Source organism: Camelus ferus, chromosome 3 (genome assembly GCF_009834535.1).
Source record: "Camelus ferus isolate YT-003-E chromosome 3, BCGSAC_Cfer_1.0, whole genome shotgun sequence".
Taxonomy (NCBI): domain Eukaryota; kingdom Metazoa; phylum Chordata; class Mammalia; order Artiodactyla; family Camelidae; genus Camelus; species Camelus ferus.
The window spans coordinates 716,181-823,418 of NC_045698.1; the positions used below are offsets into that span (position 1 = coordinate 716,181).

Sequence of the window (107,238 nt, forward strand, 5' to 3'; positions counted from 1 at the left end):
CGACACAGAGAGGTGGGAAAACAGCCCAGAGCCCTCACCTCTCAGAAGGAGGGTAGTGGCAACTGCAATCATGAAAATCAATGGAAGAGACCCCAGCTAGAACCGAGGGGTGGGGGGGTCCTCCAGCAGGGACCACTCACATCAGTACAGGTGCCGGCAGGGAGTCAGGACGTCACCACCTCCTCACACCAGCGGGAGGAGGAAAGATGCCCCACGCCCGGCCACCGCTCAGCCAATGAAAACCCACCCCCGCGAAACCCGTTTCCTCCAGAAGACGGTGCTCACACGTCACCACACTCGCGTGTCCAGAATCGCACTTCTTTGCTGTTCTTGAGCGAATCTGATTTCTGGTAAAAAATAATTGGCTGTTTACTGTTTTCAGTTAACCTACTGAAAATACGTAAGTAGCTGAGGGACCTGAAAAACCTTAATGCAGCCAGAAACGAGACACACAAACCAGTATCTTAGCCACGAACTCCTACTTAAGCCGGCAACGGTTGGAGTGACGTCCAGTGCTTCCCAGGGGCACGTGGAGTCAGCACTCCTGCGCCGAGGTCTTTCCAGAAAGCAGCTTTCATTTCCTTCAGCCTCCTGAGCCACTTCTAGAAAAATCCATCCCAGGAGTTCAAAGATGGGGAGAAGGGTTTTTGAACAAAGATGTTTATTGCAGCAGTATTTATAATAACTAAAATCTCAAACACCAGAACTGCCCAACAATAGAAAAATGGGTAACATGGTCACACAAACTCCAGTACGGCCCCACATGGGGGCCAGTGGGCAGTGTGAATTTTGTGGTGTGGGAAAATAACACGTTAGGTGGAAAAATGAAGAATGACACCCGTTATGTATGAGTATCAGCATGTATGTGCAGCATGTGTGCACGTGTGTGTGTGCACACGTACATGAGGATAAAAATGCTGGACTGGTTTTTTACCGCCATCTACGGATCGTGAAATCACAAATGCTTTTTACTCATCTCTTGCGTTTGTTCTGAATCTTCCAAGTTACATGACACATTTCCATTACACAAATGTGTTAATTTCATAATCACAGAAGCGGCAAAAAGACAAATGTGCACGTGCCACTACTGACCTGGCCAGATCACTTTAGACCCTTTAGCTTCTGTCTTGTCTGCTTTTTCTAACCATGAGAATAAGCCGGAGGGCTCTGTGGGCGGGCCCTGGGCTCCCGGCGGGCCTCGGGGTCCCCAGGCCTCCTGCCCGCCCTGCTGCGCCCACCGTGTTCCTCCCCGGCGCCCGCGGGCCAAGGCAGCTGTTATCGTGAGGAAGGCAGGATCTCACTGCATCCTGTCCCAGCTTATCTTGGGGCTATTTCCTCAAAGACCCAGGTCGGTAACAACCTGTTCTCTGGACAACCCAGCAGTAAACAAACACAGGAAGGGGCCTCCAGGGGACTCTGGCCTCCCACCTGGCCAGGTGAGTGCAGCGGGAAGCCTGCGTCCCTGGGTTCAGGCGCACTCAGGCAGGTGCTCCGGGGACCCCCACTCCCAGTGGGCAGGGCCTGGGAGCTGCATCCCTCTGCGTTCAGACAGGGCTCTCAGGCAGGGGTGATTCTGACCCTGTGGCTCGCCTCTGGGCCCACAAGTCGATGAGACTGGGCCTGGGTGGGGTCTGAACGGAGGAGCGTCAGAGGTCCCTGAGACTTCCGAGGCTACTACGCAGTGACTCGAGCCTTATAAACAGGCGTCTCCATGAAGACGCAGGATGGAGAGGCAAAGGTTACTGACCCGGGAGATCCCGAGACTGTCCCCGGCCCCCACCGCTGCCCGCCCTGCCTCTCGTGCTGGATGGCTTCCAAAGCCCGGGTGTGGCTGGGCCGTCAGGAGTCACGGATAACCCGTCCTGTCCTAAGGCTTTCGGATGGCGCCGTCCTGCCCGGCACAGGAAGACTTCATAACGCGGCTGCTCAGCTTCCTTTCCCGCGGATTTGGAGCGTGAGCCATCCTCTTAGCACAAATGCGAGAAAAATCTGAAGCTGACCGGGTGTCCGTTGGGATGGCATCTGATTGAAAAGACACCAAATTTTACAAAATTTTATCAAGGCTTCAAAACAAGCCGTCTGGTCCATTTCAACTGCGCTTTCTAAGACTTACAAAATTAGCAAAGATTAAAACCAGTAATACTGATTGTCAGTAAAAGTGCGGTGGGCGGACTGTCCTGCTGGCTGGTGGGATCACAGCAACGTGGGGTCTGCATCTGCTCCCGAGGTGGGAGTGGTCCGCGGCCCCGAAATTCTCTCCCAGCAACTGACCCCAACTAAGTGACCAGAATTCTGGATCGACACACAGGGTGAAGGAGCATGGTGTAAAACCCTAAGTTAACTTGTCGTCAGCTGAATCCAGGGATATAAATTACTACGCACTGTGGTCAATTTGGGATTACCCCAGGAAGATAAGGTTGTTTTAAAGTTAAAAATGAGCAGTTCATTAAGAGAACCCAGGGATGGGTATTTGTAAACACGCATCAAAACAGAGGAGGCCTCTTGAGGTGAGGTGGCCCCTCGAGGTGGGGAGGCCCCTCGAGGTGGGGAGGCCCCCCGAGGTGGGGTTCTTGGGGGCGTGATGGAAGTGCTGGCCCTGGCTGTAGAGGTGGCTGCTGTGAACACACTGAAAAGAGACTGAATTGTACTTGGTGACGTTTACACGTCCATCAGGCTGTTCCAGCAGAATAAAGGGACTCAGTACACGCAGAGTAGAAGGGGGACTCCTTTATCCGACAAGAGTTTGCACAAGCATCTCCCTCGCACTCGATGGGCCCAAAGGGGAAACACTGAAAACGTCTCACGAGATGGGGAGCGAGGCAGGGGTGCAGCCGGACACCATGTGAGGAGGTGAGAAAAATGAGAGTGAAAGGCGGAAGGTGGGAAAGTGTTAAATTGAAACTGTCCTTTTCAGTTGGTATAATTTTGTATTGAGGGTATCTTTAAAAATCAACGGTTAAACGTATTAGAGAAAGATTTCCATCTAAAAATAGTGTTGTCACACATGTCAGCAGTACACAATGAGAAGGTGAACGTTAAAAACAATGTTATTCACAAGAGCATCCAATAAGTCAAACCCCAAGAATAAATGTAATAAAAGATCTCCAGACAGAAGAACTGTAAAACACTACGGAGAAAGAGAAAGCCTGTGCTGTTGGAGGGGCACGCTGTGCTCATGGCTTGCAAAACCCCGTATTTTAAAGACCCCATTTAAATCGACCTGTAGACCCATAGATTGAATGCACTTTGGTCCAAGTCCCAGACGGCATTCCGTGGGAACTTACAAGCTTGTTCTAAGATGTATGTGCCCTTGAAGTGTTGCAGAAGAAACGTGTTACAGCCCAGCGTTGTTACAGCTCAGTCGTGACAGCAACCAGGATCCGGGCAAGAGACTGAGCAGCACTCGGAGAGTCGGACGGAGAACTCAGCTTTACTACGCCAGCGGGCCCAGAGGAGTGAACACTCCAAGCTCTGGACGCGGTCTGCAGGGTTGCACAGGCTGTTATAGGCTGCTAGTTTACACTTTGCAACATCATATGCAAATAAGGTGTAACAAAAATTGACTAATTAGGGACAAGCTTTGTAGAAATGGACCAATCAGGAGTGAGAGAAATAACCAATCAGAGGTGAGCTCAGGGAACCAATAGAATTTTCGGGGTAAGTAAGCCGTTTCAGAGGCAAAAAGTGAGCTAGAGCCTCTGGGCCGGGAACCGGACGGCGCCGGCAGGAGAGCAGCGGCCCTGCCTGGGGGTCCTGCCGGTCTTTTTATGGGGCTTCCCGCCTCAGAAGAACACAGCTGGAAGACACGAAGTCTGTGATAAAACTTCGGGAGTGAGGGCTGCCTGCCCTTGAGGAAAAGGTAGACAAAGAGACCAAAAGAGCAGAGTGTGTCGTGGAGACACAGACCGCGCAGACACCAAGAGGTTTACCGCAAAGGCAGCTCTAGGGGAAGATGTGCAAGGGTGACATTTTGAGTAAACGGGGCCACAGCATTTGAATATTCCTCCCCCTCCAACAAGAAGGCTCTCGACTGACAGCTGCCTCACACGACACGGGAGACTCAGTTCCGAGTGGCTCACTGACTTCAGCGTGTAAGGAAACACTAAGGCTTCTGGACGGAAGGCGAGAGGATGTCCGCAGGACCGGGAGGTAGGCGAAGGGACTTACAGGAGCGGTGATCGGACAACGCTGCCACGAGCACTTCTGTTCATTAGAAGCGCCCACAGGCGGAGGGCCGGGCCGGGCCCGGGGGGAGGAGCCTGTGGAGCCCTGTCCAGGGCTCCCGAAAATGTCCTGGACATTAGTGGGAAGGAGTCAGCCCCCCACGATCTAAGGGCATTTGAACAGCATTTCCCAGGAGGTTAGCGATGTCACAGGCCTCGGGGAAATGCAGAGTAAAGACGTAACAAGCACCCTTGCTGGGGACACAATGGCCACTGAGTAAGAGGGCTGGCGACTGGGACTGTGGAACAACCCCGGGGCCGGCGGGTGGTGGGCTCCACCCCCGGGGAGTGGTTTGGCCACATCTGCTTGGGCTGGGCCCCCCTTGGGGGACAGACACGCACGTGCCGGGAGGAGAGGACGGGCTTCAGAGTGGCTCCTGTGGTAACGGCACAGCTGGACTCCTGCAGCTAGAACAGAGGAATGAACCCTGGCCCCCCCGGCACCTCCACCAGGGAGCCGGCAGGGCGGTGGCGGGAAAGACCCCGGGAACTCGCTGAGCCCTGGAGGCCTGGAGCAGGCAGTGTAGACCGTGGATGCCGGGAGCAGGAGGTGTAGACCATGGATGCTGTCGGGTGCCCCTCAGGAACAGCAGACCCAGCTGCGCTTTCAGACCTGCAGATGGTGGTTGCTTTGGGGGAGGTAGGGGTGCCTGGTAGGGAGCAGGGCCTCAGGGGCTCTGGAATGTTCTGTTCTTGATCTGGGTGATCTTGGATGTTCCTGCTTTACGAAAATTCACCAACCTGCCAACCGGTAACAAAAAGACGTGTGTTCACATACATTTACCACGACAATACTTAGAACGGGGACAAGTGGAAAGCGGCAGAGGTGTGCTGTGCCGGGGATTTTTCTGTGATAAACGACTGCACACGCAGCACCGAGCACGCCTGATGGTCCATGTCAAAAATGACATTTGGAGGAAAAATCTAACAAAAAGTTAGTAACATAAAACAAATTTAAATATAGTCTTAAAATTTTTAATTTAACAAAAGGAAATTACTCAAGATATAATGTTAAGTAAAGCTCAGGCACAGACAGAAATTTCAAGGGGTGAGTGTGTGTGCGTCGCCCACGGGGGACTGAGGGAGCTCTCCGTGTTCGTCTCCGGCTGGTGGTTGAAAACCCTCCGATTTTCCTCACTGAGCATGTGTTTCCTTTGTAGTAAAATGTTGTTCTGGCAGGTGTGGGCGGAGAGCCATGGTTCGGTGTGGAAGGAGGTGGCCTCGGGCTGCTGGAGGGGAGGGACTGCAGATGCCCTGGCATGTTGTCATGGACGAACGGGACTTTCCACAAGGTGCCCGTGACCTCTCAGCTTTGAGAGAGGCGCAGGGGTCCCGGCAGCCGTGGGGTGGTGCCTCTCGGGCTCCTCCAGGCCGGGGGAGGGGATGGGAGGGGATGGAAGGGGCAGTGGATTCAAACGCTGTCTCTGGCCTCTGTCTTCCTGGTTGTTTCCAAATACAATTCTAGCGAGAGCAGAAGGCCTGCTGGGCCTGCCGTCCCTTCCCCTGGGCCACCCTGGAGTTTGGAAAGGGGCTGACCCTTGAGTGGTCTCAGGGACCTGTGGGCCCTGGGGGGCTACCAGGAGGGGGAGCCTGGAAAGGAGGGGCATGAGCAGTTAGCCAAGTAACTAAGTAAACCGCACCTCCCGTCCCACGGGAAGGAGATAAGGCTGCGCAGGAGGGAAGAGTGGGAGGTGTCCGGCTGCGGGCAAGCCGGCGACCTTGGATAGATGCCCTGGCTGGAAGGTGGGGGGGCGGGCCCCTGGGCCCTGGGAGGGGCAGGAGGGGCCTCAGCTGGAGGGCAGCAGGGGCAGTGAGAGGTCCCAGCAGGTCAGGCAGCACCTGCAGGTCAAGGAAGGTGGCGGAGGTTCCAGCAGGAGGGTCCGGGGAGAGCAGATGCCTCCGAGAGGCTGTGGAAGCCTCCCCTCCCCCTCCCTGCCCCCTTATCCCATCCTCCCTCCCTTCCTCCCTTCCCTCCGCTCCTCTTTCTCCCCCTCCCTTCCCCTGCCCTCTTTCCTCCTCTCCCCTCCTCCCCCTTCCTCCCACCTTCTGCCAGCATCTCTGACTCTGTCTCTGCCTCCATCTCTCTACCCCCCTCTCTCTCTGTCGCTCTCTGTCCCTGTCTTTTCCTCCGTCTCTGTCTCTGGCTCTCTCTCTGTCTCTCTCTCTCTCCACAGGGCCTCTACCGCCGGCCCCGCCCTCCAGTCCATGCCCGTCTCAGAAGCCAGATGTCCCTAAAAACACACCTGATCTCTCTCTTCCGGCCTCCACCCTCCCCACTCACCCCCATCCTGTGGGCAAAGGTCGGGGTCCTGAACTCCTTCCTCCCCGAGTGACCCCCACCCGCCTTCCCTGGCCTATTCCTCGAATGTCAGTGTGAACCAGTCCCATGGAGTGGAGAGGGTGTAGACCGCGCCTGGCAGAGTCGGGCAGAGGCAGGAAGACAGAGTCCATGCTCCAGCGAAGGCCACGGGGCTGGGAAGGACAGGGTGGGGGGCAGGGAGGGTTCTGCCAAAGGTCGACCCTGGAGGCTGGACAGAGGCCGCTGGGAAGGACATTCCTCAAGGAAGTCTCTGTGGTGGGGCGGGTGTGGCCCCGACCTCAGGGCAGGCGGGCTGGGGGACCAGGGACCTCAGGACTGGGGGTAGGGGCACGGGGACACCCTCCCACTCACTGCATCAGAAGCTGTGCCCAAATTCCCACTCAGCCTTCAATGTCGGCTTGGATGTGACCCCTGCCGGGATGCCCGCCCCCAGCCCAGGGGCCAGACTGGGCCACCCCCTGCCCCCTGCAACCACTGCGGTCACCCTATGGAGGCCACATCATTCTCTGGGTGCACCATTGGCTCCCTGTGTCTCCCGGCCTGACTGGTCTGCCCTGGGGGCAGGGACCCCAATTCCCACTGCCGTCCTGGTGCCCAGCGAGGGGCTGCCTCACTCGTGGCTCCCGCAGGAAGGACAGAAATCCCTAGGGCAGGGCTGAGAGGCAGCAGGGGGATGGTTTTGAGTCCCATGACAACCTGTGTGGACAGGGGCCCTGGAGCGGCTCTGGGTACCTGATGCTGGTGGACCCTGCCTCTGAGGAGCTTTTTAGAGCCCAGAGCTCAGGCGGGAGGGGTCCAGCTGCTCTGAGTCAGTGTGAACAGGGCCAGGGGGGCTGCCCCCAGGGCCCCGGGCTCCAGCTTCTGTACCTGGACCCAGACAGGGAACAGGGTTGGGAGTGCCCGCTGTCTGGGAGAGGGCCTGCTGCCTCCTCTGAAGTGGGGGTGTGGCTGATGGGAGAGGCTCCGTGGGTCTGGGGGAGACCCCTGTCCTGCAGGACCAGGTGGGATGAGGTCCCTCCTCCCAGAGTGTGGGGGTGGGAGAGCCTCACCTGTGCTGTCAGGCTTGCTCGGGGGAGGGTCCAGGCGCCACGGCCGATAAGGCATTAACCGTCTGGCGGACTCGCCCTCCAGATCTGCTGACGCTTCCTTTCGGCCCAGGTGCTCAGGGTGAGGAGCCAAAGGTTCCCTATAAAGTGCTGGGGCTCTGGCCAGCGGCCACTCGCCCTCGCTCCGGGGCTGCACGCCACGAGGACCCACCCAGCGACCACGATGGTGAGGCTGGTGCTGCCCAACCCGGGGCTGGAGGCCCGGACCCCGTCCCTGGGCCAGCTGGAGCACATTGAGGAGGAGGAGAGAAGCTCCCGGCCCAAGTGGGACAACAAGGCCCAGTACATGCTCACCTGCGTGGGCTTCTGTGTGGGCCTGGGCAACGTGTGGCGCTTCCCCTACCTGTGCCAGAGCCACGGTGGAGGTAGGCGGGGTCCGTCCGGGTGCAACAGCATGGACGTCCGCATCCCAGCGCCCCGCTGGGGGCCACGGGCGGGACGCTACAGCCTTCCCCTGGGTGCGCCGCCTCCACCCGTGGACTGAGCCCCACGTTTGCACGGAGGGCAGGGCTGGGGCCGCAGTGTGACCACATCCCCCGAGTCCTGGCACACCGGCTGGTTGGCCATGGGGGCACTGCTGCCCCGGCTCCTCCACGTCCAAGTGCCTGCACAGTGGGGAGGCCCCCACAATCCAGGACCCAGGAGCCTGGCCCTGTTCCCAGAGAATGGGTCTGACCTGGGTGTGGGGGGTCCGAGAGGAGCCAGCTGCTCCTTGGGGGATGCCCCCTCCCCTCCTCTGAGCATGGAAGGTGCCAGCCTGAGAGGCAGAAAGGCCAGCCCTCCATGCGTCCACCATGCGGGCAGCGGGCCGAGTCCTCCCAGTGTGTCGTCTGTGTCCCACCCCCACCGCAGGCACCTCACTCCCTGATGGACAGAGGAGGGAGCTGGGCTGGGAGCAGGTGACCCAGAGAGAAACGCCCAGGCCAGAGGCAGGGGGCCACCAACCCCACAACAGGCCACCCTCAGCTCCATCCTGCTGCCACCAGAGGCTTCCAAGGGAGCTCCCCAGGTCGAGGCTGCCCTCTTCCCCCAGATGCAGAGGCCCCTGGTTCTGGTCTTCTCCCTTCATCCACCCTCCTGGCGTCCATGAAGTAGAGGTCACATCGTGGTCCCCTATGGCCCCCACGCCGTCCTGGGGCAGGGGAGCTGGACCCAGGGAGAAGGTCTGGAGCAGGGGCTGGTGCTTGCTGGACAGACGGGCTCTGCAGAGCTGGCCAGTTGGATGCTCTGGGAGTGCTGCTGGCTTGCTGGGCTCTTGGACATCGCACAGCAATGTGGGTCAGCGGGTGTGGCTTGGCTCTAACCTAAAGACCCTGCAAGCTCTCCTGGGCTTTGTGATATGGTTCCCCAGGAAAGCAGAAGTGGAAGTGGCCACTCCTGGGTCGCTCCTGTGACCCCCTCGAATTGCCAAGGACTTGAGTGCTGGAATGTCTGGGAGGGTGTGTCTCGTGAGCTTCTGGCCCAGCTGTCCTTCCCAGGCAGACTCCACGGCCTCTGTGCCTGGGGGGCCTTGGGGAGCCTTGGAGGTCAGGGACTGTCCCTGCATCTGGCCTCCCAGCTGCCCCAGTGAGGCTGGTGCCCCTCCCTCTGGAACTGGCCAGTCACATCCCCCGGGGGCTGGCCTGCGGGAGGGTCCCGGCGTCACCCTGCTCCGCCTCTGGCACCTGCTCAGTCAGCACATGGACTAGATGGGCCCTCGTCCCCCGTGGGTAGAAAAGGGAGAGGCTGTCTGCTCCCCCTGCACGCAGGGCCCTCAGGCGGCTCGGGATGGACCCGCTTTGGGGATGGAGACCAGATGCTTGTCCCTGAGAGGAGAGGGGTAGGCCCCGGAGCTGGGCCCCGTGTCCAGGAATATGCTGGAAGCGGCTTTAAGGCCTTCAGTGGGGTTGTCCAGGGCGATGACCAGGACCTACAGCTCCCAGAGAGCGTGGGCCCTTGACTGGGAAGAACTCGCTGTCGGAGGTGGGCTTTTGGGGCTTGGAGTCTGTGGGGGCAGCGTGGGAACAGCCTGCAGACGCTGTGGACAGCACGACCCACATCACCCCATAGACTGAGGCGGCCTGGGGCCCCTCAGGCGGCCGGCCCGTCAGCCTAGGAGTAGGGGGCGGCGTCCAGCCCCTGATGTCCTGGTGAGCTACCGCCTCCCCCTCGTCCACCCGCCCCACCCGGAGGGCCTGCCCCAAGTCCTCTGGGCCTGCTGGCGGGGCAGGGGCTCAGTGTCCTATCCTTCACGGCCAGGAGGCTGTCCCTGAGGACAAGGCGGCTGGCGACCTCTCAGGGAGACACTCCGACCCCGCAGAGCCACCATGGGGGTGGGGCCGTTGTGCAGCCTGCGGAGAAAGTGGCAGATCTGAGGGTCCTAGGGTCTTTCCAATTCTGACCGCATGTCCTGGTTTGGTGAAAACTTAATTTGTCTTCAGTTATTTCCAGGAGTTTTGGGTAATTCACAAAGTAAATGATCATCTGCTTTATTTTTAACTTTATATTACGAAAAAAAGTAATACAGAAAGTAGAGGAAACCACAGTGAAGACCAGCCCATGGCCTAGTCTCGTGGTCAGCAGCGTTTTGCAGTGTTAGCTGTGGGTATGGCCGCACAGCGTGTGCACGCGATCCTGGGCGACGGTGTCGCTGGGGACCCTGGTTCTGGGTCTCTCCCGTCAGGTCCCAGCCTGTCCGCGAGCAGCGGGTGCAGGGAGCACCGGGGGCTCCTCCCAGGGGGCCTGTGCCTTGGCCACCCGGCCGCCCTCGCCTCCGACCCATCGGCCTCAGCTGTGCTTCTGCTCTGGGTCTGCATTTGCCGTCAGGGTCTGTGGACACGGAAGGAGCATCCCGCTGCAGGCAGGCTTGTCCTCCCAGCCACAGGACGCGGGGCGATGGCACCCGGCCCAGAGCAGCCCTGCAGGTGGGCGGGAAGGGATGGGGAAGGGCCGCAGCTGTTTCAGCTCAGATTTCAGAAGAGTCTGCTGCTCCCCCCAACCCCTGGGATGGGAGGAGAACCCCGATGTCTCTCTGCCTCCTTCTCCGCGGCTCCCCCGGCCCGGGCTCCCCCCACACCCGCGTCTTAGGGTGGCTTCACAACAGGAGTCTCCTCTGTCCTCCCATCTCTGTGGTCCCACCCAACGTGGCCAGCAAGCTCCTTTCCCTCCAGCAGCCCTGGGGAGCGTTCAGAGGGTCTGCACGCACAGATCTAAGTCCAGTCAACAAACAGGCAGTGCGCACGCCGTCTGTCTGTCCTCACTCTGACCAAGAGCCCCCATCTGGAGGCCACATTCCAGTTTAGCTCTCTGGTCCCCACCCCCATCCCGCGCTCCGCAGAGTGTCTGAATTCCAGGAGGCGTGCTCACCGGTGCGCCACCAGCCTCCAAAACCCAGCTCTGTCCACACCCACGCTCATCTCAAAGGCCACCTCTCCCCAAACCCCACCTCTCCCCAAACCCCAGGGTGCACACTGGCTGCAGAAGGGGCTGAGCAGGGGCCCTAGGGGACAGGTCCGGGCAAGGAGGGCAGAGCAGGCCCTCGGACGTGCGAGGTGCAGGTCCCTCTTCTGGGGCGTGATCTCTAGACTCTGGACACACTGCCCACTACCCGCCGCCGGGCCTCCTCTCCACCCCCCAGGCCCTCTGGTCAGCTTCTGTGACAGTAGGCAGGACCTCAGGACCCTCAGATCTGCCACTTTCTCTGCAAGCTGCCGGCCCTTCCAGTGGTCACTCTGCCAGATGCAGACTGGACCCCACACCCAGATCAGACCAGGTAACCAGCCTGAAAGGACAGGACCCGAGTGGCTAGTGGAAGAGTGCCAGACCTAAGGAGGGCAGAACCCGCCACCACTGCTTTGGTCCCTCCTGAAGGATGGTTCTGCCGCAGTCCAGTGACTTCTCATGGACAGTGTGAATCTGGACTGTGGGGCTGGCAGGGGATGCAGGGAAGGCCCTGGCGAGGGTTGGGCCGCGGTCCTCACCTGTCCTTCAGGGAAACTCAGAGGGACCCCTGGCCCCTCCGTGGGCACCTGGGGTGGCGGGCAGCGTCCTGGGGGGAGGCTGGCCCTCAGAGGGGGCATCGGCCTTGGCTGCTCACTCCACGCACAAGGCCCCGGGAATGGGAACGACCCCCAAATTTCCTCCTCAACTCAGGTCACAGTGTAAACCAAAGTCCAGACCTGGGGGCACAGCCTCAGCCTCCACTTCGCTTTCCTGCTGGAAGGCCGTGGAGGTGTGCGGTCATCCTTCAACGGTAAACTAAAGTGCAGCGCCCCGAGAGACCCCCCGCCTGAGGCCGCGCCGGGGACTCCCGAGGCCCCCTCCCAGCAGCCCCTCCTCCCTGATTTCTCAGAGAGGAAGCACCCGGGTTCGCCTGCTGCTCCCGTGCCTCCCTCTGTGCCTGTGTCTGTCCGCGGGGCTGCATCCGTCTCCCAGGACCTTTGGAACCACGCTGGGCGCCTGGCCCTTACATGGCTTTCCTCCTTCGCTAAGACCTGTCGCCCTCCCTCCTCCGCCTGCCCCCTCCTCCTCCACACCTTCTCCACAAGGGAGTGGCTGGTTAAAAGGGAAGATTCATATCTCCTGGGGTTTGGTGTTGCTTGAGTTTCTTGAGAGAAAAGGAGCCAAGTTTGCCCATCCCTGGAAACAAGGTGCTGAGTGCCTGCTTCCTGGAGGGCGCTGCCAGGTGGGGGGTGACAGGCTGGCGGACCCCACAACGTGGGGACTCAGGAGGGCTCTCTGGGCCCAGCCCACTTCTGGAGGGTGCAGTGGATGTGTGCAGGGGCCCACCCACCCATCCTCTATCAGATCTGAGCCCCTGGTCCAGGAGGAGCTTGTGCGAGGGAAGGGTGCCAGGACCATGGGCAGCAGGGGAGGCTTCCTGGAGGAGGGGCTATCTGAGTGGGGTTTTCAAGGATGAGTAGGAGTTTTCTGATGGAGGTGAAGGGGCAGGGAGACGGGGTAAAATTGGCATCATGAGTGGAGGGGATAGGTGAAGGACATTTGAGAACTGTAGTCTCATTTCTTCTTGGCAGTTTTGCCCAAAAGATTTTCAAATCAAGCTTCTGAGAAAACATCAGAGAGACAAATCTTTTCTTATTTTAATTTTACCTTCACTGACCCTGGGATCGCTGCAATCCTGCCCTTAACCCTGCAGCCCCCAGACCCAGGGGGCTCCCCTCCCCGCCTCCCACAGGGGATCCAGCCGTGTACCTTCCTTTCCTGGTGTCTGTCACCACTCTCTGCTCTTTCTTGATGGCACGTTAAGTTGACCTCCCTGCTGGGTCACGCCGCACCTCTGGCTTTCTGACCCTCGGCCCCCGTGCAGCCCCAGCACCAGAAGAAGCCTGTCCCCGGAGCCCCAGGTGGAGAGAGGCTTGCGGCCAGGAGACCGGGGAAGGCCTCGGGGGCCTGGGCCCCCCAGTGTAAGGGCCTCACAGACACAGAGGAGGAGGAAGAGAGAGAAAAGGCGAGAGGTGAACCCAGGAGCCCAGGGGCGGGACAGAGACTGAGAGACAGAAAGGACTGAGGTCCCTCCTGCTCCTCCCTCGCCCACCCCCTGGTCCCCCCACTCAGCACGCGCACACACACACGTGGACACACGCACTTGTACGTGCACACATACACACGGGCACACTCACACACGTGGGCACACACGTGGGCACACCCACACACTCATGCTTACACACTTATCCACACACTTACATGTGGATGCACACTCAAAAATGCACTCCCTCAGACCCACATGCGTAGGTACACGCATGCATGTGCACACACAGGCACACATGCACACACGCAGCGCCACGCCAGTGAGGGCTCCAGCTCGGGTCTGACACCCACACTGACCCGGAGGCCGGTGCGGGGAGGAGGGGGTGCGGGAGAGGGTGGGACGGAAGTGAAGGAGCTGGGAGGCCTGGGGGAGCACAGAGAACGAGTGTGTTGGGAAAAGGAGGATGGGGCTGCACAAATGCGCCAGGTGTTGGGGTGTCCCAGCCGGGGGTGTCCCGGATGACCCCCTCACTCGGCAGGCCCACAGCCAGACTCCAGGAGGCACTGGGAGGTGGCCCCGGAGCAGCATCCCAGGTCGGGGATCATGGCTCCCGGTGTCCAGGGCCCCCGGCCTCGAGGCCCTGCCTACACTGTGAGTCCTGCTGCGACAGTGTTTCCAGCTCTTATCGCCTGTTCTCTGCTGCCGAGCTTCATCCTGACCGCGCCAGTGACCTTTGGTAACCGTGATTGTGCTATCTCTGCGGGATTGCTGTGCGCAGTCCCCTGCCCTGTGCACCTGGAGAGACTCCCAGTTTTCCCCAGAGCCCGGGTCGGGCTGGAAGGGGCAGCTTGGAGGCCCGACCGGGCTCAGGACACAGCCAGTGGGGAGCTGAGGACGAAGCAGCAGGCAGGGGCGTGGAAGGGAGGAGACGCCACCGCTGGGTGGGACCGTGCGCACCATGAAGGCAGGCGTCCCAGGTCCCCGCCCTTCACGGACGCTCAGAGACATCCACAGAGCTCCTGGCCAGTATGGCCGGGCCCTGGAGCCTGCGTCCAGCTCCTCCGTGTCCCCAGAGCAGGGCCCATCCTCGGGCTGAGATCCCCCTCTGCATGATGTCCGGTTGCCTCTGAACCGGGGCTCCTCAGGGCCCCTCCTGTCCGCCCCTCCCAGATTTTGATTGATGGAGCCTCAAGGGTCCACACCTCCTGGAGGGGCTCACCCTGGCCACGGCCCCACCCCAGGCTCCGCCCCCACCCCAGTCTCCGCCCCCACGCAGACACCATGCCCAACTCTCCTGGGGCTGCAGGGCGGGCACCGTCCTGCGGGGACGGCAGACCAACTGGACACACTTGGGAGGTGACACAAGATGCCCCCCCCAAACATGCCAATGGCCTTCTCGGGTTTGTTGACGCAGTATCCTTTGTATTTGGGACAAAGTTTGTCCCCAGAGGTGGCCTTCAGCTGTCCCTGACCACGCTGTCGCCCCCACTGCAGGGGCGTTTATGATCCCGTTCCTCATCCTGCTGGTCTTGGAGGGGATCCCCCTGCTCTACCTGGAGTTCGCCATCGGGCAGAGGCTGCGGAAGGGCAGCGTGGGCGTCTGGAGCGCCATCCACCCAGCCCTGAAGGGTGTAGGTGCGTGTCCCCCCGGGCTTGGGTGACCCCAGCCTGGGGCCCCCTTCCCTTTACATTTCCAGGGAAGGGACGGTCCTGGGGCTTGACGGCCCCAAACTTGAGGCCTTTGCAAACCCTTCCTTAGAAAGTCGCTGGGGCGTGGTCTGCAGGGTCCTGGCCACCAGGGACCAGCAGAGATCGTCCCAAGTTCCTGGCACCCAGGGCCTGGGATGGGTAGACACGTGGGGAGAGCAGAGCCCCACACTCCCTACCCAGAGTAGGGCCCAGAAGGGATGCTGACCTCTGGGGCGGCCCCCTGCTGTCTGGGACTCCTCTGTTCACTCACACACAGTGTGTGAGGAGGTGACCCCAGCACTGCCCCCACCCCAGCACTGCCCCCCACCCCAGCAGTGACCCCACCCCAGCACTGCCCCCCACCCCAGCAGTGACCCCACCCCAGCAGTGACCCCACCCCAGCACTGCCCCCCACCCCAGCACTGCCCCCACCCCAGCACTGCCCCCCACCCCAGCAGTGACCCCACCCAGCACTGCCCCCCCCAGCCCCAGCATCCCACCCCAGCAGTGACCCCACCCCAGCACTGCCCCCACCCCAGCAGTGACCCCACCCCAGCACTGCCCCCACCCCAGCACTGCCCCCCACCCCAGCAGTGACCCCACCCCAGCACTGCCCCCCACCCCAGCAGTGACCCCACCCAGCAGTGACCCCACCCCAGCACTGCCCCCCACCCCAGCAGTGACCCCACCCCAGCACTGCCCCCACCCCAGCAGTGACCCCACCCCAGCAGTGACCCCACCCCAGCACTGCCCCCACCCCAGCAGTGACCCCACCCCAGCACTGCCCCCACCCCAGCACTGCCCCCCACCCCAGCAGTGACCCCACCCCAGCAGTGACCCCACCCCAGCACTGCCCCCCCACCCCAGCAGTGACCCCACCCCAGCAGTGCCCCCACCCCAGCACTGCCCCCCACCGTCGCCGCTCCCGGTGACGCCCCACCCCCGCAGGCATCGCGTCCATGTTCGTGTCCTTCATGGTCAGCCTCTACTACAACACCATCATCGCCTGGGTCATGTGGTACTTCTTCAACTCCTTCCAGGACCCCCTGCCTTGGAGCCAGTGCCCGCTCAACGCCAACCAGACGGGTGAGCCCTTCTCACATGAGACTTGCACACTTGCACACGCACCCATCCCACTCGGGCATGTGCGTGGTGAGCGCGCCGGGCCTGCACTCCTGCCTCCTCCCTCCTGCTCCCACCCCCCACGCCCCCCCTGCCCCGAGCTGGCGTGGCCCCACGCCTACACACGGGGGCCCACATGAGCAGGCATCCCTGGTGAAGGCCCCCGTGGGTCGCGCTCCCCGTGGCTCACGCTGACCGTGCATGCCCATCCCAGGCTACGTGGAGGAGTGTGCCCGCAGCTCCCCCGTGGACTACTTCTGGTACCGGGAGACCCTCAACATCTCCACGTCCATCAACTCCTCGGGCTCCGTGCAGTGGTGGATCCTGCTCTCGCTGACCTGTGCCTGGAGCGTGCTCTACGTGTGCGTCATCCGGGGCATCGAGACCACGGGCAAGGTGCGGGAGGGCGGGCGGGCGCTCGCGGGGGCGCGGCTCCCGAGCCGCTGCTGTCCGGCTCCGAGGGTCACGGCCGGCTCGGCTGGTTGCCCTGGCCGGCGCCCGAGGTTCAGTGCTGGTCCAGACGGCTCTCAGACACACGCTTAAGAAGCTGATCACGGGTGTGCTCATCTGATCAGCAGGAGCCAGACAGCGACCATAGTGGGAAGCAGAGAGGGAGGCTGGGGCCTGAGCACTCGGAGGAGGGCAGGGCGGGTCCTGTGTGGCCTGGCCCGGCCCCTCAGCCCACACCTGCCCTCCCCAGGCCGTGTACATCACCTCGACGCTGCCCTACATCGTCCTGACCATCTTCCTCATCCGGGGCCTGACGCTCAAGGGCGCCACCAGCGGCATCGTCTTCCTCTTCACGCCCAACGTGAGCCTCCCACTGCCTGCCTGCTCCACCCCACAGCCCTGGCCTGTCCAGGGTCCCAGGGCGCGAGTGTGCTGGGTGGAGGGTCCTCGGCTACCGCTTCGGGGCCCCTTGCCCTCTGACCTCCACCCAGCCAGGCACCCTGCCTCCGGCTCGCGGCGCTCCGGTGGGCCGGTCCTCGTGGCGTGCGCTGAGGGTGTCCGTTGGCCGCAGGTCACGGAGCTGGCCAACCCGGTCACCTGGCTGGACGCGGGCGCGCAGGTCTTCTACTCCTTCTCGCTGGCCTTCGGGGGCCTCATCTCCTTCTCCAGCTACAACTCCGTCCAGTGAGTGCGCGGGGCCGCCGGGCCCCACCAGGCACTTCGGTCCCCCACCGGACCCAGTGGGGATCGGCCGTGAGAGTGGAAGGAAGGGGACAGTGCGTGGGTCCCGGGAACACATGCGCCCGGAGGCGCTGCTGCGAATCCTCTGGATGGGGGGTGTGGGGCTGGAAAGAGGCTTGCGCACTGTCAGGGGGCGTGTTCATAAGCTGGCGCTGAGAGAGAGGCCTGCTGACCGTCTGGCCGCCCCTCTGTGCCTCAGCCCTGGGGACAGCGAGCCCAGGCGCTCTCCCCTCCCCTGCTTGCCCCTCGGCACCCAGGACCCTAGATGCGGGCCCCCTGCAGTCCACCGCGGCTGACACCCACACTGACGGGCTGCAGCCCCCAGGGCCTCCAGAGGAGCACAACAGTGCCAGTTCCTCTCACAGACTCAGAGTCCCTGCTGCGTCCCCCCACCAAAAGTGCCCTGCGTCCTGGGCCCTGCGTCTGGCAGAGGCAAACCCGCAGGCCGAGGCCTGCCAGGCTGCAGGTGGTAAGACACAGGAAAGGAGGCACAGACAGGACGGGGGTTCCGGCGGGGGGGGCCGGGCCGGCTGTGGGTCGGGGGCTGGGGCTCCAGCGCCACATGAGCAGAGACTCAGACAAGGAAGGGTGAGTGCGGCTGCCCGGCCGCGAGGAGGGTGGGGGTGGGGGCCGCGGGCGCCGTGCGGTCCAGCAGACTTAAGGGTACGCGGTGACAGCCCCTCTACTTGGATGCTTCCATGCCGCACAAGCCACCCCCTCCAGGTGCATGGTCCCGTAGGCTTAGTGTGTTCAGAACTGCGCGATGATCTCCACCTTTGAAAGAAGCCCGTGGCCTGCCTCCGCCGCCCCAGCAGCACTCGAAGGCTTCCCCTGGGTGGGTCGGTCTCTGGGCTTTTCACAGTCTGTCCCCTCCGGGTCGGTCCTCTGGCTCCTCCCAGGAGCGTGAGGTCCTCGAGGCTCGTCCGTGCTGCCCCGTGTCGCTTTCCTCCCTTTCGCAGCCGAGTCGTACCTGCGTGTGGACGGGCCACTCCGGGCTAGTTTACGGTCGCCCTGCCGCTGGACCTCTGGGCTGTGCCCACCCCCGCTGCTGTGAACGAGTGTACGCGAGCTCACGCGGGCCTGCTTTCTCCCCGCGGGTGCCCCCAGGGGTGGGGCTGCTGGGCGGTGTGGCAGCCCTGGGTCTCATGCGAGAGGAGCTGTTCTCCACGCGGCCGCCACGGGTCACAGTCCTCCGGCCTCGCGAGAGGCCCCGATCCCCCACACCTGTTATCCTTTGATGTCCTGGTTCTGGCTGTCGTGGTGGGTGTGGGGTGGTGTCTCTGGGGTTTGATTTGCGTTTCCCTGAGGGTGAAGGGACTGGCTTTTGACGGAAGCATCTGGAAGGAAGGTGTCCAAGTGAGGAAGGTAGGGGCTCAGGGACTGTGCCGAGCTGAGGACGGCTTCAGGTGTCCAGGTGGAGGGGGGAGGCCCCAGCAGGGGGGCCTGGGCGGGCAGGAGGGGCGCTGGCGGGGCAGGAAGGAGGGCGGAGGGTGGAGGCGGGGAGGCCAGGAGGAGGTGGGGGCCCTGGCCCCAGCTGTCTCTTCGAGGCCTTTGTGGCTGGAGAGCGGCAAGGTCAAGGCCTGGGCCGTCCTTTCCACGTGGGTTTGACGACTCACTGGCCTGAGTCCAGAGCAGATGCTGGCTGAGCAGGGACTTGCACACGATCTGGGGTCCCCTGGGATTCCAGGGGGACTGTGGGGCCACCAGGTCACGGCAGGGCTTGGGGACGGCCTCCGTCACCTTGCACTCGGCCAGCTGTGGAAGAACAGGTGGGCTGTGCACCCTCCACCACAGCCGGCCTGAGACAGGGCTCTGACCGTCCTGCCCGTGCTGTCACGGGCTGGGTGGGTGGACGTGGAGCCCTGGGCCTGTGGTGACCAGACACTGCCCTCGTCCGCAGCAACAACTGCGAGATGGACTCACTGATCGTGTCCGTGATCAACGGCTTCACATCTGTGTACGCGGCCACCGTGGTCTACTCCATCATCGGCTTCCGCGCCACCGAGCGCTTCGATGACTGCTTCAGCACGTGAGTGGCCCGTCCATGCTCCAGTGGCCGTGTGCCTCGCCTCCGAGGAGGCTGCCGGGCCTGCCCCCGCCCAGGCCGGCATCAGCCTGGCTGTCTTTCCAGGAACATCCTGACCCTCATCAATGGCTTCGATCTGCCGGAGGGCAACGTGACACAGGAGAACTTCGCAGAGATGCAGCAGTGGTGCAACGCCTCCGACCCCGCCGCCTACGCGGAGCTCAAGTTCCACACCTGCGACATGAAGTCCTTCCTCTCCGAGGTGGGCCCTGGGCCGCAGGGCAAGGCGGCAGCCAGCCCTGGGCAGACCACAGTTCCCAGGGGCCCGACCCCCACCATGTGCCCGCCCCGATCCTCCTGCCCCGTGGGTGCTGGGAGCCCCAGGCATGAGCCCCAGTTCAAGGGCCTCCATGGGCCTGACTCCCCAGCATCATGTCAAACACACAGAAACACCGCATGGTCCATTTTTACTATAATTCCTGCCACAAGAAAGTCAGAGTTATTATAACTGCACTTTTGAAGTCACTTGGCAGCTGGTGGCACATTTTATTTTGGACTGGCTGACAGTCTTGGCCGTCACGGTGCCGGGAGACCCTTGTCTGATGCACTGATGCCCAGCGATTACTGACGTTTCATGCTGGGAGGCTCATGGGCCAACAGTTACTAATTTAATTTTTGCAGTTTTCTTGATTGGAGATGCCCAATATTTCAGGGCATGTTGAGCATTTTGAGGACCTGGCTCTGTTTCTCCAGTTGTAGCACGATCTGGATCTGCCCAGCAGCAGGATGCACAGAGCAGAGGGTCACTCTGCCTGGCTCTGCAGGCAAGCGCAGGGCGAGAGAGAGGGCGTTGACATGGTGATGGAGATTCTGTATTTCCTTTCTTTTTAAAAAACAACCTTATTGAGGTCTGAGTCCATGCACTGAGGCTTGACTGTTCTCTGCAGTTTGCTGGGTTCTGGTAAGTTTCTGCAGTCATGCCCGCCAGGAAGCTTTCCCTTAGCGGCGAGCCTGCCCTGCCCTCAGCCCCAGGCACAGCTGAGTGGCCTCTGTCTCTGGGGATTTGCTTTTCCTTCGTGGGCTGGGCCGGCTGCCCTCAGTCACTGTCAGACGTACCCTGTGCCGGGTGGATCAGAGCTTCACTCTTCCCTGTGGCCACGCGCTCTACCTTGGTGTGGTTGCCGGACTTCTCTCAAGCTGCCCCAGGCTCTCCTCTCCGCAGAGCTGAGCCCTTATGTGGAAGGGTCAGCTCACTGTCCTGGGAACTCACATATACGCTGCTAAGTTGCCTTGGGGTCCCTGGCTCCTGATGGAATCCCGGGGCCTCCCGCGTGGGCCCTGGACTCCCTGGAGGAGCCACTGGCTCCTAACTCAGTCCCTCCCAGCACAGGCACCTCTGCGGAATTTCCACTCCCAGGAACCCACCCTGAGATGGGAGAGCTGTTGCCTGAGGTCCCCTGACCCACATAGGGCTGGATGCGGGGGCTTAGGGTCAGCCCAGGGCCCTGTGTGGAGTATGGACGCACTCGCGGGCCCGTCTGTGCACACTGCCTGCCCCACAGGCTGCTCTGACTGTCAACCGGTGCATGTCCTGGGTGTCCATTTAGGGGACCCGCTCAGGCCCCGTTGAAGTCACTCGGTGCTTGGGACCAGCCATGGGCAGAGCCCCGTCTGAGCAGACGGTGGTATGTGCGTGTGTCTGTCCGGGCAGCATGCGCCCTGACCATTGCTGGACAACATGTACAACTGCCCCGCTCTGAAACTACCTCAGCTCTGAAAATACACTTGGGACTAAAAGGCAAAATCTGGTCATTTCACAAAATGGCTCAAATCAGCCCGATACTTGTGCGGTACTGGCTCAGCAGGTGGAGAGCTGTCTGGTGACGGGGCGGGGGTACCATTAAGGGCGGCCGGGGGGGCGGCCGTGGCTGACCTGTCTGCCCCGGCAGGGCGTGGAGGGCACCGGCCTGGCCTTCATTGTCTTCACCGAGGCCATCACCAAGATGCCGCTGTCCCCGCTCTGGGCCGTCCTCTTCTTCGTCATGCTCTTCTGCCTGGGGCTGTCGTCCATGTTCGGGAACATGGAGGGTGTGCTCATACCCCTGCAGGACCTCAATGTCCTCCCCAAAAAGTGGCCCAAGGAACTGCTCACAGGTAGGGGCTGGGGCCGTGCAGGCGGAGCTGTGAGGACAGGCCTTGGGGGACATGACTGCGGTGCCGCTGCTGGAGGAGGGGAGCAGCCGGCCCCGAGCCAACATGGAGCCGGTGTCCTCCCTGCGTCTGCCCCGCAGGCCTCATCTGCCTGGGGACCTATCTCATCGCCTTCATCTTCACGCTGAACTCCGGCCAGTACTGGCTGTCCCTGCTGGACAGCTACGCCGGCTCCATCCCCCTGCTCATCATCGCCTTCTTCGAGATGTTCTCCGTCGTCTACGTGTACGGCGTGGACAGGTAGGAGGGAAGGCGTTGGGCTGTCTCCGAGGGGAGCATTCAGGATGGGGAGGCAGGCCAGCCATGACACGGGCCCCAGCGTGCATTTCCCCTCTGGGACGTTATGGTTTGGGTGTGGGACTGGCCCTGGGGGGCGGGAGGGAGCGCAGATGGATCCCGCTTGGATGCCCGTTCGGGGCGATGCAAACAGTATGCCATCCAGCTTCCAGATGCCCCGGGACCTAAGACACAGAGGAGCAGAGGAGCTGTGGAGTCTGGGGGCTGAGTTGGGGAGAGGCGAGGCTGGAGGACAGGGTGGGCATTTGCTGTGGGTAAAGGCTTCCCCGGGGACCCTGCCCACCCGAGGTGGGGAACTGGGTGTTCCACTCCGACACCCCAGGGCTCGGGGAGGGCCCCTCAGCCAGACAGTGGCTCAAGCAGAGGAAGGCAGACAAATGTGGCCTGGTCAGCCACCCCCTTGGCCAAACTTTCAGGATGTTATCGGCCATCACGGACGGGTGGGAGCCCAGGAAGCAGCACCCGTGTTTTATAGGAGCTGGACTCACCACAGCTCCAGAAATGATCCGCCAGAACCTGTTAGCATTAATTGCACGGGGCCTGCCAGGCTGGGGCCCCTACGCTGTCCCCTGAGAGCACATGTGTGGAAGGACACTCGTGTGGGACGCTCTCAGCAACGCAGCTTGAGCCAGCCCGGGTGCTGTGGGGAGGCGGGGGCACACGGCAGGCCTGCTCTGCGGAGCATCAGCGGACGCCGGGGAAGGTGCTTAGACTGAAACGTGCAGACGTTGCCGTGCCTGTGATGCTGGTCGTGGTGCAGGCGGGAAACCACCCACCTGCGAACGGCCTGAGGACACCGGCCCCGTCTAGCCGCGGGTCGCTGCTCAGGGAGGACCGCCCCAGGCAGGAGAGCTTGGTGGGCCCCGGCACAGGGCCTGGGCGTCTGGCCATCCCCAGCGCGTCCTCCGGGTTCTCCGGGCCCCGGACAGCTCACGTCCTGCTGGCTCCGTTCCGACTCCCGCAGACGGCAGACTTACTTGTGCAGCAGGGAGCTGGGCATAGGCGGGCGGAGGGGGTGCGGCTGCCCACGCTCAGGGCCGCCATCCTGCCCAGGAGGCTGACGCTGGAGCTTGGGCGGCCTCTCTTCTCCGTCCCCTGAAGTTTTGACCCTACTGGCATAAGTGCCTGCAGGGGCCTGAGGAGGACGAGGCCTCTGACCTGAGTCCACAAGTCCAGCTGGGCAGTGGCACTGCAGGGCGGCGGGGGGTCCTGGAGGCTCCGAACCGGCTCCTTCTGCGCTGATGGGCGTCTGCCCAGGGGAGACGCGTCTTTGCCCAGAAGGGTGTCATGGAGGACAGGTCAGGGTACGGCATCACAGGATGGTGACCGTTTGTCCGGGCGTGGAGGGGCTGCCGGCCCTCTGCCCTCTTGGGATTAAAGACTCGTCCACGTCCCCTGGTGACGGCTCCCTTCGGCCTCCGTTCCAGGTTCAACAGGGACATCGAGTTCATGATTGGCCACAAGCCCAACATCTTCTGGCAAGTCATGTGGAGAGTGGTCAGCCCCCTGCTCATGCTGGTCATCTTTCTGTTCTTCCTCGTGATCGAGGTCAACGAGGATCTGATATACAGCGTCTGGGACCCTGCCTATGTGAGTCCGGGGCCTCCGGGTGGCGGCAGGGCCTGGGTCTACCTCCCCTCCCCCTGAGGCCAGGAGGGTCACGGGGGCCTTCGCTCACCCCGTGGTGGCTCTCTCTCCAGGAGGAGTTTCCGAAGTCCAAGAAGGTCAAGTACCCGCCCTGGGTGTACGCGGTGGTGGTCCTCGTGGCCGGGGTGCCCTGTCTCATCATCCCCGGCTTCGCAGTCTACAAGCTCATCAGGAACCGCTGCCGGAGGCGGGGGGACCACCAGGGACTGGTCAGCGCACCGTCCTCAGCCTCTGTGAACGGGGACCTGAGGTCCTGAGCAGCCCAGCCCACGGCCTGCAGGCGCTGGGGTCGGAGGAGGGGCTGGGGCACACGCATGTGTGCCGTGTGTGAGCAAGTGTGTGCACATTGCGAGCATGTGACATGGGCACAAGCATGTGCCTAGAGTTGTGCATGTGTGTGTACAGTACAAGTGTACAAGTGTGGTGTGTATGCAGTGTGTGGGTGTGTGGGCCTGTGTATGTATGTGTGCAGTGTGGGTGTACGTAAGTGTGTGTGCATTAAAGGGGACAGGAGCGATCCTCCTGGTAGGGGTGCACACACATGTGAGTGTGTAGGCACATGTATGTGTGTGTGTGCATGTGTGTGAGCACAGATATACGTGCGCTGATGCATGAGTGTATCCGCATGTGAGTGTGTGCTGGTGTGCTGTGCACACGTGTATACGTGTGTATGTGCATGTGTGCAAAGCTGTGTGTGCTTGCAGACTCTGTGCGGTCCTGCCCTGCACCACACACGCTCAGAGGGAGAGCAGAGCGACACTGGTGGGGGAGTCGGCCCCTTTGGGACGAGTCTCTGGCCCCCGCCTCTTCCCCTTGCTGTCACCTCCCGACCCAAGGCCCCCATGGTATGGTCGGGGCTTCTCCCCCGGGTCCAGGAGCATCTTTCGCGAGCCCCATCTGGAAGAGGCTGATGAACTTGAGAGAAGCTGGTGGAATCCTGCTGGCCTGCCTGTCCGCCGGCCAGTGAAGAGGTCCCGTGTCCGGGCCGCATTCTGGCGTGCTGAATTGTGACCCACTTAATCAAAGTTTCTGGCTGCCACGGATAGATGAACAGTTAAATAAAACTCAACTCGGGTAATTTAAGGCAGAAACCCCCCTTTGCATTTTTTAAGAGAATATTAACTGTGTGAATATTTAGCCAGTTGTTGGAAAGGGCAGGTTACAGGTTAACTCGGCCCTGGCCACCGAGGTTGCGGACAGCTCGTGTGTCCCAGCAGTCAGGGACTGTGAGGGCCCGGAGACCACTCGTCTGGTGCCTCGCTGGCTCCTCCCATCAAGGGAGGGATGTGACATCCAATCTCAGCCCAGGCTGCATGGGGCAGGGGTGTCTGTTCCACAGTGGTCCCCTCCACTGTCCATGAAAAGTCTGGAAGTTTAAGTTAAACTGGACCTTGTGAGAGTTCTCAGGGAGGGGACCCATGTGGAGGGTGGGTCCAGCGCCATGTTCCTGCACTCGGAGACTTCCCAGTGTCCCGCGGGGTCCCACCTCCTCTGCTCCCCAGGGCGTCCTGGCCCTCCCTTGGGGAAACTCTGGTCGGGACCCCTGCATACACCCCCCCAGCTGGGCGCGTGGCGGGGAGTCACGCTCGTGGGCGCCTGGGTGGGGCTGGCAGTCCCCTCACTCGGTGTTTGGCAGACTGTGAGAAATGTGGGTTTTGTGGGTGCTGGTGTCTAAATAACTCACTCCTTTTCATATTCTTAGCCTAAACGTTGTCTAAGTGCAGAGGACAGCTGACGGCCGTGCCCAGTCCTGAAGGGCCGGTGCAGGACTGTGGCTTTGCTGCATCCCCAGGTGTGCCCCCCACCATGCCCGAGGTCCCATGATGTGCGGGGGGGGGGTTGGGCCTGGGCCTCAGGAGGTAGGGGCTGCTGGTGAGGTCCCTGGGTGGGGTGGCAGGGGACGAGAGCAGGAAAGGACAGAGAGAAAGGCCTGTGCAGGTGACCTGGGGCCGCTCTCCCCTCCCCCAGCACCGCCTCCCCTCCTGTTCCCTCTTCTCCGATCCTCCCTTTTCTTACTTCCCTCTCACCCAAAAAGGAATCTTTTAAAACGTGTCCCCTGGGGCTGTGCTCCAGGACCCGCACGTCTGGAACTGTGCAGCCTGGCTGTGAGATGCAGCGTCCGGGTGTGATACTGTGGATGCAGGGCCAGGCCGTCCTCATGGAAGCGTCTGCTGGGTGGGGGGCCTGCGTGTCCAGGGAGCCCCAGGGGGAGGCCAGCTCATCACCCCTCCAGCCAAAAGGAGGTGCTCCTAGCAGAGCTGGGGGGACTCGTGTGTCCCTCAGTCCGGCTGAGACCTCCACCGTGTGCTGTCACCACCCCCCACAGGGGGCCCTCAGGGGTACAAGCGCCCTCCCCTCTGCCCGCCCCCTCCGAGGCTCCCGGTGGGCTCACGCCCGGCGTGGGTTCCTGGGCCCTGGGCTGCCGTTGGACGCAGAGGTGAGGGCTGCGTCTCCTGGAACTGGCCTGGGCGTCCCCAGAAGAGGACTACCTGGAACCAGATGGGAAGTTCACATTCAGACAGTCTGAGAAGGTTGGAAAGCTCTTAGGGAAATAAATGTGGCTTAAAAATGAACGTGGCACCGACCTGGCAGACACCCCCGGGCATTCACCCACCACCCACACCCTCCACACACAGACGGCCAGCCCCGCTCACTCCCCGCGGCCCCTCCTTGTCCCTGAGTGGCGGGCATGGCGCACCGCTGGGGGCTACAAGGGGCGGCTGATTCCCACCCCGACCCACACACCTCCGGAGACTGCGGCCGACCCCCGGGTCACATGTGTGAGTCTGCTTATAAAATGATCTGGAGATGACAAATCGCAGCTTCAGAGAGCAGAGGGAGGCCGCCAGAGCTGTGGCCGTACCGGGACGGAGGGACCCCCGGTGATGGACGAGACCTCAACTGACGCGTCGGCTGTGATGTTGCCGGGGTGTCTGCAGGGCGTCGCTGCCGGGGCGGGCGCTTGGGCACTTGGAACCATTTCTACAGCCACGTGTTATCTCCCTGTCAAAGGGTAATTAAAAAATTAGCAATTTTATGCAGACAACCTCGGGGTCCTCGAGGTTCTCGTATTGGTGGTGACCCCAGCCCGCAGGCTGTCTGCTCCGGGCACGAAGTGGGACGGGCTCAAGGGCGCGGGTCAGGGAGGCACTGCGGCCGTTACCGCGTTACCGATTAACTGGCCCCGCGGACGTTCCTTTAAATGATGAGAATCACACCTGCGGGGGGACCGCACTCGGCTTCCAAAGCCCAGCAGAGGCCTGGCGGGCGGCGGGAGCGTGTGGCGGGCATGGCATGTGCCACGGGGCCAGACCCGCCCGGGGACAGCAGTGGGGACGGTGGCGGGGAAGAGCGGCCCGCGTGGGACAACAGGCTACAGTACCTGCTGAGCTGCGTGGGCTTTGCCGTGGGCCTGGGCAACTTCTGGAGGTTCCCGTACCTGTGCCAGACCTACGGGGGAGGTGAGCCTGCGCCGTCCCGTCCTCGCCCTCTGTGCCCACCCTGTCCTTGTCCCGGGCTGCAGTGCAGGCTGCACCTCGGGGGGTCGGGGACGCAGCCCGGCCAGGGGTGGGGGATTGCCCCCTGAGACCCAGGCGGCAGCACCCGGCCTTAGAGATGGGGGGACCCCCACATGCACTGCGGCTTCGGGTCTGCTGGGCTCCTCCCCAGGCTGCACGTCCTAGTGCCTGGCCCTGTCGCGGTAGCCATGTCGTTGCCAACAAGCACCCCTGGACAGCAAGCCCGCCCAGGGGGCCGCGGCTGCACAGGGAAGGTCAGGGTCATTTCGGGGACCCCAGCCTCCTCCCCTGGCCTAGAAGCCCACGAGTTAGTGCAGGGGCAGCTCTGCCTGGAGCTGCTCTCACTCGGCAGCCTGTCGCTCCTGGCAGCACGCTCGCTCCTGGGGACACGGGGTCGCAGGCCTGCCGTGCCACTGTGCTCGGGAGCTGAGATTTTGCCCCCAGATGCTGTGGGCAAGGGCTTTCCAGGCAGGCTCGTCCTCCCCTGGGGTCTGAGCTCGGGGCCCCTTCTAACCCGCACAAGGCCTGCAGGCCCCCAGCGCGCCGGCTGACTCTCCTGGCTGAGTCGGGTCACTGCCGGAAATTCGGGCAGTGTCTCCTTCAGGGGCAGTGGCGCTGGCCTCTAGCCCAGGAGACGGCAAGGGCTGAGTGGGGACGATGTCTCACGCTGTGCCTTTGGTCGGGGGGTCATCCTTCCCCGTTCAAGGGCAGACGGCCCTCCTCAGGAGACGGGTGGGCGGCGGGTGGGGTGGGGTCAGCCCGGAGAGCTGACCGCACACAAGCCCCATCCACCATATGTCCTGGTTGTGAGGACAGCGCTTCACTGACGTCTTCTTTCCTTCTGATTATAAGAAGATACGGGCAGGTGGGAGAGTTTGAAAATGCATACAAACTAGCAGAGTTGCTGCCCATAGCGGCCACTCCAGGGGCGTCAGAGCCCAGGCGGGCTTGGGGCAGGGCGGGCGCCCGGGCCCCGGCTTTCCAGGTCGGCCCTCCGGGAAGGCCCCTGGACAGCACAGAAGCACAGGTGGCTGGCGCGGGGGCTCCAGGGGCGCTCTGTGCCCATGCCTCAGGACAGAGCCTCGGCCACGCCCCACACACGCGTTCCACCGTCTGCACGTTTCGATAACTGTCACATTACCCGCCACTCAGAGCTGCAGGAGCCCGAGAGCCCGGAACTCACTTTCTTGGATCCTTGTCCTTATGGCTGGAGGCGGTCCACCCACCCCAAGGTCCAGATGGCGAGGCCACCAGGGTGACTGGGCCCTGCACCCAGAGCAGCCCCGTCACCTCCTGTGCCCGGGGGCTTTGAAACACCTCTGTAGGTTCTGTTTCCAGATGTGGAAGGTCTCGGTCAAATGCCGTGAAATATTTGTGTCTTTAACTCGCCTACCGTGAGAGGCCCCTTTCTGTCCGCTCCGACCACCTCCGATGACTTTGAAGACGAGACGGAGGCCGTCGGCAGGTGGTGCGTCACATCGATTTGCACAAACTCACCACTGACGGTCCACGTCTCCCTCCCTTCACGCTTATCCCAGTTTGTGAGTGGAAGGCAGCACCGCGACGGGTTTGGCAGAACATCTAGACAGAAGTGCTCGGCGATTCCGCCTCGCGGACGCCCTCGGGGCGAGCTGCTTTACGGTGCACGCAGTGCCTTCGGTTCAGAGGGCGGGAGCAGCCCGGGGCCGCTGTGTTCAGGTGCTGACCGCAGGGCCTGCCGCGTGCTGTGGCTGGGGACTCGCCCCAGGAAGCCATGCAGGCGGGTCACTTGTGGGAGGCTGCAATTTCCATGCTGCTCCTTCACGGTCAGTGTCCCCGGGGGGCCGAGGACGCGGCGCAGCGTGAAGCACCCACAGGTTTAGAACAAGTCCTGGCGTCCAGCAGACCCGGTCCTCGTGGCCTGCTCTTCCTCTCCACGTGGTCCGCGCTTCCCCATGTGAACTGAAGACTGGGTGGCGCCCGCACGGCGATGACTGTCTCCGTCGATTTGGGAAGCGCGAGCTCCGAGGTCGTCAGTCACCCCCCACGGGACAGTGCCACCCTCATTCCTGTCTTCGCGTGGCTCTCTCCTCAGATCCTGGGGTGGTTTCTCAGGGCCCCAGGCTCTCGCTGTGCTGGCCAGAAGCTCCTTTTTCTCCATGACCCTTTCTTCGTGGATTGAACTGGGGTGTTGCATCCGGCACCCTTCCTGCTGGGAGGGCGCGGGATTCTCCCAGAGCCTCCAGGCAGGACCCGCGGCCAGCCGTCCACAGCGACCTCCTTGGACGAGTGGGGTGCAGTGCGTCTGCCTGCTCTGTGGTGTCCCTTCTGCTCTCAGGGCCTGTGACACCGACGTGCGAGGGTCTCCCTGCACCAGACAGCTCTCCAGTTCTCGGCGGGCATGCCTGGGTGTCCTGGGGTTTAGCCCAATCCTGACACTCCCTGAATTTAGCACAGACCCCACAGGTGAAGGGCTCGCCCCACAAGGCTGCCCCCCAGGTGCCAATCTCAAGTAGCGGGTCCTCAGGGCACCACTTCTGTCCAACTTGGCTACAAATTTCGGGGGTCCCACAACCCCCGCCTCAGTTTCAATAATTTGCAAGAACTGCTCACAGAACTCAGGAAGCCACTTTACTTACGATTACAGGTTTGTTACAGAGGATACACTCAGGAACAGCCGGATGGGAGAGACTGAAGGGTGGGGATCAGGGATGGCACGGAGCCCCCGCCAGGTCCGGGGCTGCCACCTCCCTGTGCCTCCATGTGCCACCCGCCCAGAAGCCCCACTGCACAGGCATTCCTGGTTAAATCACTCGCCGCTTGGTGATTAACTCAGGCTCCCTGGCGGTAGGGGTGGGACTGAGAGTTCCAATCACTTGGCCGTTCCTCTGGCCACCAGCCCCCAGAGTCACCTCATTAGCATAAACCCAGTTCAGGCGAAAGAGGCTTGCTATGAAAAACAGAGGCTCTCCTGTCACCCACCACCCAGGGAATCCCAGGGGTTTTAGGAGCTGCGAGCCAGGACAGGGCGAAGCCCACATGGGTATTTCTTGCTTCATCAGAACGTCACGGGTGCTCGTGAACCCCTGCTCTGAGCTGACCCGACAGGCTGCACTCGGAGGTGCATGGACCTTCCTACCCCCTCGACGATGCTCCTCCTTCCTCCTTGTCCTGCAGAAACACCTTCATGGTGTGACGTCCACTCAGGGAAGCAGGTGCCCACGCTGGAGGGGACAGTCCTCTGAGCCCCCCTCAACAGCCCAGTGTCCACACGGCTGTCCTGTTGGGCTAACACGCATCCGGCACTTGGGGTGGACGCTCCTCCCCGAGGCTTCAGTCTCGTGATCACAGAAATGCCTCTCATCCTTCTCTCCCCAGACGTGGTGATCCAGTCACAGGAGAACCCCTCCCCACCCCGAGATCTTTCCTCTGGGTGGTCCCTGCCATACTGACCTCAGCCAGCCCCTCTGGCCCCGAACTGAGACCGTCCTCCTGGGGCCTTCCCCTCGGAGCAGGGGTCACGGGGCCAAGGGACAGTCAGCCCGGAGGCTGCAGCCTTTCCAGACACTGGATCAAATGCTGGGACTCAGGCCCTGCCTGAAAGCTGGCCAGGCGTGCACTTACAAGGCCCATGTGGGCATCTCATGTCTGTCCGCGCCACGCTGCAGGTGTGCGCCCTGAGGCCCGCGGGCGGCTGGGAGATCACAAGACCCCACAGTGCAGGACAGAGGTGGGTGGGAAGGAAGAGGGCAGGCTGGAGAGGGCTCCTCCCTCTGGGCCTTGGACCCCAGGCCTGTGGCCGACCCCCTCCCCAGGGGCTCCCACTCCTCCAGCTCTAAGCCCAGCCCACAGGTGTCCCGCCTTCCCTGGGTGGCTGTCTCTGGGAGTCCAGCATGTCCATCGAAGTTGAGACCCTCCAGAATTCAACTTTGTCCTTTAAGATGGCTTTGCTTTTCTGCTGCTGTATAAGAGACACCCACGAGCACATGTGCCCCAGACACTGGCCCCGGAGTCCTGTGCAGAGGCCGACCTGGGCCAAGGGCCCATGGCCACCTGCTTTCTCCAGGGCCCTGACTCGATGTCAGGAAAGCCAGCAGGAGGCTGTGCTGGCGAAATCCCAGGCACCTGGGGCTTGTGGAAACGGCCCTTAGAGAGAGCCAAGCGTCCCACGGACAGCACAGGAGAGATGGCGCCTGCTTCAGCCGCTGTCCTCGGTCAAGGGGCCTAGAAGTCTGCTCCCTGGTGTCGCCGGACGTGTGTGTAGGTTGGGAACAGCTGCCGGGCCTGGAGCACCTAAGTGCCCACACACCTTGGCCTGAAGCACGTGGACTGAGGGTGCCTGGAGGGCAGGACTTCCAGTTCCAATTGCAGCGTGGACCCTGGGGACGGACAGAGACGCCAACACCGCCAGCTCCGCTCTGGGGGCTGAGCTCTCTTCCCAAACAATGCGGAAACCAGCCTCTGCCCAGCAGGCCTCCCAGGTCGTGGCCCTGGTCCTGTGGGCTCAAGTAGGCCAGGTCCTGCCACCTCCCAGCACCTGCTCCATCCACACTGGCTTGCGGTGCAGAAAGGCAGCTGCTGTCTTTGCCTGCCCTTCCATTGGGTCCCCTCCATTGGTCAGCACGTGCTCCCTCCTGGGGACCACAACGCCCTCACCCACCACGGCCGTGTCCACACCTAGTGTCCCACTGGGTGAAGGGGTGGAGAGACAGCTCCCTGCCCCAACTCGGGGAGACGTTTGAGAGGCTGTCTGCTTCCTGCAAGTCTCCACCATGAACAGACCAGCTCCCCGTCCCAGGAGCACCGGGGCCAGGGGTCCCAGGGTCTCAGTGAGAACCACACCGCCTGTCTGTGGATGAAAGTTGCCACCAAAGCACTGGTGGTGGGAGCCGCCACGTCACCTAAAACAACGGAAAACCAGGTGCCCCGACATTGGGGTCACATCTCCCCGTCTCTGGCAGCCACGGGTGCTTCTCCCCAGCCCCGGCCCGGTCCTCCTGCCTGAGGCTGGCCATGGCAGAGGGTGTCACCCACTGACCGCCATGTCTCTGCAGGGACCTTCCTCATCCCCTACCTCATTGCCCTGGTCTTCGAGGGCATCCCGCTCTTCCACATCGAGCTCGCCATCGGCCAGCGCCTGCGCAGGGGCAGCATCGGGGTGTGGATGGCCATCTCGCCCTACCTGGGCGGAGTAGGTACGCGCCTCCCTCTGGCCCCACCCGCAGCTCCTGGGGGTGGGGCTGCACTTACGTGTGACATGTGCACTCACCACGACGGTGCACCTCCTGTGGTTTAGAGCCCGCAGACGCAGGAGGATCCTGGATGGACAGGCGCAGGGGCCCCGGGGGTGGGGAGGCTTGGGAGCAGGGCGCTGCCACTGAGCTCAGGGCACAGGAGGCAGAGGCAGTGGGCTGTGCCGAATTGCCCAGCCCGTCCCCCTGTGGTGCTGAGCCCACGTGTCATGGGAGGTCATGGTAGGGGGACAGAGGGCAGACCCCACTCCCCACGTGCCCTTGAGATGGGCGCTGCCGTAAGGGGGTCTGAGTGTCACCATCCAGGCCTGTCACACACCCAGGTGGCTGCAGGCCATCTGATAACCCCGGAAACAACCTAGATGGCTGGTGCAGAGGCTGGCTCTGGCCCAGCTGTGGCCTGGCTGAGACCCGGCTGAAAAGGCACCGCATGGCCAGGGAAATGATGGGTCGCTGGCGGGGGGGTGCGGCCAGATGTAGACCAGTGGGCGGGCAGTGGGAGCCCCTTGCCGTGAGCGTGAGGACGGTGCTTTCCCGGGAGGGAAGCGCTGACTGGCGGCGCCCGCAGGGCTGGGCTGCCTCACCGTGTCCTTCCTGGTCAGCCTGTACTACAACACCATCCTGACGTGGGTGCTCTGGTACCTCCTCAACTCCTTCCAGCACCCGCTGCCCTGGAGCGCCTGCCCGCTGGACCTCAATCGCACAGGTACACTCCCGGGCAGGACGACGGGGCTTCGTCACTCTGTTTCTTGTCCGTTCATTCACTGTGGGACCCAGGGCCCCGGTCACCCCATTCCTTCACAGAGCGGCACCTGGGGCCTCGCAGCTGTCGTGTGCCCGGTGACCAGAGGGTGAGGGACAGGGTGGCTGCTCTCCCTGAATTAAGACTTCCAGTGGCGACCCCAGCCAAGGGCTCCATCTGGGGGGACCTCCCAGACGTGGGACACAGTCCGGGTTTTCACGTTTGCTCCTGAAGCCAGCTTGACCTCTTTCCCTTCCTGCGTCTGGCTGACACAAGCTTGGTTGGCACGTGTGGAAGGAGGCCAGCCCTGGGGGCCTGGGTGGTGGGCCCCATCCCCAGGTCAGCCCTGCAGGCCAGAGCTGGGTGCTCGGGGCAGCGGAGGCATGGAGGGCATCACCAGGGTGGTCAGCCTCCCTGCCCCTCACTCAGGGTGCTGTGGGTCCTGTCCGGGTGCCCAGGACAGGCCATCTGCAGCCTGTGGCCAGCACGTGACGGGCCCCCTGTCCCAGGGTTGGTGGAGGAGTGCCGGGACAGCAGTGCCGTGAGCTACTTCTGGTACCGGCAGACGCTGAACATCACGGCCGACATCAGTGACAGTGGCTCCGTCCAGTGGCAGCTGCTGGTCTGCTTGGCGGCCTCCTGGGCAGTCCTGTACCTGTGCGTCATCAGAGGCATCGAGACCACCGGGAAGGTGAGAGCCTGGCGGGCAGACCACGCACTGCAGGTCCCTCCAGCTCCAGGGGACGCCTCTCCGTTTTGGTCCTCATTGGCCTCAGGAATTTAGAGGCTCAGCCAGGAGGGGCGTGAACTCTGGGGCTGCCAGGTCTCCTTGAGAGCTGACGCCTTTGTCCCTGGGAGGTGAGCCTCCGTGTCCTGGTGCCAGGCGGCTCGCGAGCCCACAGGGTGCTGGAGCTGCTGTGCCAGCCTCCTCTGACGAGGTTAACCTGGCGCATCTTTTCCAACTCCGTTTCTGTGAAGTTTTTTGGATCTCTGTGCTTACTGCGGTTTTGTGGACAGCATGCGGTTGCGTCTTGCGTTTTCGCTCCGTGTGACCGTCCTTGCCTTTTACTGGGGGTGTTTAGACCATTTACGTTTAATGTGCTGACCGGTCAGGGTGGGGTTAGCCTGCCCTCATGGGCTTGACTTCTGCCTGTCCCCTCTGTTCTCCGCTCCTGTCCCACTCTTTTCCTGAGCACTCTTTTGATCCCACGCTGGGTCCTTTGCTTGCTAGCTGGGACTCTGTTACCCGGGTGGCTGAGTTGGGGGCAGAGCATCACGGTCGTCTCCCTGCGAGGCTGCGCCACTCACCACGCAGACGACGCTCTTGGCATCACAGCCTCACCCCACCCAGTGTCCGTGCTGCTGACGTATATTTTGCTCACGTGTTATAAACAGCAAGTGATTTCTTAGCATTTTTGTTTTAAGCAGTTGATTATCTTCTAAAGAGACTTGGATGATAAGAAAGAACACATTGCCAGTTATGTGGCTTCCAGCAGAAGGCACCAGAGGAGTCTGTGCGTGCAGCTCCCAGCAGGCTTCTCGAGGCACCCCCAGTGCAGGGGCTCCCCACCCTCTCTCTCTGGGCTTGGATACGTCCAGTGTCTTGTGTGTTGGTCCTTTAAGTGACTGGGACGAAGTTCCATGCATTTCCAGGCCAGGCCCCCTGATCCGGGGTTGTGGAGGTTTATGGGTCCGAGTGCCCCAGTGCTTCTGCTCGGTTACCGTGTGAGGGCAAGCGTCACTCTCACATGAGGGCTCCACGCTTGATTGTGAGGGTGGCAGTTTCTGAAGCAGCCCCAGCAAGCCGACCAGAAACCCCAAACACTCCTGCTACGAGAGTCCCCGGAGGGGCATCGCGTCAGTCTGCCTTTGGGGCCTGGGGCAGCGAGGGGAGAGCCCCCATTTTTTGTAGACACCGTGTGCAGACCTCTCCCCAACCCTGACAGAGCTGGGCCGGGTCCTGCTGCAGGGGAGGGCAGGCAGGTGAGCGGCCCATGGCCCCTGCGAAGCGGCCAGCTGGGGGCCTGGGGGTGGCAGGAAAAGGCATTGGTGCCGCGACAGCCTGACCTTGGACCAGAGGAAGCCTCCCGCCCCGGGGAGCCCACCGCCCAGCTCAGTGGACCCCACTGGGCGTCAGTGCATCTGAGCACCTCAGGGAGCCCCAAACCCTCCGAGCTTGCACAGAGCCCGCTGTCTTGGCCCCAATCCCACGGGAACGACGTCACAGTGGGTACCGCCCGCCTCTCTCGAGGTTTCACTTGGAACAGACACACAGGAAAGTCTAACAATTGCCCTTCTTTTAGGCAATTTATTTCACAGCCTTGTTCCCGTACCTGGTCCTGACGATCTTCCTCATCAGGGGACTCACCCTGCCCGGGGCCACCCAAGGGCTGGTCTACCTGTTCACGCCCGACGTGAGTCTTGACTCCACGTCCCCCTGGGCCAGGCTCAGGGAGCACACGAGGTGGGGCCACTGCCCCACCCAGTTCGTCCCAACCCCTGGCTGTGGGAGCAGAGACGTGGCCACAAGGAAGGGTGGCTGGGGTCTCAGGGGTCAGGTTTGGAGGGGAGGGAGCAGGAGGAGGACTCGGTCTAGATTGGGGACCACTGTAAAAGAGGGGGTTCAGGGGAGAGGCCAGCTGGGGACCCAGATGTCCCACCTCTAGCAACCTGAACCCTACATCTCTGAGGGCCTCGTCCAGCAGCATGACCCGCCAGGTGGGGAGCCACAGGGCCAAGGGGCCTGCCCACTAGAGCCAGTACACTTTCGGGACCGGTCCACAGTCTGCGGGACCCCAGGGGCTGCACAGCCGGCCCTGCAGGCAGAGCCCCCAGGGAAAGGGAAGGGGCACTGGTGTGGCAGCCAGCGCAGGTCTGCCTGAGCCAGCAGGAGCGCCAGGCACTCTCGGCTCGGGGCCCACCCGGCTCTCAGGTCCTGGAAACCCCAGGTCTGAGAGGAACAGAGCAAACACAGTTAAGTTCCAGCCACTCAGACCCGTCTCCACCCTGGGAGGTCTACCCCCAGGCTCTCAGGGCCTTGAGTGGATGGGACCCAGGGGTCATCACACGTCACCAACAGGCGGCCCGGGGTGGCTCTGTCTGCTCCTCACGTGTGGTCCTGGACTGTTCCTGGGGCCTGAGTGCGTGACTCAGAACTCTGGGAACGTTCTGGAACAGGAGGGACCGGGCCAGGGCAGCTTGTCTGCTGGCCACGGGCCTTCCCATCTCACTCCAGATGCAGGTCCTCTGGAACCCCCGTGTGTGGCTGGACGCCGCCACCCAGATATTCTTCTCTCTGTCCCTGGCCTTCGGAGGACACATCGCTTTTGCAAGTTACAACCCGCCAAGGTAGGGCCGGGCTGGGCGGGGACCACGCTCAGACACACGAAGCCCTTCTCTGTCGGGAAGTCCTGCCCAGGTGGAGGTGGCCAGCAGTGAGCTTCTGATAACAGGCGATTCCTGAGTCATCCTCAAGGGCCGGGAGGCGGGGCCACTTCCAGCTCGGTCCGAGCCAGCTGCAGGAGGAGAACCTGGGTGGTCAAGCCCAGGAGCAAGGCCTTACCTGTGCTCTGCCCCGTGTGTGATGCTCGTGGCCACAGAAGCAGAACCACGGCTGTATCAGCCTCCTGGTCACACAGACACCAGGCCGCAGCCTCTCCTGCAGGAGCTGTAGACTTGCTCTATGAGACCAAGAGGCTGAGGCCCCAAGCATGACCACGTCATAAACCCCAGGGCGCCGGCAGGCATGCCCTTAAACCACTTCCCCGGGGTTGTCTGAGGGTGGTAGGGCAGGCGGGGGTGCAGGGGCTGGTGGCAGGGGCCTCAGGCGTGGGTGTTGGGCCGCCAGGGGCTTCAGTGCGTTTCTGCTTGGACTCCCTTGAATGGCAGCTTGTGTGTGTTTCTCGTTTGGAGACTATCCCAGTGAGACCCGCAGCTGCCCCACCCTCGCCCTCAGCTCCCCGATGCCCCGGGAGATGGGGGCTGAGTGTGTTACAGCAGCAGCGCCCCGAGCTGGGGCCCCTGGGGAGGGGTTGGCAGGGTGGGGCTGAGACGTCCGAGTTCCGGGTGGAGCACAGGCAGGCCCCGGTGCAGAGCAGAGTGGGGGCGTCCAGGGTGCAGAGGTGTGATCCCTGAGTCGTCTCGAGGTTTGGAGGTGGGGTCTCTGGGCACACAGGGCCACACACGCACATGTCCCCCAGGAACAACTGTGAGAGGGACGCGGTGGCCATCGCCCTGGTCAACAGCATGACCTCCTTGTACGCGTCCATTGCTGTCTTCTCCGTCCTGGGGTTCAAGGCTGTCAACGACCACGGGCGCTGCCTGGACGGGTGAGCACGGTGCCCTCTGGGTCTGGGAACAGGTGTCCCCAGATCACGGCCCCACCACGGGGCCTGCTGCACGGGGGGCCCACAGACGACCTTCCCCAGGGGAGCGGGTGGAGGGTCTGTCCAGAACCTGGAATGGAAACAGGTCTCTGGCAGATGAGGTCGATCTGGGCAGGGTGAGCCCCCTGTCCGATGACTGGTGTCCTGATTGGACAGAAAGGGACGCAGGCAGGACAAGAAGCCACGTGAGACAAAGCAGAGGCTGGAGGGTTGCGGCCACAGCTCATGGATGCCTGGGGCCCCGGAGGCTGGAAGAGGCAGGAACGACCCTCCCCTGGAGCCTTTGGCAGGAGCACAGCCCTGGACATCTGGATCTCGGACTCCCAGCCGCAGGGCTGAGGAAGGAGGAACTTCTGTTGTTTCAAGGCCCCCCGTCCGGGGGCATTTGTCGCAACAGCCCCGGGAGCTGAGGCATTAGGAGGACCCCACACTTGGAGTTGTGCGTTCGATGGCCCGGCCTGGCCTACCAGACGTGTTTTCCTGGGTAGAACCCATCACAGTGTATAAGAGTGTCCCCCGGGGTGCCGTTGACGTCCACAGTGCCCGGGACGGCCCCACGGAGTGATCACCGTGTCACAGAGAGCCGAGATACCTGTTTCAACCGCGCTCGGCTGCGCTGCTGAGCGCGTGCTCCTCTCAGAATGTTCCAGAGAGGCTGCAGAGGCCACGCCCGGTGCACAGTGCAACCCCTGCAGGGGAGCAGGCGCCCAGCTGCCTCCACGGAGACGCCCAGCGAACAAGTCTGTTCATCCACTGAGGCCAGGCTCCCCCCACAGCACGTACCCCTGGCCTGAACAAAGCCTCTTGGAAGTTTTCTGTGGGTGGCATCACTGCCTTCTTGCTGCATTTAGAACACTGGACAGAACTTAAACAGCAAAACCAACAAAAAGCACAAGAATTTGAGAACCGCAGCTCCAATCATGAGGCGCTCGGCTGCGGCTCCAGCTGAGACAAGGCGGAGCGTCCCAGGCCCCGAAGGGGACGTGCACGGTGGAGTGGAGCATCCCGGGGCCCGGAGGGGACGTGCGTGATGGACAAGTCCGCAAGTGCCCTCAGATGCCGCGGGGACTGGAGTCGAGGTTACAGATACATCTAGCAGGCAGGCGAATCAGCAAACACGGAAGCCCCCATGGTGTTTGAGCCATGAGGTCCGAGACAGACAGTGCAGGCGTGCAGACCTGGGGCCACCGCCCACAACCTGGCCCGGGGTGGCCAAAATTCAGGGAGGCAGGAAGCGGCACAGCCCAGTTCGTACCCCCAGGGAGTGTCGCCTCCAGCCTGGGGCCCCTCTGGGGCTGGACCAGCCTTCTCTCCCTGCGAGTGCACGAGGCCAAGGGGCAGCTCCACACTGCCAGCCCCACAGGTGTCCGCTCACCAGGCCTCCCTACCCCACAGAAACATCCTCCGTCTCATCAACGCCTTCGATCTCCCAGACCAGAGCATCTCCAGGGATGACTACACGGCTGTCCTCGCCCGCCTGAACGTCTCCCGGCCTGAGTGGGTGGCTGGTCTCCACCTGGACGCCTGCCGCTTGGAGGACTTTCTGGAAAAGGTACTCGAGGGGCCGGGTCGAGGGCACCAGGCCGCTCTGGGCCGAGTACTTGCTGCACATGGCCCCCTGGGGTCAGGAGTGCAGGACTTTAGGCTGACCCTCTGCCTCTGCTTCTCCGAGCTTCTAGAAAACCCTGTGGCCTAAACACACCATGGCTGAAGGGCCCTGCCCAGCAGGGGGTGGGGTCCAGGCTGATCCAGGAAAGCAGGCATTGCTGGTGCACAGAGACCAGGGAGAGGGGCCAGAGCGAGGTCACAGAGCCAGGCCGTGGCTGGAAGGGCCTCATGCAGGGCCAGCTGATGCCAAGGACTGGGGACAGCAGGCTGGGTGGGCAGCCATCTGACGGGCACCTGAGCCCACGCCCCCAGGCCCCACGTCCCCTGCTGGCTGCCGGTTATGTGGGGGAACAGGCTCCCCCGGCTCCGTAGGTGCTCCTGAAGTTTGTTACGACACAGCTCGCACAGGGCAGGGCCACCAGCCCAGACTGGTGCCAGGGACAGGTGCTGGTGTGCGTGTCCCGGGGTGGGGCATGCCTGTGCGCGAGGCCTGGTGTGGGCACGTGCCACCTCCTCCCTGCGCTGCCCTGCAGAGCGCCGCAGGCACGGGCCTGGCCTTCATCGTCTTCGCTGAGGCCGTCCTCCACATGCCCGGGGCACCCGGCTGGGCCGTGCTCTTCTTCGGGATGCTGTTCACCCTGGGCCTGTCGTCCATGTTTGGGAACATGGAAAGTGTCATCACACCGCTCCTGGACTTGGGGGTCATGCCCAGAGGGGTCCCCAAGGAGCTCCTGACTGGTGAGTGGACAGCCACCTCCCTGCAGGCCTGTCACTCTCCAGACGCCCCTCCTCCAGGGGGGCTTCAGGGCCCTGTCCCCATGGAAGCTGCACCCTGCAGCTCTGACTTCACATCCTGAGGGTCGTTACCGGGGAGCCAAGGGTCAGGGAGTCAGGGGCCAGGGACGCTGTCCTGCACTGCCCACTGAGGCCACAGCCATCTGAGCTTGTCCCCTGGCTCCCAGGGCGCAGGGGGACGTGGCCGGGAAGAGCAGACGTGACAGGCAGAGGAGCTGGGAGGGCAGCGCCAGGGCGACTGCCTGAGATGTGGGGTTGTGTCCAGGGCTGGCCTGCCTGGTCTGCTTCCTCTCGGCCACCTGCTTCACACTGCAGTCTGGAAGCTACTGGCTCGAGATTTTCGACCACTATGCTGCGCCCTTGAACCTGATCTTCTTTGCCTTCTTCGAAGTGGTCGGGGTCGTTTATGTCTATGGGATGAAACGGTGAGTCCCTGGGGTCCCGCCTTTCTGCTGCTAGCATCCGGAAGTACACAGTGCAGGAGTCCCGGGCAGCTGCAGGATGACATGGGACCCGGCCCTGCCTGGCTGCGGGGAGGCCAGCGACAAACGTCAGTCTCCAGCCACATGGTGGACTCCTGATGTCCAAGTGCAGGTGGGAACTAGGGCACCAGGAGGCCCGGCCAGGGTTCCGAGCCCTGCCCTCCTGGAGGCCACACACTGGTCCTGCCCACCCACACCTGGCCCGGGCCTGCCGCACACCTGACACTCACACCTTCACTCACATCGAGACTCACACCTGCACTCACACCTGCCACCCTGACAGTAGCCCTGCCCAACGAGCCTGGAGGTTGTGACCTCTGTCCCTGTGTTCTAAGAGATCCCGAGAGACCCTGATGCCACGGCCTCCACTGCAGCAATCTGGGCACGGGGACTGTGAGCTTGTCCCTGCGGGACACTGCCCACCTCAAGAGGCAGGCATGAGAGGCAGGGTCCAGCGGCGATGAGGAGGAACAGTGAGCCCGTGGACTCAACTGACCGTGGGGTCTCAGAAGAAGACACTCCGGAGCTGGGAGGAGCAGAGCTGGGGGGCTGTGCAGGCAGGGGAGGGGCCATGAGGCGGGGCACCTTCTCCGCGTCTGCAGAGATGTTGCATATCCTGAGCCTCTGTCCCCACCCCTGGGGCCTGGGTCAGGCACCACCTTCCCCTGGGGTGTGCCACTGCCCCACCAGAGCTGGAGTCACCCCCAGGGTGGAAGTCCTCCCTCTCCCTCAACTGGGCTGACCCTCGCGCACTGGCCTTTCTCACCCATCTACCTGGAGGCTGAGTCCTCATTAGGACCCCAGAAGGCTGCCTCGTCTGGGGGCACTCAGGAAGATATGGGGCAAAGGTCAGAGTGGAGGTGGGGCGGGCCCCATGGGCCAAGTCTTGGGGTCACGGAGGCGCTGGCTGGGCGGGTGGAGCCAAGCCCAGTGTCTTCGTGGCAGGTTCTGTGATGATATCGCGTGGATGACTGGGAGGCGGCCCGGCCTCTACTGGCAGGTGACTTGGAAGGTCGTCAGCCCCCTGCTGCTGCTGACCATCTTTGTGGCCTACATTTCCCTCCTGGCCAGCACGCCGCCGAGCTACAAGGCCTGGAACCCCCAATACGTAGGTCCTTTGGGCAGGGAGCGGGAGCCCGGGGACCGCCTCAGACCCGGCCTGGCCCTGTCCTGGTGCCACCCAGGACCCAGAGGACCCCTCGGTGGGCATTCACGCCCTAAGGACCATGTGGGCTGCTTCTGCTCTGAGACCCTTGACCGCGGATGCCCTCGGGGGTGACAGTTTGATTCCTGCAGCCCCAGTAACCTTGGGCAAGTGGTGGGAGGACAGGAGCAGTTTCCAGACTCTGGCAACCTCACGGGTCCCTGTAGCCCCTCCCACAGGGAAGTGCTTCCAGCCAAAATTCACAGGTGCAGTGGGGATGCCCAGCCTGGTCCCAGACAAGAAACCAGCCACCCAGCTGGTCGGCGGACTCTGGCTCCAAATCTTGGCCCCAGGCTGCACTGGGAGCCGAGTGGGACTGGCTGACCTGCCACCCCTCTTGCGGCTCAGAACCTTGCCTGAGCTTGGGTGGGTGGTGCTTCCCCCTTACAGAGGGAGCACGGGGTTTGACGATGCCTAGCAGGTCAGGACAAGGCAGCCCTGAGACCCCCGGTCTGGGCGGCTCTCTCCAGAACAAGATTCCCCGGATTCCAGGCCTGTTTCTCAGTGCCCAGTCGCCATGAGCGGCTCGGCCCCGAGTCCCAAAACATCGGCTGCCTGAGCCCACAGAGTGGCCCCTGGCTGTGTGCCTTTCCCACCCACCCATGCTGGGTGCTTCGTTTCGGGAAGAGCTGGGATGAAGCTGCCCCCACACAGTTCCTGCGGCCGGGGGTCAGCCTCGCCACATCTGGGGTGGGGGGCGCCCACCTCTTGGCCTGTGTCCCTGTAGGAGCAGTTTCCCTCGCGGCAGGAGAAGCCCTACCCGGGCTGGGTGCAGGCCATCTGCGTGCTCCTGTCCTTCCTGCCTGCACTGAGTGTCCCGGCGGTCACCCTGGTCCAGCTGCTCGCCCGGCGCCGACGGAAGCAGCAAGATGTGCAGCAGGACATGGGCCCAAAGCTGCAGGACGGCGGGGTCTGCTGAGGGTGGGGCTGGGGCAGCAGCGTGGGGGTCCAGCCTGTGGGCCTCGCAGCCCAACCCCAATACACAGGTCCTCCCAGCGACTCCGAGACCCATGGTCTTTGCTTCCGACACCACCTCAGCCTCCAGGCCACCTCAGGGTACAGACCAGCTCCGACATCGCAGTCCATGCCCTTCTCCAACCAGAAACAGCCCGCCGTGTGGCTCCTGGGCCCTGCAGTCTGGGGTCCTGCCCGGGGCATCTGGGTGGTCTTGCACTTACCCGGCGAGTCCACAGGCAAAACTGCTGGGGTCCCAACGGTCAGGGTGGAGATGTGGCCACTGGGAAGGCCCAGACACGCTCCTCCACTGAGGGCCTGTGAGTTTGGGAACCAGCAGGGCCGGTCTCTGAGAAAAAGCCGACAGCGTTCTCTCCCCTGAGCTGGGAAGGGAGGCTTGGCCCCCTAGAAGCCCATTGCTCTACCCAGAGCCCTGGGGTCCTGAGGAGGGCATGCCATGACTGCCCACGCGATGGGGAAGCTCACGGGAGAGGGGGTCTGTCTGGGACCGAGGCTTGGGTGTCCTGTACTCAGAGAATTGCCACAGAGGCACAGACGCCCCGCTCCCAACTGGCCAGGGCACCACGGCCCAGAAAGCCGGGGGTGGGGGGTGGTCGGCTCTTCCCAGGTTTAGCTCAGAAACACATCATTTTTTTTTTTTCCGAGAATTCTCAGGGTCAGTGTGTGTTAGGAATGAATAAAAGGGACGATTATCACGCAGGTTTCCACTGTCTACAGAGGAAGGACATCTCCCCTCACGGTCGGCCGGCCCTTCCCTGTGCTGAGCCCTCTGAGCAGCCCTCAGCCACGACCCGGCCTGTTCTGGGCCCTCGGAGTACCTCCATATGCCCCCGCCTGCTCCTCCCTCCCTCCCTCCTCTGTTCCTCCATCCTTCCTCCCCTCTGCCCCTCCTCCAGCAGTCAGGTTCTAAGACGCCGGGTGCTGGACACCCAGGCCTGCCTGAGACTCGCCTCCGTGGTGACTGCTGTGTCCTTGGCATCTTGCTGGGAACACGTCCCTCCGAGCACCGTTAACAAGGCCTCGGGCCGGCGGTCGCTGTCCGTGGTGCTGAAACACCGCAGCCCGCAGGGCACCAGGGCGGGTTTAACCGGCGGCGCCCAGGCAGCCAGATCCCAGAGCAGACAGAGCGCGCGCGCTACCGCGTGCCTGAGGGGAGCTGCACATTAAACTGCAATCAACGCAAGAGCGCGCCGAAGTGAGTCCTGAGCCCCGCAGGGAAGGCGGGCCCTGCACTGTGCCCCACGCCACACTCTGCGGTCCATGGCCTCTTCTGTGGAAAAGCCAACAGCGGCTGTGAGTCTTCCTCGCGCTGCATCTCTTGGACTCGCTGCCTCTCCAGCCTCCCTCCTCCACTTTCAGGGACCTTGTGCTCACACTGGGCTCACATCCCCTCTTAAGATCAGCTGATTAGTTATGAATTCCACCTGCACCGTAATGCCCCTTTGCCACGTTGGGTGATGTCCTCTGGGGTTCCAGGATTGGGACGGGGGCATCTTTGGGGGTCCTTATTCTGCCTCCCACGAGGGCCCGGGGTACTCTGAGCTGCCAGGTTTGGGAAGCCCTTTGCTCTACAGCGACCTTCACAGGGGAGGGTCCCATGGCCCGGCGCGGAGCACATGCCGGGGTTTCAGTGCCGAGGGAGGGGCAGGGGTGTGGGACAGGGGGATGAGCGCTCGGCACTGCTTGGGGGCCAGGGGCACCGTCTGTGCCCTTTCACTCCTTTCTAGTCTTGAACTGGTCTTGCTGCACCCATGTCCGGGGACACACGCGTGAATGAGCTTCCTCACGGGCCATTTAGATCTAGGGAAACCTGAAAAACTAGATTTTTTTCCTTTGCTTCTCAAAATTTTATTATTTTCATGGTGCACCCTGAGGAGAACTGGCAGTCTGCATGGTGGTTTTAAAAACGAGATAAATCAGAAAGAGGTCTTACCCAGCTGAGACGGAGCAGAGCACACGCCTTCTCCAGGTAAAACTACAAGTGATTCTGAGGGAAAACATGGCAAAACGCACTTACTAGAGAAACAGGATTCTGGGAGCTGAAAGTTAGAGCAGTGCTGACTGGCCTCTTGGGTCTGGTCTGTCAAGGAAATGCCAGACACAGGCCGGGGCGCCGGGAGACCGCGGTGGCTGTGGTGGGTCAGCAGGCCCCCGCTGTGGGGCCCGGGACACGTCCCCCTGCATGGAGTGCCCTCCGCCCTGGGCAGTGGGCCAGTCCTCCCCAGTGAGGGCCCCGCAGGGCCGGCTCGCGGGGCGGGTGGCGCCAGCCCCTCTCTGGTCATCTCTCCTGCACTCACGATGTGCTCTGTGGACTTGGGTCCGTCATAAACACATCGGCTCCATCGCTCAGATGTGGTCAGCAGCAGCAGTAAACAGGCCACGGCCATAAACTGCGACAGACACCCTGCTCTCACGCTCAGCCTGTTTGGTCTGCATTAGCAACGACCCATCCAAGGTGCACTCCAAGTGGCCCTGTCAGGGACGTCCCAGAAGGAAGCCGGGGAGTTGCTCACTGTCATCAAAACGCCACTGACCGGCTTTGTGCTGCCCCGGAGCACCAGGCAGAGAGCCCACCCACAGGTCACACCCTGAGCCACCCCCTCCTGTTCAGGCCCCCGCAGTGGTCTGAAGGCACAGCCTCGGCAAAGTCACGGCAGGGCAGGCTGGCTCATCCCAAGAAAACCCGCTGGCCCTGGACAATGGATTCTCTCTCTTGAGGCACCTCACAGGGATCTGAGGCTGGGGTGGACGCAGAAGGCGGGGATCTGACCAGGGACACAGAGGGGCTCTGACAGGCTACTGTGAGAAGGGCACCCCTCTGTTCTCAAACCAGCCCCTCCACACCCTCCAGTCCCTTCTCCCTGCCGGCTGAGCTGTGTCCGCACAACCTCACCCTTCCCCGCCTCCTAACTCCTGACCCTGACCGAGGACTAAGCCAGCTGCTGTCTGCTTTGCACCAGAGTCACCAGAGAAGACAGCCCCCAGGGCAGCCTCCAAACCTCCCCACCCACCAGCAGCTTCAGGAACTAGTTTAAAATTCAAATTCCTGAGCCCCATCCCAGAAGTGCTGAGCCAAAAACTTGGGGAAGGGGCAGCCCCAGTGTGATTCACCCCTCAGGGGACTCAGGGCTCAGGGGGAAACCTGCCCCTTGCCTCTGATAAACTCTCTCTGGGGACCCTGGCCACCACCTAGTCCCTGATCTCAATCACCTCCTTGCAGCCAGCACACACATCTCTGACCACATCTCTCCCCAACCTGGGGCCCACCTGTTCTCCCCGAAGTCTTCCACCCAGCCCCACCTTTCAAAGCATGACCCTTGACCTTGAGCAGAGTGCCATGTTCCCAGCCCTTCCTGCTGCCCCTTCTGCCCCACCCAATGCAGGGAGGACCCCGGGTGTGTCCCTTGGAGATCTCACCCTCAGGGACCCAAGGAGCTCCCCTCTGCAGAGCCCCACCACTTTCCCAAGTCTAACATGCACCTCCCTGGGCACCATGCCTGAGTTCAGCTAAGTGGACATGACAGCACAGGACAGAAGGAATCCCACAGTGGCCAGGATGCAGGAATAGGAGAGGCAGGGTCACCTCACCCTTCAGGAGCCTGGATGGCAGAGGGGACAGACAGGGGGACACATACGGACTGACTGCCTGAGCTCGTCCCCCTGCCCGGGTCCAGAACACGGGGACAGGTCAGGAGACTACAGCATCGGGGAAGGGACAGGGCTGGACTTGGACCCGTGTCCATGGCCTTCACTGCTGACTCCACAGAACCCTCCGGAAAGATGAGAATCACGTGGTCCACCATGAAGATCATGGCCAGAGAAATGCACTCAGGAGGAATCCTACTGTCCCGGACCAGAGAACTGCCCTGTCCACTCTTGAGCGTCCAGGCAGCTTGGCCAACGCCAGCTGCAAGACGGTGGGTGCCTGGCTGGGGCCTCCCCATCCGCTGCCCAGATGCACCTGCCCCATGGGAGTACCTCCCTCCCTCACATCCCACCCCAGGAAATCCCCTCCGACCTTGACCAGGCCAGTGACCCACGTGCACCACCCACGCACACCAGTAAAAGCACACTTTTTAATAATTACAGAGCACGGTACTTATTGGCGCACAATTTAATGCAAAGACCGAGAAAAATTTAAAACTACACAAATAGAGGTTCACTATCTTCCTCACTGGGGTGAGGCGTGGGGGCTAGGAGGTGTGGCGGAGCACCACCAGGAGGACCTGGGGCCCGTGCTGAGCGAGGACCAGCATGGAAGAGTCAGGAAGTGGGGGTGGGGGACGGGCCAGGCCAGAGGCCAGGGCAAGGCCGGGTGAGGACAGGCCTCAAACAGCTGACTGGGCCCATTTGCTTCTGGGGAAAGTTCAGTGGGGCGTGAACTTTGGATGCAGCTGGTGGGGGCGGGGGCAGGGGTGGGGGTGGGGGGCAGGTGCTGCTCCTGGGGCAGGAGGACGGCTCAAGCCGGGGTGCCACACGGGTCGGCAGGAGCCCACGCCCACCACCCAGCCCCTGCAGGCCTCCCCGTGCCCTTGGGGACACACGTGCTATCACTGCAGACCAGGAGAAGTGAGTGACAAGTGTCCCCAACACTCCCTGTCCAGATGCCAATGCCCCAGCCAGGCTCTCCCACTTGCCTCCTCCCGGAGGTCAGCAGGTGAAGGGTGGGCCCCAGTTGCTGGGGGTCATGGTGCGCAGGCCCTGCTTTCCTGAGGACTTGGGGGCCGAACCTCCCCCAGGGTCTCCAGGGAGACCCCTACCTCGCAGTGCAGCTGGCCCCCTCCAGGATATGGCATCGGGTGGAACGGGGCTCTGGGGCTTCGGGCTGCAAGGAGGGCTGACTGTCAGTCCAAGATGGTCTTAAAGTCTGCGGTCAGGGCAGGGTCAACGGCTGCTTCCAGGGCGGCCAGTGTGGCCCTCGGGAGCCGCCGGCACAGCTGTGCGCTGGCTGCAAGGAGGTGACTGAGATCAGGCCTCCTCCCAGAAGCAACCAGAGGACACCGGGGCTGGGGCCGGGGGCACCCTGAGGCTGGGCAGGCGCCTGTATCAGGCTGAGCCCCGTGGGGTGCCGGCCTCAGAGGCGGGGAGTGGGGAGGTGCTGTGACCTGGGCAGACGTGCCAGGTCCTTGGATGAGGGAGGGGCCCACAACCCTAGGGGCACCTGCTCCTCTGACACAGAGGAGCCCAGAGGTCCAGTGATGCGTGCACACGGGAGGGGCGAGTCCTGTACCCCACTCCGCCCACGCTCACCTGCCCGGAGCGGCCCCAGCAGGCAGCTGTAGGTGATGTGGTGACCAGCCAGCTTGAGCCGGAAGGCATGCAGGCAGAGCCACTGTGCAGCTTCCAAAGGAAACGGGCCTGAGGCGCCCTGGGCCCCCAGTGATGTCCCTGAGGGGACATGTGGAGAGGCTGAGGCCCTGCCCGGCCCCCACCCCACCCCAGTACTCCTCCCAGGGGAGACCAAGGGGTCCCTCCAGGCTTGGCACAGAAGTGGGGACATGGGGTGGGGGGCAAACAGGAGACTTCAATTCCAGGGCCACCCCTACACGGGCACCAGGGGATTCTGATGACTGAAATGTTCCAGTCAACTGCTCCAAAGAAACTTCACAAAAAGAAGTAACAAAAGCGAAGTCTGCTAAACCAGGACCTCGGAGACACATTCGGCCCAAATCTCACAGGGACCAGAAATGCCCGTGGGAGGGGCTCTGACGGGAACTCTGGGGCGGGGGGAGGGGGGCAAGACGCCAAGCAGGCTGCACCCCAAGCAGAGACGGCTGTGTGGCTGGCAGGGGCGTCCCTCACTGGGCTCCTCCCTGAGGTGGGCAGCGGTGGCCCAGGGGCAGCTGGCGACACCCGGCCTCCTCCCGACCGCAGGCCTGGATGTGCGAGCACCCCGAGCGCCGGGGGAGCAGGCCCTGCCCGGAGCAGGCAGAGCGAGCCAGGGAAGCAGGAAGGACCACCAGCAGGTTCCCAGTGTCCTGCTCCCTCCAGTCACGCAGCGGAGGGCAGGTGAGCTGAGGGCAGCAAGTGAGGGGGGGCTGCTGTGACCGCGGGGCACATAGCACGCAGCGGGGTGCGTGGGGAGCACCCTCCCTTCACATCGCCCTGGCGACCCCCAGACCCACCTTCCCTGCCCTGTTCACTGGCGCACCTGAGTTCCTGGCTTTCAGGAGGGAGTAGGCGCGGGATGCGGTGTCGGAGACGACCCGGAGGAAGAACGCGGGATTCCGCCTAACCGGCTGATTAAAGGGCAGCTGCAGCACGCACGCGTGGAACCTAGGAGACGGCGCCGCTTCAGGGAGTGTCCAGTCGGAACACGCTGGCGTGCGGGTGCCGTGTGCACCTGGGCTCGTGCGTGCCTGTCAGGTGTTTGTGTCTACGTGCGGCATGTGCACACATGAGCATGTGTGTGTGCACGTGTCTGCAGGTACCCACGTGACCATGTGACAACCCTCTCGGGGGCCTGTGCCCTGTCTCACCCCCGGGGTCCTCTCTGCCATAAGGTGCAGGTGTGGACCTGGCCGTCCGATCTCACAAGAGCTCACCAGAACCCTGTGGAGTGGGGAGGAACCATCCCCACCTACGAGAGAGGGGAGCCCGTTCTGGAAACTCGCGAACATCGTGTGCCGGGGCCGGGGTCAGGCCACACTGCTGTCCTGGGAGGGGCTCGTCCTGCAGGCAGAGGACCCTCTCTGGGGGAGGGGTGGTGCTCCGTGTGGAGTAGGGAGGTCTCCACCAGCAGGGATTTCCATCTCCCCTGAGAGGAGCTGAGTTTGGTGGGTTCCAGTCTGCTGAGTGCCACGTGACCCCCATGACCTCGCCTGCCCAGCTCTGGTGGGTGTGACTTGCATGGTCCAGCTTTACACTCCCCACCCTGCCTTGGAGGCGCGGGGTTCCTGGGTCTGCCTGTGTGCGCACCACCCGCGTGTGGAAGCAGATGACATCCTTGATGCAGCGGGTGGGGTGCTGGTGGCTCTGCACGGTCACTGTCCCGGGTGCACGTCACCACCTGGACAGAGGTGCACAGGGCCACCTGAGGGTGGCCTCCCCTGAGCTCAGGTGTCTACAATGTTCCCTGGAGAGCAGGGGTCTGGGGCCAGCTCCCCACAGAGCACAGGGTCCAAGGTGGGGATACAGAGTGAGACCGCGGGGATCCTGGAGCAGGGTCCCCACCCTTGCTCTTCTCACACCCCCGGAGGTGTGCGGGTGCGCGGGGGTCACTGTGACCCTGCGCCCTGCAGCTGGCATGGCAGGGGCGTGAGCACCTGTCCCGAGGGGGCAGAGGCAGCTGGCAAAGAGCACAGGGGCGCCTTGGGAGGTGCAGGAGGGTGGTCAGGGTGCTGAGGGGCACCAAAGGCGCACGCACGGCCTCATCACCAAAACAGAGCCCAGGCCCCTGAGTTAGAAGCGGTCTTCCTAGCGGGACTTTTCAGCAGGAACTCCCCCCCGAGCCCATCCAGACCCTGCAACGACCGCACGGCCCTGGATAACCGTCCCTCGCGGGCTCTCAGTGGTCGCCCAGCTCCCCATTAGCCGGGAGACAGCTCTCCCCTCGCTCACTGTCCCCTCGCCCACAGCGCTGCCCCCTGATGGGGCCGTGGGAAGTCAGCTGCCTCCCTGAGTTGCCCAGGCAGGGCTCCCCCCGAAACCACCGAGAGTGAGGCTGCGGGCAAGAGGACCGGTCAGTGAAGGACAGCGTCCGCCTTCCCGAGGTGGACATGTGGGAACACAAGCGCCAATGGCCCATGATCACCAGCCCATCCCCTACTTCCCGGCCGGGGGCTGCAGAGCCCCCGGGGGGCAGGGAGCGTCCTGGAAGCAAGGCTGGGCTGGGCTGGCCTGGAGCTGCTCTTGAGGGTTTGGGGCCACGGCCCTCTGCTCTCTGGACCCACCCCTGCCCCGTGGCCGCCTTCCTCCAACTCTGCAGCCCCTCCCCTGCCCCTCTCACCACAGGGCAGCTAGCACAGGGGGACACGGGACACCCTGGCCACGCTGGCCTCCACCGCTGCCTGGTGCCGGGAGCAGCGCCTCCCGAGCAGACGGGGACACAGGCGGACAGGCGGTACCTGCTGCTCAGGTGGGTGCTGCGTCCGTCCTCACAGACCCAGAGAGCGCCCTCGCCCCGCCAGGGACCCACCTGTATGCCTGCAGCAGGAATATCTTGTAAACGTTTGTGAAAACTGTCTGGAGACTGTTCACCTGGAGTCACGAGGAAAGAGAAACGCTGGCAATACCCCTGGGACTTGAGTTTCTACCTTTTGCTTTATTTCCCCTCACCGGCCACGGGGTCAGGACTCTGTGTGGCCGCCGGCAGGATGATGGGCGGGAAGGACAAGGAGGTGCGAGCCCAGCCCGGCCGGACCACAACCTCGGCCCGCACCCTGCGAGGAGCCAGGGCGCGGGGGCGCGGCGGCCACTCAGCGGGTGAGGGCAGGGGCCTCCACACACGCACGTGCACACGCACACGCACACCCAGGATCTAAAAAGCACAGGGGCCCACGGGGGCCTGATGCCAGAGCCCTCGCTCTGAAGCCCCAGCCGCCGGCCGCCGCCCGCAGCCCACGCACCTGCAGGTCCAGAAAGAGGCCGTGGCACTTCAGCCGCAAGACCGCGAAGAGTTTGCGGCGCATGTTCCTTCCAGCCTTGAAGCCCTGGTTGAAGGTGAGACTCGCTCTGATCGAGGTCCGGGCGTAACTGAGGGACAGGGTGGGGTCCCGAGTGACACACACGTCCCCCTCACGCTGCCAGACACGCACGCCCCACCTTGTCACATGCGGCTCTGATCCACCCCAGTGCCTGGCCTGTACTCACGTGGAGCTGGGCCCAGACCGGCCCCACCTGCTGCCCCCTGGGCCCCGGCCTGCATGGGTGTCCACAGACACTGGCTCATGGTGCGGCACGGCCTCGGCCTGGCCTCCTGGACACAAGTCCTTCCAGGCCTTGTTTGTATCACTGGATCCAAACCTTGGGTCATTTTGCATGTTCCTTCCCGAGGGACAGACATGAGGCCCCATATGGCCTGTGCACTTTTCACTCCAGAGCACTGGTCACTCAGGCCCACAGTGGGCCCAGCACCTCCCCGGAGTCACCTGTGTGGGCGGGCAGCTCTGGGGAAATGAGGGGGTTGGCAGCCCCCAGCCAGGTGCCTGCACGTGGGCCCCACAAGCCTGTGGCTTCTCCCAGGAGGAGGTCGCCCCCAACATCCTTGACGCAGGACCAAGCGACCGGCGCAGTCACATGATGGGCCCGAAGTGTCAAGGGAAGGGGCCTCGTCAGCCCCGCTGTGCCCGCGGGGTCCTGTGCCTCCCACCCCCGAGTGTGATGTCACGTGACGCGGCCCACACCCCAGGACGGGCCCTCTCGCCCCAGCTTCCACACTCACACTTGACGTACACTTCCCATTCCCTTAGTCGCACTTTGAAAACAATTTTAACGGCAGATTGAGGTTTCCCCTTGGTGACACGGCACCCACTGAGCCTTTACCAAGGCCACTTCATCTGCCCCCCAAGCACTTAAAGACGGTCAAATAAAACCTCGGGTGACGTCTCTCATTTCCATTCTGGGGAAGATTTCCAGAAATGGAATTATTGGGAACCGTGTGAACATTTTAGCCGTGCCCACTGAATTCACGTGTTGAAGCCCTGACCGCCAGGGCCGTTTGGGGACAAGTCCTTGAAGGCAGTGAGGAAGATGAACTGAGACCAGGAAGGCGGGCCCTAACCCAGCGGGGCGGAGGCTGAAGAAGAGAGCGACACTGCCTGGACACAGGGACGACCATGCGAGGCCTCGGGGGGGGGGGGGGAGACGGGCCTGCAGCACCTGGACCTCAGCTTCCAGCTCTGGACCGAGGGGTCAGGCCCGTCTGTGGTACTTTGATGGCAGCCTGAGCGGCAGAGGCTGGCACCCACGGCACCGCACACAGAGCAGGCCCCACACGCTGCAGCCCTGCGCCCCGATGGACCCAAGGCGACCGCAAACCCTGACGTCCAGGGAGACCAAGATGCGTGCTAACGCATGTGCCTGGCCCTAAAGAGACCTGCGTCTGGCAGGTCCCGAAATCTCGTTAGATTTGCACGCTTCCCTGCAGAACACGCCAGGGTCCCGGAATCTGCTGCACGGTTGTTCTTTTACCAAAAATGGCCCAGAAAACTGTGCCCCCCGTGAGCACGTCCCCCCACCCCCCGGATGGGGAGACGGCTCTCTGACCTCTGATCTCTCCAGGTGGCAGCACCTTCACTCAGGAGAGGGCAGCCTGAGCGAGTTGCCGGCCAGCTCTCACCTGGAGTAGTCACTGCGCACCTCCAGGGTCTGGGTGTCCAGCAGCAAGCCGCACCAGGGGAACAGGCAGTGTGCCGGCAGCTGGAGGGGGGCCTGGCCGCCCAGGGCGCCGTCTTCCACGGGGAAGTTCACCACCGTCTTGCGCAGGTTCGCCAGGCAGCCGTACTCGGGCACGCCTCTGACCAGGGTGCTGAAGTGGAGGGGCCGGTCAGCCACTGGGCAGAGAGGGCCACCCGGGCGGGTCTGGGAAGCACTGGTCAACACCACTTAAGACCCCGAGAGGCAGCGGGGGCCGAGGGCTGGGACTGGGCAGGCCCCCGAGGAAGGCCGGACACAGCCCTGCTCTGGCCTCAGGCTTCTAGGCGACCAGTGCTAATAAACAGAGACCAGGCTGGCCGGGCTGGGGAAGGGCAGAGGCAGCGGCGGCGGGGCGGAAGCCGGGCGTGTGGGTGCTGGCCGATGGGCTTCCCCAAAGGCAGGCCAGTGACCAGAGGCAGGGACACTGTGAGGGCTCAGCTTTGCAACTTTCTTCTTCCTTGGAAACCACACGCTGGAACAAGCCCCCAGATTCCTGGGGCTGCCCAGAGGGGGACAGGGCTCTAGGGCCACAGCCCAAAGGCGAGGGCCCTGGGGGCCAAGTTGACTTGGGCACCGACCCCTAGGCGACCCCCAGAATTTGCAACATCGTCCCCGGGCAAGTCTGGATTCTCTCTCCCCTCACGGCACCCTCTTCTGCAGGGGAGGCCTCAGGGCCTCTCCTCCGCACCCCATGCTGTGCAGGGCTCAGCCTCCAGGAGGAGCTGCTGATGCTCCAGCCTCTGCCAGGGTGCCGCACGCACGGAGGCCCCATGGGCTCAGTCCCACTCTCGGTGGTTCCTGTGTCCCGGCGGCCACGCCCGCGTTCTCAGAGCAGCGGGACTGCACCACGTGACACTCGCCAGAGACACTGGGATGCGCAGGGTTCTGCAGGGTGGGACGGGAACTGCTTGCTGTGCATGCGTTACGTCCGCAGAAGTGCCCGTGGAGACACACGCATGTGCAGACCCTTACCTGAGAAAAGCCTTCGCACGCGTCAGGTGGGGTGTGACCAGCAGGAAGTCGTCCACCAAGCGCAGGAGGACCCTGGACAAGGAGAGAAAATGGAGAGCGCTGCCTTTTACACCCCGAGCACAACGTCCTCCTGGGGCGCTGAAGGTCGAAAACGTAACATCCGAGTTCCCGCGGGCGTGAATAAAGCGATCTTCTCCCAAGGATCTGAGCAAGAGACTTACGTGTTTGTGGGATTTGGCATCAGCCGGGGAAGGAGGCCTGTAGTCGGGCCAGGAGGGCACAGTCTTGGTGCCGGGTGGATGCCTGTGGAACTGCCCCTGGGCCCCGGCCACACCGTGAGCCACGTGCCATCCCACGCTCTGCTAATGCCTCCCAGGTGACGTTGCAGGGGGAAAGGGTGTGGCCCTGTCTCCACCCAGGACGAGAAATGCAAACAGGCCAAAGCAAAGCGATGCCCACAGAGGACAGAGGGGTCCTACCCATCCTGCTGCACTCCGGGGAAGACCTTGTCCTCCATGTCTCCATAGCACAGGCTGCAGAGCAGGGTGGACAGCACGGAGCCCTGGGGGACCCCCTGACACTGGACGTAGGACCTGGGGGGCAGGATGTGGTTAGAAGGGGGGCCAGCCACGGCAATACGCGTGCGCACACACATATGCCACATCCACCTTGGGGGATGGGGCTCAAGGCGTGTCACACTCCCCACGAAGCCCTGCCACACGCCTGGCCACATGTGAACAACTTCCTCCACACACATCACAGCAGGTGGGGCCCCTGAGGGCGTCTGGGGTCTCAGGCATGGCCTTTCTTGGGGAGAGTCACCTCCCAGCTGGTGCCATTTATATGCATGTGCGGGTACGTTTCTTTGGTCGAAACTTGCCCTGCTGTGCGCTTGGCATGCGTGCCTCCCCCAGGATGTTGGCATGGGTTTACACCGCAGCGTAACAACCTCTGGGTGAGCGTCATAATGACTCAGAAGGTCTTCTAACCAGAAGGTTTCCCAACCTCAGCACACGGTTAACGAGCCCCAAGAAGGCTTCACGGTCCAGGCTGACCTCCAAAGGCCGCGGCCGTGAGTCTGGAGCCCCAGGACCACCGCCCTCCACAAAAGCACATGGGGGTCTCACACAGCGCCTGCCCAGGCAGGTCTGGCTTCACACACATTTAAACAACTGTCTGCCAGGAGCCTCACTCCGCCACATGGGCCGAGCAGCCGCAGCACCTGTGCGGCCTGTGAAGTCGGGGAGGCAGAAGATGGCGCCCACCTGCCCCCAATCCTCATGACATGGTTGTGCACCAGGCGCAGGAAGGACTCGAAGAGGCTGCAGCCGGTCTCATTCAGACAGTAGCTCTGGAAGAGACGGGAGCGTGGCCCACGGGCGGTGAGGATGCCCCCTGGACGCCACTCTGGGCTGGCCGGGCAGCATATGGTGGGGCCCCGGGAACCGAAGGAAAGACGTCTGGGGTCTTAGCGCCTCACTTGGTGGCAGGGTCACCCTGAAACCATCCTGCATGAAGCAGGGATCCTCCCAGGCTGACACCTGGCGGACCCGCCGGGGACACTCTGCTCACGGGGGAGAAAGCGTGGGCCCCCATGGGCAGTTGGAGGAGGGTCTACGGGGAAAACCTGGCTTGTCCTAAAGGAAGGGGTTCCTCTTCTCTTGGCCTCAAGGTCAAATCAGAGAGATAAGATATGCAGTGAATCAGGAAGGGCCACGGGTAGCCACAGAGGGCTCAGTGAGGCGGCAGAAACGTGGCCATAGGTGGAAGCAAGTCTCTGCCTGCCAGGGAGGGCGTCCACAGCTCCCTCGTCCCTGACCCAGTGGTGAGCTGGGTGCCCACACCGACCTGCTCGATGACCACGGCGTCCCTCAGCGAGCTGGTGGCCTGCAGATGCTCCACAAACTGTCTCATGTACGGCTGGAGGTCCGCAAGGGTGGAAACCTGCTGGTGAGGACGGTGTGAGGTGGGTGGACACCTCCTGGAGCCCTGATGTCACAGGGACTCTCAGGATGGGGACAGAGCCCAGGAGGTCCTGACACGCAGCTTCTGCGGTCAGCTCCTCTCCCCACCCACCACAGCCGCTATGACCGCTGATGAAACACAGAGCAAGGCTGCTTGGGGGGCTCGAAAGGCAGGACGCAGGCAGACTGGGGTCCCAGTCCTTGTGGGGCACCCCACCTTCGCCCCCACTTCTCCCTGAGGTCTGTATCCATGGTGGGAGGTGGAGTTCGAGCACAAAGTGGGAGCTACGAGGTTGAAGACATCAGGGTTCAGGGCCACTAAGCAGCTCGGACTGAGGGGCAGCCCTGGGAGGAGGGGCTGCAGGGAAAGGGCTGCAGGAAAACCTGATTTCTTGAACTCCTCTACAAAACCAAAGCAGACTCACAGACGCAGCAAACACTCTTAGGGTTACTGGGGGGAAGGGGGTGGGAAGGGATAAATTTGGGTGTTTGAGATTTGCAAATTTTAACTGCTATAGATAAAAATAGATAAAAAACAAATTTCTCCTGTACAGCACAGGAAACTATATTCAGTGTCTTGTAATAATCTTTAATGAAAAGAAATATGAAAACAAAAATACGTCTGTATCTGCGTGGCTGGGACACCGTGCTGTACACCAGAAACTGACACACTGTAACTGACTGTACTCCAGTTAAAACAAATAAAATTAATAAATAAAATGAATAAAGGTAACACTGCTACCGAAGCAAAGGAAAAGTTGGAGAATGTCACCAAAAATCTGGAATGTGAGAAAATCTACATGGGATTTCTAGAGCTGAAAAATAGGCTGGTGGAACCCAAGAATTCAATAAATGGATTTCACAATCAGAAACAGAAGTGCCCTTCAGTGACTGGGAGACAGGTGGATGTGTGCTGCTCTGGGGGTAGAGGCTGAGTGCCCTCACCACGAGCAGCAGGAAACCCCACATGCTGGCGGCCCAGGGCATGAGCCCCTTAGCCTTCTCCAGCTCTGTTGAGGCCTGAGGACCCTGGCCACTGAGGGGGTGCCCTTGGGCCCCCACCCCACTGTGCGGGCAGGGACAGCAAGCGAGGTCAGGAGTGCTGGTGAGGCACTCTCTGGCCCCTCCCCTCCCAGAGCACAGGTGGCCCCTCCCCGAGGCCACGGGCCAGGCACGGGCTCCTGGGGGAGGCCTCGGGGACACCACAGGCGCACACGCACGGCCCTGCTCCACCAGCGTCCCACCTCTCGGCAAGGCTGGTGTGCAGCGGGGGCCTCAGCTGTGAAGGTGCAACAGCAGGAGACCCGCCAGCAACACGAACAAGAGTGAGGACGATGACCTGGAGGCCCCCACCGCAGACGGCACGTCCCACTGCGGGGCTCACAGCCCCACAGACCGCGCGCCCCACCGCGGAGTGCACACCCTGCCTCTGAACACGCGCCCTGCGGGCCTCACGTGTCTCTTGAAGGACTTCCGGACGTGTCCACGGGTGGCCCTCTGGACCACAGCATATCGGCGCACGCAGTACGTGCTCTCCTGGGGCCGGATCACTTTGGCGATCACCTCCACCAGCCTGTCCTGAGGGAGGGCGTCGTACGCCCCCGTCACGTCCACCTACGTGGGAGCGGAGGAGCCTGATTACACGCTCACCTTGGCCCCTGAGTTCCCAGGTCCTGGTAGTTCTGACCTGGCTTTAGCAAACCCTGTGAGGAATCAGACAAGGGAGGACAGGGGAGACCCTGAAGCCCCCACCATCCCATCCTCGCCACACACCCACCCTCCGTGGGGCTCTCATGGAGGCACCTCAACTCCCCCAGACTCCGAGCACCCCCAGATCGGGTCTGCGCCCTCTCTGGGCTGCAGGCTGGTGACCAGGAGATGCTGGCAGATGGCCAGGGCTCTCGGGGCCCAGTGCCGGGATCCGAGCAGGTGGGCTTCCTTCTGTGAAGGGGACCCTGAGGGCAGGAGCCCCCGTGGAGCTGGGGTGCAGTAACGGAGTCAACTCCAGCAGGGAAGGCACAGAGCTTCTGCCCTTGGGAGCTGGGCACCCCCGCATGCAGACGGGGTCCCCTGACTTCCTGCTCACAGGAACATTTGTGGGATAAGGATGTGGCTGCACCACGGGCACCCTATCCGGGCAAACAGGACCTGCAGAAGGCCGGCCATGCCCCTAGACAGGGGCAGGCCACCCGCAGGGGCAGCTCCCACAGGCCCCCGAGGCCTGGCCATCTCCCTTGACAGGTGTCGGGGGTGAGGCCCGGCCCTCACCTTGACGAAGTACAGAGGGGGTGCTGGGTGCCGGGCCCTCAGGGGCAGCACGAAGGCTCGCCAGGCCCTGTAGACGTCGTCCACGCCCAGCACGGAGGCCCCCAGGAGGCCCGGGCGCCGCGTCCGCTCATAGTTCAGAACAGCAAACAGGGTCTTGACCCGGGAGGAGAGGTGCTGGACCTGCAGGCCCAGCCCAGGAAGGCCAGTGTCATCAGAGGGGCCCCAGCCAAACGGGACCCAGGGTCAGACCGCCCCAGGGACGAGAGAGGCTGATCCCGTTCGGTGTCCCCTGTGGCCTCCCCTGCCCACCCCCACCCCCAGGGTCTCCCCAGGGACCCGTCGTGGGATCCTGGACACGTATGGAAAGATGCAGCCAGCTACACTGCTGATCCCCTCTACCTGGGCCCCACCCAGCAGGAAGGGACGCTGCCCCCCAGGGCCCCCCCACCAAGTGAGGAGTTCATCTGTGCTCAAAACCAAAACCTCTGTCAATATCGACAGCTTTTCCTTCCACTAATGACAAAATCAACCCCAAATACCATAGGGGGCACTCGGAAGGGGTGACACATGGCGCCGCGGTGGGGGGGAGGAGTCACGGAGGCTAACCCCGGGGGTGAGGTCCTACAGGGTCCTCGGGACCCCAGAGGGCGGGTGACAGCTCATCACGTGGTTCCTCTTGCCCCTGGATCCCAGAGAGCACACGGTCCCCCACCGCAGGACTCCAGGAGCTGGCGCACGGGGGCCGTGTCATGACATCCCTGTGGGCTCCTGGAGCCTGTCCAGCACCTTGAAGGGCTGGCCTTTCCAGGAGCGCCTCTCGGGACCGGGGAATCCCGCCCCTCCATGGCCCGAGATGCGGCAGGCGCTGGCCTCCTCATGGCCGCCGGCCTCCTCGGGGTGGATCCTGACGGCACCAATGCCAGATCCGGGGTTTAAAAGCATTTTGCTTCCAAGTGACACAAGCGGTGACCTTCTTGTCCCGGGGGGCGGTCCTGGCTCCCGCGACGTAGTCCATGTTCACGATTGGCCGCAGCCCGCTGGGCTTGGGGAGGAAGCGGAGTCTGGATGTCAGCAGAGCGTGCCTGGCCTCCTGGTGTCGCTTGACCTCGGCTTCCGACAGTTCTCGAAGCCGCACGCGATCTAAGTGTTGTCTGGAACAGAAAGGCCCGCAGGGAGCCAGGGCGGGTAAGCCCGGCAGACCCTGGTGCCCGTGCGGTCGGCAGAGCCCGGTGCCCAGTGCCCAGCACCTGGATGCGGCGGTGCAGCTAGGTGCCTGCTGGAGGCCCCTCCACGGCGGGGCCAGGACACCCAGCTCCTCTGGACAGAGCCCTGGGTAGTGCAGGCTGGGGCCGGATGGGACCCTTGGGCCAGAGACTCCGCCTTCCTCCACACAGAACGAGCAGCGGGTGCTCGGAGCAGTCCCTGTGGACCTGCCAGCTCCCTTCGGCCTTTACCCCAAAGCCACCCACAAGGAGGGGCTAGGTGCCCCCCACCTCCTGGCCGCTGGGGCGAGAACGCTCCCTGGACTGGGGGCCCCGGGGTGAAGGGTGGCTCACAAGCAGAGCACATCATGGAACGCGAAGGCCCACCGGCAGAGGATGTCCCCACGGTCCCCACAAGTTGAACCTAGAGGCCGCTTGGGACCACTGGCCGTGAAATACTTTAAATAAGGTGCACCGTGCATGAGCTCAGGCCCTGACAAAGGCCTCCAAGCCTCTCCTAGATGCCGGACACCCCCATGTGGCCCAAGGCCCAGCCCGGCCCCCTCCGCGGACGTCTTGACTCAGGGCACGGGTCTGGCCCGAGCGCACAGCTGCGCCCTCTGATGCTGGGCACCTCGGCCGAGCTCAGCCCATGTCTTTGAGGCTGTCACACGATCCTGATTGAATCCCAATGCAGCTCACATCCGCCCAATCCTTTAAAAGGGACATAAAACAGCCACTGAGCAATGGAGACAAAGCCAGTGGTCACCGTGAGGCAGGCAGCCTCTGGAAATGCCGCTGCTCGGGGACTGGGTCCCGGGTAATTCCCGCAGCACCTGTCATGCAGTCACACTTGCTCTGCGGAGTGAAACCGCCCTGGGCCCACGAGTAGAGAGCAGTGAGCGGTCCGCCCGTGCTGTTTCCATCAGTCAAACCGCACCCCCTGCCCAGCCCCTTCAGACCCTCTCGCTCAAACCCTGGGCTTTACGGGTAAGAAGAGGGGGGCTGCAGGGGTCCATGCCGAGTGCAGGACCCCGGCTCACACGCCCCTGGTGCAGCCGGAGCCACGGGGAGCCCGGCGGGGGCTGGGAGTAGGAGTCGGCACTCAGCTTACTGGCGTCTGCACAGGTGGGAAGCAGAGATCGCGTGACACCCGAGGGCCACCCTACCTGATGCCGATGCTTTGCAACTGGGTCCAGACGCTCTTCCGGAAGAAGAAGAGCCGGTTCTTCTGAAACGTGGTCTCCGTGACATAAAAGAACGCCCTGAGCAGCTCGACCACATATGTGCCCATCAACCAGCACAGGAACTTGGCCAGGACGGCCTCTCTCAGACGGTGCTCCTCAGCCGGGACGCAGCCAACTCCTGGGGAGACAGGCCTGCTCACCCCATCTGTGCTGGCCAGGCAGGCCTGGACTGAGATGCGCATACACGCGGCCTGCACACACGCGGGGTCTCAGAGACTCGGCAGAGGAAGAACCTGGGATTGCGGCAGCGAGCTCCGCCCAGTTATGCGCTAAAGTGCCGATACCGGTCCCTGGGCTGTGATACGTTAGTTTCACCTTTGTTCCTTTCTTGTCACGGCTGCTGGAAGACTTAAACGACATCGTGACTCTAGTTCTACTCCTGGGCAGCGATGCCGTGGAGATTCAGCACTTATCCTGGTTTACACGCAGGTGGGGCTCCGGCCCTGACACTGACCAGCAGGACCCAGAAATGCCTGGGGCTTTCCAGGCTAGACAATGGTGGGGGGGGGGTCACACACCAGCTCAGGGATGTCAGACGCCTAGGGGTTCTGAACACGCACCATGGGCCAAGATGACCACCCGCCCTGGTAGTTCTCTGTGCTTTTGTTTCGTTTATTTTTTCGGGGAGTAGTAATTAGGTTTATTTATTTATTTAATGGAGGTACCGGGGACTGAACGCAGGGCCTCTTGCACGCTAAGCACGCACTCTACCACTGAGCTACACCCTCCCAACACCCGGTCCTCTGCGTTTTATCCTGTGCACTTGGAAACGTCATGAGCAGAGGTGCACGGGTTTCCCCAGAGCCTCAGCACAGAGTTAAGGTTTTTCCACCAGTAATGGACATGAAAGAAACAAAGGAAAAGAAAGGGGCCCAGAGGCAGGTCTGGGACAGGAGACAGATGGCGGACAAAGAGAAGAGACGAGGGGATAAAGCTAAATAAGCTTCGACCGGAGAAGCAGCAACAGCAGCGTCTAACGTGGACACAACGGTGTTAGTGGGTGGTGACCCGACCCTGGCACCCAGATTACCATGCTTCAGATGGTAATCACCAAGGGAGGAGAAACGGAGAGTGTGCACCTAACCGCCCCGGGGCAGAGCCAACACGCACAGTGAGAAAACGCACACAATCCATCAGGAAGCCAGAAGTATGGACACGGAAAAGCAGACACGCTGGGAAGATGGAAAGCGCATCGAAACCTGTCCATCATCATGGAACAGTGAAAATAAATGACACCTGGTAAGTGGTGAAGACCGTCAGGCTGAGTTGAAAATAAATGTAAAACTCTCTGCTCTTGGTAAGGCACCTCAACTTTGAGGCTACATAAAGGGTACAGACAAAAACCAGAAGATGAAACATGACCCAAGAGGTAAATGCTGACCCACAGGAGGCCAGGGCAGCGGCTCCGTGAGCAGTTAGACAGACTCAGGTGAAAAGAGTCACTAGACACTTTCCAGGAAGAGAAACTGTAGAGCGTGCACCCTACCAGGACGAGACGTGGACACACCCACCCCAGGGGCACGCCCACCCTTGGCATTGTGGCCCCTGGCAGGATACACAAGTTTTGTGCAGCACCTGGTGGAGAACACGGCACCATCCCCGGGCCCCTGACACCCTGACCAGCAGCGCAAACGCCCACGCACAAGGCCAAGCAGGCCTCCAGCGCTCAGGGAAGCCTGCGGACCACCACCCGGCCACGTCAGAAACCAGCTGAAGGTGATTTACAACGGCCCAAATAGCTCCGGGATTAAAGGAGAAATCACGGAAGGAACAGAAAACACAGAAAAGCGGCTGATATCAAAACGCGCAGCCGAAGCGAGCAGGGCACAGAGATCACACGAACGCACTGTGGGGCAGACGCAGGACTGGGAGTCAGAGTGGGAATGGCGGGCGGCCCAGAAAGCGGGAGATGATGAACTTCAGACCTCAGCCGACAGCCCTGCTGAGACGTGGGAGCCACTCGATGGTCCAAGGGGCTCCGCAGGAGGGGCACGCCCCCACCCACAGGGCGGGAAAAGCCATCACTGCCAGATGTGCATGGACGGGACGGGCTGACCAGAGGCCAAGCGCAGTCCAGGGACCCGGGTCGAGGCAGCGAGCAGGAGTCGTTCTTGTCACAGCTCTGGCCACACCGGACAGCAGATGTGGACAGCCTGGGGGGCTGGCCTCTGGCGCTGGGAACCAGGGAGGTGACGAGTTTCAACAGGCAGTGCGGTGGGCAAGGCAATGGCCAAACCCAGCTCAACAGAGGCAAAGAAGCCCAGTGCTGTGGACGGAGTGGCCGGGAGGCCATCCCGGCTGTCCACATCACCTGGCCTGGGGGTGTCCTGGGGAGCCGGAAACAGTGTGCACCAGTGCCCACCGGAGACCACCGAAACCATGATCCTGGCGGCTGCGGCTGGTCGTTTCAAAGCCCCCACCCCAGGAAACTGTCCCATGCATCCTGGGCGGGCAAGTCGGACTCTGACAGAGGCTCTGCAGTCACCTCCTCCTTGAAGAAGTGGAAGCTCGGGATTCGGGGGAGGCCCGACCTGGGGTCTGTCCTTCCGGCCGCTCCACCACACAGAGAGCAGGGAGGGGGCTGGTCCGTTTCTTTCCTGGCTCCGGTCTGACAAGGAGGGCACTGACTGAGAGGGGCAAGTGGCGGCTGGACCAGAGGAACCCCAGCATGAAGCCCAGAAAACCACAGTGGGAGGGACATCGCAGGCCTGGCTTCACAGAAACTCCTGCCGGGACACGCAGGGCTGCCCACCTCCCTGAGACAGGGAAGGGGGGTGTCCTGCTGCTCCTCTCTGCCCTCGGTGACCTTGGGGCCTCATTCAAGGACATCGTCTTTTCACTCCTCCCATGTGCCTGGCCCTGGCCTAGCAGACATGCAGTCAGAACTCACATTAGGACCTGCATATCGCCGACCAAATGTGTCGGGAACCCAGGAGCCCTGCCTCCCACCCCCCTGATAAGGGGCTTCTTGGCCCAGGACCCATTTCTATCAGTGGGGCACCATTTCAAGGTGATAAAGCTTCAAGTAGGAAAGGGGTAATGAGGAACCTGCAGGCATGCTCACGAGAGCTCCAGGCACCTCTGTCTGTCGTCACAGTCCTGCTCACCTGCTCTCTGCCACCGCCCCCCAACCCAGCGCCCAGAACCTGCCCAAGTCCACGAAGGTCCGCAGATTCATGCAAACTGGGTGGGAGTGGGTCGGGAGCAGAGAAGTCAGATGGAGCCACCCAACAGCCACCAAGAAGCCCACTGCGCTGGAGCGAGGTGCGGAGAGGGCCCTGTTGCGTCCCAGGTCCTGGGGTCCGGTCCTGCAGGGCCAGCCAGCACCTGCTCACCTGGGCTCCTCACCTGGGCTCCTGCGCAGCCAGGTGCAGTCCTGCACTTTCATCTTCCACGTCAGCTCCTGCAGCGACAGCTTGGCGTGCTTTCCCAGGGAGACTAGCTTCTTAACATTCCTCATAAAGCGGCGCTGGTTGTGCCTGGAGCCCCAGAGGCCAGCAGGCACCAGCCTGTGAAGACAGGCTCGCAGGAGCGCGTACACCTGCCAGGGGCTGCTGTGCTGGCGGAGCAGCTGGACCAGGCACCGCGGGCCGGTGTGCCCCTCCGGGGCTGCCATGGGCCTCTCCAGGGTGCAGGTGTCCACCCCATTGCGCTCCGGGATGCCTGACCCTGCCCAGGTGGCCTCGGTCCGCAGCGGGCAGTGTGCCCTGAGCAGTGCTTGGTAGGGACATCGCGCATGGTTCTCAAGCAGCTCCCGGAACAGGGGCCTCATCTGCCAGTAGCGGGCGGGCAGGCGGCGCGTCCTGCCGGGAGCCCCTGGCCGCCAGGGCTTCGAGCTCAGAAAGATGGTCTCCAGGAGCTTCCGGGCCCCCGCCAAGCTGGGAGGCAGGGAGCAGAGCAGGAACGAGCGGCGCAGCCGTTCCTCGCTCCCCGGGCAGTACAGGAAGTGTTTGGTCTCCACGCACACTCGGGGACCGGGCACGCCCTGGGGACGTGACTGCTGCCAGGATGCCAAGCCTGCACCGCAATCGCCACCCGCCAGCGGGAGGGGGCAACGGGTCCGGGGCACCTCATCCTCCTGAGACTCGGCTTCCGCGGCAGCTCTGGTCTCTGTTACCGCGCGGGGGTCGCTGTCGCTAGGTCCAGTAGCCCTGCCCAGGTGGGCCCCGGACGCCTGCCCATTGGGTCCTCGCTCTGGCCTCGAAGCGCGCCTGGGCCTCTTGGCTGGAGGCGGACGACCCTCTGCGCTGCCCCAACGCCGCTTCACGCCCGGGGCGGGCAGCCCCCAGGGTCCCCCAGCGTTCCCGTCGTTCCGGGCTTGGCGCGTAGGTCCGAGGCCTGCCTGGGGGCCGCCCGCGGGTCCGGGCCGAGCCGCGGCGCCGCTGCAGAGGTCATAGAGCGGCGGCCCGCACAGCTGGTAGGCGCAGCTCGGGGCCACCAGCAAGTAGAGCGCGCAGCGCGCCAGCAGGTGGGTGAGCACGTCGTCGCCCACGCGGCGCAGCAGCAGCCCCCACGCGCCGCTGCCGCGCAGCGTGTCGGTCACCGTGTTGGGCAGGTAGCTGCGCACGCTGGTCGTGAAGGCCACGGGCGGCCCGCCGCGGGCCCCGTCCAGCAGCGCGAAGCCGAAAGCCAGCACGTTCCTCGCGCCGCGCTCACAGAGCCTCTGCACGACCCGGGCCACCAGCTCCTTCAGGCTGGACACCTGCGTGGAAGGGGTCCTGAGTCGCTGGAAACAGAGGTACATCGTTCCCCACCCTCTGACCCCCGACCTGGGTCCCTGGGGACAGCCCACCTGGCGGAAGGACGGGGCGGCGGGGGGCGGCTGTGCGTCCCAGGGCACGCACACCAAGCACTGGGCCACCAGCGCGCGGAAGGCCGCCGGGTCCCCGCGCCGCACCAGCCGCCGGCCCTCGGGCCCCAGGCGCCGCACGAAGGTGGCCAGCGGCAGCACCTGCCGGTAGCGGCTCCGCAGCAGGGAGCGCACCGCCCGGCACTGCAGCGCGCGCGGCATGGCCGGCAAGAGGAGGGGGTCTGCGCAGAGGAAGGGGCGGGGCCGGGAGGAGGAAGGGGCGGGGTCGCGGGAGGCCGGCAGCCCCGCCCTTCACCCGCCCTCCGGGTGAGGGTGAGGCCCGGTGTTTGCACAGGTACCACGAGGACCTGTCCCCACCGCTCAGCTGTCCCGAGGCCGCCTCTCCACCCACGCGCCGCGACCCCTCCCAGGCTCAGGGGTCGCGCGAGGGTCGCACAGAGGAGAGGCCCTGTGGTACCTGAGGGAGGGGACCATAACGTGGGGTCCCTGAGGGCGGAGTTCGGCGCCCCCTGGGGGGCGGGTCCTTCTGGTTTGTCACTTTATCACGTGGCCGTGACCGGCCCTTGAGGGATGCTCTGGGGTCCAGCAGGGGCTTTGGAAGGAGCAGGACAGCTGACATATAGTGATGTGCAAAGAGGAGAACGGATGCCACCGCGCTGGCCAGGTGGGCGGGACAAACCAAGGGCTCGGGCGCATCCTCGACGGTCAGGCCCGGCAGCGGTGCTGCTCCCAGAGCTCCTCCCGGCGCGGCTGCGGGCAGCGGGCAGCAGCAGCCGACTTGGTCTCCTCCACCCCGGTCTGTAGCTTCTTTTTGAGGATTCTTTGGCTTCTGTGGTCCCCACCTTAAACAGAAACCCCCAAATCTATTCCCTTTGAATCACCCGGCCCGTGGGTCAGCCAAAGCAAGGGGAGGCGACAGAGGCACAGGCTCGGTTTCTGGGGGGCACTGCCTGCAGGCTCCATCCCTGGGGGGCTTTGTCTGCAGGCTCCTGGCACCTGCCCATGGCTCCCTTCACACCAGAGCCCGAGGAGGGTGTGACTGCAGGTCAAGGGCCTCCCACAGGCTTGCAGCCCCAGGAAGAGCCAGAAGCCCTCGCCTTCCAGCCAGTGGCAGAGGCACTCCCCAGACTCGGGGGGCAGTTTGACTGTCACATGCACAAGATGGTTCAGAGCACTCACCTAATGAGCTTTCACCCAAACCCAGAGCTGCAGGATGTTCAGGTTCGAATCCCTTGGAGTCGGGAAACTTGCAAGTCTCTGGAGGCTTGTGGGGATGAAGCACCTGAATTTGGCAAACACCGAACTGCTGAAACTTTGGAATTGGTGTTTGATCATGGCCAGAGCATTTACACAGGCTTCTGCTCTCCCTCCGCTGGGCAGGGCTCCCCATTTACCTGCTTGCTCCGGGTCTGCCCGCTGGGCTTGTTAACAGTCGGGACTAGGGCTGCCTGTCCTGGAAGTCCACTGGGTGAGCACCGTGAGGTCTCTGAGGCTTGCTTCTTTCTGCCACTTGAGGATTTGGGGTGGCTTTGGGAAATTTGGTCTTTTCCAACAGCAAGAAACCAGAGAAACCAGCATGGAAATCCTAATTGTGAAAAAAAAAAAAAAGAGAGAGAGACCGAACCTTACACGAGTGTGGCTAATGCTGTGCTGGCGGTGAGGAGCCTCTTCCAGCTCGACCAGAAATGTCTCACCTTCCGCATCCTCTCTTCACGTTACACGTCAGTCAGTCTGTCTCTGGGAAGCTGGCGATGCTTTAAATCGCTGCATCATAAAACATGGAAATGTTCCCAGGCAGCAGTTCCTACTGTTGGCTAACGATGAAATACAGCAAAATCCAACTCTGGAACTTCTGGAAGTCAACGGATGGACATCACACTTCACGCCTGAAGTTTCCCAACAGAGTGGATTCTGTGCCAGGAGCCAACTACTGATGTGTGATTGTCACTGGAGGGACTAGCAGGCCCCCCCAACCAGTGACACACACCCCGACCCTGAGGGGTGTCCAACAGCGTGTGCGCAGCGGTTGGACACTGGGCTGCTCTCGGGAGTAGGTGCAGAGCCTGCTGGTCTGCGGGCCTGGAGCTGTCCCCGCCCGGCTGCAGAGACGGCACTGGGCCGCTGTCCCTGGTCGGTGAGGAGCCACAGCAGATGGCGAAGAGGGTGAATGTACCCAAAGGAGGGAGAAAGGAACTCCACAGACTCCGACTGTTGAGCCTGGCTTGGGGCCTGGCCGGTGTTTAAATTACTGATTAAGCCGTTGGTTCGAGAGCAGGGCTGTCCTTCGTGGGGCCACATGTTGCTTCTTGTGTTCGCTGCCACTGGCCTCGGGGGCGCCCCAGTCCTGCCGGTGCGGGAGGGCCCTGCGTGTGGGTGGAGACAAGTGCAGTGCAGGGTCCGGCACCCCCGTGCCCACTGGACGGCACCCCTGGTGTGCGGCGCCTGCTCCACCACCTGGGCACCCTGGGGACATGGCATCCGTGCCTCTGATGTGCAGCCACGACCCGAGACGGCACCAGGACCCAAACCAGTCTCAGCTGGTGAGACTGGCTGCCAACAGCACAACGCAATGGGACACACGCAAACTTCTGACCACAGTGGGGTAGAGACAAACAGCCCAACGTGCCCCCAAGCCCAGCGCTGGGGCCTGAGGGCCAGACGCTAGTGGCAGGGAGGAGAGAGAGAGAGAGATGGCCCTTGGGCCCTACCAGGACCCTCCAGGCTCTCTGACTAACCTCTGCTCTGTTGCCACTGCTCCCTCCCTGACCTGACAAGGGCCCTCCGACTGACTTAGGGTCCACCTTGCCCAGGATCATCTCTCATCTGCAAAGTCCCTTGTGCCGGGAGGTCATGCTCCCAGGTTCCAGGATCAGGAAGGGGCACCCCTGAGGCATTACTCTGACCACGACACTCAGGGCGGCAGAGAGAGTGCAGCTGCTCAGGGGAAACGGCTCTGCCCTCGGGTCCCTTTCCCAGCGCCCCTGGTGGTCACTCCCGCGTGACTCAGTGGACAGAGCCAGACCCTGGTGCAGCCTGTGGGTAGAGGTTGATGGCATTCTGTCGCCTGTGTAGGCTGGTGTGACCAGCACTGCCATCAGCATACACAACTGTCCTGCCATCTCCGGGAGGCCCTGTGTGGTGCCCGTCACACCCCCCACCCTGCTGACCAGGAGCCTGCTCTGTGGTGAAACCCTGTCCCTTCAAGACAGTTACGAAGATGGAAAGTACCACAGGTGAGCTCTGACACTGGTTTTTCCCCTCGCCGTGGCCCTGCGCTGCGTGTCATCTGTCACCTGCTCGCCGTGACCCTGTGCTGTGTGTCATCGTCTGTCCCTTGGATCTCAGGACAGCATTCTAGGCCCGGGAGTGCAGCTACGTTACCCCGTGGCTCCTTGAGGGGCCCCTGGGTCTCTCCCTCGTTGGAGCTACGACAGATGCAGCTGCTGGACAGCTGACTGGGAGTTTGTGAGCAGTATTCATAATTACATGAGTGTCCCTAACCTGGGGTCCGTGCCCAGGGGTCATGTCCTAGGCACTTGTTAGTCTTCTGTTCTGCAGGGGCTGCGCCAACTTGCATTCCAACCAGCAACTTAGGAGAGTCCCCGTTTCTCCGAGTCCTCGCCTGCATTTGGTGGTGTCACTGATTTTTGCTGCAGGTGCTCTGACAGAGGGGGGTGTAGACGAGAGAAACTTGCTGGTCCTGAGAGGCCTTGACTCCTGCAGGGCCAGAGACGCCCGGGAGGAGGCGCCTGGACACGCATCTGGGCACTGGCTGCCACCCCAAGACCTGCACTTGGCTGAGGTGGGACTGGCTCTGAGAAGGGATAAGTGACTGACGGAAGGGGCACTGGCCTTCACGGTAGTCGCTGAGAGACAGGGAGGCACAGCACTGAGGCAGGCTTGGGGATCAGCGTTTAGGAAGCATTTTCTGAAGAAGCAAAGGGGTCAGAGGCACTGGACTTCCTCCTGGCACCAGAGGGCAAGGCAGGTGGCCTGTGGGGAAGGGGACAGAGCGGAGGACACAGAAGCTGCAGGACCACCCGCATGGGAGGGGACGGCTGTCCTGCCAGGCCTGGGGGGAGGGTGGTCCATCCTGGCTCCCAGGTTTCTGCCTCCAGGGAACCCACCGCCCAGCCGCCACTGTTCCCCGTCCTGGGGGTGCAGAGCAGCCCGTTTTATCATCTCCCCGGTTCTGTCGGTCCGGAGACTGGCTGTTTTCCGGGGGCAGAGTCACACTTGGGTGTGTTTTGTGGTGGTGTGTCACATGTCAGGCTCACTGGAGCAGTTCTTAATCTTAGCGGTAAGGAGAACCAACACTAAGGAGGGTCTTCGTTTATGCAGAGCTTTACATCCACATGGCTTCCTGCTCAGCAGCCCGCCCACCCAGCAGCCCTGGGGAGGAGGTGGGCAGGCGTCCCCAGCTTTTCTTACAGGTGCAGAGGTGGTGGCTTCCTGAAAAGCCCCGATAATTTGGGGGCAGAGCTGGGACACAGGCCCAGGTTCCCCGAGTGCAGGTCCGGGGTCCCCCATGGCAGCCGGCTGGCACCCGGGAGCTGAAGTCAGCCAGGAGAAGAGGCAGAGGTTGTGTGTGCAGGGGGAGGGGACCGGGGGCTGGGGGACGTGGCTCCACCGGGTCATAGCTGCCGGGGGCGGGGGCGGGGTGGGGGCTGCTCCCAGGAGAACTCATCCTTCCACTTTCTCAGCGGACGAGCCTTTCATCTCCTCCCCCGGCGGCTTGGCCACTAATCCGTCCTGACCCGTTTCCACATCTTTGTGTACTTTCTCCTGCACCTTAAACCACCTTATGAAAACCAATAAAAAGTGCTTAGGACTAAAAATCCCTCCAAACAGGGTATTCAGTCCTTGCACTTTGACAAACACGGTTCAGCTCCTCTTACACACGTGACTTCCACTTTCTGCACCCTTGAAAGTTATTTGATGAAATTTAAGAAAGCAGTAAGATAAAATTATCCCGTCGGTTGCTGAACAGTGGAATTTACTTACAGAATTAAGTCAGTTAATCGCTCCTGGCCCAGCCACGTCCTGGTTCCCTGGTGGGCCAGGCACAGGGCGGGGTGCCTCTGTGAGGTCCTCACCAGGTCCCAGAGAAGCTCAGGGCAGATCAGCTCCCATGCGCAAGAGCAAGGTGGGAGGGGAGAAAAGAGGCGACGACCACAAAGCCAGGGCTCCCAAGTGTCACTGGGAGGGGAGTGAGCGGGAACTTCCCGCAGGCACAGCCCCGTCACTGGTCGGGATCAAAGGCAGGTGGAATCCGCCAGTCCGGGTTTCTGCCCCTTCCACTCGGCCGGGAAGCACCAGGACCATCTCAGAAGAGCCCAGGTCAGAGCATCACACCCCCCAGAGCCTTCTCGTTGCTCCTAGAATAAAATTCAGACTCTTCACCCTGGCTTCCAGAGCGGACGTCACCTGGTCCCGGTCGGTCCCCGGGCTTGCACACTTCTGTGAACCGAGGCCTTGGAAGATCTGACGTCAGTTCATGCTCACAGAGCCCTGGGGGCTGGTGCTCCCGATGAGGAATTCTCAACCCTTCAGGCTTCCAGACGCCTACAGATCAGTTGTGACGAAATATGAGCCCACAATCAAAAGCCTCCAAAAGCGCGGGAGGACGAAGTACCGCGAGTGAGGGCAGACACAGACGAGCACCGCAACGGCGGGGCCAGGGCCGCAGGCTCTGCGGCCGCTGAGGGACACCACAGCACGTGCCCAGCTGTCTCCTGGCGGAGGACAGAAGCGGGGGACAAGGTGTGACCTCAGGGCAGGACCACTGGAACACACCGGGAGGATCTCAAGGGAATCAAATCGAACTTCTAGAACCACAATAAAAAATTCAGTAAAATGAACCAAGCACCAACGCAGGGAACATCAGCAATGTGGAAAAACAGCCCTGACTTCAGCGCGAGGGACAAGGAGACTGAGAACAACAAGAGGCCAGAGACACAGCATCGTGGCGAGAAGAGGGCGCTTCTGGGAGAGCCCGGCTGAGACCGTCCTGCGACAGAGCCGCGGACACGCTGTTGAAGTGAGCGCCCCACGGCGGCAGGAGAGCCGGGTGCAGAGGACACGCGGCTCCTGCAGAGGGGCTGGCACGCCGCAGCCTTGCCAGCAGCAACAGACACTTGGGAAGACGCCGAGACACCCGCAGCGCCGGGAGGAGCCTGTCTGCCTGGAGAGTCTCAATAAGGAGGGTGAAACAAGACTTGCTGACTGCAGTGAGCCTGGAGGGGTTTCCAAGCAGCCGCCTCTCAAAGGGATGTGCGTCCAGAAGGAAGGTCTGGTGTAAGAAACGGGAGCAGGGACAGCAGATGAGAGGAAGGAAGACCTCACCGTGAGGCTCGGGAAGAAACAAGCTAAGACACTGACGTAACAGCCCTGAAGTTTGGGGGTGACCGAGCGAGACGTTCCAGAGGTCTCCCCGCGACATCTGAACGACGCGGCCGGTGGGGGGGCAGGAAGCCCCCGCCCCAGACTTCCGGAGGGCACCAGCGCTGGCGTCGTTTCTTCCCTCGGTGTCAGGTGGGCACACTGAGAAGCCACCTGGCCCTCGAGTTCTCTCGGTGGGAGCTGACTTTTCGGAACAGAGGGCTCTTCAGTCACCGATTTCTTCTTGTGGGGGTTTTGGTGGTTTGTGTCTCTCAGGGCATTTGTCCTCGTGTCCACACTGTTGGCTGTACTGGCACAAAGTGACCCAGGATTTTCTCTTGCTGTTCTTTAAATGTGTAGAATCTGGAGTGATGCCACCTCCCTCAAAACTGGCACCATGACTGTGTTTTCCCTCTTTCTCCTAATCAGTCTGGCTGGAGGCGTCTTCATTTTATCAGTCTTCTCAAAGAACCCGGTTTCGAGCTCATTGGCATTCCGTGTCGTCTGTTCTGCCACTGGCTTTTGCTCTGATACTTATTACATCTTCTGCTGCCTCTGGGTCTCATCCGCTCTCTTGGTTTGAGGCGGCAGCTGCAGGCACTGCGCGTCTGCCGGGCCGCGGACGCCCTGCGTGCTTCAGCTGCGCTCCGGCTCGCTGCCAGAAACACAGCCTTGGGCGTTTTGTGTTCGTTTTCATTTTCATTCCGTTCAGAATACTTTCTCATTTCCCTTTTGTTTCTTCTTTGATCCATGGTATATTTCAAGTGTGATACTTAATTTCCAAACTCATGGTGATCTTCCCAGATCTTTCTGCTGTTGGGGCTAAAGAATGTAATTTGCATGACTTTAATCATTTTAAATTTACTTAGGCTGCTTTTATGGCCCAGAATATCCTTTCTTGATAAATGTATTATATACTCTTGAGAAGAATGTGTGTACTTCTGATGGGGGTGGGGTGGCTACAAACAGGTCCCGTGGGACGACTGTGTCTGCTTCCCGTGCTCCAACAGAGGACACCTTACACTTGGTGGGTCGCTACTGAGACGGGCGCTGAAACCTCCTCCAGCTGTGGACTCCACTGCCTCTCCCTGCATTTCTAACCAGTTTTGTTCCGTGTGCTTTAAAGCTCTGTTACTGGGCACACAGACGTTTAGGCCTGATGTGTCCTTCTGACGAACCGATGCCTGTGTTTTTATGGAACGACTATTTTGTGGTAATGTTATTTCTCTGAAACCTACGTTTCCTGATGTTGACATGGTGGATTTCCTCTCAGGCTTTGATTTTTAACCATCTGTGTCCTTGGATCTTGCTTTTTAAAGTCAGTCTGGCAATCACTGCCTTTTAATTGGGGTGTTTAGACCATTTACATTTGATGTGATTACTGATATGGCTGGGTTTAAATCTGTGATTTTGCTGCTGGTTTTCGATTTGCCCCAACTGTTTTCTGCTCCTCTTTCCATATTGTTCTGCCTTCTGCATTGAGTATTTTTTTTGGAGGGGAGGGGAGGTAATTAGGTGTATCTATTTATTAATTTATGTATTTTAATGGAGGTACTGGGGATTGCTAAGCACGCGCTCTGCCACTGAGCTACGCCCTCCCCTCCTGTCCTGAGTAGTCTGTCTCCTTTACTGAGCGTTTTATTCTAGAGGTCGCTGTCGGGTTTATGGTGTGTCTGGAACCTGTCTCACTCAGCCTGGAATCACATCGCATCTCACACCCGGTGTGAGAGCGTCCACTGCCCCCCTCCTGCGTCTGTGCTGGCGCTCATACATGTCCCCCCACAAGTTATGAGCCCCACAAAACATTGTTATTATTTTGGATTTAAGTGGCTTGTTACTTTGCAAGATAATGTAAGTGATATGAAAGTCAGTCAGTTCTTACCCATGTGGTTACTGCTTCTGGTGCCCTCCGTCCTCTGTGTAGATCAGATTTCCACCCACCTGGCACCATCATCTGCTGCTGGAAGACCTCCCTGCAACATTTCTTGTGGAGCAGATTTGCTGTGAATTCTTCCAGCTCTGGCGTGTCTGTAAAGTCTAATTTTTTAATGTATTTTGAGATGCACTTTCGTTGGTGAAGAATTCTAAGTTAGCAGCATCTCTTCTATAACAGGGGTGGTGTGTGCTGAGGGGTGAAGGCAGGCTCCCACGCTCATTCGGGGCAGCCACCGCTTCAAGTTGGAGGCGCCCACCTGCCCAGGCAGGTGTGGAGCCCTGACCGAAATCAGGAGCTGAGCTCCCCCTGGTGTCCTAGTTGACTGCAAGCTTTCCACCTGTCCCCAGTAATCTGTCTCAGGGTAGGCAAGTTAACAGTGTCTAAGGCCTGTAACAAACAACTTGAGAATGACGTGCTCCTGAAAACCCTGAAGTCATCACAAATAGCCTTCATGTTATGAGGATCAAGGGTGCTCCAGGAAAAAACCCGCCCAGGCAGCACCACGGCCGGTGGGAGGAACTGGGAGATGGGGTCCAGATGGCTGCTCGCTCAGGCCGCGGGCATGGGGCACCACGGGCAGGGGGTGGGCAGTCCTGCACGGGCGGGGGGGGGGGTCACTCAGCACAGCCGATTGACTCTTAGGACACTGCAGTGACCAGAGCACGGCCTGAGGGCGAATCGGGAGCCAGAATGCCCAGTCCTGAAGCCGGCAGGGCTTCAGGCCTTATACTCACACTCCACCTGAATGTTTAAAGTCCTGCTTATCTTAAAAAATAAGATAAACGTGCAATTACAGCTTTTAGAAAGAACAGCCTGTGACTTTCTATCAACTAAACGTGTCTTAAAAGAACATGACTTCAGCAGCCAGAGGACAAGGCGGCCCATGGGCAACGGGATCTGCAGCCTGGGGGCCCCAAGACCCAGGGCTCGGGCCCCTTGGCGACGACTGAGTGGCCAAGGAGCGGGACGTGCACCCCGCTGACTGCCCACAGGGCTCCCCCACCACCGCGTCTGGAAACCTGGCAATCGGGCCCGCCGTCAGGTCCACAGCACTGCTTGTGACGACCTTTACGCCCCCTGAAACGAAGGCAGGTGTCTCAGCAGAAGCAACAGCCCTCCCGACAGCGTCTCCCTCTGAAACTGAAGCGAGAGGGCCGAGGGCCAGCTGCGCGGCTTCCAAGGCACGGCTAAGCTTTGCCGGATGCCACCTTTATGGAGCTGGGCCACAGGCCTGAGCGCCACTGTGTGTGGCTCGTGCCAGAGCCCCCGGGCACGGGCCTCCCAAGTGAGGCTTGGAATAGCCCTTCCGCCATGAATCTCATCAGTGCCCCAAGCGAACGTGCCCCATGGATCTCAGAGAAGCCCCCAGCCCCAAATAAAATGAGTGACTGAAAACCCGTGGGCGTGGAGAGGGTGAGACCCTATGGCAACCTGACCTTCAGGGAGTGCCCTCCACACGGCCTGGCTGGAGGATCCGACTGTGGGGCCCTGCCTGGAAGACCCAAGATGTTTCTCTCAAGTGGAGCGAGGCCACTGGGCTCTGATGACCGCTGCTGGCCCCTCGGTCAGTTCTGTGTGGGGACGTGTGGAGGGGCACATGGTCCTGACCACAAGAGCCACCTCCAGCCTCCGGCCACCTCAGCCACACATGCCAGGGGCAGGGCCACTGATGACCTTCTGAGACCACAGCCCGCCAGTGTAGACAGCGCCACGGGTGACCTCAGGATGATGGAGACTGGATTCCCTGCTCTTCTCCCACCGCGCTAACCTACAGAATTTCTCTACCAAAGGCCCTGGTCCATCTGACCCCTCACGAGTGTGATGATTCAATAGCAGACGTGATTGCTTAAGAACAGTCATGACCTGAAGGCTTGGGAGACAGTCTTTAAATCTGCACCTTTTCACAAACATACATCGTGTGCTCATTTCCAGGAGTGGGGTAAACTCACGTATGGATCTGAAACACCTTCCACACGGTGCCAGGCTGGGAGAAATGTGACAGCCAGAGAAATTTATTTTAAAATAGAAACATACATACATTAAGCTTTAAAACAGTCAAATTTTAAACAAAAAGGAAAAAAGCCTTTGACCCCAGAGTCTACACGGAATGGATTTAAAGAGGCGTTTGACGTTCCTTCTGGGAGCACTCACGGACAGCGTGAGACTGAATCCATGCCTCCCTGTGCGGCGTCTGCGGGCGGGCAGGGGACGTACGTGGCAGTGATGGTGCCGCCCCTGCAGACACTGGGCGCGCCCATGGCGGCAGATGACGCGTTGCACGCTGGGGGCACCCTAAGTGCTGTGTGTCCCAGACACGATGTGAGGGATCCAGGAGATGTGAGGGCCTTCAGAGACTTTGGCAACGCAGAAGAGGCGGCGTCCAGGAGTCCCAACAAGAGCATCCGGATGCGCGGCCAGCACCCAGGCCTGCTGCGCGCGGCTAGTCCGTGCGGGGCTTCTCCTCGTAGGACTCGCCGAACTCGTTCACTCTGCTCTTATCCACAGGATAAAGCCTGCAAGGGGGCCCAGGGTGCGTCACGCCTGGCTGGCGAGGGAGGGAGGCCGGTCCTCGGTGCCCGGTGCCCGACACGCGGCAGTTGGGAGTTTACTGCTGTCTGGTGCCCTCCTGGTGGTTCTGTAACCGTCAGGCCCGAGCTCTGCTCTCACGGCCCACAGGAGGACGAGGACAGCTGTGCCGGAGCAGAGGCAGGGCTGGGACCCCCACCCGCAGGCTTCGACACGGAGCGCAGCACAGGGGCCAGGCGGCGGCCGCCTGCCTGTTCCGCCAGAGCAGCTCCAGCCACACGCTTTGGGGAGAGATGCTCACAGGAGTACACATCACTCAGACAGAAACTGGGCCCTAATCTGGGCAACACACGCCACCCAAAAGCTGCCTTCCCTGCAGGCAGGCCTGGGTGCGGGCGTGTGCAGACGTGCCCATCCACCCCGCACAGCCGCGCCTCGGCCCACGCTCACCACCGCTGGTAGAGGTAGACGAGGAACACCACGTCGTCCCTGAAGCAGGCCAGCCGGTGGGAGGTGGGCATGGTGATGACGAAGGCGAAGACATCGTCAATGAAGGTGTTGAAGGCCTGCGAGGGGGCAGGGCCATGAGACGGACGCGCTGCCCCCCGCCCCCGCCTGAGCTACTGGGCGCGTTGTCCCCCAGCACCTGCACCACCAACTCGAGCCTCAGAGCTGCCCCACAAAGCAGGGAGCCAGCAAGGGGGCCCTGGTGCCCTGACACCCGCCCGGCTCAGACCCCACAGCCGGGTACTCCCCACCCGGTTCCCCACACCCGGGACCTAGAACTGCCTGGGAACCCAAGGTGACGACACGGTGCAGCCTGTCCAGGAACAGCTGTTTTGTTCGGAAAACCGAAGGAATTTTAACCGCCCCCCACACCCCACCCCAACACCGAGGCTCTAATTCACAGCCGGGTCATGTGTCCCAGCAGCACCAAAGGGCCACAGGGTCCAGCCTCCCTGCGTGTGGGACTGGCCACAACGCACCCAGACTGGCCGGGGGGTGAGCAGACCCACTGTCTGGGTTGACGTGGAGCCAGCACCCTGGACGCCAGGCCATGGGTACTTGTCTGTCCTCTGCTAACAACTGCCGAGAAGCAACATGGCTTTTAACTCAAGGGGACATCTGCTGTGTTGTGACAAACACGGACCTTTAAAGTCCCCACTGTAACTTCAGAGCTTTCTAAAGGGGACCCCCAGACACTCCCCCAGGAGTGCAGCCCAAGGGCGAGTGTGTGTGGCGTCAGGCAGGGGAAACACTAACCTTGTAGGTGAAGGCCTTCCAGGGCAGGTGTGCCACCGACTTCATCTGGGGACAGGAGACAGGGCGCGTCAGGGACTGGGCACATGGGGACAGGGGCCGTGGGGACAGGGGCGTCTTACCTTGTAGTTCACAAAGAGCTGGGGCAGCATGAACAGGAAGCCAAAAGCGTAGACCCCTGGGGAGACAGACGCGGCGCGGAGACTCGTGCGCACGACCAGCCGACCTGCGCGTCTCTGGGCGACAGGACCACCCACACCCGCAGCGTGGGCACCCCAGTGAGCCACCCCCACGCCCGGGGGGCCGAGCCGGTGCTGGGGGCTGTGATAGGGCTCCTGCCCCACACCTGGTGATCACGGCCCTCCTGCTGTGTGGACGGCCCAGCTGGCCCCTAACTGCCACCAGAAAGCAGCGTGGTCAGGACCGGCCTGGAGAGCAGGCGGGCTGGGACCCTTGTGCCCTAAGGCAGCATTTACAGTCCGGGGGAACTGCTCCCTGAAGAGCATGCCGTCCCCGGCTGGTCTTGCAGACACACCGGGCCACGCGGGGCCCAGCGTGGGGCGGGGCAGGGCCTGGCGGGGAGCCTCGCACCGCCCCGGGGTCATGCAGCAGTGCGACAAAGGAACATGCGGCCAACGCTGAGGCTGAGGCGGGAGACGCAGGACTCACCATTGACGAAGCTGTTGACCAACCAGGAGTACCAGCTGGAAGGGAAGAGGCGGTGAGGGGCGGCTGCGCCCGTGCTGGCAGTTAACGGCTGCACCCCTTACCCTCGCCCAAGGCTCAGACGCTAATGTGAGAGCTGCTTCCCGGGCGCGCCCACCGAGGCGCGGGTGGAGATGCAGCCCCGACAGGCTTTCCCCCCACAACTTCCAGGGGGACGGGAACCACAGCCGACTGCGCAGAGCCGTCAGGGCCGCAGGCTGTGCATTCAGTTCTGCTCCCACGAGTGTTCCCGACCCCACGAGGCCCAGGGTCGGCCCAGCCGCCGTCCATGCTGCAGCGACGACGCACAGCGGCAGGCGGCCCATCACTGTGGGCGCCTGGGCGGCGGGCTCTCACCTCTTGTACTTGACGTTCAGCAGAGAGTAGGCAGCGCCCCCGACACACAGCGGGTAGAGAAGGTAAGACAGGTACCTCATGGCCTGCAGCCAACAGAGACCTGTCAGCGCCGCCGCCAGGCCCGCACAGGCACCGCTCACCACACTGCAGACGGAGGGCGCACGCCCGGGAGCCCAGCGGCCAGCCTGCGCGAGGCTGTGCTGGAGGACAGCGCGCATCTGTCCAGACCTCAGGGCGTCCCCACCGCGACCGCATGGCAGCAGGACGCGTCCGCGCGAGGCCAGGAGAACCCGCCACACTGACAACCCTCAGGCCAGCAAGCAAGCATCTCAGAGAGGACTCTGGAGAAACACTCCCGGAGCCGGTGTCCGACTGACTTCTAGCCGACAACGCTTCATCACTGTTTGTTCTGATCTAAACTTTTTCAAATTCCCCCCAAAGCTAGGAGGCAGACGATGCCCCCTAAACCGGAAAACACGATCATCCCTGTACGGAAAGTGCTACGTGAAATCCAGCTGAAACCTGCGGGTCCCCACAGTGGGGAAAGCGATGGCCTCAGGACATGGGGGCCCCTGGGAGGCCCACGGCCCCGTGACAGGCCCGCAGCCACGCACAGGGGACCGGCTCGGCCGCCCTCCTCCCAGGGGGAAGTCGCCGCGGGACCCCGCCCAGCAGGCAGCTCCGCCCACCTGAGTGTCGTACTCCTCTGTCTTCCTCTCCGACTCGCTGTAGGTGCCAAACTGTTGTGAAATTCAACACAGTCGTGTTAATTAACTGGCCAAACAGACATCAGAGGCTGTGCCCTGAGCTGAGTGTGGCTGACGTGGAAGCCCCCCAACTTCAGAGCACGGGGCGCAGAGGCCACGACCCACCAGCCCCATCGCGCTGGTGAGACCCGCCACGTGCCTCACTCCTAGCGGCCACTTCCTGTCCCCAGTCCCGCTGGGTTTGCAGTGAAAACATTGCTCTTAAGTCAGTAAAGGTGGGTCACTGGCCTTAGAACAAAACAAACTGCACCCCACCTCCAGGTGTCCCACCCTCGACCTGGAAACCTGAAGGCCACGCAGACTAAGGTTCCTTGATTTAAGCCCATCGTGGGAAGAGGAGTGAGGGCCCCGACCAGAAACCTCACAGTGACACCCAGCCCCACCCAATCTGCCCAGAAAGCTAGTGACCCCCAGCACAGCCGTGTGGGACCAGCCTGGACCGTGCTGCGGGCAGCAGCACACCCGCTGCAGGAGCCAGAAGCGTGGATGCCACACCTGCACCTGGCCAGCCAGCATCCTGTCTTGTTAGGGAGGTGGGAGAACAGCTCGCATGTGGGCAGGGCCAGGCCTGGGACCCCAGGGTAGTGAGAACGCCCAGGATGCTGGTGGGCAGAGCTGCAGAGCGGTGACCCGCCCCGCCCTCCCTGCTCCCAGATGCCTGTGTTCCCACCAGTCTGCAGACAAGAGATCAGCGAGTGACCAAGTGACGCTCGCCTGCTCTCACGTCCCACAAACGCTGGGGATGCAGCTGAGAAACATGACAGCAGACAACCTGGCCCCGCGAGCGGGCCGGCCGGAGAGGAGGTGGGGCGCAGAACCCGGAGGATGGGAGGGTTCCGACGGCAGAACTCCCACCTGAAACGCGGGCCTCAGGCCCCTCCAGACGACTGTCATCTTCAAGGCCTTCTTCACTTTCCACAGCTGAGGGGAAACGAGGAGTGGGCGATGAGGTTCTGGGACCAGGGGGAGGCCACGGCACACTCAGGGCCAGCTCAGGGCCGGCTCAGGGCCCCACACCCCTGCCCACCTGATGGCACCGCTTCCCTCTGCTGCTCACACTCAGGGCATCCAGCCTGTCCGCCCACATGGACCCAGCCACCTGCTTGGCACCACCGGGACAGCACCAGCTGGGCTGTCCTCCTCTGGACAAGTTCCCTCCCTGCTCATCTGCACTCAGCCAGCTCGCCCCACCCCGCCTGCCTCCAAATTAGCCCCAGCACCTTCCCCTGGTACCTGGGAGACCCCAGCCCCATGTCCTGCCATTGTGGGGTCTCTCCAGGACCGACCCCACGGGCCGCCTCGCTAAGACAGGACCAGCACAACGGCCTGTGAGGTTGGTGTCTGTGCAGTGACTTGTGGCCATGGGAGGGTCCCTGCCAGCCGCAGGCAGGGCCTGGGACACGCAGAGCGGGGAAATCCTGGCCGGCCACCCCTTCATTGCTCCTGTGCCCCAACCCCACCTCCACTCTCGGCCCCGAGTGCCCCAGCCCCACAAGGCTGCTTTCTCTGAGCTCCATACTACCGGCAGGTCACGGGGCGCCTGCCTGCCACATGTGTCCAGGACGGCACCCAGCACAGCCAGAGCCACGGGGTGAACATGGCCGGCAGGAAGATGCGAGGAGCCCAAGCTTCCAGATGACAAGAAACACAGGGCAGTCTGCTGCTCTGGCCGGCAGCCGCGCCCGTGCCCTCCTAGGTGGCCCCACACTCCTAGGCCAGGGATGTGAGTTCCAACAGCGCCGGGGCTGAGGCCCAGGGACAGCCACACATGGGAGCTCAGACCACACAAGCCCTGGGGGTGACGCACCTCGATGGCGGCTCCGATGCCTGCAGGGACCAGCACCAGCAGGCTCGTCTGCTCGTCCAGCAGGAACAGGAAAATGACCACCGTGCTGAAGCAGCGCCAGAGCACTAGGGGTAGAGAGAGGGGCTGAGTGGGCGGGGCTGAGCGGGGGTGGGGGGGTGCACGCGTGCAGCTTCGACCACGCCTCCCCTCCGTCCACTGAAAGGGAACAGTGGGCCACGTGCAGCCACGGGAGGTGTGAAATGACTGAAGGGCTGGACCGCAGAAGGCACTCGGCTGGTGTGGCAGTTACACTTGTACACACAGGTGCACAGGCCCGTGGAGGAAACCGGCTCCTGACTCGATCGCAGCCCTACCTCCCCAGGTCCAGCCCCACACTTTCCTGCTTTCACGCCGAGTCTGTGATCCCGAGTTTGTTTTAAAACCTGCCCATCCTTTCAGGCTGTGCTCAAGGCCCCGCCGTGCACCCCTCTCGGGGGAGGTCAGGCCCAGGACACACACTGCTCACGCCACAGCCTGAAAAGGCCGGGGGAGGGGGGGCACCCAAGCAACCCAGACCACCCCTCAGTGTCATTCCCACGGGATGAAGAGAACAGCCTCCCTCATCTGAGACTCAGCTTGGCGGCCACAGGAGACCACGACCCGACACACGGCACTGAGAGCCAGCACCTGTGCCACCTGTCACCCGGGCGGGGCCCCGTCCTCCACGGTCGCAGGCTCACACAGCTGGGCTGTTAGGACGTGGGCTCCAAGGCACCTCGTGAACAAGAGGCGGTCACACAGCACAGGCCCCACGAGGAGCGGCGGGCCTGCGGTGCTGGGGGGCATGCTCTGCGGCCGGGGGCCCTGGGCACCCACCTGCCTTGGAGGACATGCCGGTCATGCTCTTCTTCTTCTTCCAGAAGCTGATGTCGTTTTTAAATGCCAGGAAGTCAAAGAGCAGCTGAAAGGAAGACGAGACGGCAAGCGGCCTCTGAGGCTCTCCCTGCTGCTCCGCCCCGAGACGCCACAGCTCAGGAAAACCCACGTCTCCCAGCACAGCTCAGGCCAGTCTCAGCCCGGCTGGCGGCCGACTGCCAGGCCTGTGCCTCGAGGCCCCCTGGCCCCGCGACACCTCTGCCTGTCCCACAGGGACCCTACAGGTGGGCCTGGTTTGTCACTGCGAGAACCGCCACGTTAGACCCTACCCAAGCAAACGCTTGTTCTACAAATCATTCATCCATCTCGTTGGTTTTGAATTCTTTTCAAAATGGCTTCCAAAACCAGCAGACAAAACCCCTTGTCCTAAAGGTGGTCAGGGCCTGAGGTGCGGGGGAAGGAAGTCCCAGCGAGCAGACCACACGGCCCAGCTGGGGAGCTGCCCACGTGTGCCCGGCCTTCCCAGGACCACTCACGTGAAACGCTGCCACGAAGAACGTCAAGGCCAGGAAGTACAGATTGGTGTCCACGAAGATCCCTTTCACCTCGTCTGCGTCCTTCTCGGAAAACCCTGCGGAGAAGGAGACCCCACGTGAGCCGGGGGACCACGAGCTACATGGGAGCCCCGAAGGCGGGGTCTGCGCCGTGTCGGCAGCAGGAGCTCCCAGTCAAACGGGGTCTGTTATGTAAAGTGCGACTACACAGACCCCCAGGTGCTCCGGGAGAACGTCCTCACGGACGCCCGCGCTCCCAGAGTGGAACCGGAGTGAGAAACCTGCACCTCAGGCTCCAGCCTGCCAGGTTTGAGGGGAACCACCCCCCACCCCAGGGCGGCCCACCCGGCGTCCTCACCGAACTGCTGCAGCGAGAACACGGCGTCCTGCATGTGGATCCAGAAGCGCAGCCTCCCCAGCGAGATCCTGTCGTAGCACACGGTGAGGGGCAGCTCCGTGGTGGAGCGGTTGATGACCTGGCAGGAAGGGCGGTGGTGAGGGCTGCCTGGCCACACACCCCAGGCCTGCCCTAGGCTCTGCGCCGACCCAGACCCACGCAGCCACGGTGGCTCTGGCTGGACCCAAGGCCAGTCTCCTACCTTCGCCCTTCCTCCCCTACCCGGGGTTCCATCCCCATGCTGTCCTCTTGGAACCAAGCAGGGCACCTCCTCCAGGAAGCCCTCCCAGCCCTCATCCCCTCTCAATGACCTGACCCCTGTGCGTCTCATATGTGTCACAGCCCCATGAGCTGGGGCTTCGTGGGTGTGCATGGCACCACCAGCAGGTGCTGGGGACCGGCCTGTGCCTCTGGGTTGAGCACCAGCCTGCAGGAGCCTCAGCCTCTCCCAAGGATGGACATGAGAGGGTGGCTGTGAGACCCTGCCTGCACATAGGGTCGAGCGCTCGGGAGAGGCTGCACTTGGGACAGCAGGGCAGGGCAGTCACATGCACTGGGACAGCGGGAGCTTCAGGAAGAGGTGGCACCTGAGCTGAGCTCTTGAGTATGCACAGAACTGACATGTGTGTGGGAAAGGGGGAAGTGGGGAGAGCAGTAACCCCCTCCACAGGAGTGCTATGTTCCACGGCACTGCGTGGCAGGGTGCGGTCTGCTCCCTGGGCCCCACCTCACTCACGACACTCACAGCAGACAGCGAGTGGCAGGAGCCCGGCAACCAGACGGGCCAGGATGGACTGGACACCCGGCCCCGGCATTGGTCCCCCATCCCCCGGGCAGCACACTGGCCTCAGCAGGCAGATGGCAGGCAAGGCCCGTCCGGGGGCACTGTCTAGGCCCCATCACCCCAGTGGGCTTGTGTCTCTCCAAAGACAGCATTCCCTCTGAAAGGTGGCTCCAAGCAAGACCAAGGACTACTGGCCAGAGAAATGGTCTGGGAGGGAGCCAGCTGGGTGCGCACGACTCTGTGTCTGAACACAGCACTGCTGATGCCAGGCCTTTGACTAAACTACATCCCCCAGGCGGTCACAAGAACAGAGATGCCTCCAGCAACCCGGGCAGACTCAGTCTCTCCCCACGGCCTCCCAAGTGCCTGCATGGGGCCGGCTCCAAGGGCCTTGCCGGCTGTGACCAACAGCCCCTCGCACCCAAGGCACTGTGTGAGTCAGCAGAACCCAGTGCAGCTCAGGTCTGCCCGCTGTGCAGGCCAGAGAATGCTGGGTAGGGGACCTCAGCTGGAGAGATCACCTAAACAGGCCCCCGTGAAACAGGGACACACCTCCACAGAGAGCAAGCCACCAACACGGCAGGACAGCCCCAGAGGAGGCAGGCTTTGCTGAGACTTTCCTGACGAGCACATGGCCTCATGTGAGGACAGGAGCTGCGCACCCGCCATCCACACACTGAGCCAAGGGTCCTTCCAGAGCCCTTCACTGGGCGCGTGAGGCACAGGCAGGGAGCGCCCACCAGCAGCAACCCCGAGCCCCCCTGAAACACGCAGGAGCAGTGGGTCCAGGGAGTGACATCCACTCACCACGAGGTCCTTCACGCGGTTGCTGAGCTGGTCGATGAAGAGGATGGGCAAGTAGTGCACAGTCTTCCCCAGCTGGACCCTGGGGGGACAGATTTGGAGTCACCCCGCAACCTAAACCCCCAGGACTAAAGGCGGCGCAGAGACGCTGGCTGTGCCTCTCAGGATCCCCCGACTCCCAGCGTCTGCAGTCGCTCGTCAACAGTGGAGGACATGCCTCCCTGAGGGAAGCATGGGGTCCTCACAAGCTCTGCTGTTTCCCCGCCCAGCCGCAGCCCTGGGTGGGAGACCCCAGGGCCACCAGGAGGAGGGTGAGGGAACGGGGACCTGGGACACGGTGGAAAAGCATCCAGGTGGCAAAAAGCACGGCCACCTGCACTGACGTGGGTGGCCCGTGATGCGGTGAGAAGTGCCTCCACCCTCCGCGCCTGGGAGCGGGCAGGAGGCCTTTGCCCCAATGCTCCTGCTGCTGCTTTCACACTGTGAACTAGGTGAATGCGTTACACACTCGAAGATGAGATTCAAATTTTACAAAAGGGAAAACCTGATGACGAGACCCCTGGAGCCACTGGGAAATCAACAAGGGGACAGTTCTCATCACGGCTGTTTCCAGGTGACAGATCGTGACTTAACGGGGCCCCAAGGTGAAGAGTCGCGGGATTATGCAGGCTGATGGGTCTGCCAGCTATACTTACAGGGGAAACTTACAGTGACAGGAGATCTGAGGACAAAGGTTTAGGCAACCGTAAGCGAGTCAGAGGCAACGGGCCAGCTGGCAGCTCAGGGAGTGAATGAGTGGGGCTCAGAGCTGGGCAGGAAAGCACATCTGACAGTGTCCCTCCCGCAGCCTGGCCCTGGGCTTGGCGCCGGACAGCGACACTTACATCTTCATGTACCGATGCACGTCGGCAGGCAGGGAGGCGCCGTCAAAAATGAAGTCATCCACCATCACATTCAGGGTCAGCCTTGGTCTCCAGTGAGAAACGGGCTCATCCAGGGCACTTGTTGGCTTCTTCTCAGCTTCGAGCTGCTGCTTAATAAAAGGGTGACTTAGCAGGAGGGGCCCAGGGCACAGGGCGGAGGCAGCGCGGCCAGGGCAGCAGGGCGGCCAGCACCTCCCCTGGAACAGCCCACGAGCCAGGATGCCCGACCAGCAGGAACCAGCGGGGACCCTCAGCTGCCAGCTCCTGGACTCCTACAGCCCTCAGCAGAAGCTGAAGTGAAACTGTTTTGTCACATGTATCTCCCCGACTCCTGGTCTGTGTCCTCATTCTGAGCAGGGACCTGAGAAGGACAAGTCCCTGGGCCAGCAGGGGGAGGGGCAGGAAATCTGGAGCTAAGAGGCCTGCGGTGTGCGAGGAGCCTGAGTGGGAGATGCTTCTAAACCAGCTACGTCCAGCTGCCTGGAGGGGGATGTGTTCACGACTGGACGTCAGCCCTAAACATCACTACATTCAGAAACAGTCTGATGTGCAGGAAACCTTTATTTCAGACGGAATTGTTAAGTCCTACGAAGCACTATCACTCTATTTATCTCCTACCTAAACCTACGGTTCAGCTACAATAACTTACAAAAAAGGTGGCTTTCTGAGGAACAGAGACAGCTAACGTACACTCAGCCCCATACGTGCCAGAGACCCCTTCATACCCTTCACACCCGCCGCCTCACTGACTCCCCGGGAAGGCCCCCAGGATGAAGGGTCACGTGGGCCCCAAAAAGGGAACGAGGGGTCTTTCCAAGGGCGCACAGCATGAGGCAGCTCCACAGACACTTTCTGGAGCGCTGCCATCTCTCTCTGTGATGACCTCGCCTCCCACTCAACACAGGCCCCAACACCAGAATTCCTGCTTCACACTCCACTCTGCTAACGATTGCTTACACAGCCTCCCGCCCTTCTTTGTACAGAGCTTCTGTGTGTGCATGAGAAATAATTTGTACACATGCCTTTTCCATAGTTCTGAGTTATACTCTCAAAATAAACATTCAAACGCTGTCCTGTCCTATACACAGTGTACCACCTCCCAAGGAGAAGGGACAGAGGAAAGGTTTTTGACTGCAGCTGAGCTCCACAGAAGAGGCTGTCCTGAACCCCCCGGGGTGCACACACACCCTCTGGGGCCTGAGAAGGAACCTGGGTAAAGAAAGTCACTGAACTCCTTAAATTGCATATCACTAATTTGATGTAAAATTTATCTCCAAACCTATGAGGAATTATTGAGCTGAGAGGTTTGCACACCAATAACGTCAGACGGCTTTCCTTTCTAGCAGTCCAGCCCCAGATGCAAACTGCACATGCAGACACGCGTGCGAAAACTCCAGGGGGAGTGAGCAGCTTCGTTCAGCTGGTAGGTAACCTGATGGAGACACCCACCTGAGTAGCAGACTCCCCAGTGAGCAGGTTGACCTCTTCTGGTTTGGGGACCATGTAGGTGGTCAGAGGGCTCACCAGGTGCACCTGCTTCCCATCCTGCCACGGGAGAACGCCCGCATGGTGGAGGAAGATGTAGGCGTACAGCGTCCCGTTATTTCTGGTTTTCTTTGGTACAGAAACATTAACTGTCCTGAAACAAATGACAATTCAACCACTTACATTTTACGTTCTGCGTACACACACGGTGGAGACCACTCAAGTACCCTTATAAATAATGTCTGAAACTGCACAACTGATTTTTGCTGAGAAGTACTAAAAATGAAACCCACCTGCCTAGACACCACTGAAATCCTAACCTTGGACATTTACGAAACGTTCTGAAAGTCCTGCACTTTCTGCCCCGCTTCCCAGGCTCGGGAGTCAGAACTCACTGCATGCCCAGGCTAACCAGGCCAACTCCAAGCCCGTGTGCCCTCTGCCTGCTGCACTGCCACCCAAAGACACACACTCTTGACAAGCATATCATTTTTAACCATTTTAAAAATTACCTCGCTGAAATTCAAAACACGAGAACCATAGGTTAAATGCAACTTTAAAAACTCACGTTATGTATTTGAACACTTAAACACTGCTTGATCCGTTATTACACAGTATTTCACTTCATCATGATTTTCTGCTAAATTCTTTCCTCCATCCCTTCTCCTTCCCTGACAGGAGACCCAACTGAGCCACTCGCACCAGGAAGACAAGCTGTTTGCTGCGGGAGCCTGTACAAGCTCTGTCCCCAGCTTCACCCCCACCACAGCACCTGCTCCTCTGGAAACCCCCATGGCTGCGCTGATCCCGGCTATCAGTGTCGGCTGCTGTAATCTACTTCCTAGATGATAAACGACACCTGCCACTTTCAAGTGAAACCAAAGTCCAACTGTTTGTGTACCACACACACCTGCAGATAAAGCAGGAGACGGCAGGTGACACTGCTTCTCTGAGGTCACCCCTCACATGCAGAATGCTGACTTTTCCACCATCTCAACGTTAATGATGTTTTCCCATCACTCAGTCCACGTCCATACCTTTCAAATTTGGACTGCACGTCAAAGTCCTCCACGTTCAAGACAAGATCCACGTTGTTCTCTGCACCCAGGTTGGACCGCGTGGTGGTGTACACACTGAGCTGGAACGGACGCCAAGAAAGTCAGATGGGCAAGACCCCTGGCGGAAAGCACACGCGGCAAACAGCGACTGGAGGGAGGGACACGCACCAGCTACCACGGGGGAAGGTGCACCTTAACTCCCACCTGTGACAGGATGGCGGAGCGGACGTGCCTGCTGCAAGGGACACTGTGCTACAGTGTCTGACCCGCTTCATCAGCCGGGCAGGGGTACACCGACTCTGGGCGTCTTAAGACGGGGTGAAGACGGGCCCAGGGGCCCGCGTGCGGGAAGGGTATTTAGGACACGGGGTGTGGAGTCCAGGTCTGGTTCAGGTGCGAAGGGCCTGGCCCCTGACCTCGCCCCGAAGTCAGAGGTCACAGCTCAAGTGGGAGGGGCCTGCGCTCACCTGCAGCTTGGGCCTCCGCGCCAGGTAGGGCAGGATGCAGTTGCCGCCGCCGGCGCACGGGCGGGTGTAGACGATGCCATACATGACCCAGCAGGTGTGCACCACGTACACCACGAACACGCCCACGACCAGGCTGGTGAAGGAGCTGCGGCCGCTCCACATGGCGCCGCCGCCGGGCCGGGCCCACCTCACTGCCGAGGGCCCCGCCGCCCGCCCGCACGCTCCGGCCGCCGCCGCCGCCGCTCACGCGAGAGCCGCGGCGCGCCGCCGCCACCTCCGGGGAACGAACCCGCCGCGCGCCGCGGGCCGCCCGCCGCCCCGCATACTCCTGTCGCCGCCGCCGACCTGTCGCCCCGGGATTCGCCGCCCGCGCCGCTTCCGAGCCCTGCACCGCCCGCCGGAAGTGGGCGCGCCGCACGGCCCCCTGGGAAGCGTAGTCCAGCCACCGCCGCGCACGCACGCTACGTCAGGGGCGCAGTGCTTACGTCACCCGCCCGCGCCGCCCTCCCGGCATGCCCGGCGGCGTCCGCGTGTTCGGGCTTCGGCCGGTCCTGGGGGGCGTCGGCGCGTGTCTTGAAGGCGGGTGTCGGGAGGCCGGGCGCGGGGCGCCGGGCCGGGCTGTCCCCATAGCGTCGGGCCCCCCAGCCGCCGCCCCCACCCGCTCTTCCTGTTTCCGTCGAAGAGTCGGTAGAATCAGGACCCTTGATTGCCGGGGGCCGCCGTGCCCGCTGGCCGGCCCTGCGCTGGAGAACGCCCCGCCCTCATGTGCGTTTGGGTCTCGCCTCTTTTGACTCAGCCAGAAGCATTGCGAGGCGTTTCCAGAAAGCCTGGCTGCCGTTAAAGGCCTAGAAAGTTGCTCAGGGTTTTCGGAGAAGGGGGCGGGGCTGCTGCGGCAGAGACAGCCGAGGGACGGAGGCCTGGCCGGGGAGCGGGCTCTCCCCTGCCTCTTACACCCTCATCTACTCACTCTCGCCTGTAGACGCTGCATGTGGCCCTGCTGGCTTCAGCCACTGGGATGATGTGTAGCTGCACCCCGTCTCCACCTGCGCCCCGTGGAGCACACCTGCCCTCATTGCAAACCCTTTGCTGACTCCTGTTACCTGAGTGTAAAGTCCACCCACCTCGGCAGGCTGACCAGCCTTTTGCCCCTAGGCCGCCATGCCCTGTGCTCCTGCCCTGCAGGGTCAGCCGGCGCCATACTCCGCGGCTTTGCTCACTGCTCTGCGCAGCGGAGGCAACGGAACGCTGTATGCCTCTTAAGTCTGTGAGGAACAAAGACCAGCCCCACTGCGTAAGCACAAGAGGAGACCCAGGGCGGGGGGGGTCTCATGGCATCCCAAAGCCAGGATGCGGCTGGGCCTCGGGAAGGGGCTCTGGGGTGCAGCTTCGTATCACTCTCCCGGCCTCTCAGGCCCGGTTTGGGTCCTGTTAGACTTGTGTCCCAGGTGCAGCTAGTTACTGGCGCGCAGGGACGAGAGCCGTCACGCAGAGCTGGCAGCCCTGCTGTTTGTGCAGCTGGGAACTCTGACCCGGCCTTGATGGGGGGTGGGGCTTGTGGCCTACCCAGCTTCCGCACTCCGGGTCACACCGAGGGTCCACGCCTGGTCCTCCAGGTGAGGACGCGGCTCCCTTGGGATTTTCTTTCCCACCCACGAGAAACACTCAGCTGTTGGAAAGCTACTTGTAACATCTTTCACGTTTCTCAGCAGCTCTCCTGGTGCTGGTGTGTAAGGTGGTATTTAGAGAGCTTCCCTGTTGAGTGGCAGTCTGGTTAGGGCCCCTCGAATGCTGATCATTCTCCGGAGAGAGGCTGCGGCTGATTCTCAGGGCCCCTCGAACGTCAGCCCTCCAGCGCTCTGTGAGGTCAAAACTCACGTGCTCACATAGATTTGTCACAAAGCCCCATGCTCTGCACCCTTTCCTCATTGGGGGGGGGGCCTAGAGAAAGGGGAAGCTGCTGCAGTCCAGGGTCCAGGGAGCCCATCCTCACCCGCCCCCTCCCTTTTCTTTCCTTCTTTCATGGTGAGCCCCAAGCCGAGAGGACTCTTGGTATGATCCCATGTTTTTTACCTTATTTTCTGGCCCCAAGAACTCGCCACCACCTCTGGGGTTGACTAACTCTTGGCAGCTCTGAATGAGCGCCACAGACCTGGGCTGCCAGGGGCAGGGCGGCGCCCTCAGTGGGGAGAGACAACCTTGGTTCTCCCTGGTCTCATGTGATACTTGCAGAGGATACGGGGGTGGTGATTATGTGAGTGGTCGTTTTATATTCATTTAAAAAGATATCCTGGTTGTAAGTTCTGGCCTTCCCCCGTTTAAACCAAAGTTACTGATGTATAATTTGCGTAAAGAAAACCCATTCTAAGTGTGTATTTCTGTGAGTTTTGACAAATGTCTTCACCCAGATAACCCCTACTACAACAGGACAGAGAACATTCGCATCCCTTCAAAAGCTCCATCTGGCCTCTTTGCGGTCAGCACCCGCCCCCTGCCCAGCCCCCAGGCAGCACTGGTCTGTTTTCGGTCCCCATGATCAGCTGAGTCTGTTCCAGAATTTTCCATACATGGAATCATTCAGTCTTTTGTGCCTGACTTCTTTACTGAGCGTGGTGTGTGTGGAATCCATCACTGTTGTTGCGTTAATCGGGAGTTTGTACCTTTCCGTTGCTGAATAGAATTCCTTGGTGTGTATGTACCACAGTTTGGTTAACCATTCACCCGTGGATGGGCATCAGGGAGGTTGCCGAACAATTCTACAATGTGATTGTACCATTTTAGCATTGCTGCCAACAAGTTTTGAGAGTTTCAGTTGCTTTAAAACCAAAACTATGTTTTCTGTCTTTTGAAGTGTATTCCTTGGAGTAGGTACACAGTAATATCCCACTGTGGTTTTAATTATTTGCATCCTTCTGATTCCTAATGATGGTGAGCATTTCTGTGTGCTTATTGGTCATTCGTATATCTTATTTTTTTTTGTTTGCAGTTTTCGTTAATGATTATAATACATTTGAGGAGGGAGAATATTTACGCTATAAAAGCACTGGAAATTTGACACAACATTGTAAAATGATTATCAATCAATAAAAAATGTTAAAATAAATAAATAAAAGCACTGGAAAACAACTGAGTGTCAGATTGTGATTATCATAGAAATTAGAAGAATTATACACATGTATCTTCTTTTATAAAATATCTTTCCAAATCTGTCGCCCAGGGGAAGTTTGGGGCTGCGTACCAGCATGTTATCAGGCTGTGAGGGTTCACTATATATTCTGGGTGTGAGTATTTTGGAAGAAATACGTTTTGTGAATACTTCCTCCCAATGCATTGCTTGTGTTTTCTTCTTAATTGTCTCAAAGCGGAAAAGGGTCAACTGCTTACAATATACCCAGTGAGTCAGTGTTACGAGGAGAGCTTTGTGTTCCCCGCGTTTCTGCCAGTTTTTGCCTTATGGGTTGTGAAGCTCTGTTACTTAGTGTGTGCTGGTTTAGGGTGTTATGTCTGCTTGATGAGCTGCCCGTTTTGTTGTTTTGAACTGTCCTTTATTCCTTTGTTCTGAAGTCTGCTTTGTCTCAAAGTGACGTAACTACTTCAACTTTCCCTTTCCAGTGCCTCCCACGTCCTCCTCTTTCGCGTCCACGCCCTCTGTGTCTTTATGTTTGAAACGTGTCTCTTGTAGGCAGTTCACAGTTAGTTTCTCCTCTTAAAAAAATTCTGGTTGACAATTGCTGCCGTTCAGCTTGGGTGTTACATCGTTTCAAGTGGATGTCCTTATCAGTATGGTTTCTGTTTGTCCTGTCAGTTCTTTGTTCCCTTCCCTATTTTTCTGCCCTCTTTTCTTCTTATTATTTTTGTACTTTAAAGGTTTAAGTGTCCCTTCTTTGTTGGCCTCTCAGCCAGGCCTTGTTCTGTTCTGTTCCGTGGTTTTCCTGCTGGACAGTTGTCAGCATGCTGCTTTACCTTGAGACGGTCTGCCTTCAGGCCTTACTGCACCTCTTCACATGGGCTGCGACAGCTTCAGGTCGTGAAGTCTCACTTCTGCTCTCCTGTTTCTTGCTTACTGGTCATACTTTTCATTTCCAGGTGTGCCGTCAACTCCACTGTCATTTTTGCTTTGAGCAGTCGATTAGCTTGTAAGTCAATTGAAAATGAGCAAAGGTATGTTTAATTTCCGGGCACGCACCCGCTGTCTCGGCTCCTTTGTGCGCGCCCTGGCTCCTGGCTGGTGTTTACTCCTTGAGCCCCAATAACCCCTGTGAGCGTTTCTTGTTTGCAGGTCTGCTGGTGGTGAGTCCTGCCAACCATGCGGGTATGGAAATGAGTTTAATTTACCCTCTCTTTTCTGAAAGATACTTTTCACTACGTGTAGGGATTCCAGGTCGGTGGGCAGTTTTTCTTCCAGCTAAATGTTAAGGGTACTGTCCTACCGTCCTCCTCGCGCCGTCTCTGGTGAGACTCGGCACCTGTGCCGTCCGCGTCTCTGCTTCGCTGCACATCGTGTGTGTCCTTTCTCTGGCTGCTTTTAGCATTTTTGGAAGAGTCGCTGGTGTTTGGCAGTTTGCTGTCACGCTTTCCCTCCTTGGTCCTGCTTGTGGCTTATCGAGCTTACTCAATTTGTGAGTTTCATCGGATTTGGAAACGCCGCAGCCAAGATTTCTTCGGCACTTCCTGTCTGCTTCCTCTTGGGGCGTGTGTGTCAGCAGCCTGCGGCCCCAGCGCCAGTGAGGCTCTGTCGGGTTTTCAGCGTCTGTCCCATCTTGTGCTGGGCCTGAGTGCTTTCTACATCTCCGTGTTTAAGCCACTGATGCTTTCTTGCAAGTTCTAAACCGCTGTTAAGCTCAGCCTGGAATTTCTCATTTTGCATGTTATATTTTTTGTCTCTGGAATTTCCAGTGGGTTTTTTATTCTTTTCTTCCCCTATGCCTTGGAGAGAACACCATACAGTAAGTAGAGCTGTGTTTTATATCTCTTTACGGCTGCACGTTGTCCGTTTTGCGGATGTACCACAGTTTATTCAACGACCTCCATATTGATTGACGACTGGGTGGTTTCCAGCCTCTGGTGATTAAAACCAGGGCTCTAATGCATAAGCTGGGACATGCATTGTCTCATATTTTTTGATGGTGCATCTCTGAAACAGACTCTAGGAAGTGGTGGTGTTGATTCAGGTGGTAAATGCACCTGCCGTCCCAGGGACCACCCTGGTCCTTCCCCAGGTGGCCCGCTGCTCGGAGCCCTGCCAGCAGGGTGAGCTCTGCCTCCAGGGTCCTGCGTCAGCCCGCCTGAGGGGTGTGGCTCTGCCACGGTGGAGCGCTCGCCGGTGTTTCTCTGATCACGAGAGCTGGCTGGCCCCGTCGGCATGGGGTCTGTGCTTGCTCTGTGCACCGTCTGCGCTGCACTTGGGGGGCTCAGGGGCTCACCCCGAGCACAGTGCACCCAGCCCCCACCCAGTGGGGACAAGCACCGCAGGATGCAGTCAGGAGAAGTGAAGCCCTGTTGAAGAGAAGCTGGGGAATGCGGTGTCGGGGCCACTGGGGTCAAACGTGAGAAACAGCAGGAGCAGTTCGGAGGCGGAGGCAGGGTGCCGGCTTCTGCGCCTCTTCTCCCGGGGAGTCCCCTGACTTTCTAGATATCATTGCGGAGGAGTGAAGTGCCATGGCCGGTCAGTCCCAGACGCTGGGCCCGGCTTTCAGATGAGTCGTGTAACCTCTCCCAGTGTGACCTTTTGAGAAATCAGGACGATTCGCCTGTGGGAGGAGCGAATGCCTGGAGACCCGCAGCCTGGGCCAGCACGAAGGGGCAGCTGGCCACGCTGGGTCGTGCCGGCCGTCAGACCATGGTTTGTCGGACAGCTGCCCTGTGAGGTGTCGCTGGGCTGGAGGGAGGGGTGAGGGGGGCCCGGCACTAGGTCCGCGTGGGTTTCCTGTGGTGGCTCCAACGTTTCAGCATCAGGCGTCCCTTGTCTGAGTCCTGGAGGCGGGAAGCCCAAGGCCCCTTCCCGGGCCGCCCCTCCTGTGTCCTCACACCCTGTGCCCTTCGTGCCTGCTGTGCCCTAACCGCCTCTCCTCCGATGGCACCACTCAGATTGGACGAGGGCCCTCCCTGGTGAGCCTTCCATCTTGATTACCTCCTTAAAGGCCTCTGTCCGAGTTCAGTGACGCCCTGAGGTCCTGGGGGTTCAGGCGTCAGCGTGTAAATTTGGAGGAAATGGTTCGTCTTGTAACAGCCCCTCCCTCCCCTGCTCCCATTCCACTGGGAATCCTCCTCGGAGTGTCACTAAAATCTGCAGTTTTGAGGCTTAGAGGAGTTGGCGGGGAGGAGCATGAGGTCACAGGCCGGGAGGAGTGCAGATCAGTGGGGGCGGGCAGTGCTCACCCACGCGGGAGCTCGACACCCTCTGCTTCTTGGCCAGCTGGGTCCACGCTGGTCCCAAGGGACCCCCCCAACACACACACACACACACACACACACACACACACACACACACAGGGGGCCGCGGTGTGCCGTCCTTGCCTGAACTGGGCTGGTGTGGGTCGTGTCCTGAGGGGCTCGGGAGGTGGCCTCTGGACCCCTCTGCCATCTGCGGGGTGCTGGCTCTCCCCTGTGGCCTCCCCCTCATTGATGACCAGCCTCCCGGAAGGAGAATCAATGAGACCACAGGTTTCAGCCTCAGAACACACAGCCCTGTTATTATCTTGCAAAACACCAGGGCAGCCTTCCCACAGAGCTTCTAATATGACTTGGTGTCAATATTGGAAACCTATTTTTGAACAAATAGTAGATTCTCTTCTCTGGAACTCGTGGGGAGCCAAACAGCTCTTGAAGGCTGAGAAGCTTATGGAAATAGCTCTTGGTGGCAGGAAGAGGCTGGTTCAGGGTGGCCGTGTCACTTTGTCCCCTTCCTCGGGCTCTGACGTTTTGTCTAAGCTCCAGCCCTAGGCCCTGTTCTGGCTATGATTGCCCCCCTGACTGGGGCCAACACTGAAGCTCTGGGGCTTCTACACTGAAACCCAGCTGCAAGGGTGGAGGTCGCTGCAGGATAGGGCACCGCGGGCTCCCAGACCTGATGCAGGTGCGGACAACGCCCACCGCCAGGTTCACACAGGGAGCAGGGGCCCGGGTCCCAGGGAGGCTGCTTCCACGCAGGGCCAGCCCCAGCGGCCCCGGACAGGACCATGTCCCAAGGTTTAAAGAGAATAACTGTTTGATGGCCCCATGCTGGGACCTGGGCAGACATGACCCAGCTCAGTAACCCACAGCCTACCCCAGATGGGCAATTCACAGATGAGGGAATGGAGGCAGGGAGCGTCTGGGGCTGGGGGCTGGGCTCCTGGCCACCCTGAGCTTCCCGCATGGCCCACTGTGGCCCCCAGGGCCCTCACGGTCCCCCTCCCTGCCAGTGTGTGAAGGGCTGGGTGGTGGAGACCAGGAAGGTCTGCAAGGAAGGTGGTGGGAGGAGGCACCTGAGGAGTTGTTGGGGGTGCTGGGCCCTTCACAGACAGCTGGGGGACTGGGCCATGGGCCCTGGAGTCTTCCTGTCCGCCCGCAGCCCTGGGAAGGCTTGGGGGCTGCTGCACACCCCCTCCCCCTGTGGCAGAAGCAACAGGTCCTGGGGGTCCCTTTGGGGAGGAGGCCCTGCAAACTAGAGTGGTCAGTGGGGAGAGGTGGCCTCCAGCAAGACCACGTGGGTCTGCAGGCAGTGTGCACATTCAGAGTGAGGGCCCCATGCACCGAGTTCGGATTTACAGAAATAAAGGAGGGTGGGGGCTTGGGGTGTGAGCTGAGGGGGAAGGCAGGGCCGGAGAGAGGAGACTCAGCCGAGGGAGCGGCGTGGACCAGCGAGGCCGGGCCCAGTGCTCAAGGCCTGGGCGGCTGCGCATGGGCCCCTGCGGGGTGGGGTTGGCGTGCAGAGCACTGTCCCCCAGCCTGGCCTCTCCAACTGACCACCCCATCTCAGGCTGGGCCTCGAAGGTGCTAAGCTCATGGAGAGCTCTCGGAGGGGCTGCTTTCAAGCTGGACTGTTCAGGCAGTCATTGGTATCGTGTCGCAGGGTGAGTGCAGCCCTTGCTCAGCGGACTTTGAGTTTCAGACGTCTCCAACTGCGAGACCGGCCGCTCAGGAAAACTCGTCGTGGGGTTCACAGTGTGGGGGGCACAAACGTTCACTCTGACCCCTCCACACACCACCCAGGACTTGGAGAACAAGAGACAATCTGCTTGTTAAACAGATACATTTCACTGAATAAACTGTTCGTGTGGTGCTGTCCCCAGGAGTGTCACCCCGCCACACCTCCACGGAGCTGGTGCACAATCACGTGACTGACAGCAATGGAACTGACTGAGGGAGGTGAAACCCGCCTTGGGAGGGGCCGGGCTGCTCCGTCCTGGGCGGCGCGGGCAGGCGGGGTCGCGGGGGACCCTGCGTCCGAGAGCCTCGCCCGGTTGTAGCCGTCCTTCCCCGATGGGCTTCCCAGGCTGCTCACTTACGACTGCTCACAGCTGGACGCGTTCTGAGGCAGCTCCCGGTCATGATGTCCAGTGCCAGCCACCGGGCTGACTTGTCCTAACCGTTCAGCTTTCTCTTCCTTTACGTCTTCTCTCCAAGTCTCTACTTCCAGCCTGACTTCAAGCTGAGGCTTTCCAGCTCTCCACTGGCGGCCTCCGGTTTTCACGTCTCTGTTACTTTGATCTCAAGTTTTGCCTCCTTGAAAGCTGACTTAAGGCCTCGCCTTGTGTGCAGCTAAGTGTCTTTACTCCAGAAGAGCGGGAGCCCTGGTGGCCTGTCCCTTGTCCCCACTTGAATTAATCTGACCAGCACTGTCCACACCTCCGTCTTCGTGGGGTTCTGGTGGTACCACCAAGCAGCCTGGTTCTCCAAAACCAGCAAGGCACAGGCACCGAGGCCACCAGCCCACATCCACGCTTGGCCAGCACAGCAGAGGGTTAACGCTGCCCGAGTAAGGTCTGGCCGTCTGCCCTGGCCCTAAGCTCTGGCGAGTCCGGCCTGATAACAGCGTCCTTGCTTCCCTGGCCACATGGTGTCGGCCGGACCTCAGGCTGGAGACTCGAGTCAGCCATGCCGTGTGACTGCACTCCAGGGCTCGGGCCGCGTGCCCTGGCCGTCGGTACTCGAGTGTGTTGTCACGTCCAGGACTTCATGGAGGAGGACCTCTGGGAGCTCACGTCTGCTCTCCTCTGGGCCCTGCCTTTGCGTCTCCTCCGCCTGCTGCTTGTAATCTGGGCGCTTTGGCTGTCATAAGTCAGGACTTCAATTTTGCTGAGCTGAGACCGTCTGGTGAGTCACTGAACCTGAGGGTGGTCCCAGGACCCTCGCCCTGCATAGCACCAGCAGCAGCCTCAGAGCATCGCCTGGAAGCGCCCGGTGCCTGGACATAGAGCAGGCCTGGGGGTGGGGACACGCAGCAGGACAGTGACCCCCGCCTCCCTCACCCCTGCCACCACACACACAAACACACACACACACACACACATATGCACACATACACAATACACATATACACACATACACACACACACACACGTACATACACACATACACTACACATATACATACACACACACACACACAGGGACAGCATGACAGGACCCAGGGGACAGGGCCGGCTGCTGGGGGCCCAGATGGTGACAGACGTGGAGCGGCGGCGGTTGGGTGCCCCACACCTGAGGGTGCACCTGTGGAGAGAGGGTCTGAGAAGGGGGTGGGCGCGGTGGCCTGATGGAGGGAGGCTGGGGACGGCAGAGCAGGGTGTGGGGAGCCCGCGGAGGAGGATGGCCACACAGGGCACCGAGGCCTCTGCAGGAGCAGCGACAGCTCATGGGCAGTGGACAGAGGGGGCAGAAGCCTTCCAAGGAGGAGGACCTCTGCTCCCTCAAGCAGGTGTGCAGGTGGCCCCTGGGGTTGGGGCGCGGACGCCCGCAGTTGAGGATGGTGTGCGCTGTGACAGCAGTGGGCGGGAGCTCTTACTGGGTTCAGGTGGTGGGGTTTTAAAGTGACGTTAGGGTTAGGCACAGTCGCTGGGTGTGGTGCATTTAGATCTTGAGTGCGGTTTGAAGCGGTTTGGAGCAGGATGGTGGGGCTCCCCAGGGCTGGGCTTTGTCAGGTGAGCGCCCAGGAGGGGCTGGATGCTTTGAGGGGAGGGCTCAGGGTCTGCACTGAAGAGAAGTCGGGGGACCCGAGCTGACCGACGGCTGGGGCGGCAGTGGTTAGACTAGTGACCCCAGAAGACCAGAAGGACAGCCAGAGAGTGGGGTGGGGCGCCGAGGAGGTCTACAAGGATGGGAGGTTGAGAATGGGTGGTCAGGAGGCTGGTCCCCACAGAAGTGGGAAGCCCCAAGGCTGAGGGAGAGAGAGCAGAGGGACCTAGGACAGGGGGGAGGGTCCACAGAGGGGCTCATGCTCAGCGCGGCGCGGAGACCGCCGTCCAGGGTGGGCAAGGGCCCCAGGTCACCCCCACGGTAGAGTGAGGGGTGAGTCCGGGAAGGGGGGAGGCGGGGTGGGATTGGGACCGAGAAGCAGGGAGGCCGGGGTCGCTCATGGGGGAGGAGACAGAGACTGCGGAGGTGTGAGCACGCCTGCCCGCCCTCCTTCCCGCTCCACATCAGTGTCAAAGCCAGCGTTGGGTCTGCAAGCCGGGTGCCGCCACGGGTCGGGCAGCCCTGGAAGTCAAGTCCACCGTTGCCCTTGTCACCACCTGCCTCGCTGTCCAGCTGAGGCCCCGGGTCCCCTCCCTGGGGGGGACCAGGCCCAGAGGCTGCTTCGGCCACTTGTGGGCCTTCGTCTGGTCGCCCCAATGACAGGGCAGTTGGGGTGTGCTGGGTGCTGGATGCCCTCGCCTGCAGGGAGGTTTGGAAGGTCTTGCCAGATGCACAGTGAAAACTTGAGCCCGGATTCTGATTAATTACATACACTCACATAATTTTTGCATCTTTTAACATAGTCTGATTTTTCTAGGAATTTTCGGTAAGATGCGGGAGGGTGGATGTTACCTGGCTTTGCTGAGAGCACCCAGGGTAGTCATCACTCTGGACGGCCGGGCACTCGTGGGTCGCCTGCCCTCACCACTGCAGCAGCCCCAGGCGTCTGTGATCGGGGACCTGGTCTGACACCTTGACGTGCAGCCGGGCTGCCTGGCGCACCCCTACCCCTGCCCGAGGATGCCCCCGAGGCTCCCTCTCTCTGGATCCTTTGGCTCCGGGAGACCACAGAGAAGAAACAACCTCTAGAAGCCGGGCGCATGAAGCACAAGGGAGGGGCCGGCCTTAGAGCCCTCCCCTCCCGCTCAGAAGCCGCGTCCTCCCTGTAATTCGGGGGCGTAAGTCCACGCCGAGCCTATGGGGTTGGAGGTCGAGCACGTCCCAGCTCAGCGGGGTCAGCTGCTGCGGGGAGGGGGCCCCCGTGATGACACTTGGAGATCTGAAACAAGACCCAAGAGAGGCCTGGAGTTTTTGCAAAAAGTTTGCATCTGATAAAGGATTGTTGTCCGACACACAAAGAACGCTTTGCACTCGATAGTAACAAACAAGCAAGCCCGTGTGGAAAACGGGAACGGGCCTGAGTGTACACCTTGCCAAAGAAGATGAGCGGATGGCAAACCTGAGTGCGAGGATGCCCCACACCCTGTGTGTGAGTTAAAGCGTTGATGAGCAACGTCCAGACGCTGACAGCAGCGATCGCTGACCAGGATGTGGAGCCGTGGGAGCGCGCGCTTGTCCACTGCCGGTGGGAAAGCAACGTGGTCCAGCCTCGTGGAATACAGTTTCCAGTGTTTTACAAATTCAAGCCTCCTCTTACCATGTGACCCAGCAGTCACATGCCTATTTACCCAAAGGAGATGAAGACTTACGTCCACACAATAACGTACACGTGGACGCGCACGGCAGCTTTACTTGTAATCGCCAAAGCTTGGAAATGTGCTGGATGTGAATCTGGGGAGATGCCATTCAACGCAGTGTGACTGGTGGTCACAGCGGCCGTGACATAACCACACAAACAGCGGAATTATTCCGAATGACTTTTGAGCCCAGCACTCACACTGCGCACCCTTAGTGGGACATGCTCCAAAGTCAAAAGAGGATCTTTCGTTTTAGTCTTATGTTCTGATTGTTCATTTTGAAATGATTTAGGACTTACGGAAAAGGTGCAGAAGCCGTGTAGAGATTCCCAGCGTAGCCTGCAGCCAGCTCCCCGGAGCCGACGTCTCAGTCACCTCAGCCCACTGCTCACGGCCGGGGGTCGCAGCGACGCGGCGCCGTTTCCCATTAGCACCGATGCGATGCAGCCGTATCTGGACGTCTTTTCAGAGCCAGGACCCAACCCGGGACACGCACTGCGTTTAGTTGTCATGTCCCCATGGGTCTCCCCCAAGGGGACACTGGCCCTGGCTAAGCCTCTCGGCGGGGCTGGTCTGCGGGTTTCCTCACGGCCACGTGGGGGACGAGCCCCTGGCAGAGCCCACAGGGGCGACGCTGGCCCTCCGGGGGCCTCTGGTGTGGCGTCCACGTTGGCGTGCCCTCCCGCCTGGGGCGCGGGCACCTGCTCCCCTGTGACGGCGCTGCCTTCCCGTCCGTCTCCTCGGAGGGGGACTAAGTGCCCGTCTCACTCCTCGTCCTGTTTCTCCCTCGGATCTTTACATCCTGATGCCTCGTCTGAAACGGGGGTCGCTGTGGCGTCGGCCCCGCGGCCCCGCTGCGCTTGTGGGCCGGGGCCCTGCTGGCGGGGCCGGCTCCGCCTCCCTCCTGGCTGCGTGCTCACCGCTGGGCGTTAGTCCTGTTGGCCTGCGCATCCATGTGCCCCAAACCCGTGTGTTGGGGGGATCAGGAGGCGCTCCCCCTTGGCAGTGATTAGGTTTACATGGGGCTGGGCAGGGGGCCCCCGGGGGGACAGTGACTCTCCCTCCACCGTGCAAGGCCGGCACTGCCTGCACACACAGGCCTCGCCCATGCCCGCCCTCCCCGGCACCCTGGTCCTGGCCTCCAGCCTCCAAGGTTGTGAGAAACCAGTGTCTGTCGTTTATAAACCGCCCTGGCGGTGATGTCTGTCACAGCAGCCAGAGCTGAGGGAGGAGGACGGCGTCCATCGCTGCCTCCTTACGAGGGGGATTTTTGCTCAGACCGTCCCGGTGTGGCCTTTGGAAGCCCCTCAGGGCAGCGCTGTCCTTCCCATGCGCCCCCATCCTCAGCTTGCGGCCCCACAAGACACTCCAGGCTCACCGCCGCCTTCTGGGACTGAGCTCTGGGATCAGCGGTTTCTCCCGGGAGCCCCGAAGCCTCTCGCTGGAGAAGGACCTGGGCTCCGGGGGGCTCTGTGCCCACCCGGGTGCCGCAGCCTCTCGGACGCAGAGCTCAGAACATGCTTCCTGCACACCTGTGTCCAGTTCTCCGCCGTCCGCCCGCCCAGCCGTCCGCGTGTGCACGCACGTGTCTGTGTTCAAACCCCGCGCGCACTGACCCCTCCGCGGCAGCCCCACTCCCTCTCGCCGCCTCCCTCCTTCCCTGGGGCCCTCCCTGCAGTGTGAGATGCTGCCCGCAGGGCCTTGCGCCAGGAAGGGCTTGGTTTACGGCTCCGTTGTCGCCGTCCTGAAACCCTTAATGCGTTTTGAACGAGGGCCCCGCGTGCTCATTTTGTACCGAGCCTGCAAATTATGCAGCCATTCTGATTACCCATGTGTTTGCCTGCTTGCTGAGTTCTAGAATAAATAAGAGTAATTTCAGGATTGTAACTCATCTCCGTGCAAAACACATTTCCTAACTAGGGCACAGTTCTGTCTTTCGGTTCGCAGTCCAAATACTGTCCCCCGAGACCCAGGCCGGGCCGGGGTCTGGTGTCCCTCTGTCTCACCTGGGCTGGGTCGACACACCCTTGGCCAGTGGATGGTCGGCCTCCTGGCAGGGAGGCTGAGGTAGGAGGGGCAGGCCGGGGGGGCGGGGGAGCTCCAGCCAGGCGGTGGGAGTGCTGGCCCATCTGGATGGACAGGGGCCTGGCGAGGGCACCTGGTCACCCAGGTGCTCGATTATAAAGAAACTGACCTCAGAAAAGAGGCAGTGGCTGGTGAGCACCACTCCCGAGGAGAGGCGGAGGGTCGGTGGGGGGAGCAGCGTGGGCACAGCCCCCAGCACTGACGGCCGAGGGCCCCTCCTCGCGCAGGACGAGCAGGCAGCAGTCTCGGTGGGGTCAGACGTGACTGTCTGGGTGGCCGGCCCTCTGGTGGCCCCACAGAGATGCTCGCGTCCTGCTGAGTCTGACGCTCCTCGCCCGTCACTGCGGTGAGTGGGATCTGTAAACGCTGCGTGGGCCTCCGCTACCTCGTCAGCGCATCCTGGAAGACTCATGTCGCGGGGTTTGCACCATCCGGGCGCACCTCCTTCGTGGAGCACACGCTGTGCTTCGCACGTGAGCGTGCGGCTGATCGTCCACGGCTCCGGTTCCCGCGGGCACAGGGTGAGCGCCGGGGGACCGAGGCCCCTCTGGTGGGGTCTGCGCCGAGGCTCCAGCCGCCCCGCGCCCCTGCCCTAACTGCTGTGCTGTCTGGACGGCTGACCACCCGCCTTCCCTTCAGCCGACGGCTGTTCCCGAGACCTCACTGCCCAGTGACGGCGCTGTGTCCCTGTGGCTCCTCTCTGGCTCCGGTTCCCCGATACGCGTGTGGGGAGGAGATCCAGGCCCTTCCACCGGTAACCCCGCGCCAAACAGTGCGTGTGGGCCAGTGCACGCACACACTCCACACGCATGCGTGTGCTCACATGTGTGCCCACACCCCCACACACATGCAGAACACTCACATGTGTGCACACCAAGCTCTGACACGTGGAAGAGCACACCTCACATGCGCGGGACGCCCAAACGCCGTGCACGGGGGCTTGCACGCGCACACAAGGCACTGGCACGCTCGTATGCACACGTGCGTGCAAGGCGCACACACCCAAACCACTCACTTCTCCCTGAGACAGCGTTTCTCCACCGTGACACCAGCGACGTTGATGGAAACCCTCTTTCTGAGGGGTGCCCCGCGCTCCAGGGCGGAGGGGCTAGACGTGGACCAGTCGGCACCCGGCGTTGGGCGGGAGGATTCGGGAGCGGCCTGGGGCCTGCCCTGTGGCTGAAGCTCAGGAAGAGGAGGACGGCGTTGGCTCCGACCCCTGGCGCGCCTGCTGCGGAGGGCCTCGGGGCCATCTCGGGGCCCAGGCGCAGCCTCCATCCCAAGTAGGACGCAGACAAGCCCATCGGTCGCATCCACACGCTCTTCCTCGGACTCGCTGCTGCAGGCAGGAGGCGGTTTACCTCCGGGCCCGGCGCCCGCGTCACTGGCGCACGAGCCGCTGAACAAAAGTCCCCTGAAGCACCTCCCAACCTTGTTACACGCAACGCGCATGCGCCTTCCAGTTTATTGAAGCAGTGTCGCGCCCTCAGTGTTGATCCCCCATCACTGACGGTCACGACCTGCAGGCCCTGCTCCTGTGTTTCAGGTGGGGCTCTCGGGCTGGGCAGCAGGTGCAGTCCCTGCCTGCCAGCCGTGCTGGCCGCCGTCCCTGGGGCCAGCCCCCTCACAGCAGCGGAGCATCCGGGCCAGTGCGGTTACTAGAGAGCCCCGGGGCGTGGCCGCGAGCGCCTGCTGTGCCTCACAGGTGCCTGGCACTCAGTAGGGTGTGGGTGTTCACCGAGCGGAAAGATGGGGGCTGTGAGAGTGTTGGGGCTGCGGAACCCTGTCCTGGAGGCCAGAAGGCTGAGGTCAAGGTGTCACTGGGGCTGGTTCCTTCCAAGGCTTCAGGGAAAGTCTGTGCCAGGCCCGTCTCTGGCCTCTGTGATCTGCAGGCGTCCTTACCTTCAGAAGCGCCGCTGACAGCGAGACCATGTTTCCTGGGTTGAGAGCCGCCTCTCTTGGTCTCAGGCCGCGCCCATCTGGGGCCGGACGTGGCAAGGACCGCGTCCATGCCCCCAGCTCACCGGCAGGAGCAGCTTCTCGCCGCTGTGGGCAGGGCTTTCTTGCTGGCTGTTGGCAGGAGGCTGCGCACTGCTGACAATCTTGGGGTGGTTGGACCCCCAGTGGAGGCCCAGAGCAGAGGCAGCGCAGGGCGAGGGGAGGTGGTCACTCGGCCCAGCTCCGGGCACGTCCGCTCTGACAGCAACTGGAGACAGAGTCGAAGCTCGGGGGAGGGGATGTGAACCAGACCCTCGGAGGGGGTCGGAGTGGGCGGCAGAGGAGGAGCTCCCGCGAGGCCAGTGCACATGCACCCGTGGGGTCAGGATCTGGTTGTTGGCGAGGATGGCAGCCCGGGGAAGCCGCTCAGGGACCTGAGAGACTGGACGGCGGCCCGATGCTCAGAGAGTGACAGGGCTCTGCTGGGGGCAGGGGGGCAGGGGGCCGAGCTCCTTCCCCACCCGCCCCGTCTGCTCCAGGGTGACAGGCCTGATGTGGGCGTGGGCCTTGGCTGAGGCTCCGACACCAAGCGTGGTCTCACCCCCGTCCACTGGAACCTTCCAGTCCTTCCTTTCTTGAATCTCAGTTTTTGCAGTTTTAATTTGAAAGCCTTTTTTTGGGGTAAAAGTCTGTTGTTTTGAGAAAATACAGAAGAGTTTCTTGATTTGAGCCCAAACACAGGGATGGATTTTTCCAGCCGACAACGAGGAGGTGGAAGATCTTCCCAGCAAAGCGCCTCAGCCCCCCTCAAAGCAGGTGTTTAAACCTGACTCCGCACCTGGGCCAGGGGACTCACCGGGCCCCTCCGATCTCCCCTGGCGTCGCGTCCACGGCCTTCCCACCGCTCCGACGTGGTGTGAGGGCCGGGTCTTGGAGCCCAGGCTGTGGGCGCTCAGTCTGCTGAGTGTGAGGGGCCTGTGGTTTGCAGGTTCTCCAAGGGGCTCCTGGAGCAGGGGGACCGTGTGCCCCGCTGGCGTCATCCACTCCCTCCTTCCTGCCGGAGAGCCGCTTCCTCCCCGGGCCGCGGGTGGCTGCCGTGGACGCTGCAAGCCGGAGCAGGGCCCCTCCTGGCTGAGACTGCGCCCGCGTCCCTGAGCGCAGGCAGCAGGGGTTTGTGCCTGCTGTGCTGACGCTGCCCACAAGGCAACTGCGCTGCGGAAACAACACGTCCCTTCCGCTAAATTTGCATTTCTGAAGTCAGGTGGGGCCGGATAAAGGAACTGTTAACTGGATTAGGAACAACCTTTCTGGGGCAAGGGTGTAGCCAGTGGTAGAGCACGTGCTTAGCACGCACGAGTCCTGGGTTAAGTCCCCAGCACCTCCGTTAAAAAAAATAGCAAATAAATACATACCCCCCCCAAAACCAAACCACCACAACAAAAACAACCTTTCTGCATGCTGGCAACAACCAGGAAGTGTACCGGGAGCTGTCACCTCGCTGGCTGATGCGCTGCTAAGGGCCGATGGACCTGCGTCACGCCAGCAGCCGCGCCCACCCAGGACGGCCCAGCACCTGCCGTGTTCCAGCTCTTCCATCCTTTCACAGCCGAGCGGCGGGCGCAGGGAGCCCCTGAAACAGACCGCAAACCGAGGCCCTGCGGCCAGGGACCCCGCCCGGGCCACACAGGGCCAGTGGTTCACCTGGGTGGTCGGGCCCCAGCCCTGTCCTTACCTCCGGCCCCCCCCCCAGCCCCCCAACAGCCGACCGCTCCACCGGGAGACGAAGTGAGGGGTGATCGCCGTCAGCCCGGCGTCACTGCAGGGGGCAGAGCCCAGAGCACCTGAGGCCGCACAGGTTACCTTCCAGGGGCCACGTCTACTTTGCCGCCTTGGGACTGAGTCTGCCAGTGACTCCTGCCTCCCTTCTGAGCTTTCAGAATGATCTCTTTTGATATAACGGAGCATTTTAGAATTTCAGACTTGGCTTCCCTGTGTGAGAAAGGCTTAAGGGGTATCAGAGCACTTAACGGCCAGTGGGTCATCACACCGCCTTTGCACACACGGTTAATGAATTATTTATTGAACAGCAACCCCAAATATCCCCTCAGACCCCAGCGAGGAGTGAGCGGGCTCTGCGGGCGCAGCGCACGGAGTGTGATCCGTGCCCCAGGCGGGCCTTAACGCAGAGACACGTTCTGCCTGACAGAACCCTTCGTCCACACGACAAAGACCTTTAAGGGGAGAGGAGCTGAGCTTCCGCAATAAGTGAGATTATCTACATTCTAGACAAATAGGCTCAGCGCACGAGTCAACACAGACTCGATTTAAAAGCTCAGTCATATAAATGGAGGCCTTTGGCACTCAGTCTGGAAGACCGAGTTTTCCAAGAAAGTGACGCTGTTGGTGTTTTCCTCTGGGCCACCTCTTCGCTCTGAGGGCCCCTCGAGGCTGCAGTGGTCAGAGGGCAGCCTCCCCAGAGAATGCCGCCCCGTGTCACGAGGGTCCCCGTACTCATCTGAGCCCACAGGACACCCAGGGGAGGCCGGGAAAAGAGAGGATGTCCCTGCACCACGGGGACGTTGGTGGGCACCTGGGGGGTGTCGAGGGGTCTGCAAACCACATCCAGTTTCCGAGTTCTGTTCTTCCAACCCCGAGGGTCTCAGACTCTCATCTGTGTAAGAAACTGCCCGTTTTCCCGGGATATCTGGCCCTGGATGATGGCACAAGAAAGGGGTGTTGTGACTGGCTGGGCTGGTGACCCTCCCCCTGGCAAGCCCCTGGCTCTTAGCCTTGAGCAGGGGATGCTGGGCAGTGGGCCATCAGGGGACAGGTTGTGGTGAGGACAGGGCAGCTCCTGAGCCATCATCACCTGCCAGTCTCCCCTGTGGCTGGCGTGGCACCTGTGGCCTCAGCCCTGGTGGTGGCTGTGGAAGGCACGGGCTGGGCGCTGGGCCACCGGTCTCTGCTGTGGTCGGTGTGGGGGCAACAGGGATGCAGAGCTGCCCCCAGGCTGGCTGTCCGCGTCCCTGGTGCAGCCCCCCCAGCCAGTTCTGTGGTGACCCTGTGTCCCCCTGGTGGAGGAGAGGTGGCCACTGCTGCCACCCCATTGATACGGTGGCCTGTACTTAAGTAAACAGCTACATACCTAACTTCACAGGAAAGAATCAGAGGTCCTGGCCCACGTGGGCCTCTTGTTCCCACGTGACTAACATTCTCCGGAGTGAGCCGCCCTGACCTGCC

The 107,238-nt window shown here is 61.6% G+C and overlaps 4 protein-coding genes and 1 long non-coding RNA gene across 17 annotated transcripts; 3 read left to right on the top strand and 2 right to left on the bottom strand.

Annotated features, from left to right (window-relative positions):
* Positions 1 to 7,707: 7,707 nt before the first annotated feature.
* SLC6A19 (solute carrier family 6 member 19) lies at positions 7,708 to 25,872 on the top strand. 4 transcript variants are annotated; one of them, XM_032469429.1, is made up of 15 exons: positions 7,708 to 8,014; positions 11,335 to 11,400; positions 14,611 to 14,751; positions 15,754 to 15,891; positions 16,142 to 16,323; positions 16,628 to 16,738; positions 16,949 to 17,061; positions 19,019 to 19,147; positions 19,250 to 19,406; positions 21,094 to 21,298; positions 21,436 to 21,595; positions 23,080 to 23,242; positions 23,353 to 24,373; positions 25,002 to 25,091; positions 25,335 to 25,872. In XM_032469429.1, exons 1-13 carry the CDS (start codon positions 7,813 to 7,815, stop codon positions 23,554 to 23,556), a joined length of 1,971 nt encoding a protein of 656 aa, XP_032325320.1. In that variant the 5' UTR covers positions 7,708 to 7,812; the 3' UTR covers positions 23,557 to 24,373; positions 25,002 to 25,091; positions 25,335 to 25,872. The 4 variants fall into 4 exon arrangements, with proteins under 4 accessions (XP_032325320.1, XP_032325327.1, XP_032325313.1 ...); XM_032469436.1 differs by having other exon boundaries at positions 25,373 to 25,872; XM_032469422.1 differs by having other exon boundaries at positions 25,002 to 25,872.
* A 652-nt stretch (positions 25,873 to 26,524) lies between these two features.
* On the top strand, positions 26,525 to 42,264 carry SLC6A18 (solute carrier family 6 member 18). Of its 5 annotated transcripts, none has more exons than XM_032469473.1 (12): positions 26,525 to 26,760; positions 31,851 to 31,991; positions 32,617 to 32,754; positions 33,249 to 33,481; positions 35,094 to 35,204; positions 36,026 to 36,138; positions 36,990 to 37,118; positions 38,571 to 38,727; positions 39,317 to 39,521; positions 39,844 to 40,003; positions 41,006 to 41,168; positions 41,992 to 42,264. In XM_032469473.1, the coding sequence occupies exons 1-12, from the start codon at positions 26,589 to 26,591 to the stop codon at positions 42,181 to 42,183; spliced, it is 1,914 nt and encodes a 637-aa protein (XP_032325364.1). In that variant the 5' UTR covers positions 26,525 to 26,588; the 3' UTR covers positions 42,184 to 42,264. The 5 variants fall into 5 exon arrangements, with proteins under 5 accessions (XP_032325364.1, XP_014407955.1, XP_014407947.1 ...); XM_014552469.2 differs by having other exon boundaries at positions 33,300 to 33,481; XM_014552461.2 differs by lacking the exon at positions 41,992 to 42,264 and adding an exon at positions 41,391 to 41,984.
* Positions 42,265 to 46,007: 3,743 nt separating this feature from the next.
* TERT (telomerase reverse transcriptase) lies at positions 46,008 to 65,271 on the bottom strand. 5 transcript variants are annotated; one of them, XM_032469460.1, is made up of 16 exons: positions 65,041 to 65,271; positions 63,597 to 64,950; positions 60,171 to 60,366; positions 58,770 to 58,950; positions 57,800 to 57,979; positions 56,987 to 57,145; positions 55,416 to 55,511; positions 54,833 to 54,918; positions 54,047 to 54,160; positions 53,568 to 53,639; positions 52,519 to 52,707; positions 50,807 to 50,933; positions 50,377 to 50,438; positions 48,391 to 48,515; positions 47,490 to 47,627; positions 46,008 to 47,064 (listed from the first exon to the last, which is right to left on the bottom strand). In XM_032469460.1, the coding sequence occupies exons 1-16, from the start codon at positions 65,257 to 65,259 to the stop codon at positions 46,925 to 46,927; spliced, it is 3,438 nt and encodes a 1,145-aa protein (XP_032325351.1). In that variant the 5' UTR covers positions 65,260 to 65,271; the 3' UTR covers positions 46,008 to 46,924. The 5 variants fall into 5 exon arrangements, 4 of the variants coding, with proteins under 4 accessions (XP_032325351.1, XP_032325344.1, XP_032325361.1 ...); XM_032469453.1 differs by having other exon boundaries at positions 55,416 to 55,514; XM_032469470.1 differs by having other exon boundaries at positions 46,925 to 47,187.
* A 10,093-nt stretch (positions 65,272 to 75,364) lies between these two features.
* Positions 75,365 to 88,515, bottom strand: CLPTM1L (CLPTM1 like). Of its 2 annotated transcripts, none has more exons than XM_032469494.1 (17): positions 88,125 to 88,515; positions 87,637 to 87,737; positions 86,564 to 86,753; positions 85,076 to 85,221; positions 84,195 to 84,273; positions 82,565 to 82,682; positions 82,189 to 82,283; positions 81,653 to 81,737; positions 80,798 to 80,901; positions 79,846 to 79,911; positions 78,913 to 78,963; positions 78,299 to 78,306; positions 77,831 to 77,865; positions 77,284 to 77,339; positions 77,165 to 77,209; positions 76,352 to 76,467; positions 75,365 to 75,888 (listed from the first exon to the last, which is right to left on the bottom strand). In XM_032469494.1, the coding sequence occupies exons 1-17, from the start codon at positions 88,284 to 88,286 to the stop codon at positions 75,816 to 75,818; spliced, it is 1,530 nt and encodes a 509-aa protein (XP_032325385.1). In that variant the 5' UTR covers positions 88,287 to 88,515; the 3' UTR covers positions 75,365 to 75,815. The 2 variants fall into 2 exon arrangements, with proteins under 2 accessions (XP_032325385.1, XP_006172914.2); XM_006172852.3 differs by having other exon boundaries at positions 78,224 to 78,306; positions 88,125 to 88,511.
* Positions 88,516 to 88,692: 177 nt separating this feature from the next.
* LOC116660346 lies at positions 88,693 to 91,247 on the top strand. The gene is made up of 2 exons (XR_004315783.1): positions 88,693 to 88,889; positions 89,104 to 91,247. It is a non-coding gene; the product is annotated as an uncharacterized LOC116660346 (long non-coding RNA).
* Positions 91,248 to 107,238: the final 15,991 nt, after the last annotated feature.

Bases quoted from the DNA above. Each gene is read 5' to 3' on its own strand.
- SLC6A19 (XM_032469422.1), top strand. From the start codon at position 7,813: ATGGTGAGGCTGGTGCTGCCCAACCCGGGGCTGGAGGCCCGGACCCCG. The intron at 16,324-16,627 runs GTGCGGGAGGGC...TGCCCTCCCCAG, and splicing joins GCATCGAGACCACGGGCAAG to GCCGTGTACATCACCTCGAC. The intron at 17,062-19,018 runs GTGAGTGCGCGG...CCTCGTCCGCAG, and splicing joins TCCAGCTACAACTCCGTCCA to CAACAACTGCGAGATGGACT.
- SLC6A18 (XM_014552461.2), top strand. From the start codon at position 26,589: ATGGCATGTGCCACGGGGCCAGACCCGCCCGGGGACAGCAGTGGGGAC. The intron at 36,139-36,989 runs GTAGGGCCGGGC...CATGTCCCCCAG, and splicing joins GCAAGTTACAACCCGCCAAG to GAACAACTGTGAGAGGGACG. The intron at 38,728-39,316 runs GTACTCGAGGGG...GCTGCCCTGCAG, and splicing joins TGGAGGACTTTCTGGAAAAG to AGCGCCGCAGGCACGGGCCT.
- TERT (XM_032469453.1), bottom strand. From the start codon at position 65,259: ATGCCGCGCGCGCTGCAGTGCCGGGCGGTGCGCTCCCTGCTGCGGAGC. The intron at 54,161-54,832 runs GTGGGCGCCATC...CCTGCCCCCCAG, and splicing joins GTCATGAGGATTGGGGGCAG to GTCCTACGTCCAGTGTCAGG. The intron at 52,708-53,567 runs GTAAGGGTCTGC...CCTCCACTTCAG, and splicing joins CGTGCGAAGGCTTTTCTCAG to CACCCTGGTCAGAGGCGTGC.
- CLPTM1L (XM_006172852.3), bottom strand. From the start codon at position 88,286: ATGTGGAGCGGCCGCAGCTCCTTCACCAGCCTGGTCGTGGGCGTGTTC. The intron at 84,274-85,075 runs GTAAGTGTCGCT...CTGTCCCCCCAG, and splicing joins GTGCATCGGTACATGAAGAT to GGTCCAGCTGGGGAAGACTG. The intron at 82,284-82,564 runs GTGAGGACGCCG...CCTTCTCCGCAG, and splicing joins GTTCTCGCTGCAGCAGTTCG to GGTTTTCCGAGAAGGACGCA.